This window comes from Periplaneta americana, chromosome 17 (genome assembly GCF_040183065.1).
Source record: "Periplaneta americana isolate PAMFEO1 chromosome 17, P.americana_PAMFEO1_priV1, whole genome shotgun sequence".
NCBI classification, from domain to species: domain Eukaryota; kingdom Metazoa; phylum Arthropoda; class Insecta; order Blattodea; family Blattidae; genus Periplaneta; species Periplaneta americana.
The window spans coordinates 61,311,776-61,455,954 of NC_091133.1; the positions used below are offsets into that span (position 1 = coordinate 61,311,776).

General features: G+C 34.5%; 2 protein-coding genes across 2 annotated transcripts; both read right to left on the reverse strand.

Moving 5' to 3' along the window:
- Nucleotides 1-42,100: 42,100 nt before the first annotated feature.
- LOC138692744 (probable cytochrome P450 301a1, mitochondrial) lies at nt 42,101-98,651 on the reverse strand. Its single transcript, XM_069815936.1, has 11 exons — nt 98,500-98,651; nt 89,474-89,649; nt 81,388-81,521; nt 79,256-79,368; nt 70,410-70,526; nt 66,344-66,556; nt 58,495-58,657; nt 53,638-53,807; nt 50,707-50,785; nt 47,091-47,309; nt 42,101-42,544 (listed from the first exon to the last, which is right to left on the reverse strand). Exons 1-11 carry the CDS (start codon nt 98,649-98,651, stop codon nt 42,434-42,436), a joined length of 1,647 nt encoding a protein of 548 aa, XP_069672037.1. The 3' UTR covers nt 42,101-42,433.
- Nucleotides 98,652-106,223: 7,572 nt separating this feature from the next.
- LOC138692745 (probable cytochrome P450 12a4, mitochondrial) lies at nt 106,224-130,665 on the reverse strand. The gene is made up of 6 exons (XM_069815938.1): nt 130,640-130,665; nt 127,732-127,894; nt 127,071-127,240; nt 120,840-120,918; nt 111,894-112,112; nt 106,224-107,833 (listed from the first exon to the last, which is right to left on the reverse strand). The coding sequence occupies exons 1-6, from the start codon at nt 130,663-130,665 to the stop codon at nt 107,720-107,722; spliced, it is 771 nt and encodes a 256-aa protein (XP_069672039.1). The 3' UTR covers nt 106,224-107,719.
- Between the last annotated feature and the right edge of the window lie 13,514 nt (nt 130,666-144,179).

A 144,179-nucleotide genomic window follows, 5' to 3' on the forward strand; every position in this document is an offset into this window, starting at 1 on the left:
AGTCTGCGCAAATGTATCATAAAATGGGGATGTTACAATGACGGCCAATGTATAAATTTCGCTTTTCGTTACAAAATTTCTACTTCACATAAGCATTCCAATATATATAATATTTACTGGCTTATTTAGTTTTACATCAATTTATTTACATGTTTTATTATTGTTCAGTTGTTTAATTGTCTGATTTTATTCTCTATTTCATTTATTTCGCCATTCGTATGTTACTTCCCACATATTTTTGTTTATTTGTTTATTGAATATCGTATCTTCAGTATGTATGCATTTATCCGTTATATGGTTTCAGGAAATTACAATATCGTTGTGCCTCTAATAAATACATTCATAACTAAACTTCGAATATAAACGCAGCTGTTGATTTGTTTGTCTATTGTGGCATAGCATATCACTTCTATACTGTAAGTATCACAGCTGTCACTTGATCATTTTATTGTAATTCCCTTCATGAGCGCTTGGTTTATTGCAGGCGTTGAATGTGGAACAGTGAATCCCTAATTGTATGATCTCTCTCCTAGCCACACGTCCGTGAAATGTTGTTATATTAGTATGAAATACAAAAGATTCCTCCTTTTGTAATATTATTATTTTAGTAACTTTGTTAGCAGCAATATTACAAGCAATATTGGGGAATCTGTTTCCATAAGAACGTAATATAATTTCATTTTATGTATTTATTTAATAATAAAAAAGTCACATAAAACGTTACATAAAAGTGCCCCCGAAAGAGAAAACTCGTGTTTCTAGACAGATCAGTTTTGATAACAGGAGTATTACACAAATTATACATTATTCACAAATATATCTCTGTTGTTTCTAAACTTAAATTTAAAATGTTCACCCAGAATCAAATTCTTTAGTAGAGTATAAACGGCATACATAATTCATAAATGTACATAATTTTCAGACTAATATTTTAAGACCAGGTTGATATTCTTAGGAAGTAAATAAAGATGGTAATAAAGTTCATAAAATAATATTAATAAATGACATAATGTAGGCCTATATAATAATTTCAGAGCAAAGGAAAATTGGTAATGTTGACCATGATGATATGTTAATAATATTATTTGTATTCTTAATAGCAATTTATATTGATATAGTAGCAAAGATAATAATTGAGAGAAATAATACATTAAAGAAAGAAATAAACTTGCCTAAAAATGCATTATACTCGTACATATAAACTAAGAAAATCTGTCTGATTAAACAATTTCATTACAAAAGTAGCCAGTTCTGGATGAAGTTTTACTATTATAGATGTCTACCATAATTTGTACTATGTAGTAAATCATCACATATGAAGGATTTATTTTCAACTAAAATAAGAATTTCATTTCATTTTGTACTACAATCATATTATGTTTAAGCTACAAATTTTATTCGATTTTTGTGATAGAATTTCATTTGTTTATAAATCTGGTCAACGCTAAGTACTTTAAAATAAAATGGCTCAAATTTGTTGAATAATCCAGTCGTGTTTTCAAATACAACTTTTATTACACGTTTTTGCAACAAATGAGAGCAACAAGATCATTTATTTAACGCCTTCCTATCCAATTATACTATATTGGATAAGAAATTAAACTGTAGCCAAATAAATAAGGCGTAAGGCTTACATCGAGTAATAGCGAATATTTACAATTTTGTAAACTATTTTATGGATTCTGTTACATAACAAGGTGATATGTTTATTCCATTTCAAGTGCTGATCAACAGTCTCTCCCAATTCACATCTACAGATTCTCAAGGTAAGGTGTCTAAAATTGTTGATATCCAAAGTTTGTTTTGTAACTAAAACAATTTTAGTTTCATTTAGAGACAGCAAATTAATACGGGGCCTTTTTTATATAAAATTTATATCAATACATATTTTTTAAGTTCGTAAACAATTCTGCAATCGACAAAAGGTAATCTAGAAAATGATTTGTTTTCTGTTTAGGCCTTCTGTAAGAAAATATTACGAATTAATGTTCAGTAAATTTTCAATTTGTGTCTTCTTGAAATAATTTTGAAATAATTATTAGTTAAACACAGTAAAATTTGCTACTCGGAAACAAGGATCTATTATTCTATTTGTTTTTTTATTAATTTCTGAAAAATGTTTGACGGTAATAGACCTACGTCTTCAAATCAGACCGACACATGGGGTACCAGGACGGAAATGGCGATGTAGCATAGCCAGGGTGATGCATTCCGATACTCTAACTTCGTGATTAATAACACTATTAAAATAAATGTAGTCGCATTCATCAGGTATACGACTACGATGCGAGCATGATCTTTAATTGGCGTCGCGTATGCGCGAGTCGGATACCATGGGGAATGACGACCATTTTTGGCGTAAGCGAAAATTTCCGGGCTCTATATCTCGTGACTCCGATCTGCTAACGCGCTGATTTTGATGCAGAACGAAATATCTCTTCTCGATCTGGCCATTGCGATTTAAGTAGAGGGATCTATTCACGTAAAACTCACAGCCGTATCGCCGACATAGTCACATTGCGATTTTTTTTCCAAGTTTATTTTTTCTTATAATATGAAGTCATACAGTTTCATTACGCTTTATCTTTGGTTTTCTTGCCTAAAGTGTAACAGTTTTCTCTTTTATAACTTCAATTCTAATAAGTATGCATTCATCAATATGCTGAGATATTTGTTACAATTAAATTAATTTCAAATACAGATCTCAGTATTAATACAAAATAAATTATTACCTTTTCTGGTGCTGTACAAGACATTTAATATTTGTATAATACATTAAATAGGTTTATGCTCGACCATGCCGAAATGTAGTAATTATACACCTGGTAGCAGTCCTTTAATGCATGTCATTAAAGTACACCTGTTCATTAAAGTTCAGGTTTTCGATTATTCTCGGATATGCAATCGAAAGACGAGGGAAACGTCACGGAGGCTGGAAATCCAATACTGTCGCAGAAGGTTATGTTCTGTTACTATAATAATTAGCGTTAATTGTAAATAATATTCAAATAAATTCAATTTGTCATCTCGTTTTTCAATTCTAAATCAATTTCCAGGTTATACATTCTCTGCATTACATCAAGGTCAATGACATTATTGTTCCTCGGAAAAAATCAATACTTTCGCGTCTGCGCACATCTCACAATTCAAGAGCTATGACCAAGGTCACTTTCGATCTTGTCAGATTCAAATAAAATGTATGCTTCTGAATAATTTCAAGTTAGAAATATGGTCGAGCATAAAAAGTCGTATGAGACTTGCCTATAATGGTAATTAAGACGCTCGTATGAAATTATGAAATGTCACCATTTCTCGAAATTATACTGTTTCCAAACAATTCTTACACAGCTGCCATCGATATTCGTGCTGTGTGTGACATTGCACTGTATTCCTGAAACCAGATGTTGTCAATGATTTGTCAAAAATTATACAGTTTGTGCTCACCTAAGGTTTCCAGCATGGCAACATACCGAAAAAATTTACAGTGGCATGCCCATCATTTGTCAAAAAAAATAAGGCCCATGACGCCGCATAACAACACAGCTCACCACATGGTAACTTTCTTGCTGTATAGAGGACGGTAGTGTGCTGTCGAGGATTTTGCTGAGACCAAAAACGAAAATTCTGTTTATGGAGAATCAATTCGCGGCCTCCACACTATTCTTCTACTTCTTCTTCCCTTTATTTTTCTTCTTCTTCTTCTCTTCTTCTTCTTCTTCTTCTTCTTCTAGGCCTATCAGCCTGTTCCGCCAGATAGAGAATCGCTCCATCTCTTTTTAGGTCTTTCAGACTTCTTCTCCCTCTTGTACTCCATCTCTTACTCTTACTAGTCGATTCAATGGCATGCGTTCAACATGGTTATCCCATTCATCCCTTCTTCTAGCAGTCCACTCCTCAGTAGTCTGAATATTGGACATATCTCTAATTTCTGTATTTCTTACTCTATCCAATTTGGTTTTACCTGTTATGTTTCTTAAAACTTTAATTTCTGTCACATTCATCATTTGTTTTGTTTTTGTTGCGTCTGACCTAGTTCCCACAGCATAAGTCATGATTGAACTCACCACTGTTTTATATATTCTGGTTTTCGTTTCTCTTCTTAAATATTTATTTTTCCAGATGTAACTAATGAGATATCCTGAAACAGCTGCTGCCTCATTAACTTGATCCCTCACTTCTTCCTTTAAACATCCATCACTTGTTATCTTTGCTCCTAGATAGTTAAAACTCATAACCTGCTCTAATATATGTTGATTTAATTGTAGTTTACATCTTAACGGATATTTATTCACTGTTAAAACCTTTGATTTTGATTTATTTATACTCATTCCATATTTGTCACAAGCCAGTGAAAAACAGTGTAATAAAATTTGTAAGTTATCTTCTGAATTGCCAATCAGAACATTATCTGCATAAGCAACTAAATGTATTTCTCCTGTATCCATTAAGTATCGCTGCTTGTTTCTTTCTTCTAGTATGATAAAATCTATTTAAATATTAAAAAGTAGTGGACTGAGTGAGTCTCCTTGTCTGAGGTCTTTACTTAATGTAATTTCTTGTGTAAATGTTCCATCTATTTTAATCTTTGCCTTATTTATTATGTATATGTCTTCTATTAATAAAATCAATCCATTAGGTACGTTCTTGTAGTATGCTTTGAGTGCAAACGCACGATGTACGCCATTTCACTACGCCATTATAGCAATATGGCAAGATGTTGTTAGCAGGGTTTTATATGTCGTTCAACTCTACCTACCTCCCAAGGCTGCCAATGCACGTTTCAAAATTTCCAGTTCCTTTGAGCCACTTTGTATTAACCTTTTTTTTCTGCAAGCAATTCTAATATAATTCATTGCATTTTTAGCATAAGTATATTTATAATTTATATATTCTATGTAGTTAAATTTATTTACTTCCTCTTTAATAGTTAGCCTGTACAGAGTTTTTTCATGTATTATTTGTCGCCACCAGTCCCCGTCCGACTGGAGGAAGATTGAATGAACTAGCAGTGTTTAGTGTCTTTAGTTAATAGTTTTAATAGCTTAAATTATGAAACTATTGTGAGTTCACTGAATCTTATTTTCAGCACCAGCAATGCACTTTTACCTTTCATCCGTAACTTATTATAGTCAGACTGTCGTATAGAAGAATACTACGAATTTATGGAGATTATTTGCCTCTTTGATGGCTCTTAAATAGATATGACAGAATTAATTTTAATCTCAGATTTCCTGGATGCATAAAATAGCATACATAAATAACAATATAAAATGTAAAATATTTTTTTATATATTCAAAAGCAACCTATATTTATTGATTAAAACTCAAGTTTTTGCAGAAACATCTGTAAAAGTAATCTTACGCACTTTCAAAGATATTTATTTCAATATTTCAATTATTAGTTCGTAATTCCACCACTTCTTTATGAAGTTAATAATTGATCATTCACTTTGCAATAAATTATACACTTGTACGTTATTTGAATGGAGTCTCACTACATTGAGCTAGATGGAAAATGAATGACGCTTATTGCTGTTGAGTCAGAGACATTAAATTCATAGTGTGTGTAAAGCGTACACATAAACTAATTTAGACTGACTACAAAATATTATGTTATATCTCTTGTGGACTGATTCATCATTGGAGAAGAATAGAAGCCCTACCTCCTGTTGGAGGCAGTTGGCTCCATTTAATCTTTAATATTATTTGATAAACCATAGGAAAGATAGTTGGTTTTACCTTATATTTCATTAGCCATTGTTTTGTAATTGCTTTTTCCTCTTTGTTACAGGTATGTACCTATCGATTCTTCTGAAGTCTCTTCCTATAAAGGTAATAGTTCCCAGCATTCTCGATATTAATTTTACATAGAAGAAGGGATTTGGAACACAATTACTGCGAATTCAATATCTGCATTACTACAACTACGTTTCATACTAATCCTATTCTGTTTAGGTTTGTTATTCAGAATAAGGTAGTTGAAACAATCTATAGATTATTCTCTTTCAGGGAATTTACAGCTATTTCAGTGGAGAATTTTCTGTTTACTGTTATGTAATCTCAACTTCAATTTCGCAATTTATGCAATTGTACAGTTTCGTATTATCTGAAAAAGAAGTTAACTATCATCTGCTCAGTTTTTGAAATGATCATTGTGATGGTAGATGCGTTCTCATGATTATGTAATTCCAGATTACCGGTACAAATAAGAATAAAATGTATTCTTTTGGGTGATATATTACATTTTTGGCATATGTTAATCATAATTTATTAAGATTTAATGTAAGGTCTATGACATTTTTAATCTAATGTTCTGAAAAAAAAACATACATTACCTCACCGATTTAATAATCGTAAATCATAGATCGAGAATATTCACTGTTAAAGTTAAAAGTTTCACAAGTACTGCGTAGTGAATCTCGTATGTTTCTTTCCATGACTAGTTTCTCTAAATAGGCACCTTCTATTATGGATACCGTACCTAAATTTTATCACTGGTAGGACAATATATTCAGATCTTTCATAGCATGTGCGATGTCGTTGAAAGATACTACAGGACATAAAATTAATGCGGAAAAGTTCATATAAATCTTTCCCAATATCACTTTCGTTGAAAGTTACAATTGTTTTAGTGTTTCCAAAATTATTAATTTTAAAGGAACTGCCCAAAACTACCTCGAGCCTTGATATAAATCCTATCACGACTCATCAAAAATCGTCTCATCTTTTCAAAAATCCCAGGCGTCTTTAATCCGGTTTTACTGATGCATAGTAATCGGTTTTTCAGAGATCATAATAACTGGCTGAATGAGTAAGAACACCAACATATGTGAACCGTATGAAAGCCATTACTTGTTAGTACTTTCAACACTTTCTTGTAATTTTATATTAAAACTCTAGTATCATTTTCCAGTCAGAAATTATAGGACCAATCATTGTTTCCCTTCAATACATTAAGAGTATATTGTTTGCTTCCCTTCAATAGTACATTAATACTGAATTCTTTACATCTTGATTTTTCTTAAAGTCCGTGTTTATTCAAACAACAATAATTGAGAACTTACAAGTTCACCGACGTGTTGAACAAGGGTACCTAAGAAATTGGACAAATATTTAAAATTCTCCAAGGAGGTAATTGTGTGATGATGCATTTCAGGAATAATATAAAGGCTCAGAAAACTTCATTTGAAGAGCTTCTTATAGAGGAATACCTAATGCCGATGTAATATAGAAATAAATGTGAATTGGAATTAATTTTTTTAGTCAGAATATTATTAAAATAATATAGGCTATGTATGTATTTATACAGGGTGTTTAAAAAATACGGGGCATAATTTCAGGTATGTATTTCCCACATGTAGACAATCAAAATAGTTCATTACAACATGTGTCCGGAAATGCTTCATTTCCGAGTTATGGCCTTCACAACATTGAAATTCACCGGAACGTTTTTCTTTCCGCAGGTCGTTGTCATTACAGAAGATGTTCAAAATGTCCACCTCCTGCTTGAATACAGACCTCACATCGATGTCTCTTTGACCTGCGAACACGATCCCAAACTCCAGGAGTATTGCGTATGTCCTCAGATATGATAAGGATACAATTGATACTCTTTCAACAGTCTCCAGACAGTCGTATGAGGAAAATTGACTTGCAACGCTACCTTTCGTGTGCTGATAGAAGGAGTCATGTTCACAGCCTCCATAATCTCCTCCTGTACTTCTGGAGTTGTAGATCTTGGTCGTCCCCTTCCCAAACCAGGAGAGTTAAATTTTCCATACTCGCACAGACGGTAATGGAGACGTACAAATGTCTTCCGATCTGGACATTGTCGCTGTGGGTACCTCTCCTGGTACAAACGAAGAGCCAGCGCAGCATTGCCGTCCGCCTTACCGTACATGAAGTGTATCTGTGCCAGCTCTTGATTTGAATACATGTCGCACAGTCTACACAACACTGAATGTAACCTTCGCCTCGGAATGAACTGTCAGAGTGCCCTCTTAATGTCTCCTTTGACGGCAACGACCTGCGGAAAGAAAAAAAAAACGTTCCGTTGAATTTCAATGTTGTGAAGGCCATAACTCGGAAATAAAGCATTTCCGGACACATGTTGTAATGAACTATTTTGATTGTCTACATGTGGGAAATACATACCTGAAATTATGCCCCGTATTTTTGAAACACTCTGTAGATCCAAAATCCTTTCCTGGAGTTATAAAACACCTCATATATTCATATATTAATTATATAAATAAGGTTTAAGGTGACTGTGTGCAGAATATGGAATCCATTGTAAGACAGGTAGAGTTTAAATACTTTTTTGATCTCGAAGCATCAATGAGATTATATGATTAGGGCTACGCTGTGCTTTTATTTACTGTTACACTACCTCTAAAAATGGACTATTATAATATCACTAGATCGGAGCATAGGGGATAAAACTAATTTTAGTTTTGAGGAAAAACATCCAGATAAATCTCAGAAGCAATTGGCGATGTTCATTCTTTTCGTCTAAATTCTAATACTTTTTCTTTCGGCTATCGATGCCTTCTAGGTTTTAAGAGTGAATTGGCAAATTGTTGCTGTGGGAAACCTTACTTGCTAACGAAAGCTCAATCTCATTCCGGCTTTTGAGTAACCATAACGTGAGAGAGAACACAGCCTATATACAACTGAGTCACATCCTTGATCCATCACTGTGAACGATACATCTCGTAGATAAGTGTTCAGTTCCAGGACTTCCACCTTATGAGCGTATTCCGAATCTCAGCGCTGAGCAATCTGATGGCATCACGGTGTTCCGAATTTCACCGATGGCTTCACTGATGCTCCACCGGTGACGCACCGGTGCCTTCAGCTTGCATAGGTGGTGGCAGTTTCCATCAGTCGCCATCAGTGAATCTGATTGGTTCTTATATCGGGCGGGAATTAGCAGACGAATGACATCGTGCACTGTTGTGTCATGGCGGTGTGTTCTGCTTTAGTTCTGCTGTATTGTTTGTAATGAGCACAACGTAAAAACAATATGTTAATGGCTTGTGAGCGAACATGTCAACAGACTAGTTATTACTACCGGTTCAAGAAATAAATTGTTTATGCTCTCTTTTCTTTGAACGAGATGGCAGTACAGAAATTTCGCAAAATTTTGCTAGCGTAGCACAGATAACAACTTATACAGTCGCCATGACAGCCATCGATCCTTCCAGCAGTTTTGTTCCTATTTCGCTGCAGCGTGACGTCATTGTTGTCCGGTGAGATTCGGAATACGCTGTATGAGACTTTCATGACAGCGGCATTCAAAATCTAGTTAAACGCTATGAAAGTGTCCCAGTTTAGTCGGAAACTACGTAGAAAAATAAATCAAAGTGTATTTTCACACTTTTATAAACAAATCCTATAACTTCATTGTCATTCTTGTTATAATGAGACGGATGTTAATTATTAATAGCCCTCGCGTCCCATTCTTCAACAAATATTTTTCTTCTTTAGGAGTTTGAAATGTGTCTGGGTTCCTTGTGCATCTGTTGAATAAGTTGATGCATGAAACCTCTTTTATCATTTTTGACGCCTAATTTTTAATGTACGGTTAATTTTTAGAGTTTTCAGTCGGCCACAAACTCTACTTGACAAAAATTGTACTATACAGGGTTAATCTATATATGTGTCCATAAATGTGGGGGCGTATTCCTGACACCAAACCATAACAAAAAGTTCATATGAACATGGGTCCGCAAACTCTTCGTTAGGGAGTTATGGGTTTATTGGTAATGGTACATGTGATACATTTAACAACACACATTTACAAAAATTGCTCAAAGTGACCTCCTCCTGCTCCGATGCATGCCCTGAGCCTGCGTTCCATGCTTTGCCGTACTCTGTGCAGATGTCCTAGGATGTTATGGATTTGATCAAATCCATTTTGGATACGCATATCCGTCATTTCTCTCACTGAATACATCTTGTAATGTGATGAATGTTACTGTGAATAATACAAAACAGAACAAAAGGCAATCAGATAAAGCAAAACAAATGTCATGACCAACTGCCATGAAAAAAGTGGGGAAAAAAATGCAAGTTTGAGGTGAATTAAATAATCAGGCGTCACCAGCGAATAGGGATTATAAAGAATGGACACTGAGCGAATTTTCCTGTGTTTTGTTTCTCTGTGCGCCGGCGTTTAGTTCTACTTTCAAGCGCTAGAGGTTAGTGTAATCGAGCATACGCGAAGATAATAATTGAGTATAGAGTTGAGACACAGGATCCAAACATCGCCTACCTTATTGCATAATGCAGTAACGCTTTGCTTCAAATAAATTCAAGTTAACAGCTTTTCCTTATTTCTCAGTGACGAACTAGTTGTAATAATTTTTTACATTTCAGATATAATAAATTATATATAAAATAATATAATACAGTATAAAATTAATTATAAAATTCGTTTAATATTTGTATATAACATAAAAATTATAGGTATATGGTTTTACTTCTCATAAGAGTTTCGTTTTTCCATTTTCAGCGCTATCAAATCATTACATATTTTAATTGTTGTTGGGGTCAATGTCTCGACTCTCATTATAAAGGAACTCTAGAGTCTATAAATTACAGTTAATGACGGATTTATTATTTTATGGATCCAATTTATTTCATTTGAGTACATAATGTACATAGATGTATTAATTATATGTGTTATATTTCCGCTGTGTCGACTGCTAGCTTGTGTGATGTGAGCGCCAACTCTAAGGAGAAAGCAGAAGCTGGCTTTAAGGTCATTGAAATCAGTCCGGCTATATCAAAGGTACCGACGCGAAGTGTCCATACTTAATTACCTATACGCTGGAGTCACTACAAGTAATTCCTTTCATAACTCCCTAACGAAGGGTTTGCGGACCCATGTCCATATGAACTTCTTGTTATGTTTTGGTGTCAGGAATACGCCCCCGCATTTATGGACGCATATATAGATAAACGCTGTGTAGCATTGTTTGGTGGCTCTTATCAGCTGTTTACAGTTTTAATGTCCTCCTACTTTTTCTTATATCTGGTCATCCTTTTTCACTTTAATGCTAATTACACATTTTACCAATTGATAAATCCGCTACATTTCTAATAGTGCTGCCTATTAAATTGTACGCTATTAAAAGACCAATAGGCACTAATATAGCATTAGCAGCAGCTCTGTTAACATTTCACTAGATTTACTCAGAATTATGGACAATGAACTATTTACAGTTTCAGAGTCCTCACTTTTTGCGATTTCTGGCTTTTGTTGTCTGCGCTCCTCTTTTGCTCACAGTACTATGCACAAAAACACAAATAATGCCACGAAAGACAGTCACTACTCATACTGGGAAATGAAGCCGAATCTGCTGTATTTATAACTAAAATTGCTTCTACTTGTCCTAGAATAGTGAATGACTCCACGAATACGCTGCATTATTTCGTAAATTTGTTATGACCTCGATCTGTAATTTCTAAAATACATAGGTTGGATAAAAAGTAACGGCAACACTGCTGTCACTTGACGATGGTGCGTTCGAGAGTTGCCAGCTGTATGGACGTGAACAAGGTCTGTTAGATGAGTTAGTGTAGCCAGCGGCGACAGTACTCTGTCAATCTACTGCAGTGTGTAGAACATTGACTTTCATAGGGATAGTGCGAGCGCCCTAAGATCATGTTAACAAAACTAGAGCAACGTTCCTGGATCAAAATTTTTAGCGACACGAGATCGTAGTGCACAAGAATGTTTGCAGGGACTGCGTGAAGCATGTGGCGATGCAGCGTTGCCATTTTGCACAGTGGCACGATGGGTTAAAGCGTTTCGGGAAGGCCCTGTTGGAAGTTCTGTGAAGGTATGACATTGATGGGGTAATACTGCACCACGCTGCTGCTGTCAAGAACCTCTTGCGTCGCTGGCAATGGGAGATTCTGGAACATCCTCCGTACTCACCCGATATGCCCATGCGATTACGATCTTTTCACCAAAGTGAAAGAACCACTGCGAGGGACCCGGTACAATACCAGAGATGAACTTATCCGTGCTTTAGGGCGGTCAATACGGAACATCAACAAAGATGGACGCGCTGATGGTTTACGACGCCTTCCAAACATTTGCCAAAGGTAATAAATAAGGAGGGCGACTATATAGAAGGTACATAATGTTGTATCCCTGTGAATAAGGCCATGTCAGAAATATCGAACTGTTGCCATTACTTTTTATCCAACCACAGTACTTTTAGTTGTGAAACAGCCTTCACAGAAAGATAATGTATATGGCCAAATCATCCTAATGTAGATTATGTAACCCACATTTCGTAATGCCGACGCTTTTTGCAACTACTGCTTTAAGTCTAACGTATTCACAAGTTTGCAAGTACCCTCGTTGCTCAAGGGTTGTTGAAGTTTCAAATTATCCATTTCCTCTCTCTCCCTCTCACCCCATTCTAGCACCTTCTACCACAGCCCTGCTCTAGAAGAGAGGAATGCGAAATAAGAGGACCTTCTCTCACATTCTAATCTGTTAGTGAAACTAATCCATCCATTCGTAGTGCTGCATGCTTCATTTCGTGTCCGTAATTATTTATTTACATGTTCTGTCAGTAGACTATACTAAAGCGACATAGACGCAGCTTTAGCGCCTTGTATTAGCTATGAGCGTAAATTCGAATCTCTTCTAGAACAAGGCTCGTCATGCTAGTAAAATCTCTCCAAATGTCTGATACATAAAATCTAAATTGCTTGAAAGTAAAGGCGAGCCGAGCCACCGACATATCTTAGGTGTTGGGTTTTTCCGACGTTTTTCTGTATACGTCTTGGGACGTCATATATGGAGGACTGTCAATTTTCGTTTAATGATTTATTCCTTGTTCTTATAATCCTTTAAATCTGGAAAGCGGGTTCTTTGTATGTTTTAAATCATACAGGGACATTATTTTATTTTCATTAACATTTATAATATTAACCTTGCTATACCTTTGGATTAACGGTTGAGCACCGGAAACACCGTTTGCTACCACCTTCCTCGACTGTAATTCGATGATACTGGCGTAAAATAAAAAAAAAATCATTTTACTAAGTATAAGAGAGAAGAAAAGACGTTCAACCATTTACGTAAACTAGGAAATGTCGCGATTTTGAGTTTCATAATTTTCATTAAGGGTTTTCTTTAATCAAAATACAGTAAAGTGTTAAAATATGTGTTTTTACTCACGAACTGAGCTGTCCATGCGGGCGTATTTATTATGCATTGTAGGCCTATATATCATACTGTCTACAGCACATTACCGTACAATATAGAGAGTGAAGTTAAATTGAAAAACAATCATACTTTGTATATTTAAACATATTTTTTAAAATAGTGGCCATTGATTTCGATACAGGCTTCAGTTCTTTTGTGCATATTATCGCACTATAGACTATTGTACCTAATTCCAATTACCAGTTTCGTCTTTCGTACAAGTTCTTTTAATCTACCACAAAATATCTCAATATCCGGTAATTTCATCACTATAGAATTTTGTTATTGTAGGTTTAATTTGTAATTTAGTAAATACAAAAATATTCTTTGTTCTTAACTTCTATGATAAAATGTCTAGCTTTCATTAATCAGGTATTCTTGTCGTACTTTAATTTTTATTGTAATTGTAATTGTAAATTTAATATTAATTGTAATCTTATTGTTCATGTTATAGTTGTAATCCCCTGGTAGAGGGGCAGAGAAGGCCTGACGGCCTTATCTCTACCAGGTTAAATAAATAAATATAATCTAATCTAATCTAATCTAATCTAATCTAATCTAATGTTGAAATAATTCTGTTCCTACTCTATAAAGAGAACCTTACGTACTATAAATTCAGTCTTCACTTCTACCCGATGAGAAAAGATAAAATTACTCAGACATGGTATCTACTGTCCAAATGGTTTTGTCGCAGGGTCGCAGAAAGGGGGAAATCACGTGACAATTAATTACTTAACGAGACCTTTTTATTTAAGTTATTTTAAACAATTGTATAATACAGAGTGTAACAAAAGTTTCTGGTATAGTGAAATTTTAGTTTTTTTCAAATATTTGATGGTAAATATCACATTTTCAGCCAAATTAATAATAAAGGATTGCATCACACCACAATCAAGTTCTACCAACTCCTACACCATAAAATTTGGTCATGCTTCCTGAGAAAAAAGGGAAATTAACAAGAGAATAATTTTAACATACTGTTACAGAAACTTTTGTTACACTCTGTATTACGTAGACGTCCAATTCCTAACAGAAATTAACGTTTAAGAAAACAGCAAAGACAGTCCAGTCACTAGCCTTTACAGAGGGGCGAATAGAAGCGGGTGGTAAAAACCGGGATACGACTTAGGCAAACAGACGACGGACCTGTGCGAAAATATGATTCAATATTGGAAGCACATTCGTCACTGGAAAGTACTATACTCACTAACTTAGTACTTTACTATGACCGTAAGGCGACTTTGGCTGCATACGCGGCCTTGGTTATGTGCGGTGGACGGTTGTAAGTTTACTAGTAGAGATGGTGGGAGTGAAGTACATTCAAAAACTCAGGTACGATAAAAATTTAAGTAAAAATAAAATGATATCCCTGTAAATGTTTATGATGCAGAAACTCATGTGAAATAGATACTTGTATATAAGTCATTTGCAACAGTAGCTTCCCATTTATCAAAATATAAATTTAAAATTGATGTAAATAGTAGTCCCATAAATTATTATTTAATCATTATGATATTTTAAACACGTATTTAAAAAATAACCAGAAGGTCTGGGTAAGCTTTGGAATTTGCAGCATTTAGCTTAGAATTCAATTTCGTATGACTCTGAAATGTGACATGTTCTCATCAAATTTACCTCGAACAAAGTCGTATTTACTTCAAAACTCATAAGAGTTTATTTCTAGAAAATGCAACGTTTAATATTTTTTTAAATAAAATTTTTAGTAAAAACTGTTGTATTTTGCATGCATATAATTACTTGTTGCATTAACTTATATCTGAACAAGAATAGTATTTACCTGAAAGTTCGAGAGAAATTTCGGTATTAGAAAGGTTAAAAATGTATCATTGCAAATCTATCTATTTTGGCAATAATTAATTTATATTCATTTTTTACTTTTTGGAGGGTAAAAAATAACTGATTAGGTTATTTGAGAAACCACGGAAGTCGGCTTTTAGCAAAAAACGAGATGCTTGTGTTTCTAACATCAATACATGTATTTTAACGTCTGTAAAAGAAAGTAGACATGTCCAGCTTATTTTAAGTGATGATGTCATTATAGTATTTTACTGAAGAAAATAAAGTCAGAAGATTTTATGAAGAGATATTTTTATAACCTAGTCGTAACAAAGATGGCGCACCTGAGGAGCTGTAGTGTGGGACTTAAATAAGATATATCGGTGTTCTCAGTTTCTAATGTTTTATAATTTACCGTTTCATTTTCTAATATAAAATACAGAATATATTATGTACTAAATTCCTATTTAAATTTTTTTTTACTGAAATTATTTTGGACCCTTGCGAAACAACACATGTCCACGAATTGTAGGGCTTCTTGGCGCTTTAATATAATTATTAAACTTGCAATTCATATGAAAAATTTGCCCTAAAAATATAAGAATCTACATACAATTTTCATAAGTTGGAGACATTTTTTGCAGTTTTCTCAAAACTTAAAGTTAAGTATATATTATGTGGTTTCCCAAACAATCTATTCAATTTAATTAACCAGTCGTGGTACGTGCAAAAGCTAAGGCGCATTTCTAACGCTCCATAAAACGCTTTAATATTTGCCTAGAACATGTATGTTTGCCCGTTTTCATATGATGTCCATTGTTGTCTCAGATGAAGCACGATATCGTGCTGACATCATGCCACTTAATGTTATGTGATTATTCATGAATTTTCTGTTGAAAATAATTCCAAAAGTACAATTATTAGACATACTAGATGTAGAAATTCGTCAAAAATAGATTAAATTCAATACAGATAGTTAATATAGTAAGGATAGCAGAAATTGTAGTCCATTTGTAGAACTTAAATATATGCATTTTGTTCCAAAAATTGTATATTTAATGTCCGAAATCAAAACTGTAGTGTTTGAGATTAAACCGACTCACAACTGTACTAACATTTATCTGGCATTATTCTATACATTTTATCATATTTGTTTTGAAAACATGGAAACAAACCAAACGAGGCCAATGTTTTTGCAGCATCTGCTTTTAGTTGTGCTATGGTTTTACTGAGAGGGAATAGAAAATATTTTAACCCATGCAAAATAAAGCATAAAATAACGAGCTACCAACTGTGGTAACAAAGAAGCAAAATAAAGAGAGAGAAAATGACGATATTTATCTCATGTCACTGGTATAAATTGAACAACATAAATTGTGAACGAATTGGATAGTTATTGTAGTTACTTATTTTATTTATTTATCTCTGCAAATTTTAAAATATACTTTGTTCTATTGCTATGCTAGATTCTTGTGTGTGTGTTCTTTTTTTTTTTCATTACGCTTATGGTACTTAATGACATGATTCAATAACATTAAAATAGCGCACCACATTAAATTACAAGTCTTAATTCTAAATTAAACTCCTTTTGTTATCACTGTTTTTACTCAGGTCTTAAATATCTCGTTTCAATACAGTTCCGTGTGGATGTTAATTTTTATAACTTTCTACTTCTTGCAAGTTACTCATTTTATAAATTTTTATAGTTGTTAATATTTTTCCATCCAAAGTGTCATGTGCGTCTTTATGATTAATACGTATTTTATTGTGATTTTCAAGGTATGAATCATATTTCAATATAGGCTACTGTATCTATGGGATGTACTAAGTTCATGGTAAAGGCGTTGTATTATATCAGGAATACCTATTCATCCGCAAATAGCTGGCCTCAGACTTTGAATGGATTGTCTACCTCAGAATGGAAAGAAGCCCTGAAACTGCAAGATTGGGGCTCTTCCTGGAAGTAGTCAAGATGGAGTCCGTTGCGGATTCTGAAGCGAGCTCGAAACGTTGTACCATGTTCTCGGCTCATGTCGTCAAGGAGACTTGCTGAGGTATTTGAGACTCCATAGAATAAGTTCAGAAATTGTAGCTGCCTTTCCCCGGAAAGGTTATGAACTCCATGAAGAAGTCCCATGCATTGCTGACGAAGATGAAAGTAGAAGGATCGGCAGCATTGTCATTGCCTTGGCATAGGACAGCACATATATTTTGGATCACACCATCAGATTTGATATCAATGCTTGTCAGTAAGAAGAAGTAGGCCTAAATCAAGAGAAACGCATGATTTATAGTCCAGCGATTATGTGTTAAAAAATAAAATATGTCTTTGATTAAATTAATATGAATTCCCACAAGACCAACTGAAACAATACGCAAAATTTTTAATGTACGTATTTCTTAAAAAGCTTGGGTTACCTGAAAATGAATACACACATTTAGTCATTTGCGCTATTAAAGAGTTTCTACAGGTTATACGAAATCATTTGTACAATATTTAAATTTAAGTGATATTACTGTATATATTTTTAGCAACCACGCTATTTGAATTTTTTAAATCTTGTTCTTATTAAGTAATAGGCCTATTATGTACTGTACACACTGGCAGATTAGGCGATCTCTAACTGTAGGAATTTTAATAAATTAAATCATTTTACTGTGTAATACATACATTCATTCATTCATTCATTCATTCATTCATTCATTCATTCATTCATTCATTCATTCATTCATTCATTCATTCATTCATTCATTCATTCATTTTATTCCACAGATCTTACATGAGCAATGAAGCTTTAAGATGTGGAACAAGTCAAAATTTTACAATATTACAATTACAATTTTTATAAATTTTTACAGTTTTACAATTTAGTAATTTTCTACAATTTTTACAATTTTGTGCAATTTTTTTTTACAATATTTGGCGAGATGTAGTGAGACGAGGTGAGGTCTGAGGATTCGCCAAAAGATTACCCGGCATTTGCCTTTTGGTTGAGGAAAACCTCGAAAAAACCCAACCAGATAATCAAATGTTCAGTTCAATCTTTAATAGGCTATATTTTCTTGCATGCAAATAATACATCAACACTTAAAATGAAAAGTTAAGGAGATAAAATTATTATTATTAGTAGTGAGTGAAATGGAACCTCCTTTCCAAAGTCAGAAAAGTTAAGCAGTTATTTTTAATTGGTTTATTTTACGACGCATTTTAAACAGCGAGGTTATCTAGTGTCGGACTGAAATGAAGCTGATATTTCCAGCGAAATGAGTCCAGGGCCCAGCACCGAAATTTACCCAGCATTTGCTCTTAATGGTTTAAAGGAAAAAAAAAAAAATCGAAAGAACCTCAACCAGGTAACTTGTCCCAACCAGGATTTGAATCCGGGTCCGATCGTTTCACTGTCAGACATGCTAACCGTTACTTCATACTGATGGACTTTAAGTAATTATCTTGCAGTTTCTTCACAAATTAAATAAAAAGAGTAATGGTTTATTAACATAACTTTTTATATAACTTCATGTAAAAACTCACCGAGTTTCGGAGAATGCTGAATGCAACTCGATGTGTCCGCCTTAAATTTCCCTGCAAACATCTAAACGAAGGTATTCAACCTCCCGCGAATTGTTCTGTGGCATTTGTGGAGTCACTAACGCAGCTGCATTTGTGATGCCTTGTCTCAGTTCCTCCAAAGTGTTAGCCCTGCCTTTTTGGTACACAGCATCCTTCACAAACCCTCAGAAAAAATGTCCAAGGGGGTCAGATCGGGTGACCTGATTTGCCAGGCAATGGGTCCTCGTCTTTCGATTCACCTGTCTATGTACGACGAACACGGCGTTGTACTCGCTTAACAGATTTTTCTTCTGCTAGCCATAGCATACACTGAACTTTCTGTAGTGGTGTCCACATGTTGACCAAAGCATGTTATCCTACAAAATGGAGCCAGGCTTATTTTAGCAACAAACAAACTAAAGTTACGCATGCAGCGTAAACTTGGACAGTTTCTCTAGCTTGCCAGATGTAAATCACAACGATATCTTTATCTGATTTTAATTGGTTAGCATTTATTTCTCGATCCCTCTAAGCGGGACACGATGTAGATTGTGTTATTTATATGGACGCAAAAGCTGGAGAATTAGAAACCAAGAAAAGGATCTCCTAGAATCCACGTGAGTATCTGGAGAACAATTTAAATAATAATTAGAGTATTAAACATTGAAATTTGGAAGGATAAATTAAAGTAGCAGGATATTAAAGAATAAATAGAAAAGATAAAAAAATTTCAGAAGTAGACTTTTGGGTATTCACCTTATCCTTAAACTTAAAACCTCACACGTTTCTAACTACATACATACTTCATAGATACGATCTTAAAAATCGCTTACTAGGTTGGGCTCATGCCTGGCTGATCGACATTTTTGTAGTTTTACGATTTTTGTGCCGTTTTTGTATCATGGTATCTAGTAAGGAATGTTAGAGAGATACGTAACTTCTGTCTTTTCAAAACAACATGTATATTCCGCCCCATTGAGGCAGATTATATGAGCTTATGGGCTTTCATGGTAAATGCGATTAAGAGTACAATTTTGGGTATTTTACCCTTTCCCAGAATTTAACCCCACCAGTCTTCCACTTCGCTGCTAATTGAACATCAGTTTTATTTATGAGTCATTTATCTTGGGACCGTATCCAGCACTGCCATTTTGGACTAGATCCATCAATAGTTTAAAGTCCTCTGGGCTGTTAGCTAGGACGACAGCATCGTCTGCATACCGGATGTTGTCCACTGGCCTTTCATTTACTCTCATAATGTTGACATTCATCTAAAGTCAATTGGAATACGTTCTCCGTACAATAGTTAAATAGTAACCTAAGGGCACGTTATACAAATCTGGCTTTCAGGTATAGTTCCCTATAAAACTGATTTGAATACTTTCAAGGGAAAAATAGTTCCGGGTTCGATGCCCGGCACCGGATCAATTTTCTTCTTGAAAATACTAAGGACACTTAATTTGCCCTGAACATTTCAAAGTTTTCTTCACCAGTGTCCGACGGACTTTGACCAGCGATGTTTGAATATAATAGCGGTTCGAAATATTATTGTGGTATCATTTTTGTATGTTACTAACGCAATTAATTCATTAAATGTATTATTGGCCGCAGATTTGTGGAAACTGGGCCTTCTGCGAAAAATTATGAGACTGATAAAAAGGGAACTGTAGGAGAACAGCGACATAGATGACTGAAATTTTTATAGAAGCTGGGAAGCTAAGAAATGAGGTGTGGAAATGTATAGGAGGAAGGTGGATATACGAATGTGTGGGACCCAATTGGTGAGGGATCGTTATATACAAGATGGAATGTGCCAAAATAAACTTATCAAGGTCCAAAAAATAGCATAGTAACCTAGAAACCACATGCATGATGTGGCAATAATGGTTCTGTAGCATTTATTTATTAATGCAATCGTAGTAAAGTGACGTGGGAATCAAAATAAAGTAACGCAAAAATGAATTCCTCTACACTACATCGATAGTTAAAATTTTATCACAGTCTAGTATATACAGTTACGAAGCTCAATACGTAGTAAATATGCATCCATAGATAGTTGCTAACCACTAGGATCGCTACTATCGCCTCATTACAGACAATGCGAAATAGTACCTGCAGAGTCTATTGTTTCTAGTACCCTCATAAACTCAAGCTGCATGACTGTATATACTAGACTGTAATTTTATAGTAACGATGCATTGCTATTCATATTTCCCTCTCTGTCTGTCTGTCTGTCTGTCTCTCTCTCTCTCTCTCTCTCTCTCTCTCTCTCTGAGCAAGTACGCGTTTTCCTCTGAAGCGAAGTACGATAAGCCACAAGTAGGCTATGGTGGGAAAATATTTAACTTACGTTAAAAGCAATGATTTCAGTTATTTCAGTTTATGATATTACTTTTATACTTTTTAGGTCTACTAACAGTGTTTAAGTTTTAGGATAAGGCATAATTACTGATGATTAGGGTTCGTATTCCAGCTACCTAAAGACTGAAATTAAGGACACATTGGGTATATAGTACGCCGAACCCAGGTAATGCAACGGATAAGGATATAAACAGGTCGTCGCTGCGTGTTCGTGGAGTACAGTCAACTCCCGACATTCTGAAGCCATGCTAGTAAACACATGCTTGAACCGTGATGTTCATTTCCGTCGTGATCTTTGCAGGAATGATAATGTGCATTCGTAAGTTATGGAACTTGAACATGTGCGGATTTCACTTTGCAATAAATTCTTTCAATAACTGACGTTCAAAGATATCTGACCTACGATTTTGTGATCGTGTAAGCGAATTTTTCAACCGCGGTATAAGTCGAATCAAAGATGAAAAAATTGACAAACTTTGAAAGAGTTCCGCTAGTTCTCAATAGGTGGCACCAATATTGGGGCCATTAAAAAGGTGCCAGGGAAAATTATTATGTAGATTAAGCATAAATTATTCTCACTATTGACAATATCAGCGGTTTCCAACTGTTCTACAATGAGTAAAGTGGCATGAAAAATTGAATTCTATAATGCGGGTATATTTATGTACGTCTATTATATGTGCATATGGGGGAATGGAATTATCATCCCTTGCAATGCATGCGCAGGTGATGTCTATTGCAGCGAGATGCGTCCTGCGTATTTTACCCTACAAATCATATTCTGTGTATTTATTTTGGTCTAGAGTAGTTGTGAAATATTTCATGAAATATTATGTGTAACTTGAATCGAGGGAGTTTGGTAACATCTACTACAGGCACACATTATTGTATCACGCACATTACAGCAAACTATAAAATAGTAAATGAATAGTGTTGCTAAATATCGGTTTCTATTTTTGTCTGCAGAAATTTTTTCAATTTTCCACTAATAGTGAAGGGAATCCTGTCAAAGTAACACTGATTTCAGTGATTAATCGCAATATTGCCCAGAATTCTGGAAAAAAAGATTTATCTCGCCTGTCGTGAAATGTATATTTAACAGACCGAAACAATCGGAGTACAATAATGATGTTTGTGTACAGAGAGGAGAACTAGGACAAAACATTTATTTCTGATTATCCGATACTGCTCTGTACATTTCCCAATATTTCGTTTAACAACATTGTTGCGTAATTGGCGTCGGTTTGTGAGGCAATGATTGTGCGGCATTTGCTTTTATTGGGATGTATTTTATCGGCATTCTCTTCTGCAGGGCAGTCGTATCTAATTATGGCCGCAATCAAAATATATCCACAGAAACGTTTAAATTTCACAATTACCACAAAAAAAAGGAATGAAATGTTTACGCTGTATGAAAGTAACTGAAAACTGAACCCACAAAAAAATTAGTTACGTTGCAATCAAATAAGCGGGATTTTAGCTAGAACTTGTAAAACTTTTTACTATATAATTCTGAATAATTACTCTATATACTTCAGGGATAGACCAAGAATTTATAAATAAAGGAGTTCGCCAGGGTTGCCCACTATCTCCTGCCCTTTTTAACATTTAAATTGACGCAAGTATCGAGCAGTAGGAAAGACGGCAAATCAGTTGTTTTAATTTGGGAAAAGTTATTTTAAACACAGCTCTGTTTGCTGACGATCAGGTCATCCTCTCAGATTCGGAACATGAGCTTCAAAAAGCAGCATGTTAGTTACAAGAAATAACACGAGAATATAATTTAGAAATCTCTTCTCAAAAATCGTAAGTTATGGCTTTTGAAGAAAATGTACATATGTGTTATTTTGAAAGGACATGTAACTAATTTCCATAGTGTGAAAATGAGGGAAATTCTAAAAAAATAAATCATTAATATATTAAAAACTCTTCTCAAAATATCACATATGTACATTATTAACAATCAGGAAAAAATTCAATCATTTTTTTAAATCTCTTAATATAGTTTTTTTCTTGGTTTGCCAAAATTTTTTATCAAATGACTGATGCCCTTAAAAAAAAAAGGAACCGAGATACATAGGCGTATCTTTCTCGACATCGCAAATGTTACAATATTACATATTAAATATTAACAAACATAAACCTTATAATATAAGGATATTATCCTTGTGTGATTTTTTTATATTACACAGTGAATATCATTTTCAAATTTTCCATTGAAAACGACATCTTGTTACATGGAAGAAAAACACTTAGGCTTACTTACTTACAAATGGCTTTTAAGAAACTCGCAGGTTCATTGCCGCCCTCACATAAGCCCGCCATCGGTCCCTATTCTGTGAAAGATTAATCCAGTCTCTATCATCATATCCCACCTCCCTCAAATCCATTTTAATATTATCCTTCCATCTACGTCTCGGCCTTCCCAAAGGTATTTTTCCCTCCGGTCTCCCAACTAACATTCTATATGCATTTCTGGATTCGTCCATACGTGCTACATGCCATGCCCATCTCAAATGTCTGGATTTAATGTTCCTAATTATGTCAGGTAAAGAATACAATGCGTGCAGTTCTGCGTTGTGTAACTTTCTCCATTCGCCTGTAACTTCATCCCTCACAGCCCCAAATAATTTCCTAAGAACCTTATTCTCAAACACCCTTAATCTCTGTTCCTCTCTCAAAGTGAGAGTTCAAGTTTCACAACCATAAAGAACAAATAAATTGTAACATTCAGATTTTTTGACAGCAGACTGGATGATAAAAGCTTCTCAACCGAATAATAACAGGCATTTCCCATATTTATTCTGTGTTCAATTTCCTCCCGAGTATCATTTATATTTATATTAAACATTGAATATCATTTTCAAATTTTCCATTGAAAACGACATCCTGTTACATGGAAGAAAAACACTTAGGCTTACTTACTTACAAATGGCTTTTAAGAAACTCGCAGGTTCATTGCCGCCCTCACATAAGCCCGCCATCGGTCCCTATTCTGTGAAAGATTAATCCAGTCTCTATCATCATATCCCATCTCCCTCAAATCCATTTTAATATTATCCTTCCATCTACGTCTCGGCCTTCCCAAAGGTATTTTTCCCTCCGGTCTCCCAACTAACATTCTATATGCATTTCTGGATTCGTCCACACGTGCTACATGCCATGCCCATCTCAAATGTCTGGATTTAATGTTCCTAATTATGTCAGGTAAAGAATACAATGCGTGCAGTTCTGCGTTGTGTAACTTTCTCCATTCTCCTGTAACTTCATCCCTCACAGCCCCAAATAATTTCCTAAGAACCTTATTCTCAAACACCCTTAATCTCTGTTCCTCTCTCAAAGTGAGAGTCCAAGTTTCACAACCATAAAGAACAAATAAATTGTAACATTCAGATTTTTTGACAGCAGACTGGATGATAAAAGCTTCTCAACCGAATAATAACAGGCATTTCCCATATTTATTCTGTGTTCAATTTCCTCCCGAGTATCATTTATATTTATATTAAACATTGAATATCATTTTCAAATTTTCCATTGAAAACGACATCCTGTTACATGGAAGAAAAATACTTAGGCTTACTTACTTACTTGGTTACAAATGGCTTTTAAGGAAGCCGCAGATAATGCGTGCAGTTCTGCGTTGTGTAACTTTCTCCATTCTCCTGTAACTTCATCCCTCTTAGATCCAAATATTTTCCTAAGAACCTTATTCTCAAACACCCTTAATCTCTGTTCCTCTCTCAAAGTGAGAGTCCAAGTTTCACAACCATAAAGAACAAGCGGTAATGTAGCTGTTTTATAAAATTCTAACTTTCAGATTTTTTGACAGCAGACTAGATGATAAAAATTTCTCAACAGAATACTTAGCCTTAAAAATGAAAAAAACTGCGTTCCACGTTGGCTGACACAGTTGCAGCATACTTGAAATTAGGCACGTAACTTAAATGTACATCTTCAATGACGTCATTATGATGTGTGTTTGATAACTCATTTGATATTTCACTAAGTGTGCTATATCCACTGTTTTGACGTCAATATGTATGTAAGTTCGGTCCAGTACCAAGATGAGATCCCAGAACGTCGACCAACACATTTTTAGACGAGTTTTATCGTGCCTATAATGTTATTTCTATACTACACGACAAGTTCAAATGAAATATAGAGTGATCGACAGACGAAGAATCGAAGTGTCCACCATAACCTTGAGTTGTAGCGCGTGATGTCATCTAGCGATACACGGGGAGGGAGGGGGGGAATTTAAGGCACGAATTGGCGGATCGCGCAGCAGCCGAGGCAGTGTAACTTGAATCTCAGAATTTAATTTGACATCATAAGCACGTTTATGTTTAATAGTACTTACATGACGCTTTACGTTAAATGCATAGGACCTGATACATAACATTTACAAAATTTGCAGAATTGTTTAGGTAGAAATAATAAACACATCATCAAATTCTGAAATACGTGTTCTTAATTTTGTATACACTGTACTCGTTCTGTTTTTCGGTATCTCTCTGCAAAAAATGTGGACGAACTCCTGACTGACACATTTGAACACAACTGCAATGTTTAGTTGTTTATACTCTGGCGGAGCAAATACTGTGCAGTTTCTGAAATAATTTCACAACAGGGCGAAACTACGGTTTAAGGGGAAACTCACTCACGGGTCACAAGTGGGCACCGGTGACCTAGAGACTAGATTAAAAGTATTGAAATAAGGCGGACAATGAATATGTACCCAAAGAAAGATTGGGCTATGGAATATTAGTTCCAGATATGCCTACAAGATACTGCGCATAATCAGAGACAAGAGCACAGACACACAAAATAACGCGTAATTGAGTCGTTTAAGTGACTTTTTTTGGTTCGTTTTTGGAACACATTTCAAACTCACTTGAAAAACTGCAAGACAATTGAACTGTACACGGCAAAAGGGATGAATAGAGTTGCCGGAGCATTCAGCGTCATATGCCGTTGTTGTACGAAGCTTAGAAGACAGACCGGACCTAGCCGTAAACACAGAAACAAAGCGAATACAGTGTTATTCTACGAATATACGAGTGTATAGTATACGTTCACGTACAGGAAGAAAAGACGCAGTGTTATCAGCAGACATCGGATTCTAGGGCAAATGCCTATTTTGTTTCTTTAGGAGAAAAGTAAAAATAATTATTAATATTTGTGTTTCATGGAAATTGAAAGGTATTCAAAGAGTTTTATAGTGCCCTAAAATGCCCTAAAACGGTTATTAGAGCCTAATTTGTTAATATTCGCCTAAAAATGCCTAACTCACTGTAAAGTTTCGCATTTTACTCTTACTTTTTATAATTTATACATGCATTCACTGCGAAATTTAAGGCATTTAAAAAGTGGAAAGTTTGCTTCACACCGGCCATGAAACCATTGATAAAGGAAACAAAATGTTTTGAATCTCACGACACTCGCAATAGATTTCACCGAATTTAACATGTTTGGAGGCATAAATGCCGACAAAGAACCAACCTTAGTTTTGAAGCAGGCAACAATCACAACATGTGCTGCTACCGATTCAGAGATATACTATACTATAAAAATGACTGTTTTCGGTCTGAAACCGATTAGCTGTACTGCCCTTCAGAGTGTCATAAAATCACAATTTTTGGAGAAAGAGTGTTTTTGAAATATTTATGAAAAGTCGTAAAACTGCGAATTAGTAGGGTAAACCGTTACAAAATATTTAAAAGAATGGCCCTCCTAGTGTTAACACTACCAGGAAATGCAACAATAAGTGGAACTTTGTATTTTTGTCCAATTGAATCTCAATAACAACGGTTCATTTGAATGCTCGTTATCAGTTGCTCTTTCCCTCACCTTATTTGTGTTGAGCAGTTTTGAGCGGTAGGACGTTTTCCTGTGAAGTTTAACGCGATAATGCCGAAAAATATAAGTGCAAAATCTACATTGATCCGGCAATGGCTAGCAGAATATTCAGAATTCACTTATGATGGAAAAATAATATTCTGCAAGATTTGTAGCAAACAGGTATGTAACAATAGTTGAAATATATAAATTCTATTAATTTTAATGAGTAGGCCTATAATATTTATACATTGACTGAGCTATCCTGAGGTATAATTCTTTTTAAGACCACTACACTTTAACCTTTTAAATTCCGATAGTTAAAGTATTTGCAGGTCATTAAAATTTTGATTGTTCGAACCCACTAACTTTGTGATAGAAATACGGCAATACAACAATTAGGATTTTATTTTAATTCAGTTTACTTTACATTTTTAGATTTCGCAAGAAAAGAAGTACCACCTAAAGCAGCATGTGCAAGGAGCGGCTCATAAGGCTAAAGCTCAGCAGAAAAATCAACTGCAACAAACTTTACTAACACAGCCTACTTCATCCAATCTCAGCAGCAATTTCTATGCTGATTTAACCAGAGCGTTTGTTGCTGCTAACATTCCCTAGAATGCAATTGAAAATCCGGTTTTAAGACAGTTTTTACAAAAATACTGCAAACAAAATATCCCATCTGAGTCGACCCTAAGAAAAAATTACTTAGACAGAATATACAATGAAACTTTAGCTTCCATTCGGGAGGATATAGGTGATTCTTACATATGGGTCTCTGTGGATGAAACCTCAGATCCTATGAATAGGTATATAGCAAATATGGTAGTAGGAAAACTTAGTCCTGATGGACCTTCGATTCCACACCTCGTATGTGTTAAGGAACTTTCGAAAGTGAATAGCCAAGCCATTGCTTATTTTGTAAATAAAGGCCTACAGTCTTTATACTCAGGTAATATAGACAATTCTAAAGTTCTGTTGTTTTGTACTGATGCTGCCTCATACATGGTTGCTGCAGCTCCACTTCTTAAAACATTTTATCCTAACCTCACGCATGTAACCTGTCTAGCACATGGCCTTCACAGGGTTTCTGAAACAATCCGGAATGAATTTCCTCTTGTCAATTCGTTTATTTCTAACACAAAAAAATGTTTTTGTAAAGCCCCATCCAGGATCTCAATATTCAGAGAGAACTTTCCAGATATCCCACTCCCACCTCAGCCGGTTGTTACACGATGGGGAACCTGGATTCAGTCAGTGGTGTATTATTCTAAGTATTTTAAAGAAGTGGTCACAGTTATTGATAAATTACCTGAAACTGATAGTGCAGCGTGTGTGAAAGCAGTGAAAGATTGTCTGAATGACTCACGAGTGAAAAACGATATTGCCTACATAACATCAAACTTTTCTTTCATACCTGCAAGCATTGAACAATTAGAACGTGGAAAACAATCTCTTTGTAGCCAAATAGCAATAGTAAAGGAAGCTCAAGTGAACATACATTCTGCTTTGGGCGAAACTGGGAAAAAAGTTAAAAATAAGTGGGACAACGTATTAAATAAGAATGTAGGATTTTCATTGTTGGAAAAAGTATCAAGAGTGATATCGGGGGAAAGCGTAAATGTTCCAGTAAGTATTGAAGTTTCTATTGTACCTAATTTAAAATTTGCGCCTCTCACATCAGTTTCGGTTGAAAGAAGTTTTTCTGCTTTCAAAATGATTCTCAGTGACAAAAGGCAAAGGTTAACTGTGGAGAATTTAGAAAAAATTCTGGTGGTGTACTGTGCAGATAATTATAATAAAGTCAGCATGGAACTGAATTTCAATAACTTAAAATGAGTAATCTTGATATCAATAATCATTATTTCATAAGTTTCAATATATTAAATTTGTGCAGCTCTGTTTATAAATATAATATAGTATTCTTTTTTAATGTTTCAACATACTTTTTTGTGCGTATTTTAGTGTATAACTAAAAATTTCAGTGAAAGAAATAAGTATGATACCTTGATGTGCCTAAAATGCCTATTTTCATTAAAATAGAGCCTAATTTTACAAATTTTGAGCTTATTTTAGGCGCCTAAAACTGCAATTTTTAGTGCCTAAAAATCCGATGTCTAGTTATCAGAGAGTTTATTTTAATGAACTTTAGGATCAGCCTGAAACTTATCACATGTAGGAGTATTGCAAATGTTACGGCGTGAATATCCAAATGATATGTTAAATCTGGGGTTGAAAATCTTTCTTTAGTATTCATAAGACACATTTTCATACATTTTTTTAATGTTGAGATTGTTGGGAAGATATATTCGATCACTTTTTGACTGCCAATAATGACTTTTCCTTCCCTTGAATGATTTAATGTGGTTGAGCACACTTTCGAAGACATCATCCGGGTTTTTGTTCTTATGATTATGATCTTTAGGTGGCATACCTGTAGACTTGAGAAGTTCTGTAGTACCTGAACGAGCTTGTAAGAGATCCATGCAAGGAAATGAATGCTTTCAAACACACTGGTATTTTTTCCATGTCAGATTTTAACACCCTTACCTTATAAGAATACTTCCTATATTGTAATTTAGCTGCTGCAAAGGAATATTTCAGAAGGTCCCTCATAAAAGGAAGTAAGCCTATAATTTTATTTCAACAGCCAATGAACTTTTGTTTTTATATGTGAATTTATTTTTATGGCGGTACCAAGTGCATCTTTATTACATTATGCAATAATTGTGTCAAAACACATAGTGCATATTACTATTTTTTCCTGAAGAATATATGCTCATTAAAGGCTTGATTTTAATAGCTATTAGGTTATATTGTAATAATTTATTTGGTTTTCGACTTTAACCCAATCATTAATTCACTTCTCTTGCATATAATATTACTCTAATAGTTAAGTTAATTATTAATATCGTAAATTGTATGCATTAAATAACATAGACCCCATGACTGCATCATATCGAAGTACTAATGCATTGCGAAATCTTTGCTGCATGTTACTAGTAGAGTAGGGGGAAAACAACTCCTTGGTTACCGCTCCTTCCTCCGCGCAAGAAAGGCACAAAGAACATCATGCGCTCGAGTGCTTATTCATCCTTCTTGCCGTGTAGTCCTCAATTGTTAAAGTTTTGTAAATAATAGGCAAATATTACAGAAATTTATTCGTATTAAATGCGAATCTATTTTTCTTTTGTGAGTTTCGAAATGATACTGGTAGGTAGCAAAGAGCAAGATAGATATTAAATATCAGATACGTAGTTAAATTAAAGAAAATAATTATTATTTCATTTATAACAAAGGAAATGACCAGTGATGATTTGTTTTAATGTGTTTCCTGGACCACGGACTTTGCTCAACTCAAGCTGTAAATTAAGGGAGGAGCGCTATTGAACCCGGGTCTCTTGCTTTATAAGCCTAACGCGCTGGCATTGAGCAGATTCACGAAATTAATAATCAAATATACTGGAAGCGGAAGGAGACTGCAGGGTCGACAAGTAAGGAAACTAACGCAGAACGCAAAGACCGCAACATGTAAACAGTGGCCTGTGTCATGAAAATGTGGTGTTGGAGGTGTCATCTATAGTGTCGACAACGAAATATCACGTATTTCTACTTCATTCATTCATAGTGTTCAGCCCAAAGGCAGGTCTTTCACTGCAAACCCAGCATTCTCTAGTCTTTTCTATTTTCTGCCTTCCTCTTTGTCTCCTCATATGATCCATCTATCTTAATGACGTCTATAATCTGATATCTTCTTCTGCCCGGAGCTCTTCTCCCGTTCACCATTCCTTCCAGTGCATCCTTCAGAAGGCAGTTTTTTTCTATCAGTGACCCAGCCAATTCCTTCTTTCCAACATAGTTTCGTTTCTTATTTTGTCAGTCCATTTCACGCTCCATTCTTCTCCATATCCACATTTCAAATGCTTATAGTCGCTTCTCTTCATTTCGTCCTAATGTTCATGTTTCTGCCCCATACAATGCTACAATTCACACAAAGCACATCACTACATAGTCTCTTCCTTAGTTCTTTCTTCAGAGGTCCGCAGAAGATGCTCCTTTTTCTATTAAAAGCTTCCTTTGCCATTGCTATTCTCCTTTTGATTTCGTGACAGCAGCTCGTGATACTGCTTACAGTACACCTCAATTATAACTTCTAAAATTGTCGGAAAAACGGAGAAATTTCTTGAGTACGGTATATGATTCAGAGAAAATAGTTTTTCATCTTTTGTCCATAATAATTGACAATTTATTTTGACAGATTTTCTGTTTGATACTGTATTGAATAAAATAGTGGCATTACTTGATAGGCCTATTTGGTAAGAAAAACATTTTAGGAACTCTGATTTAAAAGCTTGTTTCGTATTCATCTGTATTCATTGGCTGTTATAGGTCTATAATTGCTGGGTTTAGCAATTTACATACCGAAGGTCTATTCAGGTCATGACTGCGAATGAGCGACTGTTATATAGAGAAGAGGGAGTCGATAAAATTCATCCAATAAAAACAAATCCAAGCCAATTACGGAGTCATACCGTTAAACAAAATATTGGAAAACATCCAGAATAGTATCGGGTAATCTGTTGTAGCCTATATGTTTTATTGTAGTTCCGTTCAACACAAGTAGGAAGCAGCACTGCGTTTCAGTTATTTGGTTCTCTTTAAGACATCCGTTTTAAGCATATATTTTCAATGTTTGTGCATCAACATGCTGACAATTACACTGCAGTTCTTGGAAATAGTGGGTGGCTTTATATTCTGGAATAAAAATGGAATTGTAATAACTATCGTTTCAAAGTAAGTTTCTAAATTTAGTATTTAGGCATAATTTTCGACAATCATTTAAAATGGAATCAACACATTAATTACCTTTGTAATAAATTACGTAAAATAATATATATAAAATAATAATAATAATAATAATAATATACTTAACTTAATTTCAATCGGTAATTATGTGTGGAATTATAGGATGGAGTAGCTTATTTAAATCCAATTTTAATCCACTTTATTTATTACAGGAGAAAATAATTTAAATATGCATTCATAAACCTACTGATTTTCCATCTTAAATTTTTTTTAGACTTCAATGTTCTTAAAATAAGACAAATTTAATATATATGGTATTAATAAAATTCATAGATAAAAATCGAAATAATTTTGTATTGTATTCTCATAGTTATGAAACAAAAGCAATGAATTCTTTAAGATTGTTTGAACGGAAAATGCAACACTGGTAAAGTATTTAATCATAGTAGTAATTTAGGCCAAAGAATATATAACAAATTTATATTTAAATATCCTCATCTTGTCATTTATAATAGTTCTAATATTAAATTTAAAATGTTATGTATGGATTTTGTAAATAATGAAAAATTGTAAATTTAAATGTATATATTCTTATTGCGTAGTAGACACAAGACAAATTATAATATATATGTACTTCTTAATTTCAATTCAGGAATCCGCCCCTGAGCACGAGTTCTACTCTTTCAGAGGCGAGCTGAAGTTTTTTCTGTTTATATTATAGTTTATGTTACAATTATTAGTAAAATAAATATTAAAATTTAAGTTCTGAACAAAGTGAATAAAAAAATACATTTAAAATAGCAATTGGTTAAAATTGCAGTTAATTGAATCAATAAGTAGAATTAATTATTATTACTACATCTGTTGGTAGATTTTGATCTACTTGTCTCCACATTTGCTATTGTATCTATAATAAACACGATCGAACCGTGCGTAGGACGACGAATTTTAATATTAATATAAACCCTTAGCATGGTTTGCATGCAGAGAATAAATCTCAAAGTAGCTTGTAGGTAAAATTTACGGCCATTCACAAGTGGCCCATCTGAGTATGCTAAGTAGACCTACATGTGGTTATCTCGCAATCCCTATACAGGGTGTAAACGATATAAATTGCCAAAATTGTGCAGACTGTACATGTCAGTCTACTAAACATGATGTGTAGTGAAATTTTGTTTTCTGTTATATTTTTGTTTTTAATTCGCATAATGTCATGTTTTTAGGATTGATAGTAGTCTAATATTTACTGTTCGAGTAAATGTGAACGTCATTGGCAGGTTACACTAGCCCTGGATCTTGGGGCAAGTGTAACCTATGAACCAACAAATATATTTCGCGTTCATGGATCTTAAATTAGTAACGTGATTTGTCTTCTTTTTCACCATAGTTAGGAAAAATATTGATGGTCACCTGTTCAAATTTTAGACAAATTTTAATTTCAAATCAGCAAGTTATTAAATGTCAAATTTAACTATCAAATTTATGTCTTCAGCTTACCTTTGTTCACCTTATCTTGAGTCATCTTTTAGTGTTTAACCTAAGCAATGTGTTGAAAGTCCACAAAATTAGAGAAAATATCACATGTTTTTGGATTATCGTTTATTTTTAGTAGGTTATTTTACGGCGCTTTATCAACATCTTAGATTATTTAGTGTCTGAATGAGATGAAGGTGAAATGAGTCCGGGACCCAGCACCGAAAGTTACCCAGCATTTGCTCATATTGGGTTGAGGGAAAACCCTGGAAAAAACCTCAACCAGGTAACTTGCCGCGACCGGGAATCGAACCCGGGCCACCTGGTTTCGCGGCCAGACGCGCTAACCGTTACTCTGCACGTGTGGACGTTATCGTTAAAATAATATTCAATTTTATATTGGGAATAAAATAAAATGCAAAGGACTATCTTTGTGAAACATTAATTGCTGAAATGACATCAGTTTTCGATGCCAGAAAGTTCCTTTGAAATTTAAGATATTTTAGAATTGAAGGGTTGAGCCATTTATTAAAAACAGAGAAAGAAAGGTTTGAAGTTAAGTGAATACCATAGTTTAATGAAGATTGACATATCATTGAGTTTTAATGTGTATACTTTATATTACTTGCTATATGTTTCCGTTGAATCATGGTAATAACTTCATTTTAACCCTTGTAAATGGCGCTTAGCCCACTATGGTTCTGAACCCTTCAATTGTCTAGAGCATATATCCTGGTCTTATACCCGTTTGAATCTTGTTAATTAGGCTTTACTGTTACTAATCTATATAAAAACGATGAAATATAAGGAGAATTATTTATTTTTATTTACAAGGACATTTCAGTGATGGCGAAATGAAAATATGTCTGTAATGGGGCAATTTTGGAATGGGAATAGAAGAAAAGAACAAGGTTTCTAAAAAAAAAATTGCCGCATTGAAACTTTATCCAACACAAACTTGATTTGATATTTCATGAATCGAAGTGTAGCTCATTTTGCCAAGAAGGAATCAGTTGGCTCTCAGCATAGACTGCAATTGCGTCGTTCGGCAAATTGTTCTGAAACTATTATTGTTTTTACTTTCAGAGTGCAAAGTGTCTCGTACCTATCCCAGACACTTTGGTTTTCATACAATTATCCGAGTTTCTACTGAAGCAATAGTTCGGTTCAGATCGACGAACATTGTATAAAACTTTCTTTTCACTGTCCAGCAAATTTCCGGACGGGAATTGAAACTGGAATGAGATCAGAGATTTTAATACAATCGGTTCCATCTAGAGCCGTGGAAATAATAACGGTGAAGAGAATTGAGCGAGGTTGAAACGGTGATTGGAAAAAGAAGCAAGAAAAAGTGTGCTAATACAAAATTCAGTTTTAAATTTCATCCAAAAGGATTTCATAGTGATTCTAAACGATAAAGAATTGTTATTAGTATCACCTCATGGAAACGTCGCTCTGCTGAGCAAATAATATTTATTCAAATAGAATCGCGGATTGGAAGTTAGAGTTAAGTCTACGTTATCCTACTTTTAGAACGTCCTAATCTAAAGCTATTAATTTTTCGGTTCCGCAATGTTTTATGAAACTTCAGAACCTTTCGTTCTGAATGAAAACTGTCTGTCAGACTGCATTTTTATAATAGGTTTGGATTTGTAATAGAAATGGTGTGGATATTTCTCCTTTTTCGAAAAGTTGTAACATATTTTTGCACTTCTAATAACGTACAATGACAACATTTAGTCTCCTAGGAAATACATGTGTGTAATTAGGTATATTTGAAATAAAACTTGGATGAAATGTTAAATTTAACACTATACTTGAAAAAAATAAACTGAAAATATTTGCTATCATTTAATGATACTCTCAAATTCAGTGACAGTGGCTTAATTAAATGTATAAATAGCGTAGTAGGTGAAGAAAGAATGATGCTGAAACAGATTAGGAAGAGGAAAAGGAATTGATTGGGTCACTGGCTGAGAAGATACTGCCTACTGAAGGATGCACTGGAAGGAGTGGTGAACGGGAGTAAATGGTAAAGAGTTCGGAGCAAAAGAAGATATCAGATGATAGACGACATGAAGATATATGGATCGTATAAGACAAACAGGAAGGCAGAAGATAGGAAACATTGGAGAATGCTGGGTTTGCAGTGAAAGATCTGACCTTGGGCAGAATACTGAATGAGTGATGAATATATTATTTGTATGCTAAAGTTCAGTTAAGTTCAATAAATTGCTTGAAAGATGTTATTATAAGGCAATAACTCATTGTTTAAGATTTGACAACATAATGACCTAGCGTCACGATATGGTCACGCCCTGCAATTCCACATATTTGCTTCAACATTAGAAAACAAAAGCATTGTTGTGTTCAATTACATCCACTTAATTAGTCTATAACGAAATAAACGAAAAACTTGACGAAAAATAATTCAGGCTTTTAAGGGTTAACAACCACTTACAAATTAGAGGAAGGTTTACAAGATCCATTGCTCAGTCCTTCTGACTCTGTTAACTATTATTACATATCGGACTCTTGTGAACTAAGCTTAAATCCCTCCTCACGGACACCACTTCTATTCGTCTACACTCAGTGACATTCTTAACTTTTAGCACTTAAAAATTCCGGACTCTACCTATTACCGCAGTCTAATACATACAGTCGCGCAACTTCAACACTTTTTTGCCAAAATTCGCGACACTAGCGCCCAAGCGGCAGGCAAGGCACTGGTCATAGGGTTGATACAGTCTCGTTCAGCCAGCACGTGCTTTAAAGGGATGCGAGATGTTATAATAACATTTTAATCATGCGTCGGAATAAAGGCAATGTGTGCAGTGACGAAAATTGCAGTAACAACAAGTTTAAATCTCCGAATTTGTCGTTCTTCAGATTCCCTAAAGACCAAGAGAAAATCATAGCTCAGTCATAACCAATAATCCACGTTGTAGGTAGCGTACGTATTGTGTTCTATAAAACATTTATTAGTTATCAGTTACCTAGTGTATGTCAGGAAGGAGAGTTTAAATAAAAACAAAGTAAATACCTGTTACAGTATATTATTTTTTTTCGGAGATCTTATGTGCAAATGTGTAACCATTCCGATTTTGGATATTATATCTACAGTTTTTAATGCAAGTAATTCCATAATTTTTGTATTTGTTTTTTTCTTTATATTTTTCAAAAGTTGAATGTTGTATAGCATTCAAGTGGGTATCATGGTGTTAATTTTTCAAGAATTCATGGAGTATTGTATCCTTTTGCAAAACATTCACTTCTAGGTTAAATCCAGACTGTGTCGATTAATTTCTGATGTGTTGGTGTAGATTCATGTGGCAGACGTATTAAGTTCTCAAGAAATAAAAGAGCCTTTTAAAATTTAATATAAAAAGCAATCTTTTCAGTAATAATTTGCATGACTGTTATTGGTGTTGATTTTACATTCCCAGTCATTATTTGAGCCGTTCAGAGCAGAAGTGGTGTAAGTCAAAATTATGTAATGAGGTTTAAAGTAAAAAGTCTGTAAAATACAGCGCAAAGTAGCAATTAATATATTCTTCGTGCTATTCACTGACTACTAATAGTTGAAATAAATTCAATCTTAACTGCTACTTTGCGCTGTATTTTATATAATGTTTACTTTAACCCTCATTACCCATTTTTGACTTACACCACTTCTGCTCTGAAAATAAAATTAGGCGTACATTTTCTGAGTTAATTGAAGTTATAATCTTTTCAACAAAATTGTGTGTTCATTTATTTGTTCTCACCTACGTCATATTAACAGTAAGTGCATGTAAGGTACGTATTATATAGGTAGGATAAGTTAAAATTAAGCTTATGTGTGAAAACTGGAAATGTAATGTAAAATGCGGTAAACTTGCCATAAAATTTAAACCATAATATCAGTACTAATTTGTTGCTCAAAATAATAAAGGAAATACCGATTCTTAAGAAATGGAAAAATAATGAACTTCATAAATCAATGTCTTTCATATTAGGGTTTAAATCCTCCCCTTTTTTTATTTTCAAGTTTACCTCAGCGGCCGAGTTTACCCCAATTTGCGTTATGGAAAATAGTTAATTTCTCAGGAAATAGGGAGAGGAGTTCACCACGCGATATACCCTACGAGATACGCCCTACAATTTTGAAGCTACTAATTTTTAATCTTCTCACAAGAAATATAGAGTTCCAATGATTCATAAATATATTATAGGAATGAATTGAATTAACCGTCCACGTACGAACAATTATATTATTTCAAACCATGATACGTGATCAGGGCCATGATTCAGTTGTAAGGAGCAGAAAGAATTACGTTTATTTCCAGCTACTGAAACTTGTAGATTAACTGCGTGTGAAATTCTTCCAGGATTCTAAAGTAGAATTAATAAGAACCATATACACTTATTGTATAGCATAAAAATATAAAATAAATTACGCAAAACCCGTTTTTTCTGATGTGTTATCATATGTCGTGTGCACACTTTTAACTTTCCTGTCGCTAGAGGGCTACTGTCGCGCCAGCTGTCAAATGTTGGCATATTTTATACGTATGAGTTGCGTGACTGTATGTATTAGACTGTGCTATTACTTTCATTCTCTATATATTTTTAGGTAAACAGTAGGTTCGAATCCAGCGTAACTGTTTGCCAGTTGCCAGCGTGAAGCATGTTGTTTTCGTGGAAGACAGGCGTCGTGATGACCACACATTACAGTAGTCCCGTCGTGTATCTGTCCAGTGTGTTAATTACGAAAGTTTCTGAAGAAGGCTATAGCCCACACTATGCTGTTCAGCCTGTGACGACGATGGCGACGAAAGTAATGCTGTGTAATTGAATTTAAGCTAGCTTACATCTGTTGTGTTTAACTGTGCAAGGTAAACGACTACAATACGAAACATTTACTAGTTTGAAAAGTGCTGCTTGTGGATCGTAAATCACAGAATGAAGGCGTTCTGTAAAGTCACGCAACTATAAAACTTGCAGAGTTCTACTGGAGATAAACTCCTAAATTATCCAACCATACATCACGAAATCCAGAGACATAATTTATTTTAATGTCATTTACATTACCATGTTCATATCTGTCCAGTAAAATAAATCATCTACACGATTTAGCTTTTCTTAATTAGTTTCCTGCATTTGAAACTGTAGACTATGTCAGTTGACGAATATAATCGTTTGCGAAGTTGGTATCTCCAAATTCTCAAGAATTTCGTCAAATATGCATGAATTAAGATTGAAAATAATAGTATAAATTTAATGTTCTTTGTTTACGAAGTACAGACACTATTCATAAACAAAGACTGACATTTTATAGGTAGAATAAGCAAATGTCGGATTGACAACTATTCTGAAATAGATATAGTCAAAATAAAAGTCGTTCTTCTAGCCTTCTTCCCTCAAATATTTTGAGAAGAATACATTAGAAATCATATTACTTAAAAATATTGAAATTCTACAAACCAATTATGTAATTACCAGTCCACCATCGAGATTGCATGTTAATCAAATTGATTGATTGATTGATTGATTGATTCATTCATTCATTCATTCATTCATTCATTCATAGTGTTCTGCCCAAAGGCACATCTTTCACTGCGAACCTAGAATTTTCCAGTCTTTCCTATTTTCGACCTTCCTCCTTGTCTCCTCATATGATCCATATATATTAATGTCGTCTATCATCTGATATCTAATTCTGTACCAAACTCTTCTCCCTTCACCATTTCTTCCAATGCATCCTTCAGAAGGCAGTTTCTTCTCAACCAGTGACCCAGCTAGTTCCTTCTCCTCTTTCTAATCAGTTTCATCATCATTCTTTATTCATTCACTCTTTTCAACACAGCTTCATTTCTTATTCTGTCTGTCCATTTCACAAGCTCCATCCTTCTCCATATCCATATTTCAAATACTTCTATTCGCTTCTCTTCACTTCGTCGTAACGTCCATGTTTCTGCTCCATACAATATTACATTCCACACAAAGCATTGCACTAGTATCTTCCTTAGTTCTTTGTCCATAGGAGTCGACCGGGTTGGTGTAGTTGGTATAGCGCTGGCCTTCTATGCGTAAGGTTGCGGGTTCGATCCCGGGCCAGATCGATGGCATTTAAATGTGCTTATATGCGACAGGCTCATGTCAGTAGATTTACTGTCATGTAAAGGAACTCCTACGGGATAAAATTCCGGCACATCGGCGACGCTGATATAACCTCGGCAGTTGCGAGCATCGTTAAATAAAACATAACATTGTCTACATAGGTCCGCAGAAGATGCTCCTTTTTGTATTAAAAGCTTCCTTTGTCATTGCTATTCTCATTTTGACTTGGCAGCAGCTCATATTACTGCTTGCAGTACACCCCAAGTATTTGAAGCTGTCCACTTGCTCTACTGCCTCATTTAGAATTCGCAACTTTAGCATCTTTACTTTTCTTCCTATGACCATGGTCTTCGTCTTGTTGGCATTTATCTTCATTCCATAATGGTCACAGCTGTCATTTACTTCCAGTAGCATATCCCTTAATATCATCTCCTCTTCTGCTAACAATGCCATATCATCAGTAAATCTTATACACTTTATTCTTCTTCCTCTTACTATCACTATACCAATGTTCTGAAAACAGTTCCTCACTAAATCTTCCAAGTAGATGTTGAACAGGGGAGGTGATAAAGGGCGTTCTTGTCGTACTTCTCTCCTTATTTCACTGCCTTCCGACAATTCTTTCTCCTATCCTGACTTTGACTCGTTTCATATAAAGGTTACTGAACAGCTTCCTCTTTTTCCAATCCACTCCAATTTTCTTTAGGATCCCCATCACTTTATTCCAATCCACTCTGTCAAACACCTTTTCTAAGTAATTGATTGATATTAGTAATTTAAAATATTCCGTTGTCATACTGAAGAAAATTGTCATACATTTTCACACAATATACATTTACAGAAAAGTTCTGAATGATTTCTAGGTTGCATTATACAAAATGTAAAATATTTATGGGATTAGTGTAGGATACCAAGAAACGTATTTTCGCTAAAGATTACTGTTTTCGTTATGCAAAGGTTTCCCATTGCGCTCTTCAGCCTCGATAGCTATGAATGTCCACTAGGTCAGTGGAGGATATCGCGGTATAATTAATAGTTTCGTGAATATTCCTTCCATTGGTGAAATATAAGGAAAGTATTCAAATGTGATAATCAGATTCTCCAATACAACAGCTGTTGTCAACCTTCATTTCTCATTTAGAACCGTTACGGAAATTATTTACTATGGCTGTAATAATATTTATAATAATTGAGCCAATCATCTTGTTTTATGTTACAATATTTATACTAGCAATGTTTATTTCAGGCTTGTTAAAAAGGTAATTATTTTATACACCATTATTATTTTATACACCATTTTAAACACATTTTAGCTTGTGGTGTATTTTATCTTCGTCTGAGTTTGTTTTTAAATATTTTAAAATGCAAATTCCTTTCAATAGTTAAAAGTTCTTTTTACCTCATTCCATAGCTTGAGATCGTTTTTGTTCCTTAATATTTATCTTTCTTCTGATTGAGCTTCTGGCTGACATGTACAGTGTGTCTGACTTAAGCAGTTCATTTTGCTTAGGCAAAACCCATGTACTGTGGGTCCCTATCACCACGACATGGCGCGTCCTCAGGTTGCGGATAGAGGAGACAGCCTCCAGATATGGAGGGTAGCTGCGAATATATTGAATAAGCAGTCGTGAACAGCCGATAAGGGGTGGTCCTCCAGCTTGGGTGTTGGGCGAAGGGCTAACAACCCATCACCGTAAAAAACAGCTTGTTACGAAACCTAACAATAAGCCTCGGAATGGAATTGTAGATTTATTCTTCGAAGAGGGGAAAAATTCAAATATCTTGGAGGAACAGTAACAAATATAAATGACACTCGGGAGGAAATTAAACGCAGAATAAATATGGGAAATGCCTGTTATTATTCGGTTGAGAAGCTTTTGTCACCTAGTCTGCTGTCAAAAAATCTGAAAGTTAGAATTTATAAAACAGTTATATTACCGGTTGTTCTGTATGGTTGTGAAACTTGGACTCTGACTTTGAGAGAGGAACAGAGATTAAGGGCGTTTGAGAATAAGGTTCTTAGGAAAATATTTACGGCTAAGAGGGATGAAGTTACAGGAGAATGGAGAAAGTTACACAACGCAGAGCTGCACGCAGTGTATTCTTCACCTGACATAATTAGGAACATTAAATCCAGACGTTTGAGATGGGCAGGGCATGTAGCACGTATGGACGAATCCAGAAATGCATATAGTGTGTTAGTTGGGAGGCCGACGGGAGAAACACCTTTGGGGAGGCCGAGACGTAGATGGGAAGATAATATTAAAATGGATTTGAGGGAGGTGTGATATGATGGTAGAGAGTGGATTAATCTTGTACAGGATAGGGACCAATGGCGGGTTTATGTGAGGACGGCAATGAACCTGCGGGTTCCTTAAAAGCCAGTAAGTAAGTAAGCCCAAATAACAGTTGATATATGTGTGGTATTTAATTGTTTCGTAGGCGGAATTAGGGGTAGATCTAATGTTCACTGACATCATTTGTAATGGCTTGAAGTAGAACTACTAGAAATGATTTTTAACTAATATTTCGTGTAATTGTTGCTCCATTATATAATTCAGTTTGGTCGTAATTTGGGTAGTATCCACTGGTTTTGAGTAAAATTAGTCTAATTTTCGATTTTACAAGGATTTATATTTTTAGAATGCGGTTTAGTACCGATACGGCAGGGGGGAGGGGTCGCAATAGAAAATCTCCCCCAAAAGTGGGCCACGCTTTCAGGAAGTTTGGGAACCACAGCTCTAACGACATTTCAAACTCTGATGCATATTAGCCAGTTTTGTTAGATCATCCCTCACTTTTATTTCTACCCGTTACGGGTACTCAATTTCAGCAAAGATCCTGGAATAATTCTACGTTCATTTACTAATAAAGTTCACTGAAACATACATAATGATACGTTGAGTATTTGAAGTAAGAATATTAATACATCGATTTTAGTTTACATTACTAGTTCTTTAATAAAATTAAAATTGTTGAAAATAAACCATAGATAGTATGTCAGCCTACTAATAGCAAAAGAGAAAATGATTACTTGATTGAAAAAATAATAAAAAATTCATTTCATATCATTCAGTCTGTAGCGTCACTGTGTGATATATTAATGTTTGTCTTCAGTGTCACTTCGATTCTCATCTTCAATACAACACTTCTTTTTCTGTTTCTTCGTTAGTGTTGCGTGTAGGTATCTTGTTTATTTTTGTCAGTTCCTTTTCTAAAGACCTGAAAGTTATTCCTCCTGCGGATTTTTTTAACTCACTCACAAAAGTTATTCAGTCTCTCTCTACGAGTTTATAATTTAATGGCGAAACTGGCGTACATATAATTTTGCTCTGGAACTTCATTTCACCATGGTTGTACTCAACGTGAAAGTTGCGGATGATCTGAAAAATAAGTAATTGAAATATATCATTACAATCGTTTGAATAAACGGCGAGATGCTGGAAATTTGGGGACAGTGTCTTTGAAACTGAGAACACACTTTCTTCTCTTAAACTTATGATCTTGGATTTCTATTTCATTTTTTGTTATATAATTTGTCCGATGTTCATATCACATTCTATAATATTGTTTATCCATGACCATAACGAAAAACATGCCTTTACTAAGTACTTTTGCGTTTGTAAAGTAAGCTTTTATTCAACATTACTTTATTTCACTAGTGAGATAAAGACTTTACCTCACAGTTTTAACTTTATCTCACATTTCATTAGTATTTTCCTAGTACCCGGGCACACAGACGTATATTTTTCCATTGAACTATTACTCAAGAAGTTAATATATTAGTTACTAGATGTCACTACCTCTACTTCTTTATATAGATTGAGCTCTTTGCTATGGCGATATGCTCACTTAAGTTGGGTCTTGCAACCAGTGCTAAATAGACGACTGTGATCATCCAATAACTAATAGATACTAGGAAATTTTATGTTTCTTCTGGAATTAATGATGTTTTGTTTAGTCTTTTCCAATTATTTCTAATTGTGCTATTTCTTATTCTTTTTCTGCTCCATTGTTTTATTTTTTTTCCCCATTATAACGACAATTTTATGGTAAGCTTTGTCTTCTAGGCAGCCTTCACTTGGAGGAAGCTGAATAAAATTTATTCGAAATAACATATCTTAAATATACATACACTCAATCTCCTCTTTTCTCTATCTACTAGTCGTAATTTATGCATTGCATCCATATCTAATAGGCCTATGTATTTTTCTTTAAATTTGTAATAATTTGCCTTTTGGGAAGCGACGATACTTGAACCTGCGAAGATGGGTTTATAGAATTTTATAATTTTATAACAACACGCGTTAGTCAACTGAGCTAAACAGACACAATGATTAATTATATTTTAATATTCCTCTTAAGTCTACAGAAGTAAAATGTGAAATTATTTTAATCGCATTAGTCCCGTGAACACTTCTAAATAATCCCTGAAACTTCAAAAAGATGAAAATACACGTTTAAAATGAAAAAATATATATTAAACTTATACAATTAATTATAATTTGTTATTTATCCAACGCCTTAGATACCATTCTTCACTAATCATGGCCTCCTACATCATGACCTACCTAATACACGTATCGATTCTAAAATCCATGCCATGATATGTGATTACATGAGGAATTATTTTCAACATATTTTCTTTTGTAAAACATAATTTTTCGTTATAGTCATGGATAAAATTACGTACGGTACTTGTGAGCGTGATCTTTATTGCACTCGTGTAATAAAGATGCACTTACCTCACAAGTACCATAAATAACTATTTAAGTTAACTATTACACTACTTTTATTACGCCATACTTTTTTACCAATAAAACGGTACGGAACGACGTGTTTCAACCAATCACGACCGCTCATTCTACAATCATCATCTCTCTTGCATTTGTTTCTTTGTTTGACAACATTGTACTTTCAATAATTGTACCTTTTAAAATGATTAATAATCTTTAATTAGAACTTCTCTACCATTTACCTTGTTTAGGTTATAACTTCTGTTGTATGAGATTATGGATAGTCACCTATCAGTTTCTTTAATATATTTTGTTAATAATTGAAGTGAAATGCAACTGTTTTAATAAAAATGAAACTGAATCAACAAAGCCTTCTTGACTAGTAATTTTCCATAGAGTTCAACTAAGATTGCATGGTTGGCACAACTGGTAAAAAAAGCAGCACAACATAGCACACTACTGCAATCTAGCGGAATATTTATAATGATGGGATGGTACATTAATATATTTCCAAGACAATTTAGTACATATCTGTAGTGCTCGGGAGAAGGCAGAAGTAAAAAATGTTAATTTTACAGGAGAAGGGAAAAAAAAAACTGTCTTCACACTGGTTTAATTATGTCGATTTGATTTTCTCTGTATGAATTATTGTAATAGGAGAAATACATATATCTCTTTTCGCAAGCGAGTAGATGTTCCCTAAATTGTCAATAAATTATTAAAAAATGTTTGTGGAAACTGACTTATGCCACTTTTTCCAAGCACTGCAGAATTATTGTAGTAAGTAAATTAATATTTTATTGTATTAGACTACTTTACTTTTTCTAATTTTTATATACTTTCTTCTAATGTGTAATAGTCAATTAAATCCCACTCGAGTTTTGATTTTCTCTATGCATATTAGCACGTTCAGAAATTAAAATAAAGAGAAGGCAGATGCACTGAAAATAGAAGGAGAAATATTCCCGTTTGCTGGACTAAAACACGTTCTCCGAATATCTCCAAAGACAATAATGTGAATATCAGCTGCTGGATGATGACTGAACATCCATTCCAATGGAAAAGTATTGCCGGATCACAATATCAAGCGGAAGAATTGATTGAATATTCTTGTGTTGTAAGATTTTACGCATTTACGCAGATAGTAATCAGGACAAAAACTGCATGTTATCTACGTCTGCAATTTTTCTCCAATCTCAGTGAAATTTTGCGCAGAAAGTTTGTACAGCATGTGAAGTAAACTGATACATTGCGAGTATTATTATGTACCGAAGTACATATGATATTTCCATGCAGAACTTCTGCGTCATCATATGATGAAAGATGAGTGGAACAGAGAAAAATTCTCTCCGGCACCGGGATTTGAACCCGCGTTTTCAGCTATACGTGCTGACGTTCTATCCATTAAACCACACCGGATTCCCATCCCGATGTCGGATTGAATCCTCTGTTTTAATTATTTATTTATTTAAATTTATTTAAATTCAAATATACAGAATAAAGAAATATAATTACAAAATAAAGAGAAATACAAATAAAATAGTTTAAGTTCCACATCTTTGGTTCCCTCTAGTGGCCAACCCTCATGCACTGCGTCATATATATGTACGACAATGGCACAATGCCCATACATGTGCAGAGGTGCACTCGTTATCAGTGACTAACTGGCCGGGATCCGACGGAGTAAGCGCCGTCTTAAATCACAAAGTGATTATTAATCGCATATCATATATTATTATGATCCCAGCCAGTTAGCCACTCAAAACGAGTGCATCTCTACACATGTATGAATATTTTGTTATTGTCATATATATACAGTATATATATATATATATATATATATATGAGGGTAGGCCACTAGAGGGAACCAAAGATGTGAAACTTAAACTGAGAAGATTCAATCCCACATCGGGATGAGAATCCGGTGTGGCTTAGTGGATATAGCGTCAGCACATAGAGCTGGTAATCTGGGTTCAAATCCCGGTGCCGGAGATAATTTTTCTCTATTCTACTCATCCTTCATCATAAGCTGACACATGCTTTCTTCTGCTATTGATAGTATTCAAATCAGCATGTGTTGAGGATGTGATAAGTTAAAAAAAAATTGAAAAATGAACAACTAAAGCGAAAATATTTTTTCTCAAAAGTAATAATTGGAAACTGTGAAAATTATATGTCATATTTTACATACATCTATCAGTATTAAATTAAATAAAAAATTTAAGAAAAGTTATGTAAACAATTATAATTCACTAGGTCTATTTAAAAAATAATTATCAGTAAACTAATTGGAGTACCAAAGTAAAAATTTGTGTATTACATGTTCACATTGTAAGAAATATGCGATTGAAGTTTCAGATTAATTGGTGTAAGAACTTAGAAGCTAGAAATTTCACAGTTCCATGGCCTTAAATCATACGTAGGGGAGAGTTGAGTAGTATCGGACATCGGGTAATATCGGACAGTGCGTTTCTTTCATCTACCAACAGATGGTAGTACCTGAATGACATGGTTACGTTTCTGTATGCGACATCACAGAAACTTAACCATGTCATTCAGGTACTATCATCTGGTGGAAGATGAAAGAAACTCACTGTCCGATATTACCCGATGTCCGATACTATCCAACTCTCCCCTAATGTTTTGTGACAGGGGTTGATAATCGTATAACAGTGGGGCGTCCGTCACTAAGGGTAATAGGTAATCAGCTTGGCCTAAAGTTCATTGGGTATACGAAAAAATAGTGCAGTGAAAGTAAAAACCAATTCCACATAAATAATAATCTGTTTCTTGCAAACGTAACTTACATATACAGAAATATGCAGAAAATGTCATAAGATTTATCCATTTATCTCAAGTCAGAAGCTGGATTTTAAAATATCCTTATATATATTTTTAAATAATCGTCATTTTGTATTTCTGATTTCAAGAAAATTCCCTTTAATCTTCATTTCCGTCGTTTTCGATTTAATTGATGCGTAGATACTGAATATGAAAAAGTAAACCGTCTAGTAGTTTAGGAGAAATCGCAATAGTCAGACATAAGATAGAATGCCGTTAAGCACTTTCTCGATACCAGTGATGCTGGAAATTCTTATATCCGAAGGGACCACAAAATATGATTTTTGTAGCATTACAAAGTAACGTAAAATTCTATATTGTATAAGAATTGAGTCTATAAAGAAATAATAACCTTTGCTATTAATGTTTCCAGCTCCATCTCTGCGAACCTTCTACCAATACACATTCTGGGTCCAAAACTAAATGGCATGTAGACGAATGGATGCGTCATCTTAGTCTCTGGCTCTTCTCCGTTCTCACTTTTGAGCCACCGCTCAGGAATAAACTTATCTGCTTGAGAAAAGTATTTTTCTTGTTGACATAGGTAGAAGTTTGGCATAAAAATATCAACCTGTAAGAAAGATGAATAAAACGGTAAATCGTGTGTAATTACAATGCATGGTACAATTTACATAAGCCTGTTAACAAATACGTCTTAATAACGAGCAATTAATCTAATTTTCACTTTGGTCTTCCAGGTTCGAACATTGAGTGTAAGTAGCAACAAAATATAATGTAAAATGGGACAAAGATGCTGTGCTAGAAAAATACTTTCACTAAAAATGTATAATTAAGGTGTCATGATTTCACAGTTTCCTTGAACATTATAAATACAGTAGTATTTCAGGTAAAAAACTATTGAAACTTGTCATGCATTATGGACACTACAATAAGTCTGTGATCTGATAATAGTACATTATGCAACGAGCCTATAATGGTAGTAATTAAGACGCGAGTATATTTTTTTATGAAACGAGCGCAAGCGAGTTTCATAATTTTCATACGAGCGCCTTAATTACCATTATAGGCAAGTTTCATACGACGTTTTATGCTCGACCATATTTCTAACTTGAAATTATTCATAAGCGTTCATGTTATGGTTATGTGAGGAGCGGAACTGACCTTCTAAATTGTGAGATGTGCGCAGACGCGAAAGTATTGATTTTTTCCGAGGAACGAATGTCATTGACCTTGATATAATCTGGAGAATAACATGATATAACCTGGAAATTGAATTCGACATTGAAAAACGAGATGACAAATTGAATTTATTTGAATATTATTCACAATAAACGCTAATTATTAATGTAACAGAACATAACCTTCTGCGACAGTATTGGATTTCCAGACTCCGTGACGTTTTGCTAGTTGTCTTTCGATTGCATATCCGAGAATAATCGATACTTGCGCTTTTATGATGCTGCAACAGTGATTTCTCATTAGCTGAACAACTGAACTATAATGAATAGGTGTACTTTAATGAGGTGCATTAAAGGCTACTACCAGGTGTATAATTACTACATTTCGGCATGGTCGAGCATAAAAATTTAAAAGAGTCTATTATTCGTAATTATGTACAATGGGCATAGTTAATAATAATAATAATAATAATAATAATAATAATAATAATAATAATAATAATAATAATAATTTTATTAACCATTAAAGAATACAATTACATTCATTATTGAATTATATCAGACAAACAATCATTAAGTAATAAGAAACTCATCTATGTTATAAAAACTATTTTCAATTAGAAAAGTCATAACCGAATTCCTTAAATTAATATCTTCTTTTAAATATTTTCGTAATTTGTCATGCAATTTAACACCTAAAAAACCAAACTATCAAGGGTTTTTGTTAATCTGCAAGCAGGAATTGTCAAGTTAATTCTAGTTCTTGTATTATAATTTCTGTATATCTTCAGTTCTTTGATACATCAAATTATTCAAAAGTGCATAATACACATTCAAATATATATAAACTTGGAAGAGTTAATATGGATAATTGTTTAAATAAGGGTTTACAAGACTCTCGTGGAGAACATCCAAGAATACTGCGAATAGCTCTTTTTTTATATGACAAAAATATCTTTGGCACCACTACTGTTTCCCCATAACATAATCCCATAATTTATAATACTGTGAAAAAAATCATAATATGTACTTAGTAGAGTTTTCATTGTGGTAAAATGTTTAAGTTTTGTTAACATAAAAATGACCTTAATTTACTTTTTAGACATTTCATTAGTATGATTAACCCAATTCAACTTCCTGTCAATATGAAAACCCAGTAATTTCACTAGTGTAGAAGGTTCAACATCTCTTTCTAAACTAAAACATAGATAAGGTTGCCTAATTTCGTGACATATTTAATAATGTCTATGTTTATGCCAAAATTGTTCTAAATATTTCAAATAACACCTAAATAACTTTATTTGGACTTTAGCTACAGTTTTTACAACATTCAGTGTCAACAGTTTCACAAATTTGATATAAGCTTATAATATATGACTATTCATTGTTATACAGTGGCTCCTAAATTCGTGACAGGGATCCAAATTCCGTGATAGTGGTGTCCTAATTACGTGAGTGATATCCTAATTCCGTGATACTAAAATAATCCTCATTAACTGCTCAGAAAACAAACGTGTATTTGTAAAAACACCTTAAAGTCATGGTATATTGTTTTAATATGGCTTAAGCAAGAAATTACAACATAGAAAAGGTGCCTAAGTGACAAATTTCATAGAAAATCATTTGTGTAAGTACAGGAATACATATTACATATTAATATATTATAAACAAAATAAACTGAAAGTCAAATTCAATACAAAATTAAATTTCAATAAATTGAATTACAACACAATTATTTCTCATTAATTATATGCGTAACAACAGCAGTAATTAATTTAAATATAGCCCTATTATTTTATTATAATTATAATTGATTTTTACTTGGTTATTTAATGACGCTGTATCAAGTACGAGGTTATTTAGCGTCGATGGAATTGGTGATAGCGAGATGATATTTGGCGAGATAAGGCCCAGGATTCGCCATAGATTACCTGACATTTGCCTTAGAGTTGGGGAAAACCTCGGAAAAACTCAACCAGGTAATCAGATCAAGCGGGAATCGAACCCGCGCCCGAGTGCAACTCCGGATCTGCAGACAAGCACCTTAACCGACAGAGCTACGCCGGTGGCTAAATAATTGATGTTTTCTATAACTTATTTCTATTATTATTTCCATGAACTATTTTCTTTCATATACATTAATTTTCATCGTTGTCATCACTGGTCGAGTGAGCCAGGAAGGAGAAATACGAAAATAAATCTGAAAATGGGAAAGCTCCTGTAGCATTGTTATTGTCTCATAATGTTTAAATAATCAAACACATTGATTCAGCTGACTATAATCTACAGTAATATTATCATTTTTATAATGCTATATTAATTCTTACGTCAAATATAAAACGTTTCTTCAGGAGCGGTCACAAGAGAAAGAAAAACTTGCTGGTCAACCACCTTTCACTGACAAAAGCTTCTGCAGTCGACTGCTTCTATTCAAAAGGCGAGTAGTCAATAGAATTGAAAAGAGGACATCTCCTGGCATCTGTTACATATTTCAAAAACTTAAAAGTCAGAGACCACAACTCCATGGCAGTCAATTGAAATTTTATCACGGGATTAGAGGTATCACGGAATTAGGCACCTTTATCCTATAGTCTGGGTCTTACTTAAATTTAAACTTAATCTATTTGCACTGAACCAATATATTAGATAGTTGGTTTCGATGTATTAATTTTTTGTAATTTTTAAGCGAACAACTGTAGCGAAATAGTTACACTTATGTGTAATAGCTTCTAAAAAAATTGAAACAGGTTTAAAAAGTTTAGCTTTTGAAAATTATAACACCATAATAAATAATTACAAACTAATGCAATCTATAACATTCCTACTCACCCCTTTCGGAATTCTGTAATTCGAAAGTACCATTTCCTTTTGTGTCGTTCTGATATGCCCAATGACTATTGGTCGCAATCTGGAAGAAATAAATTATAAAAAAAAAAATAACTTCTAAATTCTTAACCGAGGCATGTGCGTGTAAACTCCTCCCTTAAACGGTGTCAACAATGTACAATACGTAAGAAATGAACGGAGTTAACACCAGCAGATCATTCAGAAATTTTATAAAAGTGAAATTGTTGTGTCATCTGCAGGAAAATAGTTTAAACCATCTTAAATAAGTATCTGAACACGTGATTTTTTTTTAATTCTCAACATAGCTTTTTAAAGTTCTTGCTCACTTACTTTTCTTCTATTTTCTATTCTGTGGCAAGAGACCAACACTTAGTTTGTTATTTCACAATTTACGTAATATTTATTATAATACGTTGATATCCAAATTATTTTCTTTCATGCTGAGAGGTAGCTGGTTTAGAAAATATATATATATATATATATATATATATATATATATATATTAAATTCATCATGTAATTAAACTAATTACATTACTTAAAAAACGGTTTTGCTGCTTGGTCTGTTGTTCTATAACTCGTTCATCTTCACAAGAAATGCAGTATACAGAGTAAATTTAACCCTTAACCCGAAAGATACATTAAAACACTCTTACAGAAAGATCGGTCTTGGAGACCGCCATATTTCATTATCGTACCCGTGAGTAATTATGCACATTTAATTCAGGATAATATATTTTGATCAATTAACACATATTTTACAATAAATATTATTTTATTGGGTTATTTTACGACGCTGTATCAACATCTCTGGTTATTTAGCGTCTAAATGAAATGAAGGTGATAATGCCGGTAAAGTGAGTCCGGGGTCCAGCACCGAAAGTTACCTAGCATTTGCTCGCATTGGATTGAGGGAAAGCCCCGGAAAAAACCTCAACCAAGTAACTTTCCCCGACCGGGATTCGAACCCGGGCCACCTGGTTTCGCGGACAGACGCGCTGACCGTTACTCCACAGGTGTGGACATAAATATTATTTTAAAATATTTAATTCAAGATAATTTATATTTATCACTTAACCATTATCAGGTTACGGATGCCTACAGGAGCAACTAACTACCGACGTCTTTGACGGATGTGGTAATACCAGATAGATCTCGAATAACACTGTGTGAAGGTGTTTTGCTGGTTTTTCGTTGGAGTTGGCTGTGCCAAACAAACTTGTCTTCCCTAAGATATAAACTACAAGAACTGCCTAATGGCCATCAGAAAACGCAGGTCATCTTCGAACACAAGTATGACACCTCATAAGAGATTCTTCACAGAAATTAATGATCAAGCTACACGATATTTCTTTTCTATATTGACGCTTTCATGTGCAGTTTTCGAGAGAAGATTTGAGATACTGTCCATCTAGCGTCCCCCTGTGTCATCGGTGAATAGTCATACACATTGCATAGGAGCTAATTCATCTCAAATCGATCGAAATATAGAGAAAATTAACCTTACAGTTTCTAAATACAACGAAACTTTTTTTGTACGTAGAGAACTGTGATACAATGCTTTGTGCAAAGTTTGAGGCATCAGAACTTCATAGTATTTTAATTTAAAATATTTAAATTTATCGTATTTTCATAAAATTAACAACTTTAAACTGTTGTAGCTCCGAAACCCTTTCACCCAATGATCAAAAACATGGTTTATTTTGATGCTGAGAAACTAAAGTTTATATTGACATTTAAACCGATTATCTTACCTTTTATGGAAATGGATAAATTTAGATTTTTCCTCATTAAGACGCCTTTGCCACCGAAAAAAAGTATTTTAAAAATATACAGTTAGATTCCGCATTGAAAGCACAAATAAACACATATTTTTTACTGATGGTATGTTGATAAGAATGTATTGAAATTATCAAATAAAGAAAATAAATAGTACGCGCGTGAACTAACCAGTTGACTGTGGGACGGGAGCTAGCCGATACAAGCAAGGCCAAGAGACAAACACGTGATGTTTCGTCTAGTAGCGCATAGCTGGGCTAGCTTTATCACAAGCTTTCATAAACACAGGAGTGAAATGAAGCCCAACGCTCTCTTACCTTCTGATCTCGGCCAGTGCGTGCGGTACTGCGCAGTTCAAGTCCAGGCGTGTGAAAATAATCTATTTCAAAACTTATTGCCATACCACTAAGCAAACAATGCCGAATACATCTTAATAACGCAAGGTTTTTTTCTAAATATTTTTTTTACATATTTACAAATTGGCAAAAAGCCTAAAAGTAAGTAAAATCAGATTATCTGTCTCTCTGTGTGCAATAAAGATAAGGATTACTTCTTAACATAACCTACCAAATGTCAGCTTCAAAATGAGCTCCCGTTTAATGTTCTGCAGTAAATGGTTCTAGAGTTCTGAGCGCTGAAAGAGGCCTGTTTTTATAAAATACGCTAAATTTGTCGCTCAATTGTACGAAAACCGTTTGACTTTCGATACTATATTTTTTAAACTTGCACTCTCCTCAGCACCTTGTATAAATAGGGGAAAAAATTAGAATATTAAAAAAATGCGAGGTTTTTTACTGATCGATTTCATATGGTATAGCCCATAGAGAAGCAGCAATTTTCTAGTCGTCTTTATAAGGCATCAACGAAGTTGGAACATCTTACACAGAAACCATATTTATTATACAGTATGTTTTGTATCTGTGTGATTGCCATATTTTATATTTCAGTCTTACACTCAATCTGTCTTCAATCGGAGAGTTGTTGAATATGCATGCGCACTGAAGTTAGGTATTATTCTTGACCGCAGGTCTGATCGCAAGTTTGTAGAGAGTTTCGGATCGAAAAACACAAGACAGAGTTATGAAACATCTTTAGAGTTAAATTATTAAGAAAGATTAACTTTAAAATTACATACCTCATGGATTCTTTTACACAGCCTTTCAGGTACTTTAGGTTCTCAAGTGTCTGTGAAGTGACAGGTTGAGTTTTGTCTGGAAGGTAGTGGTGAATTTCTTCAAATACTTTCTCCTGCTTGTCTGGATTCTTTGCCAAGAAGTACAACGCGACAACAGTAGCGGAAGAAGTCTGCATGAAAAACGTTTTTATTCGTTGTGCTGTATTTATTTTAAAAATGTAACTTGAATTATATTAAAGTACAATGCAATTTATTACACTCTACAACAGTGGTGACCAAAACTCGAACTACAGTGATTACATGCGACAGGCAGCCTATGAAGTAAAGAGACGGAGGAAAGGTACTCGACATGAAAACTACAACCAGTGGTGGTACCTGTATTAACATCTTGATCAATCTCGCGGATAAAAATCCCAAGCTTTGCTGTATCAGTGATGTCACTGCTGTCATCAAGAGCCTGTGAATAATATACAATTTTTCTTGCTTCTTTTTTTAATCTTCCTTTTGAATATAATCAGGAATTTTCTAAATTCTTCTTTCGATACTTGGCTCGAGAAATTCGTAGTTTTTCAAAATTAAAAACTTCTTGTGGACAAGTTATTTAAGCTATTTTAATCATCACACTTTTGAGAAATTCTTTTCAATTAAAAGGCTTTAGAGCACGAGATATTTCAAACCCCATTAGGTAGCTGACTTCCTTACATTTATTTATCTCATCTTTCTCTTCCTGTCTATGATTTAAGACATGTCAATTCCTGCCGTTTAACAGTTCGTTAGCACATAATATTGTATCAGTTTTTCTGCAGTGTTATTATTAAATGAATTACCAATAAATAGTTACCCTGATCCAAGGATTAAGAAGATTAAAATTGGGATAAAATCGAATAATTCTATCCTTCTAAGGAGAAGATCTAAAAATATCAATATTCATGTACTGTACAGAAGAATGATAGAACCACATGCTTACTGGTCAGTAATAATAATAATAATAATGATGATGATGATGATGATGATGATGATAATAATACATTATTCAGCTGGCAATTAATGTTTCTATATACTCCTAATTGAATCGTTGAGCCACGTAAACATATTACATTTTGTCCGACAGAACAACAAAGTTGTTCTCCTTCTCATTCTTTACGAAATCACCTCTTACTGCTTGTAGAAAGAGAGTTTGTAAAGCAACATGATACCGCCACTGCTTGCCTTCAGTATGTGAATGAAAAACACAACAATGTACAGGCAACTCCTCGTACCCACTTGAATGTCTGTGATTACACCCGCTTTGGTCACCGCTACTCTATAGCATCGAAATTTTATGTATTAATCTCGTAGTGGCATCCGTTTTGCGATAACACCTGAACTTCTGGTAAGATTCTATTACTTGACTTCGACGATTATTTGTGCTCTCGGCGTAGCGGACCACATGTTTCTTATCTGTTTTATTTGTTTATGCTCGACCATGCCGAAATGTAGTAATTATACACCTGGTAGCAGCCCTTTAATGGACCTCATTAAAGTATACCTATTCACTAAAGTTCAGGTGTTTCACCAATTCGAAAATACCATTGTAGCAATATGAAAGCGCAAGTATCGATTATTCTCAGATATGCAATCGAAAGACAACTAGCGCGAGATTAGACAAAGTTTCTCGGAAAAAAATCAATACTTTCGCGTCTGCGCACATCTCACAATTTACGTGGTATTGCATAAAGTCAGTTCCGCTCCTCATATGAGAATAACATAAATACTTATGAATAATTTCAAGTTAGAAATATGGTCGAGCATAAAAAGTCGTATGAAACTTGCCTATAATGGTAATTAAGACGCTCGCTTGCGCTCGTTTCATAAACATACTCGCGTCTTAATTACTGCCATTATAGGCTCGTTGCATAATGTACTATTATTTTACGATCCTTTATCAACGGCGATGATTATCTAACATCTGAATTATTGAGGAAAAGCTGAAGTCATAAAATTTTGAGACTTAATGAGTAGGCCTAATTGAAAATGGATGACATTTCATACATTCCCACTTGCATTTATTTCATCCAATTCTGGGTGCCGATAGTGGTGAACACTGAGAACGTTTTTAACAGGATATTAGTACTTATCATGGAAAAAGATACAGAAGAACAAATTAACTAGTATCTTAGTCGATTTTTGTTAGCAGTTAGTTACAAACATTAGGCCTACTGATGTGAGTTATAAGCGGCGAAGTTTTCTAGAAAATTAGAAAGTACAGTAAATTTTTTTCCGTATTCGACCAATAAAACGGTACGGAACGACGTGTTTCAACCAATCATGCCTGCTTATTCTACAATTTTTATCCCCTCCTAAGCATTCGTTTATTTTTGTCACCTCCCTAGCAATTGTTTCTTTGTTTTCCAACATTGTACTTTCAATAAAAATTCTTACAATTATTGTACCTTTTACAATGATTCATGTTTATTTCATCATACTTAATTAAAAGTTTCCTATCGTTTATCTTGTTGATATTATTTACGTTATGTTATAGCTTCTATAATCTGAAACTGTACTGTATTTAACTCCATATTTATTTATTTATTTATTTATTATTTTGCTAATAATTGTAACATAAAATATAATACATACAGAAAAACTTTAGCTCGCCCCTGAAAGAGTAGAACTCGTGCTCAGGGGCGGATTCCTGAATTGAAATTAATAATTATACAATACAATTTGTCTTATGTCTACTGTTCAATTATAGTATATAAATTTAAATTTACAATTTTTCAATTTTTATAAAATCCATACATAGCTTTTTAAATGTAATACTAGAACTATTAGAATTGACAAGATTAGGATATTTAAATATAAATTTGTTATATATTCTTGGGTCTAAATTACTACTATGATTAAATACTGTAACAGTGTTGCATTTTGGTTCAAACAATCTGAAAGAATTCATACCTTTTGTTTCATAACTATGTGAATACAATTCAAATTTATTTCGATTTTTATGTATGAATTTTATTAATACAATATAATAAATTTGTCTTACGTTAAGTACATTAAAGTCTAGAAACAAATTTTGAGATGGAAAATCAATAGGTTTATGAAGACATATTTTAATTATTTTCTTCTGTAATAAATAAAGTTGATTAAAATTGGATTTAAATGAGCTACCCCATTCTATAATTCCATACATAATTACCGATTGAAATAAAGTTAAATATATTGTACGTAATAAACTTATTGACAAGTAATTCCTCAATAAAACAAAATAATATACTATTTTACGTAATTTATTACAAAGGTAATTAATGTGTTGGTTCCATTTTAAATGATTATCGAAAATTATGCCTAAATACTTAACTTCAGAGGACTCTTTAATAATCGGACATTTACACTGTATAAGACAACAATCAGAATTGTGTAATTTAATACTTAATATAGAAGTAGGAGATTTGTTACATTTTTCAGATAATGAGAATGGAAAAATTATGGTTTTATTTTCGTTGATGGAAAGATAATTTATGTCAAACCACTTTTTTATTAATTTAAATCCATTATTTGAATTATTATATGCATCATACCAGGTTTTTCCACCAAAAAATAAAACTGTGTCATCTGCCTAATAATGAACACCATTGTATTGTTGTAAGTCAATTTTTAATAAGTAATTAATATATAGTATGTTAAAAATAGAATAGGGCCTAGAACTGTGCCTTGGGGAACACCTATATTAATAATTAAAGGTTGACTTGAATAATTGTCAATTTTCATTTTTTCAATTCTGTCGTTAAGATACGATTTTATTAAGTTTAAAGCATTACCTTTGATTCCTAATAAGTGTAATTTCTCAATTAAAATATCATTTTTCACTGTATCAAATGCTTTTCTTATGTCCAGGAAAATACCAATACATTTGTTACCTTGATCAAATTCTCTAACAATTTTTTTATTAACTTGATATATTGCATTATCTGTACTGAATTTTATTCGAAAACCAAATTGATTATCACTTAATATATTATATTTATCGAGATAATTCATTAATCGAACTTTAATACATTTTTCTAGTAATTTTGAAATACATGAAAGTAATGATATTGGTCTATAATTGTTCATATTTATTTTGTCTACTGTTTTAAAAATAGGTTTCACAATCGCATTTTTAAATTTATTTGGGAATTTGCAATTCAGAAAACATAAATTAAAAATATGAGTTAGAGGTTTGGCAATATAATTTATAACCATCTTAACTATTTTAGCACTTATGTTATCAGGACCGGGTGATACATTATTTTTTTAAGTTTTGGCTATATTGGTTATTTCGTCATCTGTTACGGGGTAAAGATACATACAAACATTTACCGAAGTTACATGGCTAAGAATTTGAATTCAAAGTTTGATGTTTATATACATTTCCGTACCTAAACTTTAATTTTATAGCACTGGATTTCTTTTACCATATAGTTACAGGAATTACCTTTTTTTCAATAGACATAACAATTATATTTCTTCAATAATAACTCATAAAAATTAAAAATCAATAAAATGAGACTAATGAAGCTCAGATATTGTGACACAATCAAGTACATTTTATATTTCGAAAGGTTGTGACAAAAAAGGGAACGAAATAAGATCCTCGGAATTATCCAATTTTCTGCACCTGTATCTTCAATTTTAACGCTTTATGTGGTATAGAACCTATTTCTACAATACTTTACATTAACGACAACCAATCCTTTGGTAGAACCTTAGATGGATGGATTTTTAATAAGACAAATTACATTTTAAAATTTGAAATGTTAAATAGACATGAAATGGGTAAATTTAATAACTTAAACTATTTTAATACTCTTCTTCAATAGATTAATTACTTACTGTGTCAACACCAGCTATCATCATGTCCAGAGCCATAACCACGGCGGTCTTCGGATTCTTAGCGCGGGCCAGTACTTTCTCCAAAATTGTCAGTTCTCTGTCACTGTCTGGAGGAAGAGATTTCAAGCGTTCAGTTGCCTGAGTTATATATTTCAAAGCCACTCTGTAAGAAATGGATATTGTTATTGTTATTTTCAGTAATCACTTCCAAGAAATATCCCTTTTTTCAATACAATAGGTACATTACCCAAGATGGCCCTAAGCTAATCTGATCTCAGCCAAATAAAATGAATTTTTAAACTGAGAATATCCTAATTGAGGTGCCGACCGATGAAGCAATAAAGCTCTTGGCATTATGTGATAGGTTTACTGAATATAAAATATACTTTTCTCTATAAATATAAGTGATTAAGTGAGATTTATGAATTATTTAATTCATTGTGTTCTGCCCAAGGTCAAGTCTTTCACTCCAAACCCAGCATTCTCCAAACTTTTCTATTACTCATGTTGAATCTTTCGTACACTACTTTTAACACTTGAATATAAATAATTGATTAAATGGCGATCTTACTCGTGTTAATTATGTAAGCCGCACATGCTTACATAATTAACACGAGTAAGATCGCTATTTAATCAATTATTTTTCTATTATTGTTATCCTCTTAGTCTCCGTATGTCATCATTGCATCTTAACGTTGTCTATCATCTGATATCTTCTTCTGCCAAGAACTTTTCTTCCGTTCACCATTCCTTCCAGTACATCCTTCAGTAGGCAGTTTTTCTTTGCCAGTGGCCCAGCCAATTTCTTTTTTCCTTTCTGATCAGTTTCAACATTATTCTTTCTTCACCTACTCTTTCGAGCGCAGCTTCATTTCCTATCCTGTCTCTCCATTTCACACGCTCCAGTCTTCTCCATATCAACATTTCAGATGCTTTCAATCCTTTTCTTCATTTCGTTCATGAGTCGAAACACTAAGAACCTTAATGTTCAAATTCTTCTCTGTTTGTATTATACTGGCGTCATGCACTCAACCCAGGTAGATGCAATGGAAATTTTTATTTCATTTATTGTAGGCTATTTCATAGATCTTACATTAGCAATGAAGCTTTAAGATGTAGAACAAGTAAAAATTTTACAATATTACAATTACAATGTTTTGGCTAGATGTAGTGAGATGAGTCCGAGGATTTCCCAAAAGATTATCTGGCATTTGCCTTATGTTTGGGGAAAACAAACCAATCCGACATCAAGTTGTGGTAGGATCAATGAAGAGTATCCTGGACGTTCGATCGGTTGCGTTGGAGTAATTTCTTGGCCACCGAGGTCACCCGATCTTACTCTATTGGAATATTGTGTGTGGGGTTGGCTTAAGAGCGAAGTCTACAGACCCAATGTAGAAACAAGGGAGGAACTTCTCGCTCGCATTTTACATGCTTGTGCTCGAGTAAAGGAATGTTCGAATCAGCTCACATGAGCAACATAGCAGCTGTCTACAAGAGCTGCAAAGTGAATTGAAGTTGACGGTGGACTTTTTGAACATGTTCTGCAAAGAACAATAAAACAGGACATAAGGTAACAATGTTTCAATTTACTATCACCTACACTTTTCCCATTTCTCATTGTTTCGATTAGTTTTCTCCCAAACCGTTAAGAACAGGACATATGTTCATATAAACTTTTTTGTTCAGAATCACCAATATTATCATCGCTCAAACCATGTACCTTTCCTCCTGACTCACCCTGTATATCTTATTATGTGCAGTCTGTAGACGTTCGCAGTTGATTCTACAATTTAATACAACCTCAGGTTGGCACAATATTCTCAAAGATAACTTCTCCTCGGGGTCCGGCGTATTCGTAACCGGTGCTTTCGCCAACGGTATGTTTCGTCACGGCCATTCCGTCACGGACATTTTCGTCATATGAACATGTTTTGTCACAGATTGCATTTCGTCATACGTACCTTTGTGCCACAGTGGATATGTTCCGTCACAATATTAAATGTACTATACAATATTACTTTCATTATTATTTATTGAATACTCATCAATTTTATACGCATTTTTACCCGAAGTTAGTGCATATACTGCATTCAAAATAAGTAATTTAACCAAAGTGTTCAGCAACACTATGCCCAATTGCTCGAAGGTAGCCTAGGATAATCTCATCGGATTTATATTCCTGATATATTTTTCTAGTCGTGATAATCTTGTATCAAGATCTGTGTATTTTTTTCTTTTTACCAGGTGACGTGGTGGCGAAACATTGCCCGAGATGAAATAAAAACCGGCCAGCTTCCCTTGTAGAAACGTATTTTAAATTACTGCCATAACGGTTGTCTCGTAATCAGTCGATATAAAGTGCGGCAACAACTGTTTTTGTAATCTGTTACTTACCTCCTCTTTAAGCGTATTAAAAATAAGTTCATAAGATCTCCTTGATTTTCTTTCCATAAGAGTTAACACGACCGGAAGCCACTGCCCACACACACGTTAACGTGTATTGCGTACGTGAAAAATTTTGATTATCACAAAAAAAAATGTATTCCATAACCTTGGTAACATATAACAGTATATCGTAATTAATTACTTTATTGTTGCAATTATACGAAATACCTTACTATAATAATACCGGACAGCAGCATTGGCGTGAGTGCGAAAAATCGCGGACCTGACATCTAGCGCAGAGGGATGGAATTACGTCCACATATACAAATATTAACATAGCGAGATTCGGACTATTGTTTAAAACGTGAGTTATTAATGTGGAATTATATATGAAACACTTAAGAAATGTTGAATAATATTAAATTTTAATGTAAAATTATTATCTTATATCAAAGCTGCATATTATGAGAAATATTGCATACTTCATATTTCTTTCCGTAATTAATTGTTACATATTTTTTCTTTGGTTTACCGAGGCAAAATCAATCTGACATTAGGAATGAATTTACAGTAATGTTTTATATACGCATTGCTGACAACTGCAAAGATAAAATTGATAGTAATCTGATGCTTGTAATAATTAATAAAGGCATGTGGACAACAATAAAACTTAATTTGATAAAACCTTAAAATCCAATACATTTTAACTTCTATTTATTTATTAGTTCTAAATAAAAAAAAACTAATTTGTGTTTTTCTATCAACACAAAGACGAAGGAATTAGGCCTACTAAATAATGTTATTGACTTACGTTTTATGAACTGTCGGAAATCGAAAGTACGATTTGGAGCAATTTGTAATGCTGCAATTGTCACAATTATAAACAGCACATATACACCCTGGCATTTTAACACTAGTACTAATTCATAAAACTATTAACAAATTAACTAGCCCAGCAACAATATACATTGCAGTTGATTACAGCTTTTTTCGCGAGTATCTCCATCCCGGCAGGTAGGTAGCAGCACCGTCGTCGTTCGCACGTAAAACTGCTAGCTGTCCGGTATTATTATAGTAAGGTATTTGATTATACTTCAAGTAAAGAAAGTTAAAATGAAGTGTGTCAGAAACTAATGTGTGACATCGTAGACCTGTGACAAAAATGTAATGCGTGACAAAAGACGATGTGGCGAAAGTGTAAAGTGGTGACGAAACGTACCTATGTCAAAAAAGTGTGACAAAGCAACTAAACCCATAACCCCTTCTTTTCAGCCCCTTGACAAGACAGCCGATCTTCCCTAGATTACTAGAGGCAATTAAATTATGCAGAATGGTTTCCAGTTTTTTTATCATGAAAATGGAAATACCAAATGGTACCAAAGTCACTGCAATAGCTGAGTACTACAGGAAGGAATTATCAATTCCCAAATTAAAGTGCTATCCTGGATGTAGAATCTCTTAATACTTGTTAAACACAAGATATAAATATAATGATTTTCCAGGCGTCGATGTTTCCGTGAAATGTAACTCCACAACTGCTCTCCTTTCTGTTCTACATCGCTCGTCATTTCATATAATTTCATTGATTAATATGATACACTGTGATATACAGACCCTTTTGATACCAGATGCAAGTGGTCAGACAGATATAATATCATCTGTATAATTCTCACGGTTATTGATCTGTAAATGATATCGGTGACGCCTAGAGTGAGACACGATTCCACAGCTGACTTTGATCCTTTGATTTGGTGATATTCCATCGTCCCATGTGAGGTATAGTAATTACAGGAGTGAAGAACTTCTGCCTGCTAATTTATAGAATTAAAAAATTAGTGCCGGAATCGAAATGTTAAAACCTTATCGGTTTCCAATAAGAAATGGTCAAGAATTTTACAGAGAAACCGAAGCTGATGTCCGAGCTGTAATGAAGTAAGAAAATAGAAGTGTAAGATTGAAAGAACGTTCTATAGACTTCGTCTGATGGGTACGGAACAGACTGTAGGCGGTTTTAGAATTAGTTTTGATGAAGATGCAAGGAAAGCGGTTTTAAATGCAAGGGTGCCTTCCTTAATATTGTAAAAATGTATTCCACTTACATATCCATCACTTTTTACCATAAAAAGTAACCTTACATGTTTTTATTATCATACCGGTGACGCTGGTTGTAAAAGAACTAGACTAACAATACTGTTCAACGTTAACGATAGTGCTTCAATACCAAAGGATTCATAATTGGCAAGATCGTATTTTCGGGAATGGTACATAATATACGTTAAAGGAGCACTGAAATAAGAATTCACATTCTGCGATGATATGTTCTAAACAACATGCGTTTAATTGTGATACAGTGGAGCACACTAGACCTATATGCGACTAATGGTATCCAAGTAACATACCTCTAAATTTAATTTGGATACTGGCGATGTGTGTGACGTCACACTGCCGCGCCGAACAGCAGCGAGTCCATTCTTGCTTTAGTGCATCTCTGTAATTCATGTCTAAATCTCTAAAAATACCGTTCTTCTTTTCATAACAAAGCGTTAAGGAGCTGCAAGCTAGAGGTGAGGCAATGTGACGTCAGCAGCAGTGGTGGACAAAATTCATTCTCGCTTATATTGAGAGCCATTTGATATATTAGGTTGTGGCTTTCAATGCTTTCATTAGTTCCTTGTTATCTATAACATATGGATTTTTCTTTTTGTTCATCGCCCCATTAACCTTTAGTGACAACCTTGAGTCATCCTTGCGATATATCCCAGCATCAAATCCCTGGAATTATATTCATCTCGTACCAACTTCTTGCGACTTTCATGCATGTTGTTTTTGTTCTTTAATCAACGGTCCGAAGACAGGTCTGAACCTCACACTATGGCATCCCTTATGAGGCAACTAGACCAGAAGATAATGGGTTAGGGCAGTGATGTCAAAGCAAGCGCATTTTTCTTACCTTGACGTCGTGCGCGGGCAGCAAGCGCTAAGTATGGAAAGAGGAAGGGTTGTGTATATGAATAAGCATCCTGTTTGATTAAGAAAACAGTAGTGCACAAACTTCAAACGGAACGTGAAATTTTATGTCGTTATTTTTATATGGATTCTTTCTGTTTAATATTATCTATATTGTCTGTAAAACAAAAGTACTAACACCAATTTCTTAATATTACACTTGTGTTTTAAATCTTAATAACATAATAGAGAGTTAAGAAGGAATATTCACTTAAATTCCATAGTAGTATAATATTATACTGTATTAAGTGGATGAAACACATCATTCATAAAGAAAGTGATATTCCAAAGAAAGAGATTATCACATGATAAGTTGGAATTTATATTGATGGTATTTTTAGCCTTACAAAAGTAATCAATAAATTAATCAAAACAATATTACAGTATATAGCAAACTTACCTAGGTACTGTATCTGTTTTATGTGTAACTAATATTACATAACAGAACTCTTACCGCATTATGCTTTTAAGGTGATATTTGTGAGCAACTTCCTATCATCAGAATATTAAATTACTTTCTCGAAATCTGCTGAAGCTATAGAGCTGACATTTTTACAACACATGGGCACGTATCTTTTGCTTATGATGTAACAGTAGTTGCTTTGTTAATTCATTTCCTTACAAACAATTTCCATGTGAATATTTTCAAAATTTGTAATACACTATCTTCAGTAAAACGTATATACGGTATATTAAATTTACGAAAACATTCTGTAAGGCTACTAAATGAATAGGCCTATACATGAAAATTTCACTTTTCTGTAAAAAAGTTGAGAAAATATTTCTTTTGAATAAAAAAATCAAACTTGTGAAAAATGAGCATTACAATTAAAACTTACGTTCTTATAATGCACTTATACTTCTCAGGCAAATCTAAAAATTAACATGGATACAGTTTTAATAAGTTCTCTTCCCTTTATCTATTGAATCAGTCCATCCCTGGCCATCCCTGAATATAGCTCGACCAAGCGGCATATACCACCTCTTTCGTCTGTCTCTTTCCTTTCCGCTGTAAAGCGCTCAGGCTCTCCTGGGCCCTAAAGCGCTTGCTTGCTCCTGTGGGCATCAATTGACATGCCTGGGTTAAGGTAATCAGTTCCTTTTCCCCAACATTGCATAGCCTACATCGCCGATTAACTACATATTACAGACTTCAGAAAAATACAAACAATTGTTACTCTTCTCACAAATATCGCTGAATGAGATGTAGGTACTGCCTGATATAGATGTACATGTCAGCTAGAACCTCAATGATAGGTACTGCATGCACGAACGATCAACTATTGTCTACATATAGAACAACTTCCCTCCACTCGTCCGTACACCAGTACTATGTACAGATTTGTTTAAGATTTCACCTTCCATGCTAATGTGTGCGTTGGTAGTGTTCTAAAATAGTACATTATGCAACGAGTCTATAATGAAGGTAATTAAGAAGCGAGTAGGGATATTTATGAAACGAGCGCAAGCGAGTTTCATAATTTTCATACGAGCTTCTTAATTACCATTATAGGCGAGTTTCATACGACTTTTTATGCTCGACCATATTTCCTACTTGATATTATTAATTTTCTTTGTATCTGACCTTGACCAATGTCACGTATGTTGTGAGATGTTGGCAGACGCGAAAGTATTGATTTTTTCCGAGGAACAGATGTTCACATTTGACCTTGCTAGGCCATAAGAACCTACAGAGATAACATTGACATTAAATTAGACATTGAAAAACGAGATGACAAATTGAATTTATTTGAATATTATTTACAATTAACGCTAATTATTATGTTAACAGAACATAACCTTCTGCGATAGTATTGGATTTCCAGCCTCCGTGACTTTTCGCTAATTCTTTTTCGATTGCATATCCGAGAATAATCGATACTTGCGGTTTTATAACGGTAGAAAGCTGACCTGTCATTGGCTGAACAGTTGTAACCTGAGTCGTCATTGGCTGAAAGACCTGACCTTTAATGAGTAGGTGTACTTTAATGACATGCATTAAAGGTCTGCTACCAGGTGTAAAAAATGTTATGTTTTATTTAACGACGCTCGCAACTGCAGAGGTTATATCAGCGTCGCCGGATGTGCCGGAATTTTGTCCCGCAGGAGTTCTTTTACATGCCAGTAAATCTACTGACATGAGCCTGTCGCATTTAAGCACACTTAAATGCCATCGACCTGGCCCGGGATCGAACCCGCAACCTTAGGCATAAAAGGCCAGCGCTATACCAACTAGCCAACCAGGTAGACTACCAGGTGTATAATTACTACATTTCGGCATGGTCGAGCATAAATATATAATCATGCATGCTTCTAATAGTTATATTAAAATTATCTGTTTATCATATATTTTTTTAATGTCAATCATATAAAGATGGTTCAAACTGCTGTACTAAACTCTTTTCAATTGATTTATCTGGAAGTTAGCTGTTGTTCGTGTTACGTTAGTACTTACTCAAGGAAGAAATCAGACGCTTTGACGAAAGCTCTCCAAGATGGTGTGCTAATAATTTTCCATGGAGATGGCCTGACGTCCAGCTTGTACAAGCACTCCAACATAGTCTGCAGAGCTTCTATCATTTTCTGGGGTTCTGAATCCGGATCTAGTCTCCCATCCAGACACCCCATTCGAGTGTCCAGTCCGATGTATACGGTAGCTGTATGGTAACTGGGCTTAAATTAGGATTTCACATAAGTAGCAAGGAAAACAAGTATTCCCCGCATATATATTATACAGGATGATTCAGACCACCCGTAACAGCCATTTTTTTTTCGGAAATTAGTGCATTAAAACTTTTGTTAGTTACTCAATTTTTAGTATAGTGGACATGTTCAGTTTTGGAAATGACCTACTCAAATATTTACTATTTTTTCTGAATCACCCTACAGTATATTTATAAATAGATCTGCATTGGGTCCTAATTTATGTGATCATAATTAGTGCCAACATATTTTTATTACTTCAAATGTTGTGATATATTATAAATCGGAGCCTTATTTGTGCATTTCTTCCCGTACATGGAAGATTTTATCAATTTCTATAATAAATTATTATTTCTTCGCTGTAACTTCGGTTTAGAATTTTATTAAGTGTTAACCCTACTGCGTATTTGACGTTAGAATTCAACATGTTTAAATCATATTGATTAATTTGTTCTTTGGATGAACCGTAACACTATCCATCAGACACATTGCTTTCTCCGGATCACTATTTGTTTAAAATACCTTCTATTTTCTTTTCCTTTCATTAATTTTTTTTTATGTTTCAACTCCTTCTTTTCTTACCGACTTACAAACAAATACGGTGTAGGGGAGAGCATATCTTTGACTAATACACAGTCGTCAGCACGACACATAGTCACTGCTGAGACTATACAAGACAACACATGACAAAAGAACAAACATTCAGACCCATAGAAGGAACATAAATATTCCCCATTGTCCACGTAGGAATCGAACCTCGAACCACTTGGATGAAAAGCGCTTACGCGATGGCTGACCCTTCTAATCTGTGTAAAACTGCAGAACAATCATAAAATATAGGCCTATTGTGATAACCAAGCACATTTTTAGTGTAATAATAATTATTATAAAATTATTAACAGAAGTATTCTACTTTCATTTCATATTGCTAAATTAGAGCGTAAAGGAGAAATTCATGCTTCTCATTTTCATTAGAATACAACTGAGGTGTATAATCTGGAGTGCTACGCTCGGAAAGAGATGTTGTTTCTTTGTAGGTAAACGTTAATTGAAACTTGCTCCCGTTTTATCGCATTTATGAAACTGCTGTTCTATTATTAGGTAAGATTATATTTTCATGCTAAATTCTTTAATGTATGCTGAAATTAGAAAACTGCCTGCGCTTAACATTTAACTTGGAAATTCCATGTTGCGATATAACATTTCGCAGTTACCCAGAACTTTCAACAAATTCTGCGTTATCCTAAAAAGGGTCCGATTAACTTTAAACCTCTCTTTGACTAGAGGTATTATTTGCCTTCTTTGTTGACTGCGTGAAATTTGCAGACATCAACACACTAACTTTCTTGTATTTTCTATAGTAATTAGCGCTTAAAATCTTATGTACTTGAAATTATTTGTTATTATTTTCCAACTTTATCTTGTAGGCATTTATTTTATATACAGCTGCAATATATCTAAAATTGTCACAATCCTGTAAATATGTAATGACGTCTAATTCTTGCTGTTCAATAAAGCTAACTGAGCTAAGTACCTAAATGTTAGTTTAGAATAATTTAACAAAGATTGCTCATTTTTAAAGACGGTGAGATGTTTGTATATAAAACAAATAATATACTTCGCGGGCTGTCGAAATTGTTAAGAAGAACGTATGCATATGCACTCAATAGAAAGAAATTGGCCACTTGAGACACAATATTAATTTTGCCACTAAGGTCTGTTAGATTTCCACTCTACAATGTTATAGTATTAAAATCCATTTTAATGCATCTTGTATTTTGTTCTTTTCTGAAGGTATCTATAATTCCATGTTATATTCTGTTGCTTTAGTACAGTAGTGTCAGAGTTGTAAGCTCCAAAACTGGTTGTAGAGCTAGAGTCGGAGCTTGAACTTGCTTATGTCTGTGAAAACACCGGAGCACGCAACGAGTCTAGTGGAGCGCTCCGCTCTGTTTAGTCTCTGACAACGCTGCTTTAGTAGCAAGTGCAATGAGAAACATTTATAATAGCTACGTACATTCAAGGGCCCATTTATAAAATTCATTCATGGAATTGGAAGGCAGCTCTTGTTTCTCGTCCCTCAGAATACGAATCCTGTAATGTCAAATACATTAATTTTTAGTTCCGAGTTCCGAAGATGACGGAAAATAGGTCGAAACATGTAAACAAGGTACGTTAAAATTTAACACAAGAAAGTTCTTATCATACATATTCCGAAGTGATACAGTGCTAAAAGTTGTGTAATCAAGATGTATAAATTTTAGTTATTGTGGTTATAGCAGAATGTGATTTACATTTTACTCGGTGAAATGGGGAAAAAATAGAATATTCTGAAAATATTAAAGCAAATATGCAAACAAATAGTGAACAGCATATTGTCAATGACACCCTATTTAACGTCTAAAATTCAGCGTTAATAGTACATTATGCAACGAGCCTATAATGAAGGTAATTAAGAAGCGAGTATGAATATTTATGAAACGAGCACAAGCGAGTTTCATAATTTTCATACGAGCTTCTTAATTACCATTATAGGCGCGTTTCATACGAATTTTTATGCTCGACCATATTTCTAACTTGATATTATTAATTTTCTTTGTATCTGACCTTGACCAATGTCTCGTATGTTGTGAGATGTGCGCAGATGCAAAAGTATTGATTTTTTCCGAGGAATAGATGTTCACATTGACCTTGCTAGGCCATAAGAACCTACAGAGATAACATTGAAATTAAATTAGACATTGAAAAACGAGATGACAAATTGAATTTATTTGAATATTATTTACAATTAACGCTAATTATTATAGTAACAGAACATAACCTTCTGCGACAGTATTGGATTTCCAGCCTCCGTGACTTTTCGCTAATTCTCTTTCGATTGCGTATCCGAGAATAATCTGTACTTGCGGTTTTATAACTGTAGAAAGCTGACCTGTCATTGGCTGAACAGTTGAACCTGAGTCGTCATTGGCTGAAAGACCTGACCTTTAATGAGTAGGTGTACTTTAATGACATGCATTAAAGGTCTGCTACCAGGTGTATAATTACTACATTTCGGCATGGTCGAGCATAAAATATATTACGAAAATAACTTTAATCACAAAAGTTGTTTATGCATTTTTCCCTTCATTATTAATTTACATATATGTTTGTTATCTCAGTTTATATGGCAATCTGTACTTTTAATTTCACGTGAAAATTGTAAAATATTAATCCCACTGCCTCTTCCTTTGCAATTTGACACATTTCCATAAAAATTTACAATTTTAAGAACTAAAAAATTGTATCTACTGTATATTGATGTCATTGTAAGTACAACACTCATAGTGAAGAAGTGAGGTATATGAGATTCCTACAGGTGTATATTTATCCCGAACATACTACAGGGAATTCATAAACTGTTTCATAGCGGTCACCAGATATCGTAACCAACTCCATATGCAGTACATAAAATAAGAAACTCTGCTTTTATTGGAGGGATAATGGCAAAACTTGTAGGCCATTTCATCCGGGTTCTAGTCATTTTTAATCATAAACGACTAATATATATTCACGACATGAATTATAAGCAACATGATATCATGATGATTTTCATAATTGTAATATAAATTATGATCGTAATAATAATGATATAGTAGTCGCAACAATATTATGATCAATTAGGAGTATAAGGTTAGTGGTAAACCCGGTGACGATAACAGAGGTATTCATAATTTATTATATTCATACTCCCAAAATTGCAATAATAATAATAATAATAATAATAATAATAATAATAATAATAATAATAATAATTACTGATAATGCTACAGACTTACCTGTTGATGAAATCCTGGGCTACAGCATCGATTGGTCCAACGTACATTTTTGTTGACCGTGGCTGCAACATTGGTTGATTTACTTTAGTTCTGAATTGTTGCCATTCAGCTCCTTGACTGCATGGAACGAAAAAGAAAACACTGTGTAATTTCTTTGTTTCTATTTTTTTTATATACAAGTGAAACACAATTAACTTTATTATACTGCTTTGTTTTCTGATTTTATTAATATTGAAATAGAACATTCTATTTGCTTCTAATTTTTACAGTGATATTTAAAATACATTTAGGCTTACAGATTAGGAATTTATACATGTTTTTTTATTATCCAATTTAATAAACTATATTTCACCCTGAGGTATATTAGGGTTATAGTTGGCATCAAAATACATACTTTATAACCAATAAACAATAGTAAAATTATAATATAAAATTGTGGTCAAGGTTTGTAGAAGACTGCACCTTAATGAAAGAATGGATCCTGTTAAAGATTAATGAGATGTTTGAGGAATAATCAATTCAAAGATGTACAAGAATGTCTAACCGTTTCAGAGTAAATACACGACCTAAAAAGATACTCAATAATACATTAATATAACAAAGTTTGACTTTCACTTTCAAATTAATACTTAATTCGTGAACAATGGAACAGTTAAGAGTAATAAAAGGATATTACAAGCAATGATTTACGGTTACAAGTTACATACGTGATTCAGGAACAAGTACAATAATTGAAATAATAGCGCAAGTAATGACTTATAACTAACGAAATTCTTGAAGGGCAATATATAATAGTAGGGGCAATACAAAATATTTAAAAAGAAATGTAAACAGTAAAGGAATAGTAGAAAATTGGCTTAAAATTACACATTCTTTTTAAAGCAATAGTTAACAACAAAGATATACTAATATCAATACACTGACTGTAGTTACAGATTAAACACATTATTTTAAAAACAAACACCCAAAGGAACAATAGCTATTTTCAGGCATTATATACATGGACCATGGCTTTAATTCACATCTTTTTGACGTTACTTCGTATATTAGTTAGTGTTTAAATTTATTTCAATTTGTTATTTTTCACTGTAACAACAAAAATGTGTTTCATAAAGCCTCAAGGCATTTCTCTATATTTATTGTATCATGGTACTCCATGGTACTCTTTGTCAATGGCAACCTGTAATGGTTATAGGAAGAAATATATATAAACAAATATAAAATAGGTATTAAACACATTATTTTAGAAGCAATAAATAGCTATACTAAGAGATGACTTAAAATTTACGAATTAAATACATTATTTAGTAACAACAACCTAAATAAACTTTTCAAATGTGAACAAAACGGGTGGGGGGAATTTTATAAATATGTGAAGAGACGACGCAAAGAAAACTATTCGAGCCTCCCCCTAAAAAATGACCGCAATCAATTTATCATACAGGACAGCGAAAAAGCAGAAAAATTAAATTCCTATTATGCCACTGTTTTTGGGATGAGGACAATAGTACCACACTTAGCTTCTGTGGAAAATACGGGTCAGTTTTCTATCAATCCTAGGGACATAAGGAGAAGGATCTCTAAATTGAAAACTCATAAATCAGTAGGACCTGATGGTATCGCCGGAGACGTACTAAAATTGGGAGGGGAAGCCATGATTCCCTATCTAGTGCGTATATTTGAAATATCAATTAACAATGGTACTGTCCCGCGAGATTGGAAAGATGCAATAGTGGTGCCAATTTATAAGTCAGGGTCTCGCTCAGATACAAAAAATTACAGACCGGTCAGCCTCACCTCTGTGGTTTGCAAACAGATGGAACACTTGATTTCAGCTTATCTAAGGCAGCATTGGGATGACTCAAATTGGTTACATAACTGTCAGCATGGATTTCGGGGGGGGGGCTATTCATGTGAGAGTCAATTAGTAACGGTATGTCAGGATTTAGAAGACGGAATAGATTCCAATAGCCAAGTAGATGCAGTGATTATTGACTTTTCACGCGCATTCGATGTAGTCCCACATGATATATTGTTGGTTAAACTACAATCAACGGGGATTGACTTCAGAGTGCTCCAGTGGATCAAGGAATTTTTAACTTGTCGTACTCAGAGAGTACGGGTAGGGGAGGAATTATCGAACCCAATTGAAATTACTTCCGGGGTCCCGCAGGGGAGTGTCTTGGGGCCTCTTCTGTTCTTGGCTTTTGTAAATGATCTGCCAGTTAACATCTTGTCTAGGGTTCGCTTATTCGCGGATGATTGTATGGTATACAGGGAAATAAATAGTCATGAAGATACTACTCTTCTCCAGAATGACCTCAATAGAATAAACGATTGGGCAATAGCCAACAAAATGAAAATAAATTCTCTAAAGAGCAAGGCCATCAGCTTTACAAGGAAAAGAAATAAAATAGTCGCATCGTATACATTAGGGGGCGAAACCATTCCGGAAGTTAACAAATGTAAATACCTCGGAATAACATTTAGCAGCGATCTCGGCTGGGGGGAACACGTTACAGACACAGCGGGAAAGGCATGGAGAGCGTTACACTTTGTGATGAGGGTACTAAGAAAAGGTTCTGACAAATCCAAAGAGATTGCATATAAATCACTAGTACGTCCAGTAATGGAATATGGTGCTGCATGTTGGGATCCTTACAGATTAGAACATATTAAGACACTGGAAAAGATTCAAAAACGGGCTCTTAAGTGTTGTCGGAAAAATTCACCATTAAAATGGGACACACTCACGGACAGGACAACGCGAATTCGATTATGCGCACTGTTCAAAACATACACAGGTGAGCCTGCCTGGAGAGAAATAAAAAATAGGTTGCAGCCGCCAAATTACTCTTCAAGGAACGATCACTCATATAAATTGAGGGAAAGAAGGCAGAGGGCGGACACTGGAAAGTTTTCTTCTCTCAATCGTACTATCAGGGACTGGAATGCTTTACCTGCAGACTTACTAAAGGCTTTACCAACAACCAAAAATGCATTTAAAAATAGACTTAAGGACCTTACTAATAGACGGTAATTATACACAGTAGTTAAAGGGTGTAAATGATATGTTGTTATTGAAGTGTTGTATCAGTGAAGAATTATGTTGTGTCAGTGAAGTGTGTTGTATCAGTGAAGAAGTATGTCGTGTCAGTGAAGTGTCCTGTGTAAGTGAAACGTGTTCCTGTCAGTGAAGCTTTATAGTTTATAGTGGCAGTGCAAAGAATTTGAACAGTGAAATGTTTTTGAAGTGTTAGTGAAATCAGGATAGAATCAGTGAAATGTGTCGTAGTTCCAGTGCAGTGAGTGAGTTGACAGCGAAATGCGTGTAATGTTGAAAGGTACTTGTGCAGATATGAGCATATACTCATGGGTTTTAGTTCGATCTTAGTTTTAAGATACAAATTAGAATATTTCAAACGTTATTTTAAGTGATCGTTTCATTTAATTTAATATATTCCCTGTTGTTGTTGTTGTTGTTATTATTATTATTATTATTATTATTATTATTATTATTATTATTGGCGGCCGGGTAGCTCAGTTGGTAGAGCAGCTGGCTACGGACTGGAAGGTCCGGGGTTCGATCCCAGGTGGTGACAGGATTTTTTCTCGTTGCCAAACTTTCAGAAAGGCCCCGAGGTTCACTCAGCCTCCTATAAAATTGAGTACCGGGTCTTTCCCGGGGGTAAAAGGCGGTCAGGCGTGGTGCCGACCACACCACCTCATTCTAGTGCCGAGGTCATGGAAAGCTTGGGGCTCTACCTCCATGCCCCCCAAATGCCTTCATGGCATGTTATGGGGATACCTTTATTATTATTATTATTATTATTATTATTATTATTATTATTAGTAGTAGTAGTAGTAGTAGTAGTAGTAGTAGTAGTAGTAGTAGTAGTAGTAGTATTAGTATTAATTATTAGTATTATTATTAATTGTATTTTAATTAATAAGTTTATTATTGTCATTATTGAGTGTAATTAGTTACCACTGCCACCGGGTATATACTCATTGCAGTGTGAATAAATACATACATACAATAAGGAGGTATTACAAGAAATGGCTCAAAATTAGAAATCTAATACCGAATTCAGAAAAATTAAAACCAATAGTGCAATTATAGTATGCGAAATTGAAGACTTACAGTGTCATAATCAGGGAACGGATTTATATGGACTAAAAATATATGAAATATGTAAATATATATGTAGTTATTTTTACCAAAATATGGAATTAAATATGGATTTTTACCAAAATATGGAATTAAATATGGACTTAAAATTATAAAAAAATGACTATGTACGTTAAATATTGGTACATTTTAATCAAACTAAACAAAAAATATAATGGACGTACCTTATCTTCCAATGTAGTTTCAACAAAACACAATTTTTATTGTCTGTTACCATAACAATAGGTTACAAACATTTCTTTCAAGTGCTGAAAAGTGAATCTTCTTCTATTGTCTCTGAGGATAGATTTATACTGACTAAAAGAGCGTTCGACGTCACAAGAAGTAACTGGTACATAATTCAATTTCACAATGTCTGCTGGGGATAAGTCCAAGTTAATCTTCACTGTTGATTCACCACTCATCACAGCAACAACCTTTTGTAGTTCTTCATATCCAGGGTTTTTTGAAAGTACAGTGTCCACCTTAGCTCTTACTGCATCTGCAACTTTACCTCTACCACGATTCAGTTGTTCCACAGTACTATTTATAATTTCAAAACTTTCAGATAGTGAAAGGTGCCTATTTTGGAGACTTTTGAGCGTTTTTATGATGCATGAAAATGTATGCTGAATGTGAGCTAAGTCATTCTTCACACTTGTGTCACAGGTAACTGTTTTCGCAGTATCAATTGAGACTGCATCTTCAGAGTCCAATGCAAGGAGAACATTGTTAATAGAGTCTATATGTTCGGCATAATATTCAACTGCTTCTAACCATGTACCCCATCTAGTTAAAATTGGCTTTGGTGGCAATGGAATTTCAGGGTACATTTCTTTCAACACGTTAACTCTACTGGGAGCTTTGAGAAATACTTTTTTCACTGATGAAATCAACAAATCTACTTTAGGGAAATTGTCTCTGACCACTTCTGCCACACGATGAAATGCATGCGCCACACAAGTAAAATGAGTCAATTTAGGATATACAACAGATAATGCTTGTCCAGCTTTGACCATATAAGGGGCAGCATCGCTAATAAAGAATAACACATTATCGTACATAATACCCTTTGGCCACAGGATACCCATAGCTTCGTTGAACAGTTTAACTATAGTTTTGTTATTGCACTTTTCTAGAACATCACAATGTAAAAGAATTCGTTCAGAATATTGTTCACTTAACAAACCGATAACTACATTACCAACAAGTCTACCTTCTTTGTCGGGAGTCTCATCAATGGAAACCCAAATTGAACTATCTTTAATTTCATCTCTTATCTTCTGTATTGTCTCATCGTAGATGGATGGAGCATACGTCTTCCTAAGTGTTGACTCATCCGGGATTGTATGTTGAGTATATTTTTCAAGGAATTCCCTGAAGACCTTATTCTTTAGTTTGTAGAGAGGAATATCAGCAGAGATGAGAGAACGGCACAGGTCGATGTTAAACTCAGATCTTACATTCGATGTTGTTGGTTGTGTTAAAAACAATTGTCTCTGCTTGGAATTTAGTTGTTTGTTGGCCTGATGTTTACTAGTTGTAATGTGTTGTTGCACCAGGAACTTTTGTGTAGATGATACTGCACACTGACACAAATTACAAAATAATATTTTATTGTCAGTTGATAAACCATCTTCTTTAAATTCTGAAATGTAACTTGTTAGTTTTGATTTTAAATTGACTGAATGACGTACTTTTGGCATATTTACCGTCTTTATAGTATGATTTACAAAACTGAACCTATGTGTACTCTGACTGGCATTTAACTGTTGAGCTGCACAACTGAAGTCTGTTAAAAATTTTAAATTAAATTAATACAGTTTTGTAACTTACTTTCCCATTGTTGATAGGACTGCTAATTTTCAAATAACTCTGATGTTAAAGGGATTACTGAACATGTGTTTAAATCTCTATTGTTGAAATGTATTTTTAAAAGTTAATGGAATTTTGTTTTGTTTTATTGTTAAACCTAATATAATATGGACTGTTTTATATGAAATATGGAAAATATATGGAAATTAACGAAAATATGTACTAAACTCTAAAATATGGAAAAATATGGAAAATAAAAGTAGGATTTTTCAACCCTACACATTGTGAAACATAAAGATAATGCAAAATATAAATTATATTAGCTTTATAAGTAAATATGTATTTACATATAAATCCTTTCCCTGGTCATAATAGTTGATTAGAACTAATACGATTTTTTTCCCCGGAAAAATTTAACATTTTACGTATCTTTATCATGTGGAACTTGCTCATACTATGGCAGGCATTCTGTAGTAGGCCCACACATATTTAAAGATGTGTAATGACGTAGGCCTACTCAGTATTTTTATCGTGTAAGTTTAGCGTTGATGAGTGAAGTTTAAGTGAGACCTGTACTTGAAATTATGATATGTGTTCTTCTTTAATTTTTATTTGCATTGCGTTATCTTCTGATGTCTCAGAATACACCTGCCTCTTTAACTAATTTTCTTAAAGTTTTCTTGGAATACTCTTCAAGGCTATAACCTATGTCATCGACCTTTTCTTGAGTTAGAAACAGAGTGCTGCATTGGAGTTAAATCGCTCGCTTGAACTCGGTCGAATGTCGCACGCTCGAATGAGATAAGGTCGGTCGTGATACGCTCGTAATAAATAGAAGCACAGTACAAGGTCATCTCACCGACATGTCTTATCTTGTATGGAAGGAGACAGATAAGATACACATACGTTTTGCTCACACGGTAAAAACAAGGCTTAATTTTCTGCATTTATGACAAACGTCTAATGGAACGTACCAAAACAGTAACATGAAGTTATAAATAAAATCTTATGAAAAACTTCGATATACAGTTATTATTCCTAATTAATGATTATTCAATATTTGATTTACCACATATATAATATGATAGGTCCATACATAGTGTTCCGCCTATATACTGCGACAATATAGAAACGTTTTACAAAATATTATTATATAGCAGTAAATTAATAACAATATTAGTACAGAGATAACGTCACAGAAATTATAATAAAAACGAATAATCATGCTGCACAACTGTTACAGACGCAATTATTAGAGATTATTATTATTAATATTATTATTACTATAAAACTTGATACATTTCTTGCATTATCGTGATTGTGTTCTCCGTTTATAATAATTACATTTACATGGAATAACATCTATCAGATATGGCAAAAACAAAATCACTCCTGTGTGTGTGTGGGGGGGGGACATTTACCTACAACATTTCTATTACATTTTAAAGCAAGTTTTGTAGTTGTACTATGGAGAGGTTAGTTAAACACTACAAAGTTTTGAAATGATAAACATCTATGATGTTACTACACAGTTCATCACTGTAACAAGAACAAATGTCTAACGCTCGGCTTATACCGTTCGAGGATTTATCGCTCGCGACAATTTTACCGATCCTGCATGTGCGCTGCCTTTCGGTTTATGCTATGAACAACTTGGCGCTCGAGCGAAAACGTCCGATGCAGACTTCTGGTTAGATAGGTTCAAAGCCCCCTTCATTTTGTTATTTGAAAATAAAATTCTTTCTTTCCTTTTTCTCTCAAAATTCTGGACATTCTGGATTGTTGATTACATGGTTGTTGAACTCAGGACATTTTCCACAGTAATATAGCTTGGAATATTTTATATTATTTCTTCGTAATACAGCTCATGCATTTTGTTAAGACATTCACGATATGCAGTACGGGAACAACGTTTCTGTGGAGAGAGTAGGAGTAGAAGGGAAGATCGGACGTGTGTCTACCGAGTTCAAGACAAAGAGTAATCCATTCCCCTATTATTCGTAAGTAGACTGATCAGATATCGTGCGCAGGTCTGTAGCAAGAATGGGAGAGTGTCTTGACAAAATGCATGAGTTTTACGTATCATAAAAGAAAATTAGCTGGTCAAGTGTACACAAAATAAACTGAACTACATAAAATGGAAGGCAGATTTATAACAATGCTCTAAAATTAACGTCCCTGTAGCGTGTGTTATCTGTCCATAGGCAAAACAAAACCTTCCCACGCTCGATCCAGGGGAAATGTACACACTATTTCCTAGATATTTTTGCTCATTCTATAATAGTAAAAGGCGGACGGAATTTAAGCGAAACCTGGCTCCTGGTGGAAGTTCTGTTTAAAGGCTATTTTTATATCACTAAATGTTGGCATTTCTTTAGAAAAAAGATAATTTCTTGCTATAGCCTACCAAAGTATGTGACTTAATTCATAAACTACATGATTGAAATCATAGTATGTAAATACTTTGGTAGAACTTCACATCTCGTTTCTGTATTTATGTTGTTATGCCACTAATAATAATGATATTAGTACAATTTTTGTAAAATATCTTCGGAAATTGAAAGGAACATCAAACGATTCCAGTTGATTTACATTGAGATTATGAGAAATTATTATATACTATGGAGAGAGCCAGCAGTTTTCATTTGTGAAGGAGGCGAATCTCCACATTTGTGTTTTATGGTTTCCAAATAATATTACGGCCAATCACCCCCCAAAGTTAAACGAGGTTACAATTTTTACTTCGTCATTATAGAAAGTATAAAGAGAAATTATGCGGTATTGCAAAAACCAATACAATGACTGTAATACTGGAATAAATTGTTGTTCCTAACTATCTTTTCACTCTCTATTCACATACCTTACAATTGTGCCACGAACACCTTCGAAGAAATCTTTCCTTGTGAAAGCTCGATAATAGTTTAAGACACGAAACGCGCTTCTGTAAGGAAAAGGCCCTTCGGATCTGTACACCTGAAATACAGAAATATTCAGACATAGCTCAGTGGTTTAGCTTCGTTACTGAAGTGATCACTTGATCAGATTTTATTTTCACGGCAGATTCTATTGAGAGTTTGAGAAAATTAAAAAGTTCTGTATGACAAAATTTTTCCCATGAATTCAGTCTCAGTTTAATTCTCATTCAATTATTATTTCATTGTTGCTATATCTTTGTCTAAAGCCCTGTTCACACGAGCGGAATGTCTGCGGAACGGCAGTCGAGCGGCGGGCGCACCATTCTGAGGCCACACGAGCGGATAAAAGACAGACGGAAGGATTTGAGGTGGACACTCGCCAAAGATGTTAATCACCGTGCAGTACTAGTGTACTTCGAAATGCAATTATTAATAAGAAAAGTAAAGATGAAGACATTGAGTACATGCAATAGTCAACAGTCCTTTATTACAGGGACTTTTCATGTGTTGTTTAACTAGTTGCGCAAGAAGGTATCAGTTTATTTTAATTAACTTCAAAATGAATTTTCCCAGCTTCGATGAATTCTTTTGTATCATACTCTGAAAAAAATGCCTTCAGAAAGAATATATTAACGTAAAACTGACTACACCTCCAATAGAATGCTTTCTATAACATTTATTAATGCCAATAGTTGTATTTAATTTCGTATTCACTTTGGAGAAAATATATTACTGTACATATATTACCGGTACTTTAGTAGAAGGGGATTAGAAGGAATTATCAATAATAAATAGAGTTTACTGGAATGAAATATGTTAAGGTTACAGTTTGTTCTTTTATCAGAAACTGAAATGTTATCAGTGTTATCACTTTTTATTAAAAAGTATATAGAGAAATTAATGAAGTAAAAGGTAATGTCATAAATTAATATAATTTATGTATTATTGTATAGGCTTATGCGAGAAATATTTGACAAGGACTATTTATTAACACATTTCATTTCTGCGTCAGAATGTTCCATGAAAGTGAGAAACAGTACACAACAAATTTCTTACCATGCTGAACATTTTTTGTTTCTTTCCTTGTACTCCTCATTTTGAATGTCCTAAATATATAGCCTTTTCTCATTCTCGATCACCTCAACGTCAACTTTCTCTACATCTGTATCACTCATCGAATACAATCACAATGTGCAATGCACCACTACAAGTTACAAAAATTGCAACAGCTAATACTACAATGCACGTGTGATATGTCGACTGTGACTCAAGCAGACGTTACAGAGGGTTTTTCTCGGGGTACTCCCGTTTCCCTCTATCATTCCACCAACACTCTCCACTTTCCCCTCATCTATCATCTGCAATAGTAAAAGGGCTTACGGATTTCCGATACTGATATAGGAAGGGTTTGGGGCTCACATAGGATGCCTATCTGTCAGCCGACGATGACAGGAAGGGCTTGGGACTCCGGCCCCTGAGACTTATCAGGCTACTTGTCCGTGAAATGGGACCCAGATCTATTAGGGACTTAAACAGGATGGCCCACCTGTCAGCATCAGATTCACGAATGTCACTCAGGTCACCTGTCAGATTTGGACAATCGTCGCATGTAGACCTATAGACACACAAAGGGGCCAAAGCATGCCTAAGGTACCGAGTCCTGCTCTCGTAAAAGCCAAGATATGTCGTCTGGACACTCGCCGCCAAACTGCCGCGTCCGCTCGTGTGATTGATACAATATAACTCAATAGCCCATAGCGAACTTGCGGCCACCGTGCGGCGTCCGTTCCGCTATGGGAGATGCGGCTGGCATGCGGAGACGTTCCGCTGCCGCAGACTGTCCGTCCTGTGTGAACTGCTATATTTAAATTGGTGTGCTATAGAAAATAGTGCGGCGGCCTCGCGGATACCGTCCCCAGACATTCCGCTCGTGTGAACCGGGACTATAGTTCTGAATAGATCTTACAGTTCATAAGGAACTTATATTCTATAGCTGCCATATATGAATAAGTGCTTATTGTTATAATAACAGACTCTTTTTATTGAAATGTTAAACTGAATTTGAATGAAAAATTACCTTTTCTATTTCATCTGGTTCAAATAGCATCACCATATTATTCTCTCTCCCAGGCAAGGCGGAGAGCTTCACGATGTTGCCAAATTTTTTGTGTAGGTATTCCTGTTGGTCTTGCAAATCCATGGTCAGGTCACCTAAAAGTAATGATGACAATGTTTCGCTTAATTCTGTCGAGCTGACGAACTTCAACCCTTCAGTATTAGTGAGGAAAACACCTGTCAAACAGCGTGTTTCTTTTCATTGTTGTATTTCCAGAAAAGGTTTACAACCGTGAGACTATAGATCCCTTCAAAACAAAGCTCATATAATAATATTCTTTAAGTTGCTCGTATATATTGTGTAGCTAAGGTTTTCATTATTACAATGCACCGAAGTACATATGATATTTCCTTGCAGAAATTCTGCGGATGAGTGGAACAGAGAAAAATTCTCTTCGGAACCGGGATTTGAACCCGGGTTTTCAGCTCTACGTGATGACGCTCTATCCACTAAACCACATCGGATTCCCAATCCGATGTCGGATTGAATCCACTCAGTTTAAGTTCCACCTCTTGGGTTCACTCTAGTAACCTACCCTCATGCACTAAGTCATAGATGTATGACAGTGGCACAATGTCAATATATGTGCAGAGGTGCACTCGTTATGAGTGACTAAGTGGCCGGGATCTGACGGAGTAAGCGTCGTCTTAAATCACTAAGTGATTATTTTTCGGATATCATATATCATTACGATGAGGATTCAATCCGATATCGGAATGGAAATCCGGTGTTGCTTAGTGGTTAGAGCGTCAGCACGTACAGCTGAAAACCCGGGTTCAAATCCCGGTATCGGAGAGAACTTTTCTCTGTTCCAGTCATCCTTCATCAAAAGTTTTTTATTTTTTTCTGTGACAATTGTCAGCCACGCGACTTTTTACGTTACGGTTTTTGCAAAGTTTCGGTAAGTATTCATTATCATTTTTGTGAGTTATACACTATATCTTTAGGGAAAATTTGTTTTATTGAACTTGGAAGGATTGTAGATCTTAGTTTATCAAATACCTTCAGAGATTAGAAGACGCTCTCATTTAGGGCTATTACTGGGAATTCAAGAATCCGCTATGCTAGCCCCAGAGCAACAAAATGGATCGAGGAGCCGTTGTTACCAATTTGTAGGTCTTGAGACAAAACGACTAGAAATAGTTCTTGAAATATTCAAAACGGACATGTGTCGACCATTTGAGGAGTATCTGTGTGAATTGCTTGTAAATAACCAGGTATTGTAAAGACATGTCTGCAAAAAGTATTCAAGTATAAAGACTTTTGAAGGAGAATGCAAGGGAAATGGGACAATAGGACACAAGCTATTTATACTGTTTTCGCTGTAAGAAAAATCCTAATAAATAAACGAGAACTGCGCACAAACTGTGCAAAGAATAGACGTAAATATAATCTTAGTTGTCCTTGCTATAAGCAGCGATAGATCTGCAGCGTTTCTTGCACTTTAATCCTAATGTAAACATAAGCACGTTGCTGTCATACACGTGATTGGCTCCCAGTCGAAACACTCACATGCCGCAGGAAAATATAGTTCGTATTTGGAAACCATAATCTTGTATTATTTTAAAATAAAAAATTGAATTCTAGTAGTTAAATACGATGAAATATTTAACTTCACTCATATGTAAAACGCTACTTTAATATTTTGTTATGTACTATGAACGCGGATGAATACCACCAGTCATGCCGAGGTAGTCTGTTCTTGTAACAAGCTGGCGTCATTTGAGCTCGTAGTTGTTCACGTAAGCACATGATACTGAAGTATAGTTTCTGCATCCTCGGTGTGTGTGGTTATTAAACATAAGAGTGGAGAAAAGCGGAAAAAACAAATAGTCTTAAATGTATATAATAAGTTAAGTGAGTTTTAATTACAGTAATTTTATAAAATAAATGTTTCCTAAGCAAACGAATGCAAAGTAGTGAGGTTAGGCCTACTTGACGAGTAACGGGAATTGTTTAACATGAAACAGAATGTACAACAGTAGGCGGGAACATGTACTGAGAATCTATGACGCCAAACAGTGGGCAATGAAGCCTCACTTTAGTCACGTGCCATTGTTTATATTAGGAATTTTCTTACAGCGAAAAGATTATAGATATTATTGTATACAAAGATTTTTACAGCAAAGCAAGGATTATAAACACGTTTCCAGTGTTAATTTTGCAGGTAAATGTAGAAAGTATTTGAAATTTAGACTAAAATAATTATCTATTAATTATAAATAAACTAATTCTGTTTCAAAACTACTTTTATATTTATTTATAAATAATCTGTCTACACACAGTAGTAACACATTTATGTAACCATCCATATTGAAAAGAATGGTGACAGCTGTCCTCCACGCGACTGAATACGTTACGAAAAATTACGCGAGTACTGAAGGGTTAAGAGTTACAAGAACATTCTGCACTCCAGAGATTATTAAAATATATTTCCGAAACAGTCTTGGTAATGAGAGACGCCTTTGTGAGGCGAAGACACGATCAGTTCAAAGAATATAGTATATTCGTTTAAATACCCGTTGCTCGTGTACAGTTGAACTAGATAAAATTATTTAAAGCGGCCCGAATATCCTAAGGTCCAAGTATGCTGTTTGTTGATTAAACATTTGAATCGTTTATTTTTAAAAGGAGATAAGTCAAATTAACAAATTTCAGTTGAATAACTTTATATGATTTATGTCCTTGAATATAACATTAGGTATAAAAATTACTTAAGTCTTCACAACTTTTACCATTTTACTGTTGAATTCAATTTCGTTTTTATTTTCAAACAGATATGTCACCGTCTTACACCTTTTTCAAAATGAAAACAATTACTTCTTCCGATGTGAGATATAGGAACAGAAAATTATATGGTAACTTGGTAATCAGAAAAGGTTGCGGGATTCTTAAATTTTTGTTTAAGCTAATATAACATACTATCAATAAATATGTGATGTGTTTTCAAATGAATTGTCGACCTGGTTGGCGAGTTGGTATAGCGCTGGCCTTCTATGCCCAAGGTTGAGGGTTCGATCCCGGGCCAGGTCGATGGCATTTAAGTGTGCTTAAATGTGACAGGCTCATGTCAGTAGATTTATTGGCATGTAAAAGAATTCCTGCGGGACAAAATTCCGGCACATCCGGCGACGCTGATATAATCTCTGCAGTTGCGAGCGTCGTTAAATAAAAAACGTAACATTCAAATGAATTTAATGTCAGTGAGTCTACAAAAAGAAAAGGTACAAGAATAGTGGTCATGTAAGCAGTTGAAAACATAAAGTGCAAAGCTTCGTGGTGAATGTCATGTCAGCTATTTAAAGAAAAATATCGATGCTAAACGTTCATACCGTGAATATTGACGTAAGGATAATGTCACATTTAACGAGAATGCCTGTTACCAATTAAAGAGTCCACTGCAAGAATGATGGATGTCGCTTTCTTGTCGAAAATGAACCAAGACTGTCAATGCATAGCTTAAGACATATAGAATGTACATAGAGAGTTACATGGCATTAACACTGATAGTCATTGTCCAGTAATGATCGGAAAATCTCAGTTAAGCTTTGAGCGCTAAGCATTTGAAACTTTCAATTGCGTCTCCTGCAAAATGTGTTCCAAATGACATCCATCATTCTTGCAGTGGACTCTTCAATTCTTATTAAATTTAAGAATTTTGAAAATAAAGGTCAAGATAACTATTTTCAAGATTAAATTTACCTAATACTTGTAAAAAATGTAGGAACCTCTGTAAATTCGGATGAAAATGAAGTATATTGGCACTCATGTTAAGAAATTTGTGTGTTACAACATAATTCATTCATTACAACATGCAGACTTTCTTTCTCTGTGATAAATAAAACGATTAAAACAGTAGTAGCAATATCTGATATCGTTTGTTTTAAAAAAGTGTCTAAGTCGAATTGTATAATTAAGAATTTCTGTAGTTTAAAATCTCAGTCAGTAAAATAAAATTTATGGGCCGTATTCATAGATATTCTTATCTCGGGCTTTCGGTGGATGATCAGCGAACTAACGTTTTGCGTATTCATGAACCATTGTTAGCGATATGCTATGATATGAATCATGTACACGTAACCAGTCGATAGCCGGGGCTAGTTTAGCACACTCGTAGTGCAGGCTAGCGAAATGTCTATGAATAGCACCCTAAGTGTTAATTCCGAATGGGGAATAAAACATAATCCTCAGTTTATGAGTTATTTTCTCCTAATGTGTAGGCCCCAGCCTCCTTTTTAAATATCTTGAAATTTCTGTTTTTATGACTTAAATCCGTTTCAAAATAAACTCTTCATTTAAATAATGATTGAGGAGCTGCAGAATATGATGAAGATGGTGATGATGTTAGTGGTACAGTCCGCGTCACCGTTTTTGGCGTTTGAAGTAAGTAACGGGAACGTTAACTGCGAGTGTTTTACATTTGCCGCAGTCAGTCTGACAACTGTATTTGGCATATGGCTGATGTGACGTGTATAGGAAGTGGTACCATTCTCAGCTGCACTATCAACATGCTCACAAACAGGGCACTATATATCTAGGATACACGCAAAGAACGCTGTAGTTTTTTATAACTACAACGGTAGTTGTGACATTAACCCTAGCACTGCTAAGGGGGGGCAAAAATTGCCCGCACTATTTGTTTTATTTGTGTAGAATATGTAATTGTTGACCTGAAGAAACAAGATTGTAGGTAGTTGTAGATTAATATCTCAAGTATATAATGACATGGACTTATAATTTTTATGATTTATTTAAATCTGCCTACCATCTTCATTTATAGTGCGGGCAATTTTTGCCCCCCCCTTAGACATGGGTGTGACAATTTTTCTGTCTGAAAATATTGATCAATAATCAGATTAATATACATTGTTTGATCGTTGGTACCACTGAATATACAAATTTAATTCAAATTATGTTGTCATTGTTGCTTTTAAAGTAATAACTGTCTTGTTATTCAAACTGGAACAGTTGGAAATTAGTTGTGTGAAATGTCTCGTAATAATCAGAGTGTCAAAATGTCTCGGAGTTTTCTCACAGAAAAAGTGGTGACAGCTATGGTAAATGAAGATAATATAGATGATGCAAGTGATCCAGAAGAAGATGATAATGTTGTGACATACGATAGTGACACTGAATATCACAGAGAAATTGAAAGTGACTCAAGTTCGCGAAGTTCATCCTGTGATCAGCAGCACGCTTCTACTTCTAACATCGCTGTTATAGCAAGAAGTGGTAGGGAATATACTACTGCACCTCCAAGGCAAGTCCGAAGGTCAGTACAGAATATAGTGAGTTTCCATGAAGGTTTGACAAATGAAGCTTTGACCTCTAATGCGTCAGAATCTTTCAAAAAGTTTATAACTCCTGAAATAGTGAACACTATTGTGCATCATACTAACGAAGAAGCTAGTATTAGGAATCTAAAATTTACAAACACAGAAGAATTATATGCCTTCATTGGTATTTTGATAATCATGGGTGCAAATAATGACAGTGAACTGCCAATTGATGATTTATGGGGAAAAGTACTGGGCAAGAACATCTACACAGCTACAATGAGTCGTATTCGATTTGGAGAACTTCTGTCCTTGATTGGATTTGATAAGCAAACAAGAACTGAAAGACGAAAGCAAGATAAGTTTTGCCCCATTCGTGAAGTTTTCTATAAAATTGACGAATTGTTTGTAAAATACTACATACCTAGTGCACATCTAACAATCGACGAAATGCTCTCGCTCTTTCGAGGAAGATGTCCATTTAAAGTCTTTATGAAAGACAAGCCAGGCAAATATGGCATATTGATTAGGATGTTATCGGATGCGCACACCCGGTACATTCTGAAAATGGAGGTCTATGCAGGAAAGGACGAGCGACCCGCCGAGTAACGGAGTGCAAATCAGTTGTTAGACGCCTAGTGAAGCCGCTGGAAGGAACCGGAAGAAATGTAACAACGGATCGTTATTATACATCCATCGAGCTAGCGGAGAAACTTTACAATGATGACAAGCTGACTTTTGTGGGGACATTGAAGAGTAACAGAAAGCACATACCGGAAGAGCTAAAGAAGACGCAGGGTCGAGAGCTATATTCCTCTAGATTCTTATTCACAGACCCGAAAACAGGCAAGGCACCAGTTACCTTGGTTTCATACATCACCAGACTCAAGCCCACTAAGAATCTCCTACTTCTATCCACACAACATAATGATAGAAAAGTGGATGAGTCGACAGAGAAAAAGAAAACAGATGTTAATCTATACTATAATGAAACAAAAGGAGGTATAGACAGCATTGATCAAATGACGCGGCATCACTCTGTGAAGCGGGGGACTAGAAGGTGGCCACTATCTATATTTTTCACCTTGATAGATATTGCATGTCTCAATGGTGGAACAATTTTCATGAAAAACAACCCCGACTGGAATAAGAAGAAGGATAATGTAAGAAGGCTCTATATGCTAGAGTTGGGCCAACAACTAGTTAGGCCAGTTGTGGAAGAGAGAGCCAAGAATATTATAGGTTTGCAAAAGCCTATCATCTCTGCAATAGAAAGTGTTCTAGGGAAAACGCTTCCCAGTACTAGTGTAATTCCTTCTGGTGCATCGTATTCACGGGGAAGATGTCATCTCTGCTTGAAGACAAAAAGCTCTAAAAGGGAAAAAGACAAAATGACAAAAGTGTCTATAGTTTGCTGCAGGTGCTGTAAATATGTTTGTTCCACTCATTCTGCAAAAACAATCATATGCACCAATTGTGAAAATGAAAGTGAAAGTGAGTGAAAAAAAAAAAGCTATTGACAATTGAGCAATTTGTGACTTTGATTTTTAGTTTTGTTATTTGTGGTCTACAATAGTTTTGTTGATTACTTAGTACAGAAAAGCCTGAAGTTTAAAAAGTCAAAGCATTAGCCTATATGAGAAATATACGTTTTTATAAGACTATTTTCAAAAACTCATACACTGTATGTGTCTTTTGGAATGTTCCTGATATAGACAATTGTGTAGTAGGCTAAATATTAAAATAATGTTTTATTCATTACTTAGTACAGAAAAGTCTGAAGTTTAAATATCCAAAGCATTAGCCTATGTGAGAAATATACGTTTTTATAAGACTATTTTCATAAATACTTATATGTGTCTTTTTTTAATGTTCCTGATATAGAAAATCGTGTAGTAACATAGTAAAGTAATTCTTAGTCTATTAAAAAATCAAAACAAAGCGCGGGCAATATTTGCCCCCCTTAGCCATCCACGTGACAGATCGAAGCTTAGTAGTGCTAGGGTTAATAAAATGGAGACGAGTTGAAAATATAAAGGGAGTTAAAAATAGAGAGGTGGAGGTGAACACGAAGATACAGAAGTGGCAATGGAGATGCAGACGGAGATGGAATGCAAATTCGGACTGAGGCGGTAGATGAAGTTTAGGACTGAAATGGAAGATACAGACTGTGGAGTAAGATGTATATTCGGACTGAGACGGAAAATGTAGATTCGGACTAAGGCGGGAGATGTAGATTCGGACTGAGGTAGAAAAAAGGTATAGATTCGGACTGTGGCGAAAGTTGTATATTCGACTGAGGTGGAAGATGTATATTTGGACTGAGGCGGAAGATGTAGATTGGGACTAAGGCGGAAGATGTAGATTCGGACTGAGAGAGAAGATGTAGTTTTAGAAAGATAAAGATCCAGACCGAGGCGGGTAGACGATGCAGATTCGTGCTGAGGCAGGAGGTACATGCAGGTTCGGACCGATATGTAAAACAATCTCTCAGGCGGAGATTGAAATGTATTCAATATGATGACTGCAAGAAAGGTAATAAGAAATGTAATGATGGTTAGAGTAGTGACTAATAAATTTGGAAATGATCCTGAATAAAATGTTGATAGCAACAGTGTTAAATTGATGATGACGATTAGGAAAGTATTATAGACAACGAAGATGATGATAATGATGATTATGCTCTTACGTTTGGTCAATATAACGATGTTGATGATTAAGATACAGTACAGACCAATATACTTTACTGTAATTATTCAGAAGATTCTTACCAATATATGGAAAAAACCTCCAGACATTTCCGATGAGAGGATATGGTTTTGGTCCCGGCATATCTTCGTAAGGCTTAGCGCTGTCCCACTCTTTGGATATGGTGTGAGTAGTAGCTAAAGTGGCATCATGCCTTTTTAGCAGAATTGCGCAGATATTATGATGGATGGGATGAGGTCTAGAAGCACACAGTAAACTGGCACAAGCGACTCGACACAGCATCTTGATTGCGTTGGTCAAAATGTGTGGACTCTTGAGGTCTATATGACAGAGAGAACATGGAACATTTAGTATAGGTGCAGATTTGGAGTGATCATTCTTAAGCTATATGCAAATATATAATAATGTAAGATGTATTTCATCAGATATACACTACCACGAAATTTAATATAACATGTATGCTTAGTTAGCAGTCTGAAGGCTGTTTGGAACCTCACAAGTGATACCGATAAGACAACTAAGCCAGGAGATAATGAGGTAGGGCGGCCAGTTCTTTCCTCCCTCCCTCAATTGCATACATCCCTGCCTAGTAATCAGACTAGTATGTAACAGTTTATTGTTCTTCCTCTGACAGATATGAAGTGAGATGAACTACTCGATAATAGATCAGTCAGAATCTCAGTCAGAGGTAAAAATACAATATATACGTTTCAAATTTAAAAGTCATATTTAGTTCAGATAAGTTTGTGAAATAATATCATATAAATTAGTTTTTATTTTCAGTCAATCACTTATCATGTTAAGATGGCAGAAATGGATTCTGTTACATCAAGATACAATATTAATATACGTCACGTATATTTTCGACTTACTTTCAAGTCATCTTCAGGTGATAGTTTACTAACAAAACAAACATTTGAACATGGTGAAAAATATTTAAACATATCTATAATACACAGATAGTCTAACCATGCATACTTTTCTTAAAGTGGTTAAATGGCGTACATGGTATTAAATTAACATTCAGATATAATTATATCCATTGAAAGTTAATTTAATACCATGTACGCCATAAACTACTTTAAGAAAAGTATGCATGGTTAGACTATTTATCTGTGTATTGTAGATGTGTTTAAATATTTTTCACCATGTTCAAATGTTTGTTTTGTTAGTAAACTATCACCTGAAGATGACTTGAAAGTAAGTCGAAAATATACGTGACGTATATTAATATTGTATCTTGATGTAACAGAATCCATTTCTGCCATCTTAACATGATAAGTGATTGACTGAAAATAAAAAACTAATTTATATAGTATTATATACATTTTAGTTTCCAGCAATTTTCATCTGGTGGTACAACAAAATTTAAAGCTGTAAAACTGGCAGTCTTAACATCACAGGGCTAGCATTTGGATACCTTTGCTCTTAAAACATTGTATCTGTATGTTATTGTGTTTTGATATCTATTACGTAACTACATTTATTACTGTCATCGTTTACTTTATTATTATTATTATTATTATTATTATTATTATAAAAAGGGTAAAGGTATCCCCGTAACATGCCATGAAGGCACTTGGGGGGGCATGGAGGTAGAGCCCCATGCTTTCCATGACCTCGGCACTAGAATGAGGTGGTGTGGTCGGCACCACGCTCTGACCGCCTTTTACCCCAGGAAAGACCCGGTACTCAATTTTATAGGAGGCTGAGTGAACCTCGGGGCCGTTCTGAAAGTTTGGAAACGAGAAAAAATCCTTTCACCACTCGGGATCGAACCCCGGACCTTCCAGTCCGTAGCGAGCTGCTATACTAACTGAGCTACCCTGCTGCCCATTATTATTATTATTATTATTATTATTATTATCATCATCATCATCATCATCATCATTATCATCAGCCTAGTATAGAAATAACCAAGTAGTTTTCGTAACACTAAGCATGTGTTTGAGTATGGATTTCAATTCCGCGTGGGCTGATAAATTTGTCGGCTTCTTATCGATGTTTTCCCTAACTTTAAGTCGAATGTTGTAAAATCTCAATGCGCATCCATGAAATTCATCTCGCCAAAATATTTCCTTTCCATAAGTCTTTCCGTCGGTGAGAAATAACCTCTATATTGATATAGGACAATTAAACAACCGTTTTATAGTATTTTTACAATTTGACTATTGTATTATTATTGTCGTAGTGTTATAGCATTTTCACTAATTTAACAGAATGAAACAGATTGCACTAAGGTTATGCTGAATAGGTAATTAAAAATACCCACGTAATTCCAGACTGTATATTACAACTTGAAATTATAATATTCAACTAATTTTCAACATTGTCTGCAGCCAAAATGACACGGTTGTAGCGTTTACATTCAAAATAATAAATTTTCAAAATTATCAATATATGTTCTAGCATATACCTTGTGTTTACTTTGTTATGGCAATTGCCGTCAGGTGGTTTTGAATACAAAACAAATCAACAACGACTTGAATAGAGAAGAAAGTTATATGTGGTTTGTTTATTATCACAGATATTATTTACACCACAAACAATTACTGTAACTGAAAAACTAAGGAAATTGACCAAATGTTTATACGAAATTTTTTTGCCTGTTTTCAGGTCCTCTGTCAATTTCCCAGAGCTTTTCCACATGCTTTGATACACCTTGTATGGTAGATTGAAACGCAGTACATGAAAATAGTATGATAACGCTTTATTTTTAGTTCGGAAGCCTGCATGCAATTTTTTATTTATTCGACATTCACGGACACAGGAGCTTGTCTATTAGGTTAAAACGAAAGGAAATTCGTGTCATTGTGGAACGTATTTTCATGGAACTTTTTTTTTTTTTTTTCGTGGAAATGCACCTTTTCTTCATTCCTATAGACGATTGCAGGTAAGCCGTCTGTCTGTCTGTCTCTCTGTCTATCTGTCTGTCTGTTTATCTGTCTATATCTGTTGGTCTGTATGTCTTCAGTGATTTCTTCTAAACAATTTCTCGAATTTTATTCATATTCAATATGCACATTAACTAATTAGATTTACACTTAGAAGTAATCGATCTAACATAGGTTAAGGGTGTTTGAGAATAAGGTGCTCAGAAAAATATTTGAGACTAAGAGGGATGAAGTTACAGGAAAATTGAGAAAGTTACACAACACAGAACTGCACGCATTGCATTCCTCACCTCACATAATTAGGAACATTAAATTCAGACGTTTCAGATTGTCAGGGCATGTAGCACGTATGAGCGAATCGAGAAATGCATATAGAGTGTTAGTTGGGAGGCCGGAGGGAAAAAGACCTTTGGGAAGACCGAGACGTAGATGGGAAGATAATATTAAAATGGATTTGAGGGACGTGGGATATGATGATAGAGACTGGATTAATCTTGCTTAGGATAGGGACCAATGGCGGGCTTAAGTGAGGGAGGCAATGAACCTCCGGGTTCCTTAAAAGCCAGTAAGTAAGTAAGTAATGGATCTCTATATGAAATTAAAACTCATAAATATTCAGCGGAAAGTTTTCATATTCATGTATTGTATTACCAAAAATATATTGACAAACGAGAGATATCATTCAGTTTCGACTAGAAACTATTCACTAATAGAAATCAATTGTCAGGCCTATAGGCCTAAGCAGAATTATTATTCATACTCTTCGTTGGAATTTAGTCTAAGTTTTTAATGCCTGATACCGCAACACAAGAGAACAAGTTATAGCTGTATCAACTACGAGGTTATTTAGCGTCAATGAGATTGGTGATAGCGAGATGATATTTGGTGAGATGAGGCCGAGAATTCGCTCTAGATTACCAGACATTTGTCGTACGGGTTAGGGAAAACCTCGGAGAAAATCAAAACAATGTAATCAGCCCAAGCAGGAATTGAACCAGCTCCCGATCGCAACTCCGGGTCGGTAAGCAAGCTCCTCAGCCGACTGAGCTTCGCCGTTGGCTAGGGAAGATTAGAGAGAGATCGTTTTCTAAGGATTTATCATCTTTTATGTACTCATTTTCTTGCCACTAGAATATTTTAATTATTGTATGACTCTCAAATTTCGACTTTAATAGACAGGAAAAAACATTAAGAATTATTACAATATACGAATATTAATTTTATGTGAATTAGTGCAGAATCTATGAAAGGCGTGTGTTCACACCTTACAATGTGTCAATTAAATAAAATGAATTGTATTGCATTCTGAATTACAATAGTTGCCTTGTGTGTTAACCACAAAGGCTAATATTTTCTTCCTCTTTGAATGCATAGTACGTAATGTCTATTGATTAATAAGCAAAGAATAAACAATAATGAAATTGTTATTCGAAACGTAGAAAAATACCTCATTGTTATGAGAAGCGTAATACCAGGGTAATACAAATCATGAGAAAGTGTTGTGTAATATACTAGGGCACTCCATAAGCAATGGCAACAATACTGTAAATCAGCGCTCCTAGCGGTGACCATTATAATCTTGTACTACGTAACAGAGGAACGATTGTTTCATGAATCTGCAATATTGAAATTCTCGAAGTAGCCATATTTTGTAAATACAGTGGCTGTTTCTGATTTGAAGTAAACAATACAGCCCTTAATTAAGGTACGAACAAAGGTGCTTCATAAAAATCCATATTGCAAGAGAAAAACATGCAACTCAAATGCTTTAGGGCATTACGAGAAGCCTGTGGGAGAGAAGTCCTACCATACTGAACTATTGCCAGTTGAGTAGAAGCGAGGCATTCGCTTTCTATCAAGTGTTGACATCTGAAAAGCTTTAGATTGTTCAGCGAGACAGTTATCCAGAAAGGCTGGTGCAGATGGAATCCGCCGTCTTCCAAGAATTTGGCAACGTATTGTTTACATGGCAAGACACTATACTAAATTTGAAGTATACAATGTCAAAAGTAACCTAAATAAATTTAGTCCCAAACAGTAACTATGTTGCCATTACTTTTCGAATGCCCTGTTATAACATTTCCTACATAACTTACAGCTATCTATTGCGTATTATTGCACCATTTTTGAAGTAGAAAATGTTTGGGGCACAATTTATGAGATTTATACGTAAAGTATGTCTACTGTTTCTTATGTAGCTAAGTATACACTTTTATCTATCCCGAGGTTCCTTTTTCTTTCACTTTTAACAATGTAATAAAGAGAACTTTCAAATTTCACTTGAATGTTTGATAAATAAAAATTTCTCTAAGACTCCTGTCACTGCGACAGAGTTTCCTTACAAAACTTCGTAAGAAATCTTTGTTAGAAACGCGTTCATATAATGTATCTTGATCACTAAAATGTGACAAATATACACCAAATATTGCACCTTGCACTTTCATAATTTCAAACACTCTGATTTTCACTCTATATTTCACTTACTGTAGTAAAGTACAATATTTCTCTATTCGATTAACTTTTCAATGTCTTTCTGAATCATTCCGACATTAATCTGAGGCTTTCATGAAGACCTTATTGCAACACTGACCAGTAATACTGAATAAACTTTTATCTTGGTGTCTTCCGACGCCGTTTACCTAAATATTAACGACCAGAGGGACGAGTTTTATTTCCTTCCTGCCTATCAGTCCAAACCATAATATTGCGTTTTAGATACGTAAAACTATTTAGAAAGTAAGTATTCATAATCTTTCAAGGACAAAATTTACATCGCGTTAAAACAGGTAAAATTATAAATAGTATTACTAGAAAAAATGTTACAATATTGTACTTAACATTAATGATATAAAACTAAACTACACACGTAATAGATACGGTGCATAAGAAATAAGGTAGGCTATATAGATTAAATTACTTTACAGTATGGTTTATGGCAGCACTCTACAAGATATCAGTAATATGCTGATAACACCAGGTATTCAGATTCTTTTGTCATGCAGGGAATGTGTAGGCGCTGTAAATGTAAGTATATTATGTAGACTGGTCTAAGTAAGGAGACCCAAATAATTCATTTTCAATCCCGGAGATAACTAAGGTTCATGGCTCAGATAGTTTCTTACGATTTATAATATCTACTCGAATATCCCAACACCGGGCGAGAAATAGTGTCTCTCTCTCTGTGGGCGTTACCGATCGGCATCAGTCAGTGTCGTGGTGAACATTGAGATAGCGCAGAGGCAGATAAGCCCGAATCTGCTAATATTCTGTTTATCTATTGGATAAAAATGGTTTAGTAAACATTAGATTACGTTGTCGATTGAAATAATACAGAAGAAACAAATGAGGAACATCCAGCAGAAGTGGATAAGGAAAAAAAGAATATCTACAATCCTACTATTCCATATTAGGGCCTACCTCCAAAAGTACGAGCTTGAAGTAATCGGACTTCTGGTTGGAGCAAGAGGTATCGCTACTCTCTTCATGAAGGACGTGTTTAAGAGGCTTGGAATACCTACATCTATTATTCCGATTGTAACTTTAGCTGCTTGAAAGGATCAATTGCTCTCCTGAAGCATCACCAATATTCGAAATGAAACCAAGTTCATTAGCATTCTTTACTTTTTTGTAACACTTGCCTCTCTAAAACTAGGTATATTTCCACCAATCATAAAATGCATTTGCAGCTATGTGCTTGTAGGAGTTTCATTATCACAACAAAATTAATGATTCACTGAACTTGTAAACATTTATATGGTTAAGTACTCTTTGTCCCTTGTGGCAGCTCACGATTAGTGACAAGATTTCTAAATTTATTTTGGTTGCCCGAATAGTTTACATATTCAAACATGTTCATATGAAAATATCACTATTAAAATCTGTCCTCTGATAGAGGCATATTCGTGTCTATGTGCATGTATCTAGGATTCTGACGGCAGTCCTACATCGTAAGGAGAGGTTCATTATGTTGCAATTCTGAGGTTTAGATGAGAGGATTCAATAATAATCCGTGGCGCTACAGCCCGTGAAGGGCCTAGACCGACCAGCCGGCTGCTGGCCTCTCGTCCACATGTCGAAGCAGAGGTGGACGATCATCCAACCAGAATGGAGGTATCGTGTGGTTAGCACGATGATCCCCCCAGCCGTTATAGCTGGCATTCGCAACAGGATTTCGCTACCTATCGTAGCTCCCCAAGTGCATCACGATGCTGGGTGGGCACCGGTCCCATACACTGGCCGAAATTTCATGAGAAAATTTCTTCCCCCATGAGGACTTGAACCAGCGCGCATTCCGTAACACGAGTCCAAGGCAGGATGCCTTAGACCGCGACGCCACGGCGCGGGACGAGGATTCAATAAATCTACAAATATCTTTTCAGCCTCGGAAATAGCGGAGACCATTCAGGTATATACCCAATGATCACCATATAGGCTATCACAGACCATCCCCGAACATAATCGTCAGTCAAGTGTTTGCCGACATAAATGATCATTCCACAGATATTGCCGAGAGGCATTTCAAATAATTTATTTTTCTAGGGCCGCCGCACTTCGACCGTCGTAAAATCGTGAACATTGCACAATGAAGCAGCAACTGGCAGGTCTTCTCCACTCGGTATCATCGAAGTTCATGCATGTTACCCAGATACCACATTGAGTTATGGTACGAAATGAAAAGAGTAATATGAAATTGAGTGTGTTGGTGAAATGAAATTTGTGAGCCTAAAGTTGAGAGAAGACCGAGAAGAATCATTATCCTCCGATTTTGTCCACAAGTATCATTCCAATGATTGTCGAGAATCGCACCCAAATTTCCGCAGTGGGCCTGCACTTTGTCGCAGGTAATCTCTACTACACATAGTCAGCAAGCAGAGTCCTTGACACATGCGTTGGGTCACATTTTATACTGTCGTTTAGAGGTTGGTTCACAATAAACCGGGAACGAGAACCATAACGAGAACGGGAAGCGAAGAACGTGAACATGAAGATTTTTATTCACAATAAACCGAGAACGAAAACGGCTATGCATATTGATATGTATGTCAATAACGATATGTAAAGTCAATATTAGGCCTACGCATTCTGATGTCATTTGTGTATAATTGAAGGGGACACAGCCATAGTGGAACAAGCGCCAAAACGGAGAAAACAAGGGTTAAAATTAAGTGCTTACTATAATTCAATGATACATATAGTAAATAATATAAAGTGTGCACATTAAAACTAAATTATATGTCAATCTTCATTAAATTATGGTATTCACTTAATTTTAACCCTTGCTTTCTCGGTTTTTAATAAATGGCGCTTGGCCCACTATGGCTCTAAACCCTTCAATGACCAGTGGCGTTCTCTCATAAGTACCAGTCACCCAACATAAACACAAGTTAACCAACTTCGAAATTTAAGAATTCAATTCACGTGGTAGTCAGTCACATATACACATAGCATATATGGAAAGTGATTTTACTGAATTTCTGCTTTAGTTACAAGCAATGAATGGACAAGAACTTATGTCACGGCCTCCTTGCTACAAAATATACGACGGCCAAATAGCTTTTTAATGACAAAGAATGAAGCTAGTAGACTGTGAACGGAAACAAGAACGACAAAGTTAAAACTTGGCCAACTCTCATGTTCCCATTTTCGGGCTCTGGCAAGCTTCTCGTTAATAATTGTGAATGTTCATATTTAAATATATTTATTTTAATAATTTTTCCGTTTTCATTCTCGTTTTCGTTTCCGTTCCCGGTTTAATGTGGACCAGCCTTTAATCTAGCCCTTGTCTTTTTCCGGAGAAGACTTGGGTATTTAACGACGCTGTATCAACTCGGTTATTTAGCGTCGATACAACTGATGATAGTGACAAGACACTCGCTTGCTGTTGGACAAAACTTCGGAAAAAACAACCAGATAATCAGTCTAAGTGGGAAACAAAACCACGCCCGAGCGCAACTCCGGATCAGCAGGCAAACGCGCGGCCGCCTGAGCTACGCCGGTGGCTGAGGAATAATGAATATGCATGTATGACTAATACCTTTCATGTCTCCGACCTCCCCAGTGCAAATGCATCGGTGTTATAGCGGTCTGATAAGAAGTTTGTCGAATGTCACACCGAAAGGCACAGAGTAGCATTAGGAAATATTTTTAAATAGCCTATCCATAATTGTTAAAAGAATAGCAACTGTGAAACTTGCCTCATGGATTCCTTGGCACAAGCTTTCAGAAACTTTAGATTGTTGAGTATTTCTGAGGTGACAGGTTGGTTTTTAACTGGAAGATAGCGGTGAATTTCTTCAAATAGTTTCTGCTGCTTGTCTGGATTCTTGGCCAAGAAGTACAGGGACATCATTTTATTTTACTAACATTTTTAATATTAACCTGGCTATGCCTCTGGATCAACGCCGTGTGCTACCCCCTTCCACGACTGGAGTTCGACGATACTGGCGTAATATACAAACAAATCACTTTACTAGATATAGGAGGGAAGAAAAGTAATTCATCCATTTACGTAAACTGGGAAATATCGCTCTTTTGAGTTTGATCATTTTCATTAGGTTTTTGTTTAATCAAGATACAGTACAGCATTAAAATGAGTGTTTTTACTCACGAACTGAGTTATCCATTCGGACGTATTCATTATGCAGTGTATATTATACTGTCTACAGCACATTAGCGTACAATATAGATAATGAAGTTAAATTGAAAAATAATCATAATATGGATATTTAAACACATTTTTGAAAATGATGGCCGTTTATTTCGATACAGGCTTCAGTTCTAATGTGCATATTATCGCATTATAGACTATTGTACCTAATTCCAATTACCATTTTCGTCTTTCGTACTAGTAACTCATGTTGAAATAATTCTGTACCTTCTCTATAAAAGAGTACCTTACGTACTGTAAATTCAATCTTCACTTCTGCCCGATCCGGAAAGATAAAAATAAGAAAAGAGCTAAGATAGCCTAGCCACTAGCTGTCGAATGAAAGCTGGTGGGGGAAACCGGGATACGACGTAGGCAAATGGACGACAGTACCTGTGTGTAAATGATTCAATATTGAAAGCTCTTTCGTCACTGGAAAACGCGAACATATTTTTTGAACGTACTGTTTACTATGACCGTAAGGCTACTACGACTGTATATGCGGTCTTGGATCTGTGTGGAAGACGGTTGAACTTCATTAGTAGAAGGGGTGGGAGTGAAGTACATTCAAAAGCTCAGGTACAATAAAAATTGAAGTAAAAATAAAATGATGTCCCTGTATAATGCGACTGCATTAATGTACGCTGACTGAATCAAAGCACAATTACATTATAGATTATCTAGTTTGATACGTCATCAAATTAATTCTAAACTGTTAAAATACTTTAAAACTATTAGTTCTCAAGTGGTGAGAAACGAACACAATTAAGTAAATTTATGGATTATTTACAGTACAAATAGCATCCTGATTAATTTGATGAGCTAGGGCAGGTAGCGAAATTCAGTTCCCGGAACCAGCCATTACATCGGCTGAGGTAATCATCTTGCTAATTACTCTATATCCCGTAATGGTTGTATGATCATTCACGTCTATTGAGGCATGTAGCTAGTCGACCTTGGACCTCTGTGGGCTTTTCAGCCCGGGATTATTAAATTTGGAACAAATAAACAAATCTGGTTCCAGTCTACGTCAAAATGTTTAGATAATGTGAGAGAAAGGTTGAGTTTCACAGTTCTTGGAGTTAAGGGAGCGGAAGTATACCTTTGGCCTGCAGAAATTTAGTGGAATTCATTTTTTTATATCTCAGCTACTATAAAAGCTAAATGAACAAAACCTTTCATGCTTAACATACGTACATTACAGTTTATAAAGCATTATTCAGAATAATAAAATAGCTAATAATTACCTGTAAAATTAATATCAAATTTACATTCTTTTACAACCGTGAAGCATTTACATAATAAAATATGCAATTACTTAAATATCTGCGTGATGTATATGTCCAAGGAACAAACATCTTATGGGATGAAAGAGTCAAGAATTCTGTTGAGAGCCTTTTCATCTATAGGTTGGTTTGTAAAATATGTCTATAAAGCAAACTTACGATCCTTAATTTCCTTCAGAAAAAAAATAAATATATATTAAAAATTTCATCGCTTCAAAATTCCTTCTTGTTCTGTCAGCTTTGAAATTACGAACCTTTGATTCATTCGTTTAACAGGGATGTCAAAACGCCTGAATTACGTGCTCATACTACAAGCAATACAAATTCAAAAAGGTTCACTTATCAGCAAAATAAAGTGCAATAAATCGCTCTTAAGGAAATGTTGTGCGGGTTCTTGAGAGCACGCAGTACAGGCACTTTGACATCTTAGCACATTAACTAATGAGCCAAGAAGGAACGACATTTAGTAGTTGCTGAGGTAGTCTTGGTTTTCATTTACATGCAGGCATATTAAAGTATTTTTTATGATATTTTATCTCCACACTTATTACCATATTTATTATTTCCTTGGAGTTTTGTGAAGATAAGGAGTAAAACAAACTTGTAAAACGAGTAAAATTATCTGTAATAAACCTTTTATTACTTCTGAGTTATTGCAAATTACGAGTAATATTTCCTCTTTTTTATTGTGTATGATATGCACACATATAAGTACTTGGCATAATGTTCGTGTAGGTACAGATTTTGTTCTGGTTTGTTTCAGAAAATCTTTTTTCCACCTCGAATTTCACTCATGCCAAATATTTTTTATCGTTCTTCGTTATGTTTCCAGCGACAGTGCTATCTTGCTAATAAACACAAGGTGCTGAAATTGGAGCCACGGTCGAGGGAGATTTGTTTCTCTTAAGTTTTGTATTCATTTTTCAGTGTCAACGTGCGACGTTCCTGATTCCATTATCAATATATTAAAATGTAGCACCTTTAATTATTTTACACATTACCTGGCAAAGGTGTTCGACAATAAAGTTCTTACGCAAATCTTATACCGGTAACCACAGTTAACAGAATATGGCGACTACCTCATTACAAGAGATACTGGAAATGAACCTTGCGTATTCAACGAAATTCTAATGTATCATGCATCAAGTTACTGCTGCCAACTTTTGGCTAAATGTATATCTTAATGTAAATGACGAGTAGCGAACTTATACCGCCAACAACAGTTAACAGAATATGGCGACTAGCCCATAGCAAGAGATACTGGAAATGCACCTTGCGTATTCAACAAAGTTTTAATGCATCATGCATCAAGTTACTGCTGCCAACTTTTGGCCAAATGTATATCTTAATGTAAATGACGAGTAGCGAACTTATACCGCCAACAACATTTAACAGAATATGGCGACTACCTCATAGCAAGAGATACTGGAAATGCACCTTGCGTATTCAACGAAGTTCTAATGCATCATACATCAAGTTACTGCTGCCAACTTTTGGCCAAATGTATATCTTAATGTAAATGACGAGTAGCGAACTTATACCGCTAACAACAGTTAACAGAATATGGCGACTACCTCATAGCAAGACAAGACATACTGGAAATGCACCTTGCGTATTCAACGAAGTTCTAATGCATCATGCATCAAGTTACTGCTGCCAACTTTTGGCCAAATGTATATCTTAATGTAAATGACGAGTAGCGAACTTATACCGCCAACAACAGTTAACAGAATATGGCGACTACCTCATAGCAAGACAAGAGATACTGGAAATGCACCTTGCTTATTCAACGAAGTTCTAATGCATCATGCATCAAGTTACTGCTGCCAACTTTTGGCCAAATATATATCTTAATGTAAATGACGAGTAGCGAACTTATACCGCCAACAATAGTTAACAGAATATGGCGACTACCTCATAGCAAGAGATACTGGAAATGCACCTTGCGTATTCAACAAAGTCCTAATGCATCATGCATCAAGTTACTGCTGCCAACGTTTGGCCAAATGTATATCTTAATGTAATTGACGAGTAGCGAACTATACCGCCAACAACAGTTAACAGAATATGGCGACTACCTCATAGCAAGAGATACTGGAAATGCACCTTGCGTATTCAACGAAGTTCTAATGCATCATGCATCAAGTTACTGCTGCCAACTTTTGGCCAAATGTATATCTTAATGTAAATGACGAGTAGCGAACTTATACCGCCAACAACAGTTAACAGAATATGGCGACTAGCTCATAGCAAGAGATACTGGAAATGCACCTTGCGTATTCAACGAATTTCTAATGCATCATGCATCAAGTTACTGCTGCCAACTTTTGGCCAAATGTATATCTTAATGTAAATGACGAGTAGGGAACTTATACCGCCAACAACAGTTAACAGAATATGGCGACTACCTCATAGCAAGAGATACTGGAAATGCACCTTGCGTATTCTACAAAGTTCTAATGCATCATGCATCAAGTTACTGCTGCCAACGTTTGGCCATATATATATATATATATATATATATATATATATATATATATATATATATATATATATCTTAATGTAAATGACGAGTAGCGAACTTTGGAGACCTGACGAACTTATAGATATTTAGACCTTGTATCTTTTGATCAGTCGTTCAAAGAAATATGTTATGATCAAAACACGTAAATTCTATCACCACAAAGTCCGTTTCTTGCGTAAGAAACTTACTGTTCGGATGCAATTTATAGCTATGTTAGAAAGGAGAAGATATTTTTCTTTCTGATATTTTATACGTTCACTTGTGGCAAACGTCCACAGTCTCTCTTATATTCAGTTTCTTATTTATACTAATATTCGGTTATATTTAGATTTTAAGTATAAAATGAAGATAAATTTGTACTTCACTTAAATAAGTTTTGCTAAATATTAACTTTTCTATTTTTTTTTATGATTCCTGACACATCAACAGTGTTTTCTAAGCAAGTCCACAAGAAAGCGCTTCAAGACCTAGGCCTATTTTAATGAACTAAATCTTTATGACTTTAGTAGGCCTACCTGTTAGGAATGCGCACCATGCAATTTGGTGTATCTTATATTAATTTAAAAATTGTTAACTTTCATTTTTCTTTGTATTGCACTTACTGTAGTAACTCAGAAGAGTTCCGTAGTCGATCTTCCTCCCAATTTCCTTCTGAAACGTTCCTACTGTACATTAATTTGAGATGTTCACAAAACCCCTACTACAACACTAAGCAAGAGTGATTAGTAAAACATTTCACCGTTTTCTTCCTGTTATCTAGCTCATACTAAAATTACAATTTTATTTCCAAAACAAATTATATCATTTTAGATATGGCAGACTAATACCCCTCATAACCATAACTTTTGAAGGACAAAATTTGCGTCACTTTAAGCCAGATAAGATTTAAACAATATTGTTAGAACGGTGGTTACAGTTCTTAACGTTATTGAAACTAGTAAGTAAAAGAATTCAGGATTTGAGTGCTTACAATTGTAGAATATAATACAATCAACGTGTTGGGTGTTCATATCAATGGATATGGTATCCACTTTTGTTATTAATACGTAGAATAAGCAATATAATTTATTGTAGCTCATCGAGTTGCGGTCTATAATTTTTGTTAATAAAATCCAAGGAGTCCAGATAAATATTATACAGTATTTTGAGTACCGTCCTGCTTTTCATTGCCTTTGGTTTGTCATTATTGCACTCATATTATCTACTTTGTTTCTTAATTTGTCCTTAAAAGCTCCCTGCGGACTCATGAGATGTCGAGGTGAAGCTTCTGTCGGCAAAGGAGTGTAATTACCGGGTTAGAGACAGTTGACTCGTAAGTTTTTCTGTACTTTGCAAATTTACATTATGGGAATACCGGCTTTATTTACTTTCCCATTCATGATCTAACACCAAGCGGACACCAGGGGGCAACCAGGTCAGTTATCACCGAGGACTAATACAGTTCATATATTTTATCTTTACACGCTGGCATGTGTGTAGCTGAGCTGTGTATTACCCAGTCTATTTTACATCCGCGAGTGTGGAAAGATAAAATGTATGCACTATAGTTAAGTTATTTCATTTTTCACTCGGCAGTTTTGCGGTTGTTGGTTCGAAGGTGATGAATTTTAAAGAATGATGAAGTCCTTCGGTAGGGAAGAAGCTAGGGAAAATCGCGTGTTGAGTTTACGCCAAGTAAACGAATCCTGCCCCTTATAGATGGCTCCAAGTAAAATTTGTTTGCCATTTCTTGTACACGATTAATTTTTACAATGCATAATTTCCGTACTTGAAAGTCATTTCAATTAAAACATTGTTTCAGTGCACTGAATGATGTCACACAATCTCGAGCACCGCTATTGATATGAGAGTTTAATTCAAATGTTAATGTTCCGAGGTTGTTATATTTTAAGATTGCTTGAGCTGTGTAATCAGTAAACAACGTAACTTCCGTTTACTATTTCTGTGTGTTTACATTTTGTGCTTTTTCTCATTTTCGAAGAATTACGTATGCACAATTTAACTTACAAAATACTTAACACATAAAAATGAACCTTAACACGAAAGATACTTTAAAATTACACTTACAGAAAGATCGGTCTAGAAGACCGGGCGTATTTCATCATTGTTCCTGTGAGCAATTTATACACTTTCAATTCTAGATATTATATTTTTATCAATAAACACATATTTTACAATACATATAATTTTAAATATTAATTAAAGACATTTTATGTCTATCAATTAACAGGAAGCAGGTTACAGATGTCTACAGGGGCAGCTGCACTATTTAAATCTTTAGCGAATATGGTAATACCCGGTAGACCTCGAATAATATTGTGTGAAGTCGTTTTTATGGTTTTTCGTTGGTGTTGGCTGTACCATACAAACTTAAAGATATACATGATACGTTGGAGAAGTAGTAGGAGAACGAGGTGGAACTGTTGCATCTCTATTCTCATCTAGCAACTTCATTAGGAGTTTGTATGTCTCTTTCTAACAACTCATCTGACTCTAAAACTGATGTTTGTCTGATTAGCACTAGGGATGATAAAATCAGTGTTTGGGAAAAATCTTCGATATGTGGACATTTACCTATTTAATTTTCATAACGTCATCTTCATCTTCTATCCATTGCTATATTACTTTCCGAAAATTAGTATCATTGGGCATAACTGGTATGATTGGATAAGTTTGCAATAAATGTGAGACATAATAAAAAATTACCGAAAAGAAATTAAACACAAGACATACTTGAATACTGAAATATTGAAATTGATGAACTACTACATAATACGATATATCGGTCTGTAAGACCGGCAAATATAGCAGACAGTTCAAGGGTTCAGAGCCATAGTGGGCCAAGCGTCATTTATTAAAAAAGTAGAAAGCAAAGGTTAAAGTTAAGTGAATACCATAGTTTAATCAAGATTGGCATATCATTTAGTTTTAATGTGTACCTATACTTTGTATTACTTGCTGTATTTTCCATTGAATTATGGCAATAACTTCATTTAACCCTTTTTTTCTACAGTTTTAGTAAAAGGCGCTTGGCCCACTATGTTCTGAACCCTTCAATTTCATTATATACTGTAATAAGGAACATCGATAACAATACACCATGCCTGGGCGTCGGGAGCGGAACTAGACTCTAAACGGGGACGCTTAATATTCATCCGTCACTCAATCAACGCTGCGCGGTGTTCGACGGAGAAGAAAGGGGATAAAGAGAAATCATATGGCTTCCCGTTAGAGAGTAGAAACTGCTCTTGCTGCCCAGCTCTGCAATGCACTGAATAGATTTAGATGGCAATCACACTACGGCACACCTAAAGAAGGATTAAAGAAAACATAGATCAAAGGATAAGACATAATTTTAAGCAGTGTTGCAAATATTCAAGAATCAAAATACCAACCGACCTGGCACACCGATATTTCGGGTTAAGGGTAAACAATATTTTATTCTGAACTAAGCACGATGTATAAAAATTATAGAAAGTGATTTATTAAAATCTTCAGTATCGATTACAATTTAATTCATTTTTCATTTTAAAGTGTTTGGTACATAATATTTTTTCAACATCTGAATGTTGCTCACACATACATATATACACACGTACGCGCTCGTACACACACATACACTCATACACACATGCCATGCGATAACTAAACTATTCTGAGCGATGGAAAACTTTGGTAAACAGATTCGAAAACAGCGGGAAAAAAATCCATAACAATGAACCATTCCTTCTCTCTTAAGAGACAAAACTTTTAATCAGCATAGATTTTATATAGGCTACGTAATATAAATATTTTAATTAAATTTTTGAAACTCACAGCTACTTAAAAACCGTGGGCGAAAGAAACAAATAATTGTGATACGTAGATCCGAAATCAGCATAAAAAATTCTGTAGGATTAAACCTAAACTTTGGCCTATTTGTTAACAGACAGAAAGTTTAATCAACATAAATATTTTAAAGTAACGTAATAGAAATATCCTAATGTTATTAATTTAAAAGTCACAATCACTCAATAGCCTTGGGTGATGGAAAAATTTTGTATACAGATTTGAAATTAGCGCGAAAGAATCTATTTGAATGAAATATTATATCTCTTTTACCAGTCAAATTTGAATTTACTGTGCAGTGTAATTTATAAATTGTTAAAATACTGAATTGTCTAGGACTCATTCTTTTTACAGAACTTAAGTTCTAAAATTAAGAAAAGTATCGATTAATATTTAAAAAATTTAAACGCTGAAGACATTTGAGTAATTAAACCCGGTTAATTTATTTTTACTATAATTTCAAAATGTTTAAACATGATCTTTCATTACAGTTCTGCGATGTGTTACATTTATTTTAAAATTATTATTTCCTTTGTACTCCATTGTTAGGACATGCATTCCAACGTATGAGACAGGTGTACAGAAAACATTGTAGATATGAACACACTTATCTAACCCTAATAACTCTTTAAACTGTGAGATATATTCAGTTTTATTTGTGATATCATTGCTCATTGTTAGGATATTGTTCAAACTCACTACATTATTATGTGTAATAAATCGCACATTGGATTAAAAGAAGATTATTGAATGCTATGGGATGATACAGTAAATATTTGAAGACATACCTACCTTGTCAGTCAATCTCTTTCACATAACAGTAATATTTTTTTAAGAAAATGGAAACCTTTCAAGATGTACAATGAATAATAGATATATCCCTACATAAGGCAACAAGGAATGTTCACAATATTGACGAAATGATCAAGGAATTGATTCAGTTTATTGACATTATAGTTGTAATGTGATGATAACGCTTTCCTTGTTCGTTCAGCGTACAGGTGAGTTGATACTGTAATGTTGTATTCTCCTTTCTCCATAGTGGCTTCTTGTTTGTTACAGTATAGTTCATTGTTGACAGCTTACTTGTTAACATTTGGAAGTTTCTCCTCTTAACACACTCCCAAAAATTATTCAGTCCTGTCCACGAATTTGAATTTGAGTGGTGATATTGGCGTATACAGTAGTTTACTCTGAAACTTCATCTCGCCGTAGTTATATTCAACATGGAAATTACGGATGACCTGAAAAAAGAAGTTAATAAACTATAAAAGTGTTGCCTATAACAACGATGGTGATGATGATTGTGATGATGGTGATGATGATGATAACGAAAAATTTATCTTACAATTAGATCAGAAACAGTATTTCGGGCTTAGAAAGCATATTGTGATAATTGAGATTGTCAATGTTGTAATACTATATGATACAATATAATATATACAATATACAATGATAATTTAATGAAAATGAACTGTTTAAAATTAACTTATGATATGTCTAAAATAGTGTACAGACTTAATATGAGTAAAATTACAAACTGTAACTGCATTGCGATGATACATAAAATTGTGAAACTGTTAGAAATGTTCCTCATTTAAACTTCATAATACTGATGTATATATGTCGATCTTGTTTCAATGGTTTGACTTGGATGGTGAATTGCATGTTTTAAACGTGTGTATTGCACAAGCAGTTTTGTGATTTTTCATTGCGAATATTCTGTGAAGTGGTATTTATGACTACATGAGATGACCTTGTTGCACCGAATTCACGACTGATGTCAATCATTATCATTGTATTTTACCACAGAGACCAGATATAAGATATTATACACAGAGCCTGATGATGCCCGAAGGGCGAAAACGTTCGTAATTTTCATTGTATAGAACATAATGACTACATATATGAATAAGTGTCATTAGTTTCTGTAAAATTGATTTTCATATGACTGAATAAATAACACTATATTACATTGTATCATATGGTATTATAGTATTTGGGGCATCATTCCTACGTGTTCTGAGAATTAACATTTTCATTGTTTCGAAACTACAAACAGATTTCAGCTCCAGAGCAAATATGTGTGACCAGAGTGATCGTAAACTGCAGTTGAGCTCATTACGTCATTACTACAAATAACTGAGCAGCAACATTTCGCTATTGCTTATGTATAGACAACTCACTGGCGTTGCCAAATTCAATTTAGGTATAATTTAATTGCGATTAATAAAAAACTTTATTAATATTATTATTAACACAGACAAGAAAAATCCAATATTAAGAAAATAAATACTCATGCGATTGCGTAGTGGTATCTTGCAATCAGTAATATCAGTCGCCGTGGAAACTAATATGGCGAATAATATCAGAAGTTATAGTAACAGTGGCAAAAATTTTTTAATCGATTACTTTATGAAGCTTTATCAACAGCTATGTTATCTAGTGTCTAATGGTGGTGAAAAGAAACTCATATGAAACAAGTTTCGATTCAGCTAATCGCATATGAAATTGTAATATAAATAGAATTTTATTATTATTATTATTATTATTATTATTATTATTATTATTATTATTATTATTAACAATGGGTACATATCACATTTTATTCCTCTATGTTTTAAGGATCCGTCAAATTGGCTTCCATGTCTTCATGAGTATGAAACTACTGCCCCGGTTTAACGTTTAAAAGGTAGAAAACTCGCTATTTCGTTAGAAAACGTTGGTCAAAGTAACAGACATCAATGATATCAACGAGGATCAGTGACAGGTTAGGTTTGTGTAGAGATTAATTTTTGGTCATACAGATTTATCTTTGTTGGTTACCAGTTTTTATTAACGGAGAAAAATTCAGGCCACTAAAGGAAAAGAACCGAAGAAGAAAGATTCGATTCGATGCTGTGGGTTGAACTTTGGCATAGCTCAGTGGTTAGAGCGTCCAGTGCGTAGGAAACTAGAGATTTAATCTCTTCCTGCCTATTTGAAGGATAATTCCAGTTGTTGACTTTTTTGCCTCATAAAAATAAATTGAAATAATGTTATTTGCTATTATAAAGTTATTATAACAAACAACATTTTTATTGCTTTCAATTTATCCTCTTCATGTCCAAGTTTAATGTTGACTATCCCACTGATATAAAGTGTTACAAATGATTTATTTCATAAACTGAATTAGCAGTATGCCTAAAATGCCCTTCCACTCAGCCAGTACTATTAGCGAAAAGAACAGACAGTATTGTCCCTAAATACTGGCTTAAAGGAAATAAAACCTGCCAAATAGTGAAAGGTAATATTATAGCTGTGATAGACAAAGTCCATTTACACCAGCTTGCTTCAAAAATGCTCGAGTTACGTGAGTTGACAAAGAAAGATTTTTTCTGTCATGGAAATTATTCTACCCATTATAAGGCAGAACTTGACATCAGAAAAACTAAATATGTGCTTTGTTGTAATGAGCAACGAATAGCATTGCGTGCTCCATGGATATCGTATAAATGAAACGATAAAATATATTACTCCTGTTCTTAAAAGTACAGTGCTTTTCATGTTCTTCATTCCCTTTTTGCCGAAACATTGTAAGTGCCTAAACATCCGGTCATCCGGTCTCTACTTATATTAGCAGTAGCATAGTACTGTACTTCATATAATAATAGATGTACCGTAATTTCCCTTAACTATGGTCCAGGCACCCAACTATGGTTCAAAACGCATTATGTACTACTTAGTCCCCCAAGAGTTCGATGTTTGTCATTTAAGGCGCCACTGTGATGGAATTATGTTCCCCATAGATGCTTCTATCTACCATTACACGTGGCAATGATATGGATGCTTAACAAGGTCAGTGTGCATCGTTCTATTGAATGTGTGAAGACACGAAATCATTCAGTTTGTGTTTGTCTGTTTTATTAAGCTCTCCTCTGTAGAACTGGTAAATTATAGATACATGATTGTTTGTACAATTAAAACTTGGCTATATAGTGTTTACTTTCACGTAATAATTAGACTGGCAGAGATAAAGGACTCTGCATGAAAAATGTTTAATCTGAAGGCTAGAAGTCAGTCCTCAACTATGTACCACAATTTTTCGTGGACCATAGTTGTATTTCATTTTGAAATATTTGTTTTAATGAAATGTGAACAATTTGATTATTTACTTCTGCGAATACGGTATCCCAGTATATTCTAAAACACCGTTTAACATTATACTCCAGTAAATAAAGAAACAGGCTGTTCCAGCATCAATAGTACTAGCACGAATAATGGTCCGGTAAAACGAAAACTTCAGGGTAGAAGGAACACAACCGTCCCTGTAAGTGACTATGAGCGATGAAATTGAATTGGATACAGATTATGATGTTTCCGGTGTACTCTCCATATTTACAGACAGTGAGTCAGATGTGGAAAAGAAGACGAAATCTGTTAAAATAATGCTAAAGGCACATAGTTATATGATAGTTACTTATGAGGAGGAATTGTGGCCAGGGAAAGTTTTGGAAGTGAAGAACAATGGAGCTGTTGTTTCATGTATAGTAAGAAGCGGCAATTACTGAGGGGAGGCAATATCCGCTATTAGTAACGTCTGGGTGGCCACAAAATCAGTTGAACATTTGGAAGAAAATTGAAACAATTTGTAAGTTTTTACACCTTTCTTACGCCTTTTAATTTTATCCATTGTTTGGCATTGAAAATAATAGCGCAAGTGATAATAAAAAAGAGGTTTTTTTTCTGGGAAGCAATGTTTTCTTCATTTCATAATGGGTTTTCTGATTCTCACCTCATAAAAAAAATTGAGAAACTTTAGGTGGCCCGGTATTTTTGCCGGTGAGTGTAGTTGTTCATTATTCCAGGAAAATGACTTTCAGATTTCACTTGTTTATTGTGTGTTTATGCATTGTGTACTAATAAAAAGAATCCATGTACTTTTCATTAATATTTCTGTGCTAGATTATGTCTCTACCCTTAAATTAGAAACTCAGTTGATTGATTTACGAATAATTACAGATCCAGCTATAGTCCATTCATACTTTCAAGCATGAATATATGAGTGGACCCATAGTTGGGCAACTCAGAATACAACTATGTACCAATGTTTATTATTTTTTCAATACTTGTAATTAAATAATTTCAAACACATATGTCAATATTTATTTAATATACGCTTACAAGAGTCCGAAGCCAAAATTTCACTTAATCTGGATGAATAGTATTGAATATACAAAGAAATATGTGACAAATGTGGACCATAGTTAGGGGAAACTACGGTATATGTTCTTCGAAGCATTGAATGCAAAATGAACTGCATACCTTCGTTACCAAAGTTTCCAACTGAAGCTCGGCAAATCTCCTACCAAGGCACATTCTGACCCCAAATCCGAAGGGCATGTAGACGAATGGATGCGTCATCTTGGTCTCAGGCTGCTTCCCGTCGTCACTTTTGAGCCATCGCTCAGGAATAAACTTATCTGCTTGAGAGAAGTATTTTTCCTGTTGACACAGGTAGAAGTGTGGCGAAACGACATTCACCTGCGCGAAAAATAAGCGGTATGAAAATTGAATATAATTACGTAATATCGTACACTTATTGCTTTAAAAGTAATATACAGAGCGAACTGTAGGTAATGTCATTAATTTCAGACGATTATTCTTTGAGATATTTCAGACAAAAAGTTTAATACAATTTTGCTTTTCTTACTTTCTTTTCCAGATAAAAATTGTTTTATTTAAAACATTTCATAGCGTGTTTTGTGAAAGCCACTGATTTAATTCCCAATATTCTTAGTCACTTTAAGAGAGCAGTTTATTATGATAGTAAATAATTGAACGAATTTTAGTTCTGCCCTTTAAATGTGTAGAAGTTTGAGCCGAACAAATATAACATTGTAAAATTCTTTCTCAGAACGTAAAGTTACATTTGTTCAGATCAAATTTTTGCACATTTCAAGGACAAAACTAAATTTTTAAAAATCATTTATAATCATAATGCATTATTCTCATAAATCAGCAGTGGCGAAAATGTGACTCACTAGCACATTGTGGTGCGCAATGATAGCTGTGCATTTCTTTTGCTTCTTACCTCCCCAACCATCACCCTCTCACTCACTGTAGTCAAACTCCGTTCCATTTGTATTTGTTTCTGACCTGCGAGTGGCGTTGTCGCAATGTGTCTCCGAAATCATGTACCTCTACAAAACCAAAGTTTCAAGTAGGATGGGAGGACGCATTTTTTTGCTGTCAATATGATGAGAATATTAAATGTATGATTTCTTCACAAGTATTACGAGGAAAACGGTTGTATAACATAAAACGGCATTATACTATATGTCACTCATGAAACATTAAAAGGTTAAGTGTTATTGTTGTTACTGGTATTATTGTTGTTATTATTATTATTATTATTATTATTATTATTATCTCTGTGCGTCGATACTTTTTCAGCAGAGGTACGAATAATGCGGCGGTTAGATCTTCAATTTAAACTCACAGATTTACAATGCGATGTTAAATGAAAGCTATGTAAGGACTTGACAAATGTTGAACTTTTCAAATCTTTGCCAAAAAATAAATATCCGAAGCTTCGTTCTTTCGTTTGCTCTGTTGAAGCCATGTTCGCTACAATTTAAGTTTGTGAAAAATTATTTTCAACAATGAAAATAGTAAAAACCAAATTTAGATCACGACTGACAGACAAATACCTTCGTGATCAACTACCACTGACGGGAAGTGACATAATTCCTGATTTTAAAACTCTAACGCAGAGACATTCTGACGACAGTTAGTAGGTTGTGATAATGTGTCCTATGTTTTCTTGTTCATTTATTTCTTCGTTATACGTACTAAACATTAGTTTGTAACCTTATATTGTATAAAACTATATTTAAGTACTACACGTAAGGAAAATGAAAATCCGTTGATAAGTCAGACAGTTGCTTCACTTCCCCTTCGAGTATCCGCCTCCCTACATAGGTGCTATGCACGTTGCAGGTTACACAGTGGCTCAGCGCACGATCACATTTTCGCCACGGCTGTCTTAAATTGACTAAATATATTGGGAATTAAATCAATGGCTTTCCCAAAACAAGCTATGAAATATTCAATATAAAACAATTTGTATCTCTAAAAGGAAGCAAAAACGAGCAAATCTGTATTAAATGTTTTTGTTTGAAATATCTCAAAGATTACCCCTCTGAAATTAAAGGCATTACTTAGGGTTCACTCTATAAGAGCTCAAAGAACGAATAATAGTAATGTACAACATTGATTCTAGATTACATGTTTCGGAATCTTGAATGATGTTAAATGAATTTTTTTCTTAAAGTAGAGAGAAAGCAATAGTGGATCATTCACAGAAGGTTCTAACTGGTCATTTTATATTGCACTCCATGTGTAAGTAATAAAGTATTTCTACGATTAGATGTATCTTAGATTTCAGGTGTAAAATAATTTAGGACATGTGATTCTTTGGCGTTTTTGGTATTAATTTTTTGGAATTAGATATATCGAAGATCTCAACGAATAGGATATCCAACTCACCCATTTTTTGCTTGAAGAGTCAACTTTCGAAATATTGCTATTTTTTAACGTCATATACACGTTAAGCTTTTCTGATGTTAAATTTACGATAAAAGTGGCGTTCTTCAAGATTTTTCTGAAGATTGCCATTTTCCCAGTGGTAAATTCCAAATTTCATATTACTGTTATTGCTGCTGCTATTATTATTATTATTATTATTATCATTATCATTATCATTATCATCATCATCATCATCATCATCATCATTAGTGTTTCAGGTATGAAGTAACCTAAAATTATTTGAATTATCATTATCATCAGTGTTTCAGGTATAAAATAATTAAAAATTATTTAAATTATTATCATAATTAAAAATTATTTCAATTATCATTGACATCAGTGTTTCAGGTATATAAAATAATTAAAAATTATTTCAATTATCATTATCATCAGTGTTTCAAGTATATAAAATATTTTTTTTTTATTATTTAACACCTGCCATATTTACAATCTGTCTACAATAGACATAAGTAAATATTATAAAAGAATATGACATGAGTGGAAATGTTATCCCATGACAACACTCCATAAGAAAAATAATACTGTAATGTTTGTAGTAAAAATTAATGGAAGATCAAGAGCATTGGTCCTTTTAAATCTTCTTATTGTTTGACTATTATCCACCGAATTTAATGCATAATGATTGGGATGTTGATTTAATCGGTGCAGGTATTTCTTACTCAACTGAGAGATTTCTTCTTTCTTAGTTGAAATGTTTAGGTCACGATGAATGACATCATAACGGACATACTATGATGCAGTGACAATGGAACATAAAGTTTTAGACTGATACCTCTGCAGTACTTCAATGTTTGAGTTGCTAGCAGCTCCCCACAATTGAATGCCGTATGTCCAGATTGGTTTTAATACGACTTTATAAACAAGAAGTTTATTTTCTAATGACAGTTTTGACTTAGGTCCCAATAACCAATAGATTTTTGATGTTTTAAAATTTAATTATTTACGTTTAGTTTCAATGGGCCGTATTCATAGACATTTTTAGCGCGGGTTTCCGGTGGATGATCAGCGTTTTTCGTATTCATAAACCAGTGTTAGCGATAGGATATGATTTGAATTCTGTACAAGTAACCAGTGGATAGCCGGGGCTAGCTTAGTACGCTCGTAGCGAATGCTGCAAAATGTTTATGAATAGCACCCAATATGTTTACGCCATGTTAATCGGCGATCTAAATCATACCTAAATATTTAACATCATCTGTTTTGGGAAGTTCTTTGTTGTAAAGTGTTCCAGGAGGACAGTTTTCAGTTCTGATTTGTTTTCACTCGCTTGTATTCTCCATTTAGTTAGCCAGTCTTCCGTTTCTTTCAATTCATTCCGCAGGTTTCCAGATGCTGTTGATGAATCTTCATATGAAGCAAGAATAGCAGCATCATCAGCGAAAAAAGCTACCAATACTTCATTAGAAATTGGAAAATCAGCTGTATAAATTGTAGAGTATAGGACCTAAGGCTGAACCTTGAGGTACACCTGAATTTGTGTCATAGAATGAGGAGAAATGTTCTCCGAACTTAACTTGAAAAATTCTCGAAGCTAAGTGCGAGTGAAGTAATAGATAATATGGTTGCAGAAGTATGACTTTCAGTTTGTAAAGTAGACCAAGATGCCGTACTTTATCGAAGGCTTGTTGAATATCTAAAAATACAGCAGATCAATATTTTTTGTTTCTATGGCATCTTCAATTTTATTGATGACTCTATGAATTTGTTCTTTGTAGAGTGTTCTCTTCGGAATCCGAATTGATGGTCAGGTATAATATTGCTGTCAGTAAGAATTGAAGACAATCTCTTTAAAAAGAGCTTCTCAAATAATTTAGGTAGTAATGGTAACAAACTAATTGGACGATATCAAGTCACTTCATTTGGTACTTTCCCTGGTTTTGGAATCAACATAATTTGAGCAACTTTCCTCTGTGTTGGATAAGAAGAAGTTCTAAGAATTCCATTAAAGAAAGTTGTAATAAACACAATTGCTTTTCTGTGGAGTCAAGTCATAGCCAAGGCAATTCTATGGATGCAGTTCTGTTTCTATTGCTTTCTTGACATCGTTTGGAGAAAAACTCGGAATTGGTAAACACATCTGAAGTGGGACACTGAGAAATTCATTAATTTCATTATCATTACAATTTACTTTAGATGCTGGATTTGGAGTGAAAACATTTGCTAGATGACTTGCAAAAAGTTCAGCTTCCTCTAAGTCACCTCTGGCCCAATCACCATTGCTTTTTTTAATTGGAGGTATCGCACTCAGAGGACGTTTCAGTTACTTAGTTATTTTCCACAAGGAATAGTCATCTCTATTTGTAGCACTAAGATTTACCAGATAATCGCTGAAGGTTTCAATCTTTAATTTAAAGAGAATTGTTTTAATTCTTTGATACTTTTATTTAGTTTGGTTTTGTCTTCTGGTCGTCTATGATTTTGCCAAATTGCTCGTAGTTTTCTTTCTTCCGAAATTTTCTTCTTTATTTTGTTTGGATAATTGATGCAAGTTACTTCTTTGGGGCTCAAAATTGGAGTAGATCTCCATGCAGTTTGTTGAATTAATTTTGTTACATATTCAGTGGCATTATCAATGTCTGTGTCTGATTTGAGGGGAAGGTTAAGAGTGGTATTATTTTCTATCCAACTTCTGAAAGAGTTCCAATCTGTATGTTAGTTGTAAAGCGAAGGAGAATGTATTTTCTTAATTACTGCTACCCTTATTGTGGCTATAATTGAAGTGTGATCAGAACAAACATCAAAACAAGACTCGACATCAATATAATTATTCCCTATTCCATTGACAATAAAGAAATCCAATAAATCAGGTATTTTATTTGGGTCTGTTGGCCAATATGTAGGTTGGCCTGTGGAAAGAGTTTCAAATGTTTTATTTGTTACACATTGTTGTAAATTCCCTTCCCACCAATCTTGAGCCCCACATGGGATGCGTTGCATTGTAGTCACCACCTACAATAAATTTGTGGCGTAAATTTTGGAAAAATCCTCGAAACGTTCGCTAGTGATTTTATGCTTAGGAGGGCAATATACTACTGAAATAGCTGTTGGACTGCACTTTTCTTCTATTATGACAGTAGTTCCTTGAATATCCCGATCTTCAAGTTTACACGATTCGTATTGGCGTAAATTTGATTTAACTATTACTGGTGTTCCTCCATGTGCTTTTCCATCTGGGTGTTTTGTATCATAAATTGTATATCTTGGAATATTGAAATATTTTTATGTGTGAAGTGGGTTTCAGATATAAGTAATACGTCTAGTTTATGTATATTTAAAAAGAACTCAACCTCCTGGCGTCGATTAGCCAGGCCATTGGCGTTCCACAATCCAATACGAAGTGATTGAACCATTATGCTAATTTGGAAATGACTGTGGTTAGTAAGTTTATTAACGTCATAGTATGTTCGGCTTGTTTTTGTATTATAGCTTCCAATCTACTGAAGGATAGCAAAATGGTTTTAATATTTGCAGTATCCGACTGAGTAGAACTGTTTACATCTATGCGTGTTTTTTTGCAGAATATCATAATATAGAGGCCTGTGAGACATAATTGGTTGTGCAGTGGGTGGTGGTGGTGTAGATGATTGCGATAGTTTGTAAGTATTGGTTTCTTCATTTACTGATGGATATTTATTGGTGTACTGTTTAGTTTTATTTGGCATATTTTTATGGTATTGAATTTGTTGATACACGATACAGCCCATATAATTCACAGGATGATCTCCGCCTCATAGGACACAAGTTGATGCAGTTTCTCTGGCTTTGGTACATGTTGCGGTGCCATGACCCCGTCACGTTTAACACAACGAAAGGGTATTTTACAGTAAGATTTAGTGTGGCCATACAATTGGGCTCTCAACTCTAATTCTGGCATTATAAATACTTTTATGCTCGACCATGCCGAAATGCAGTAATTATACACATGGTAGCAGTCCTTTAATGCATGTCATTAAAGTACACCTATTCATTAAAGTTCAGGTTTTCGATTGTTCTCGGATATGCAATCGAAAGACAACGAGGGAAACGTCACGGAGGCTGGAAACCCAATACTGTCGCAGAAGGTTATGTTCTGTTACTATAATAATTAGTGTTAATTGCAAATAATATTCAAATAAATTAAATTTGTCATCTCGTTTTTGAATTCTAAATCAATTTCCAGGTTATATCAAGACTAATGTTCATGTTATTCTCTAGATTATATCAAGGTCAATGACATTATTGTTCCTCGGAAAAAATCAATACTTTTGCGTCTGCGCACATCTCACAATTTACGAGCTATGCACAAGGTCACTTCCGCTCTTCAGTTAGATACGAATAAAATGAATACTTCTGAATAATTTCAAGTTAGAAATATGGTCGAGCATAAAAAGTCGTATGAAACTTGCCTATAATGGTAATTAAGACGCTCGTATGAAAATTGTGAAACTCGCTTGCGCTCGTTTCATAAACAAACTTACTCGCATCTTAATTACTATCATTACAGGCTCATTGCATAATGTACTATTGTTGTTTTCATGTGGTTCAAGATCAATAAAATGTAATGGTAAGGGATCTTTGCTGGCCCGAAGTCTGATGTTGACGATATTTCTTACTTTATAGCGACATTCTTCAATTGCTGATTTTAGATCATCTATAGATGTATAAGGGCGTATATTCCTGATCACAGTACGATAGGCTCGGTCTTGTTTAGTTGATAAGTATGAAATTCTGCATTATCTTTTGAAATAAAATTTATTAGCTTCCTGTAGCTGTCAATAATCGCCATACGTTTAATTTAATTATTATGTAGTGTTTTATACGTAATTTCATTTTTTGTATCAATACCATTCAGTGATAAATGCTGAATTAATTTGACAATGTTCGTGACACCAGGAATAAACACTGGAGGGGGTTTAGGATCTTCTGACATTTGTAAATTCTTATTAACATTATCACTTACTTGTTCAGGTTCTGTTCCACAGTCAAGTTGCATTTCTTTTACATTGTCAGTAGCTAGCACTGCAAATTGGTTCGAATCTTCTAAATGCTGTCGTTTAACAGTAGTCTTCAAGGATTTGGGATACCCTTGTCTTGATCTTTTATAAGTCTTCTTTACTTGCCAACCTTCAGTGTCTTCGAAAACATTGATAGCTGGGGACTGCACATGTGCAGACTCGCTAGTATATGGCGTTAAATTAACTTTAGTGATCATGATGAACAATATTAATAACAATAATTCACTAATAAAATGGTAATAAATATTATGTAACATTAGAAATAGTCTATAACGAAAGAGTTCAGAATAATGGGTTTCTAGGAACTTGTTTACTTGGCAACACTTCAGGAAACTATTTTTATAATTAATTCAAAACAAATCTTGAAAATCACTTCAATTAATTGGTCGAACACAAAGAAAACATAATTAGGAACTGAATTCACAATAAAATTAAAATCCTACACTCCCACAACTTGCAAGTAAAACAAATAATTCAACAGCTATTTGTTTGTAGACACACTAAGCTCAAAGCTTTCTTGATCCTATGTATAAAATAATTAAAAATTATTTCATTTCTTATCATCATCAGTATTTCAGGCATAAAATAAGAAAAAAGTATTTAAATTATTATTATCATCAGTGTTGCAGGTATAAAATAATATAAAAAAATTTCAATTATTGTCATTATCATCAATATTTCATGTATAAAATAATTAAAAATTGTTTCTATTATTATTATTATCATCATAATTAACAGTTATTTCAGTTATCATCATCATCATCATCATCAGTGTTTCATGTATATAAAATAATTAAAAATGATTTGAATTATTATCATTGTCAGTGTTTCAGGTATAAAATAATTAAAAATTATTTCAATTAAAATTATCATAATTAAAAATTATTTCAATTATTATTATCACCAGTGTTTCAGGTATATAAAATAATTAAAAATTATTTCAATTATCATTATCATCAGTGTTTCAAGCATAAAATAACAAAAAGTATTTCGGTTATTATTATCATCAGTGTTTCAAGTATAAAATAATTAAAAATTATTTCAGTTATCATTATCATCAGTATTTCAGGTATAAGTTAATTAAAATTTATTTCAATTATTATCACAATTAAAAATTATGTCAATTAAAATTATTATCATTAGTGTTTCAGGTATATAAAATAATTAAGAATTATTTCAATCATTAGCATTATCATCAGTGTTTCAGGCATAAATAAGAAAAAAGTATTTCAGTTATTATTATCATCAGTGTTTCAAGTATAAAATAATTAAAAATTATTTAAGTTATCAGTTAATGGTATAAGATTATTAAAAAATATTTCAATTATTATCATTATAATCAGTGTTTCAGGTATGAAGTAATTAAAAATTATTTCAATTGTTATCATTATCATCAGTGTTTCAGGTATAATATAATTAAATATTATTTCAATTATTATCATTATCATCAATGTTTCAGGTATAAAATAATTAAAATTTATTCCAATACATTATATATTCTAAAATTACTAATTGAATAACCTAACAACATTTATAATATGCTTGTGTTTAACAGGTTGTGCATAAAGAAACTGGCAATGAATATATCTAAAAGTGTTAATTAATTGAAATAATGTCACTATAATCAATTACAAGTTAAAAATAACGTTGTAAAATTTCTACTCACTCCTTTCGGAACTCTGTAATTCGAAAGTACGATGTCCTTCTGCATCATCCTCACATTCACAATAGCTATTGGTCGTAGTCTGGAAAATGTAAATAATGGAAACAATACTTTTCAGATTATTAATCGAATCTTGATTATAATATAAAGCTAATTTGCACACGTAATACACAGAGGATTTAGCTAGTTTCAAAACAGTATCAAATTCTATAGACTAACACCGAGAGAGAAATCAGGTCTCTCCCTAGGCGTTCCAAATGTGCACTGGTACGTGGTCGGGAATATTAGATAAATAATGAGTGTTCTTCTGACCACCTTAAACTGATACGCCAATGTATGGCATAGTTTAATAATTGGATGTCATGAAATAAACCACAAAATACAGTTTGTAAATTATTCTGTAGCGTCTCAAGATGAAAAATCAAAGAGGAATTAAGAAAACGCCAGTAATTGCGTAAAACATCTAAACTCGAATTAAAGCAATATTGTAGTGGAATTTATTTGATATTATTGGACGTACCGTACTAGAAAGAAAAAATGGCCAGACTCTTGAAGCTCCTTACAGAGTACGATTCACACCAAAACGATTAAACAAAGATTTTCAACCCATTATAAATTAAATGACCAGTAATCTAACTCGGTTTCATGAAATAATGAGCTCACGTTCTAGTACAGAATTTTAAAGGATCATTAATTCATTCATAATATTCTGCCCAAGTTTCACTGCAAACCTAGTATTTTCCAATCTTTCCTATTTTCTCCCTTCCTCTTAGTCTCCGCATATGATCCATGGTGCCTGTTACTTTATAACTTCTTCTGACCCAAACTCTTCTCCCGTTCACCATTCCTTCAACTGCATCCTTCAGTAGGCAGTTTATTCTCAGCCAGTGGCCCAACCAATTCATTTTTCTCTTCCTGATCAGTTGTAGAATTTAATCTTTCTTCATCCACTCTTTCCAACACATCTTCGTTTCTTATTTTGACTGTCTATTACACAGGCTCCATCTTTCTCCATATCCACATTTCAAATGATTCTAGTCGCTTCTCTTCAATTCATCTGCTCCCATATAATACTACACTCCACACAGAGCACTTCACTAGTCTCTTCCTTAATTCATTTCATTCAGTGTTCTGCCAAGGGCAGGTCTTTCACTGCAAACCTAGCTTTCTCCAATCTTTCCTATTTCCTGCCTTCATCTTTGCCTCATCATATGTTCCATATATCTTAATGTCGTCTATCATCTGATATCATCTTCTACCATGAACTCTTCTCCCGTTGATCATTCCTTCCAGTGCATCCTTCAGTATGCAGTTTTTTCTCAGTCAGTTACCCAACCAATTCCTTTTCCTCTTCCTGATTAGTTTCAGCATCATTCTTTCTTCACCCACTTTTTCCAACACGGCTTCATTTCTTATTCTATCTGTCCACTTAACACGTTCCATTCTTCTCCATATCCACATTTCAAATGCTTCTATTCCCTTCTCTTGATTTCGTCGTAAGGTCCATGTTTTTCTTAATAGTGTGTCCGAATATAAGCAAGTCTATTGGAAGAAAATGAATTAGCTAACGAGCTAATAGAATATTCCGATCTTGACCCTATTAACTAGAAAAGTGATTAGCTGACAAAATAGAACTTGTCTATAAACGAATTAATACAGGAATATTACAAGTAGAAACCCGGCCTCTGGTATAGGCTCAGCGTGGGTATATGTGTGTACTGTAGTGGCAAAAAAACGGACCGATCCTTGTTGCTGATTGCAGAGCCTTGTTCACTCCAGAGCACGATAGACTGGTAACTAAGACATTCGTGGTTCGAATCCTGCCTGGGAAGGAAACTTTTTTTTTTTCCTTATTCAAATTTATTTCCAATACTTTTCGATTGCTGGTAAAGTTCATGTTCTGGAAATAATAAGTTAATTAAGTAGTAAAATATCGCTGCAGTTGAAAAGTATTGGGAATAAATTTGAATAAGGAACAAAAAAAGTTTCCTTCCCAGGCAGGATTCGAACCACGAAAGTCTCAGTTACCAGTCTATCGAGCTCTAAGTGAACAAGGCTCTGAAATCAGTTACAAGGGTCGGTCCGGTTTTTTTGCCACTACTATACATGTATGTACAGACTAATTGAACGAGAAGAAATATTTCCTCATCTAGACCGTACATGCAGGACTATTATTCAAACAACACTCAGGAGGTAGAACTGACAAGAATAAAGTGCAGGTTACCTACAGGATGACTTTTCAACCCCCAAATATAAGACGAAGGCTACACAAATAACCATAATGGTGATAACGCTGACCGTCCCGGACCACTAGTGGAACGTCACATACGAAGGAGAGTTATAAGTTACAAAATGAAGTAGCGACCTAATGAATAGGCGCTCAATCTAGTATTATCACTAAATGGCAGTATTATCGATGTGCGCATAAGCGAGACAAAGAAACACGAGTTGCAATATGGCTGCACATCTCCAAAAATACACCATTGGCTACTTGATCCATACATTGATGCATGCTTTGTTTTGGACTGGTAATGATGCAACAAAGATTTATCACATGTCTCTATCCGGGCTATCATATCGTTCCTTTCGTCCTGTCTGCTCGAATCAATTAGTCAGAATGTTGCACATTTTCTTCTGTGAAAATCTCCACTGACCGACCGAGACTTGGTGCTTGAAACTTGTCCGTCCTTCATAGAAATTCTCTATCACATTGTAAACAGCTTGACATAACAGGCAATGCTCAACATACACGGACGATGTTTCTTTATGAATATCCTTTGGTACAGGTCTTCTTGTTCAGAAAATGGCACAACAGAGCACTGTTCGGTAAGGATATACTCCTGCAGAGGTGTCACTATCACTCAACTGCTGCTTCTTTGTTTCGCTTGTGTTTGCATTGATTATCTTGACACTTGGATAATACTATTATCTAGTGGTGATAGTTTCAGACGCCTTATTAAAAGTGTAGGCTGCTACTTTAATTTGTAATTTTTTGATTAGCCTATGTAGGAAGCCTCAGACCAAAGTGATTATCTCACTGCTACTAGCGAGGGGACATTTAACCGATCCTCCAGGATCCAAGACAATCCCGCACGTCACAGTCCTACTCCACCACAGTCAAGAACGTTCAAGAGTAAGTGGCTATTACTCTACACTCGGCATGACCGAAGCTCGTACACTTTAGCCTAAAACCATTTTATGGCAAGAAATTACTTCGAAAGTAAGGAAGATTGCTAAGAAATATTGTTGATAGATACAATGATATTGTAATGTTGAGGAAAAGGAAAGGGTTTCCAGAAGAACATTCATCTTCCGAGCTTGTTCATAATCCGGCCAGCATCGAGGGTTGAACTCAAATTCCCGGAAGGAGCTCCTGCTGCAGAAATGAGCTACCGTAGGGTCTCTCTGCTATAGGCAAATGACGTCCAAAACCTTTGGAACTTGCGCGAAAGATACATTGGCGATTTTCGTAATGTTAACAAATTACAAATTAACTATATACGGTCAACTACTGAGGAGAAACGGTTAGCATGCCTGATCGTGGAACGAGCGCGCCAGGGCTCATTTCCTAGTTGAAACAAACTACTTTGGTTTTTCCTCAATCCATCAAGAGCAAATGCTGGGTAACTTTCGGCGTCGGATCATGGACTCAGTTCGCTGGAATTATCACCTTCATGTCTTTCAGGCGCTAGATAAGCTTAGCAGTTGATAAAGCGTCGTAAAATAACCAATTACAAAAACTATATTCGATATAAAAGTAAAAGGTTACAAATGCTTTTAAATTGCGTTTCACAATGAATTCTTATTAATTTGTAAAGTTTAAGAAGTTTTACAAAATCATATATAGAAATTTACAATTGGGATTTTCGTTAGGTCAAAGACAATTTGGGTAAAATCACTAAGGAGGGAAGTTAAATTTCTATTTTTACCACTGTCAATGGATATGTTTATTTATCACAAAATAGATTATGTAAGCCCAATATCTCTAAACCAGGCCTGCACAAGGTTTGCGCTCTCCGAGCCGGCTCACAGCTCATGAGGGGAATGCAGATATTAGCTGCGCTCTGTATAAGGGTGAACTAGAAGAATGGGTGATCTCGTAAAAAAATATACACAAGAGAAAATACAGTACTAGTAAGAGTGTTTGTGAAATGAATTCCTTCTCAGTGTTTACTATCTTGCACTACTATTAATTAATAAAGAAATATTTATTTTACAGAATTAATAGAAATTATATAGCTACTTAAATGTACAATATCATTTTGTTATATTTTTATTTATCACTACATCAAAACGAGGTTTTATGTTGTTGGCAGCTGAAAGGAATAGTAGCCTACTGATCGCAATGAAACATCAGTTACAGATGTTCGATATCTGCCTTTATTAAAGTTGATTATAGAAAACAGTTGCTCACAAATATAAATGTTGAGCCAAACATAGCAATCATTTTCACAGCCAGCCTGTATAGTCGTGGATATTATTGCTAATGTTTAGTCTTGTAAAACTCAACCAGGCTAGTAGTATTATTCAAACGATCTTTAGCCCTTAGGTCACATTGAAGATCAATAAGTTCGAGCTGTAAATCGTTAAATGTTAAATGGTACGTTACGTCTTTTAGATTCCTCCATACTGTATTGTAGCAGTAGGTAAGCAACATGAAAAAGTTACTGAGAATAGGCCTACACACTGCACTTCACTAGATAACTGAGTGGTCGCTTCCCTCTCCTCTACCTATAGCAAGTCTATGTCATTTTGACGTATCTTCCTCTCCGTTTCGGCGAGCGGTAAACACGTGCGCGCTCGTTGAGCGCTGTTTGTGCAGGTATGCTCTAAGTCATAGTTCTACAATAGTAAATTAATTATAAAATATCGCCAAGAAACACTTAAAAATCTCCAAGTTTTCGCCGTATTTGTACAGCTGAATTTTCGTGATGTAATTTGTTGATTAGACCAATGCGTTGATTGGTCTGTTATGTAAATAACCATAGGAAACACCTATTTCAACAGATAGAGACAGAATCGTTCAGTATTTCTTCTTTTTAGGCTACTAATGAGAATATAATTATTACAGCCTTGATAAAGACAGGAGACCAAACCTATCTGCATACTGAAGGCTTAGAATCTCCATGAATGCCTGCTATTTCATGGAACTACTGCTGTTATCTAATGTGCTGCATCGAACATTGAAGTCATTAGCAGTCTTGCTCTCCATTACTTTAAAGTCTTGCAATCTTCCTGTTTGTCAGCGATGCAGTTGTTCAGGTGGTGTCGTCCAATTCTTCCTCCGGATGGTTGCATAAGACGCACTTCGGATTGCATTGAACTGACACTCAGTACACAATCAATTCAAAGCAATATGAAGTTGTTTTCAGGTTAGGCTCCACTTTCTCTGTTGAAAGTTGGATATGAAACCCTATATCTTGCAGCCGTGCTTTCAATGCATCGGGACTCATTTCAAATATTTAATTATATTCATATAGTGATATGAATGTGTTGTTAGTTCTTGGCCGGAAAATATCACGTCTTCTTCCATTAAATTCACTATCGTCTTATGAACCACCACACTGCTAAATGGCATTATAATTACTTTAGTTTAATTAAACTGCTTGCGGCAATATAGTGACGAGTCATACTGAGATTTTACAGGACAGCAACTCTTAAATTATAACAATTAATAAGACTGATCTTTAAATTGAAGTTTGAGATGCCATGACTTATTGGTCATTGAAAAGTCCAACACAATTTTTGTTACTGAGAATTACTATGATTATTGTAAAATATTCGTAGACGAGGTAATTTCAAATGTGACATGTCACTACGTTGCTCCAAGCCCTTGAATTCTTAATGGTGATTGGTTACTCATTAAATAAATGTAATTGATTTGTATTAATTTTCGTTACGTACAATTTGTCGCGCATTCAAACTCCACACTCCTAAAGACAATAACTGTAGGAAATGTGCTGGTTTGATAAGTAAAATTCACATATTTTTTAAATCACTCCTTCATTGTGAAACCAAACACTCGTAAATTTTGCAAAATATTTCTTGTAAAGATTTGTCTTTCTTTGTAAAGTGCAACTTTACGAACGCAGATTGTGAAACAGACGTTCACAATTTACAAACAAAATTTACAATGTAAACACAATGAAACAAGTCTCTGATCATAAAGTACAAAGCAGGGTAATGAAAAATATTCCAAGAAAATAATTAAGAACGAGTAACCATTAGACCTACCTCATCGAATCCTTGATACAGGCTTTCACGTACTTTAGATCGTTGAGTATCTCTGAGGTGATAGGTTGATTTTTGTCTGGAAGATAGCGATGAATTTCATCAAAAAGTTTCCGTTGCTTGTCTGGATTCTTTGCCAAGAAGTACAGCGCGATTGCAGTAGCGTACGAGGTCTGCATAAAAACAATGAATTGCAATTGTCCAATGTTCATATTGTCATTAAATTTATTAAAATACCTTAGTAGTGCCGTTCGTCAAAGAATTAGAAACAACTTTAGCTAACTTCAATTTACAATTTCAAAAATAAATAACTGGGTGCAGTTTCAATTTACGTTGAAATGAAGTGAGAGGAATGTGGTAAATAGGCAGGGAGGTTAAGTAGTTCTAGACTTTTAGCTAAGATGTATCTTTACCCGAAAGAACTAACTTACTTCTGTAATAGTTTATATTGACACCGTCACATCCTTTAGGTAGAAGGAAGGATACATAACTGTATGGATCGAATTAAGAAAGGGTGGATAAATTTCCTTTACGAATAAAGTATTAAAGTAGACTATTTTAAAAAAAATAAGTAATTCAGTGAACCATTAAATGGTGAATTGTAACCTACAACTTAAAAACTATATTGTTGCAGATAACGATCTGCAATAAATTGATTGCTTACTGTGTCAATGCCAGTTCCCATCATTTCCATGGCCATAACAATGGCAGTCTTCGGATTGTCGTCGCGGGCCAACAATTTCTCCAAAACTGTCTGTTCTCTGTCACTGTCTGGAGGAAGAGATTTTAGTCTCTCGGTTGCCTGGTCGATATATTTCTTAGACACTCTGTAATGAAGGGATATTCAGTATTATTATTATTATAATTATTATTATTATTATTATCATTATTATTACTTATTTATTTATGACTTTCAAGAAACCCGGAGGTTCACTGCCGCCCTCACATAAGCTCGCCATCGGTCCCTATCTTGTGCAAAAATTAATGCAGTCTCTATCATCATATCCCACCTCCCTCAATTCCTTTTGATATTATCCCCCACCTAAGTATCGGCCTCCCCAAAAGGTTTCTTTCCCTCCTGCTTCCCACTAACATTCTACGTGCATTTCAGAATTCTCCCATACGTGCTGCATTCCCTGCCCATCTCAAACGTCTGGATGTAACTTCATCCCTTTTAGCCCTAAATATTCTCCTAAGAATCTTATTCTCAAGTACCCTTAATCTCTGTTCCTCTCCTAAAGTGAGAGTCTAAGTTTGACAACCAAACAGAGCACGGAATATAACTGTTTTATAAACTTTTCAGTTTTTTTGAGAGCAGACTCGATGGCTAAAGGTTCTCAACCGAATAATAATACGCATTTGAGTAATTCCACGTCAAATCGCACAAATTTAACCTCGAATTGACTTTCATGTCTCTGATTCAGATAAAACAAATTTTGCACATTCTATGGATTGAAAAAGTAAATACGTGTTTTATTATTGTTGTCTATATCGATTGTTGTAGTAGATATGTGTTATCAAAGATTCTGAAATAGTTCTCGTATCATTATTGTTAAACGTGATTACCTCCATTAATAATCATAACAGAGATTTGCTCTTTGTCTCAATTTGAAGGTGATATTACATACTTTATTCTTCGCATAATAATATAAAAATATAACTTTGTTAACTTTGTTTTAAAAACATTTAAACACATAAAAATATGTTTTAATGGCAGCGACTTGCTTTAAAATTACAGAAATAAATACTTAAATACCTTGAAATTATTGTAACCATCCTTAAAAAAATCAGAACGCTACTCTCAACCGTTGAAGAATAATTAAAAGATTCACCAAGCTGCGCGTCTTGAGTTCGCGGGCTGCATAAGTACTGTTGCAAGATGATGTGCAAGTGCAGCTCTGGATGAGAGTCGTGTGACCACTTTACACTGTTCTCCGGTCATAATATCACTCTTTCGCGTAATTTATGTAATATAGTACTATATTTAAATTTTGTTTTTGTAAAATATACACATGTAAGAATGATTACTACAGTTTACACAACACTGCACTTTTAAAACTAATCACCTACAACCAATTCTATTTAATGTCCACCACTTTACTATCACTTTGAAGTGAATAGTTCTTTATTATGGTCTGAGATTGTGTCAGTGGAACAAAAGAATGAAGTTGTAAGATACCTCGTACCACTTTTGCTTGTTGGTACCTTGAGTAGAAAATATAGCTAAGTTATTTGTATTCGCTAATGGTAAAAATTTAAAGGAATATTATAAATTATATTATTAATTCCATCAAGCATTAATTTAACATTTTCATGATGAACATAGATACAAACTGAGTGTGTGCCACTAGTTCCAAGGAGTACACATTCCTTTGGTCTGAGTTTGAAAATTTTTGAAAATCCTACTTTGATATACGGATGTTGCTCTTTGCAACACTGGTAAGTTTTCTTAAGATTACATAGTATTAATCTTTTCTCTCTGTGAACTCTCTTTCCTTCTTCTTTAACTGAAACACAATTCTTTTTGCCAGCCATAACCCTCCTCACATCATCAGAATTATAAAGTTGAACAACGTTCTCTACTAAAAATGTTCCCAAACTTTTTCCCGATTTAGGATTAGGAGTAACCAAAATCCCCTTTTCTGCTCCTACTTGTTTAGAAATTCATATCATGTGAGTGGTGATATTAAAATGTTGTTGAATTTTACCGTAGGACCAACTTAAAAATTGTTAATATATGTATTTTGAGATTTCTGTCGTCTGTTTCATGAAATAAGTTTATAAATTTCTGTATTATATCGGAATTATTTGAATTTTCAACTGAAGTTGTGGCTTCTGTGATATGAAATATTTTATGTTAAAGTATATCTGTAACTTTCTGCATTTTTTGTTTTGGATATTTTTTTAGATAATTTTGTTTTCTTTATTGGCGATTCTTAATCATCACTAAGCTCTCACACATCTTCAATATATTATTTTTAAAGTTATTTCTTGCTCGAAAGCAACCTGAAGTCAGCGTAGTTATATGTAAAATATATTAGATTATAATTTCTTTTTGAATTTTTAAAGTACCGATAAGCTGTTATAAAAGTAATTGTTTAAAAAGTGACCCTCTAAAACAACCCCATCAATAAATCAATTAATATAATATTCCATTTGTTCCCATTTCAAATGACACCAACGCTCAACTTCTATGATGCATAGAATCTTAACAATGAGCATTTTCACACTGCGTCGTGCATGAATTTGTCATGTAATTAAAAGAGTATAAATAGTAAAATATTAAAGTATGATCCCAGAAAAAATTACAGACCTCTTATTTTGATCTGCACAACATATTTTAGAAGATTTAAGCAAATACTAAATGGTCACGTTTCGTATAAAGGTGTTTGATTTGACATGCACACAACACAACACAACACGATACCTACTCCGAAAGACTTAGGAATTATTGTTAGATAAATTAAAGGGAAACTGCTAAGTGTTGAAGGGACATTACGTGCTTTTAGAACTAGAGGTTATCTGTTTATTTATGTAAAGTAACGCCGCACCACTAATAATGTATTACTCACTCTTGCTGCGGCCATCGCAGCTGCATGCTCCGGCGCGCGGTCTCACTCAATCCGAGCCTTCCGACCAGAACATACCTCAGTAAATTATTTTCACAGCGACTTCGTATTCGAATAGCGTTCTAAAACCAACGCAGTTCTACGTAAAACATTTCAAAGAATGTAATGATAATTTTTTCCCGTTTTAGAAGTATGTCCCTGATATATAAAAACGTATTTTAAAAATATAACCCTCTAAAAGGGGCCCATTTTATATCTTGATACAACACAAAAAAATTAGTATTATAATACTGCAATTATTGCACTTTAAAATGATATAATTACGAAATTTCTACGATTTATAGAATCTTCAGTATAACCATTTTCATAATACGTTGCATCCTAATTTACGGAAAAAGTAACATTTAATAAATGACTAAATAATTGTGTCAGTCCGAAAAAATTACACATGGGTTATTTAATTTCATCAATGGAATATATAAAAAAATTGGAGCAAATATTAAGTTGTTATGTCTCGTAGGTGTTCCATTTGACATGGAATGACTCATTTCCCATATTTGTTCTGCGTTTTATTTCCTCCCGGGTGTCATTTTTATATTTGTTAATGTTGCTTCAAGATATTTGAATTTGTCCACCTCATGGAAGGATAAATTTCCAACTTTTATATTTCCATTTCATACAATATTCTGGTCACGAGACATATTCATATACTTTGTCGTTTCGGAATTTACTTCCAAACCTATCTCCTTACTTACTGTCGGCGACTCAGGAGAAGACGAGAGCGGACTGAGGAGGAAGGGATGAGAACAGATAACGTAAGACATGTGCAATATTTGTACTGCAGTAAGCGGAAACACTAGGTCTCCTTCTGTTCAACTTAGCTTTAATTTCCATACGCATTTTTACTCATGTTTCCTGTACGAGTAATAACCTGGCTACTGGGATGCTTATCTGAGCGATGTTTATAATAATCAGCAGCGATAGTCAAGAAGGTCACAATCTTTCCGCTCGTCTTCTCCTGAGTAACGGACAGTACTTCAAGTAAAATTTCCGTGTTTTCCCTAATCGTTTGTGGATTTTTTCCTAACATATTCGTGTCATCCGCATAGACATGAAGCTGATGTAACTCGTACAATTGTAATCCCTCCCTGTTATTCTGAACTTTCCTAATAGCATATTCTAGAGCGAAGTTAAAGTGCAAATGTGATAGTCCATCTCCTTGCTTAACCCGCAGTAAATTGGAAAAGCATCAGATAGAAACTGGCCTATGCGGACCCTGCTGTATATTTCACTGAGATACATTTTAATTAATCGAACTAATTTGTTCGGAATAGCAACTTTTATTATTATTATTGTTATTATTATTATTATTATTATTATCATTATTATTATTATTATTATTATTATTATTATTATTATTATTATTATTATTCCAGATTTCAGGAAACCTTTGCGAAAACTCTCGTACTCGGTGATCTATTGGTCACTAGACACACGGTAGAACAGTTTTGAATGATTTTTCAACGTGTATAGCGTCTATCAAACGAAAAAGTAAAGCCGTGGGTATTATACAGTAGTTTACTGCATGTAAACAATACCTTAGTGAAGTCAACGTATCATGTCCAAATACGAACTCACACATGCATACTCAGAATCGAGCCTGCCTATGTATTAGGGCATCAAATGCTCACTACGAATAGCAGCAATGGATGTTGTTCTGAATATTTCTTATTTGATCTCTTTCTCGATTGACATTCTCGAATGAGTGCTTTACAACCAGGAATTCTAGAGGTTTATGTACGAGAATGAATTAATGGACATACTTGTATTTTTTGGAGGGGGCTCTTAAGACCACAATTCTTCTAGATGGAGTTGTCGATAGGAAACCTATTACACAAACCTTTAATACACACTTTAACGAGGGTCAAAATAGCGAATATATTCCACTACCTGATATATACTGTATCTTCTTCATGCACGTATATTTCAAAACTAGAAGAAATAAGTACAATTCACACTAGAAGTCCTATAGTTCATCACTTTTAACCCCAATTAACATTAAAAGATTATCAAAACATTTATGACAGTGTTATAAAACTCTCGAGAAAGTCCCTGTTATTGTAGATTAAAGAACATAACGATAAGCAGGATAATGATAATGCGAATGGGAATGGCATCTACAGGATAATAAATCTTACTTCGTTCCACCACGTTTGACTGGAAAGATTTACTACTACGTTTCGCAACAAGCTGTTCCAAACCTTCACTACATTTGTCTGGGAAGATTTACTACTACTTCTTGCAACAAGTTGCTCCAAACCTTCACAACGTTCGACTGGGAAGATCTACTACTACGATTTGCAACAAGTTGTTCCAAACCTTCACTACGTTCGACTGGGAAAATTTACTACTACGTTTTGCAGCAAGTTGTTCCAAACCTTCACTACGTTCGACTGGGAAGATTTACTACTACGTTTAGCATCAAGATGTTCCAAACCTTCACTACGTTCGACTGGGAAGATTTACTACTACGTTTTGCAACAAGTTATTCCAAACCTTCACTACGTTCGACTGGGAAAATTTACTACTACGTTTTGCAGCAAGTTGTTCCAAACCTTCACTACGATCGACTGGGATCATTTACTACTACAGTAGGTTTTGCAGCAAGTTCCAAATCTTCACTACGTTCGACTGGAAAGATTTACTACTACGTTTTGCAACAAGTTGTTCCAAACCTTCACTACGTTCGACTGGGAAGATTTACTACTACGTTTTGCAACAAGTTGTTCCAAAGCTATTAGAAGACGTGCCACTTATAGTGCGTCATCAGATGTGAATGTAAGAGGACCTGCACAATTTACTCTTGCTGTGCGCGACTCTAAGCCTTGCATACCCCGGGCGTTGGATTGGAAGAATTGATCCGATTTTTGATCAAATGGCTGTTCTTATTTGAGAGCTTTTGCTTACTTCTTTTGTGGGCATATCAAAGGTCTCCTCTACGAGAAACTGGTGGAAGACCGAGAGTCACGTTTCTTGCAGCATCTCATGTGGTTCGGGAGACACCTGGGGTGTTTTGGACAGTACGCTAGAATTTCCTTCGACGATGCAATGCCTGCACTGAATATGTTGGTTGACAATTCCAGCAACGTTTACTGATATTCACTTTACTTTACTGATGTAACTTCAGGGTCGTAAGGAAAATGGAAGACGTCGGGGGAAGGTAGCTTTTGTTCATTCGAAGTTTAATGGGTGCTGGTTGTGTATTGTTTACTGCATTATAATAGGTTTTTTCGACGTAGCGTGACTATTTTCTGTTTAAAAAGGAAACCTTTCGTAAGGAGTTCAGTTGTGATTTAATGAAAGTACTGTGAAGGTATATTAAAATGCCGCCAATAAAATCTATAACTTTGCCTGTGCTTATAAAAGACTTCGGAGGTGACTGTTTTTTAGTAAAAGACGAAAATATTTTATGGGGCAAAGTATATAAGTTAGACATAGAAGTCAATAAGCGCCATATTTTACAAAATGATTATGACTTTAGAAGACACATCGAACATCTGAATTTGTATAGTGATTCGACTTCGGATCAGTTCACTTTTTATTGCTGATATGTGAGAATATTCCGTTCCATAAACTTGAGAATCCACATTTTAAGCACTTCATTGAAAACTATACGTCTATAAAATTGCCAACTCCAACAACCATGCGTACACAATACTTACTCTCGTGTTATGCAATAACTTTGAATTCTATACGATCAGCTGTTTGTAACAAAAAAAAAAGTTAAAATAAAAAAGATTGTTCTTGAAAAAATTCTGCATATTTAAAACTCTGTGAAGTGCAATATGAACTAAACAGTAAACAGGTACAAGATAATACACATTCTAATAAATAAAAAGTATTTCAAATTCGCACCAATAACATATTGTGATGTCGAAAGAACATATCGTTGTTTGAGTGACAATCAAAACAGATTTATATTTCAGAATTTACGAATGTACAGTTTCCCTGGAAAAGGATGAGACGATTGAATATTCCTAAGTCTCAGATGTAAGACACTGCGCATGATCGGAGACCAGAGCACCGATACACAAGATAACGAATATTGAGTTACTTAAATTCAGGCTATTTGGTTTGTTACTAGCATCGTTCCGAAATTCAAATAAAAACTGCAAAAAATTTGATAATATTACGTAAATAAAAGATAAATATATACATAAACCGTGTAGTTAAATCGACAATGGACCTTCATGACTAGATCGACACTCCGCACAGAAAAGAAGGAAAGCTTTCATGTCGTTTCCAAAGCTCAGACGGTAAGACTTCTGCGTGTTGTGTAGAAGAGTGCGAGTTCGATTCTTAGTCTACACAACAATTTTTTTTGGTATAAATAACGTTGAAATAGCTAAGTCACGTTGAAATATAGTTTACAAAGTCCTGAGATTAAGTGTTAATGATCGCAAACAATACAAAATTACAAGTTATAATATTATAAACGTTAATCTAATGAATGCATTTATACACACACATATATACAATGTAAATGCATATATATTAAAAACTAACAATTAAAATGAAATTAAAAAAAATATATAATAATAGACAAACTTTTACGAAGGTTTAGAGTCCTTAGGCTATGTCATTTGTTGAGTAATTATTACAATAATTTATTAATAGCTTTCCCATATGTGTAAGAAATGCACTCGCACAAAACAATTTTTATTAAAAGTATGGCTTTGGATTATTTCATTCTCACCCCTGCAGTTAATTTTAACTATTTTATCTACGTGTTTGCATTCAATTTTATTCATGTTATGATAGAATGTATAAGCACTGTTGCAGTTATTGGCTAATTACATATATTAATAATAATTATTAAATACATCTGTTAAGTAACCAATTGCAGTATCTTTTGCAAAATCTTGGATGTTTAAGTTGTCAATAATATTTCTGTACTATATACTATAATACGTTAAAAGAATTTGCAATAGATTTGGGATCTCTACTTTATAATCATTGGTTTTAATGAAAAAATATTTTCTTTCTTAGGATATCTACAAGTTTAAATTTAATAATATTACGAATAGGTTTAATTGCATTATCTGAATTTTGTACTTTTCTACTCAAATATATTCTATTTCCCTCTTTCATAATTTTTGATAAATTACACTGTACTTCTTGCAGTATTTAAGAACATGAAGATCATTACATTGCAACTCATTACATATAGATTCTTCTTTTTAATACATGAGATTTTGAAGTCCCTGCGTTATCTACATGTTTTAACTTTTGAATTTTTTCACAACATTGAGTGGAGAACATCCACTGAAGTGATTATGAAATTAAGTGAAAAATTCAATATATTTACTCTTAATATCAGTAGTACCAGTATCATATATGTTTTTCCAAGATTCATTTTGTAGACATATATGTAAATAATCACTAGATACAGCAATTACGATCCTTTCTTAGTTTTTAAATTAATATTTTGAAATTGTTCAGTGACATTGGAAACACATAGGATTTGTTTATCATCGTCAGACAAGCCATTGATTATAGGTTCTGTCGAATAGGAATTCAGCCTAATTCTGTGTACAAAACGTTTATCAATGGCTGTGTTACTTCAGCTTGTATGCTATGGGAAAATGACCCTACGAATAAGGTTTCCAGTTTCAAGGAGTGAATTTAATTTACTTTTACGGAAAAGTTCCGAGAGATAATCTATGTTTATGTCACTACAGATCACAAATTCCATATGAGATTTCTAAAGTCTTTTATTTACAAATTCAATGTTGGCTATAAATATTAATAAATAATGTAAGAAATATGAATGATTGTAGTTATAAGTCTGATTTACATTATAAAAAGCAAGAAGTTACATTCCTCGGCAAGATTCGAACTTTCGATGTTTGGTTTTGTCGTCCAACGCACAACCACGGACCTATTCAATGCTTATGTTAATAACATACAATTTAGCTGTAGCAATGTGGTGTCATAACTTGGGGTTTGTTTATTTAATGTAATTAGATTTAATTTGATTAGTTTCGCAACAATTGGACTTCCTGTTATATCCTGTTATTTAGATATTTAATTTAGGGTTGATTTATTAACTCTTACTATGCAAGATGCCTCTAATTTCAATAATCCTATATCATGTTAAATAGTCATTGTCTACACTAAAGTATTATCGTCATCTCTCATTTCTCATCGTAATGGCGAACCGACGTGACATGTGACAGCGAGTTATAGCTCTAGTTGAGGCTGGATATGGGGCTAAATCTGCTGGCCGTTTGGTCGGTGTTCCTGGAAGTACAGCCGCGAGGTGGGTTCATCGTTACCAAAATTTTGGGGAGGTCGAAAATCGCCCTATTCCTGGGCGTCCGCGGATTTCCTCATTGGAAGAGGATGCTCTTTTATTCGAGACAGTTCGACAGGACCCCTTTCTGGCTGCTAACGAAATAAGAGCAGCATCTAACTTTCCCGGCTCTTCACAGACTGTGATCAGCAGGTAGAAGAACCGCGGTATTAGGAGCTGGAGGGATGCGCAAATGGAAATATTGGGGGAAGCACAAGCTGTCGACCGTCTTGCCTTCGCTACCAATCGAGTGGATTTCGATTGGAGAAATGTAATTTTCTCCGACGAAACAACCATCTCGAGTGATTACGAAGGTCCTGTCCGTGTCTATCGTGTGGACGGTCTCCGACGTGATCAGCGCTATGTGCACCGACGTGAAAGATCGGGGCGCTTTAGCATATCGTGTTGGGGGTGGATGTCTTACGATGGACCTGGCGTTATAGAACGCATCGATGACCGGTTTAATGCGGAAACTTACGAGCACATTCTGGAAAATATATTCCTTCCCTCCGCCCGAGAACGTTTTCCCGAAGGAACATTGCTGTTCCAGCAGGATAACCATCCCGTGCACTATGCTGCAAGCATTCAAAGATGGTTTCAAAGGAGATCCGAGATCGAAATCATTAATTGGCCTCCGAAGTCACCTGATTTGAATGTCATCGAAAATTTATGGGCGGAATTGAAAAAGAGAAGGATAGCCACCTATGCCCACCGACGCCCTCGAAATCGAGACGAATTGTGGGATCAAGTTGTTGACACCTGGGAAGATCTCGCCGGGGATCAGAACTTATTCCACAATCTCGTGACATCCATGCCGGATCGACTTAGAGCTGTAATAGAAGCTGATGGCATGTGGACAAGATTTTAAGTTAACAGGTCTCTTTTTGTTTCTTATGATTTTTGTTTGAGGAAGAATACTTTTAACTTCCAAGTAAGATTTATTTTTTTTGACGAGGTTCAGCCCACTTGTAAGACCCAGAAATTGGGCATAAATTATTCCATATTTTTCGACAAATTAGACAGTCGAGGAACTCTGAACAAATTAATTACACCTCAATAAAAACAAGTTTTACCTGGGATCGAACACGAGATGTTTCGGTTATACAATGGAACCGGCACGCTACTATATGAGCTACCGAGACAAGACAGTGATAGCAGCAGTCCAGAATGTAGATCCCTTAGCAGGCATTTGCCATTCGGTACAGTGAAGCAATGATATTTTGGGACTCGAGCTATGTTGTGAAATCCTGGCCTTAAATGGCAGTCTTCTTCGTGATCCTTATTCTGGTCCTTGTCCTTGTTGTGGTCCTTGTAACAATTCTTGTACTATCTGTCATGTTATGTATCCCTACGTCGATATCGAGTGAACCGCGCTGTAGAACTTTAATTTCCGACGACCAAGAATCGTCTCATTCTTTTTCAGGGTAACTGTACATAATATTAGCAACAATAAATAATAATATACTTATTTTTAATTGTATTCACATCGATATTTAATTCTTGATTTCAAGTGCTAATTCTTGATTTCACCTTGGAAACCAACACCCGCAGCAAGAATTTGCGGTATTCATTTTATTGGGAACGAGATCAGAACACCCCCAAAACTAGCATACCGTTCCCAGTATTTTTATAAAAGATTACAAGAAAAAGACTGCCTCATCTCAACTAGCTCCGGAAAGGTACGAAAGAGACGCATAAAAAGAAGAAAAGATGAAAATTTAAGTTTTATGGAAGGCGAATGCTCAACAAGTGTTATTTCGAAAAATGAAGTAGCCATACAGGCAGAAGTAAATGAAACAATTCTTAGTGATTTTGTTTTTTCTTTCACAATTGAATTGTGTGAATTGTCTACTCAAGTGTCTATTCCATTACATGCCGAACTGAAGTCACATAAGAAATGTTATGACAAGCGTTCAGAAACAGATATGTTTAATGAAATGCAAGGTTTCCGAAATTATTCTACAATAAAATATGAGACAGAACTACCAGACTTAATGGGAGTGACATTTGTGGTTTCGAATATATTGTTAAAATTGCAGCCCATTGAAACACAATCATACCCGTAGAATCATTAATAAGAAATATTTTCATTTCTATCATTTAACCTAAAAATAGCTACCATAGATAGTCGAAACGCCCCAAGATGTAGACCATACATATTATTTTTGCCATTTTTATTAGTCAATTTCACTTCGAAAGCTTTCGAAAAATTCTGTCCAAGAGTAAGATTAGTAAAGAAAATAGTCTATTCATATTTTCCAATTAAAATGAAAAGTGGATTGTTGTATTCTGCTATGAGGGTGATGTTCGGAGTTAATCGTACAATTATAATTATGATGTATTATTACCGACACTTTAATATATATATATATATATTATTTTATATATTATTATTATTATATATATTCTCCGTTCCATTACTCTTACGTCGACACTTTAATGTCGTTGGCATCCACAATGGTTACTGTAATTTTGGGTTTTGGCCTAGCAGAGAAAGTATTCAGGAAACAATGCCTGCAATATTGAAAAATGTAGAGTGACAATTAATTGTTCAGAAGTGGAACAGCCACCCAATGTGGATCACATGGTGGCCTTCAAATCTAAATGCTACCGAGGCAGATCGAGTGACACATTCATAACAACTGATTGCGGATTACTGACTTTATAAGAAGGTGGTGATGAAGTCAGGTTTTCCCGGAATAATAACAAACCTCTCCGATAAAGGGATCATTGTTGTTACTCCACCGTATCTGCATGATGGTAAATTGAAAGCTGAAGAATTCGAAACTACTTGCAGTGTTGCCAGTGTTCGAATTCATGTTGAAAGGTGCGTTCAGCGAATTAAAATATACAGTATAACATTTTACACAAACCATCATTTGAGCTGCTTCCGCATGTTGGTCTTGTTGTTTATTCAACTGTCCAAAGAGAAGTCTGAACCTCATAAGTGATACCAACAAGGCACAACTTATGAGGCAACTAGGCCAGAATATCATGGGGTAGAGTGGTCAGTTCCTTTTCCCTTCCATTGCATATATCGCCGACTAGCTACAAATTAAACTAGTCAGACTTCATATGCATACAAACAATATTGTTCTTCCTCTGACACATATCGTCAAGTGGGATGTACAGCCTGATAACAGATGTACAGTACGTATCAGCCAGAACCTCAATCAGAGGTAGTATGTTGATGATATTGTTCATTATGTGTTGTGTTTTAGAGAATTTGCAGTCGCCCATTATTCAGAAATTGTAATTAAGACTACTTTTAGAATTAAATCACATTAAAATACGTAATTAATAGAGACATTATACACACAAATATTACGCACGTCATGACATCAAATATAAGTATATCAATGTTTTCGTAATATGACTGTTCACCCTCATTCAATGATCTGAAAACTGATTTAAATGCCAAACAACTTCACTGATATTTCAGGAACTTAGTAGTTACATGTTTACACTCCTCTAGCAGTACTGAACTTTCCACTGAGTCTATAAAATAATTAAAGACTGGAGATTGCTGGGTTTGCAGTGAAAGACCTGCCCTTGGCAGAACACTATGAATCAATGAACCCATTCTTACTAATATTACAACTTTTTATCGGCAGAAAGCCGCATGTAATTTCTATATCGCACATGACTAGTGAATGACTGCGAGCCTGTAGTTAATTAGGAATTGAGACACTGCGCGGCGCCACCAGTACGATTTTGAGACCCATGCACGGTGCCTATACCAGCAAACAGTCGCGTGCTGTCGAAGGACTGCTCGTATCAACTAGTAAACACAGGTACTCTATACACCAGTACCAGCGAACTGGGACAAAGTGTCGTCCCTAGTGATGATAAACTTATCTGTATGTCTATGCTGTGTATTGTTAGTATTTCCTTTCTAATGACTCGTCTGAGTGATACAATCTGTTCGCCAATTCTATCACTCTTCCTCTACTTTGTCCTACAGTAATGGAACTTAATAATCTTCAAGTAGGTGTTTATTTACCTTGTGCGATATAACGTTGCTTCACTTGGCCGAAACATCTCTCTATAATCGCACGTTCTTTCGTTACCGGTATACATTTATTTTAGGCTCTTTGTTGTGGAGTGCTGGTAAAGTAATAAGCCAAGGAGCAATTCTGTGACTCCAAGACAAAAGGTCAATCTCAAAAGGTCGAGGTCAATCTCAAAGGACGACTGCAATTGCCCATTAGCATGTGTTATGACATTACTTGTTGATTCTAATAATTTGTGTGAAAAAAGAGAGAGACAGACTGACAGACAGACAGTGATAGTAGTGGATCCGCATCCCAACGCAAATATAAATAACACTTATCAACACTGCGTAATGTAATATTAATATAATAAGAGCTTGCAACTGCAAGAGCCAAGTCTAATCGTAATAAAGGGGACAAAGGAAATTCATGCCTCCTCAGAGAAATTGTTTTATACCTAAACTCGCATGAGAGGAACAACAATAAGAATGGTAAGGAAAGGAAGGACGGAAAGATAGAAAAGCACTTGCGTAGTTACGGTTGCGAGCGAAACTGTAGCCATGTTTAGTCGTGGATTCGAATCCTGTTGGGCTCAAAAGCTGCTTGAATATCTTCAGAGGATTTTTCCAACTGTATGGCGAATGTTAGTTAATATAATGCCGAAATCCCCGACTTGTTTCGTAAAAATAGCATCCAGTTATCACCAATTACCGAAAGTAATACAATTTCGTAGTGTATGTAGAATTAACATAAAGAAGATGCGTTAATAAGAGAAGGAAGGAATGGAAAAGACGTGATAGGGTATTCATAGAGTTCTTGTAACTGCGTGAAACGCTTATAGGCTACTATCGGTTGGCTGTTGTTAAAGGCAATATTAGCTGGTCTTGTCGATTTTTTAAGTTTGGTGATTTTACTCCTTTCCCCTCGAATCAGTCCATTTGGAATCACTAACATTTCTGTAATATCTGACTCATATGATTTGTCTGATGATTCCACTTGGTATGCTCTGAAGTAATTTCGTTCTTTACCGATAGAGTGCAGCACCCGCCAGTTTCTTGGCCAGCTGTTATTAGGAACAGGATCACTTTGTTTTTTGTTTCTCCGTGGTGTGTCTATGGAAAAAATTGAAGTCAGAAAGGGTTAAGATATTAATTATTTTCTTTAGTTGGGAAATAAAGTTACTGGACGCTATGGGTATTATTGCTTATTGTGTGCATGTAACAGTCATCGATTTTTAATACAAAGATTATAACAAGGAGGTGATAAAGTTTGACTTTATAATCCTAAACCACTACTGGGAACAAGATCGTAAAGATGCTGCCGCGACTGGAAAACAATGTGAAGTCGAGGTTGAAGGTGTCATTAGTGATCCTTTAGCACATCGATGAGTCCAGCGTTTTAATAGTGGAGAAGGGAACAAAATCCACAAAAGAAATACTCGTAGGTTACTAGAAGAACTTGGTGCTTTAAAAGACAAAATACATCACCGCATTAAGACGCTTAGAAAATCATACAGAAGCTGCAGATCTCCATTTCATGAATTGATACCTGACCACGCTGAAAACATAGTGAATATCTGTCGTAAACTAGTCGTTGATTCATGGATAATAGATTTATTAGGAGAGTTGAGACGTTTGATGAAAAATGGGTATATTACCACAACCTTGACACCTCAAAATAATGGCTCGATCTTCGTCAGCCTGTCAAAGTCGTCGTTAAAATCGTTTCGGTAGCAAGGTAATTTTGTGTGTTTGTGAAATTTGGGAAGTTTAATTCACAGGGACTTTGTAGTCGATACGGATCTTTATTTTCAAGAACTAAAGCGAGTTCATGAAATTTTGAGAGATGATATCCGGCATTAGTTAATCGAAACGATTATCTTGCAACCATTAAAATATCCAGGAATTGGGAGAAATCCAACTGCTCTTACTACCAGCATATAGCTCTGGTCTTAGTATTTATTTCGATCCGTGACTCACTTCAAACGTGGAAAAAATTTACATAACTCAGAAACTTTTGAAATTGGTGTGTTCGAATTCTTCGCATCAAAAACCAGAAATTGCGGGATAACAAACATCGATGAAAGATGACTCAGTATCATAGACTCTAACGGTCTTTACTCTGAATATTAGATTAATTTCTTCTCACAACACACACCAACTAAAATTTTTCTCCTAAACTGACATTTTGTGCGGTTCTGTGAAAGGAGCCTGTAACCCTCAAAAAGTTAGATAATGTTAGGTCTATTAATAGATATCCTTTAATTGAAGGGTTCAAAACCATAGAGAGCCAAGCGCCATTAAAAAAACCGTAGACAACAAGAGTTAAAATGAAGTTATTAGCATAATTTAATGGAAACATTTGGCAAGTAAAATAAAGTACACATTAAAACTAAATGATGTGTCAATCTGCATTAAACTATGGTATTCACTTAACTTTAACCCTTGCCTTCTCCTTTTTTTAATAAATGGCGCTTGGCCCACTATGGCTCTGAACCCTTCAATTATCATACATTGTATTGCGACTGTTGTGAAAATCTATGTATCCACATTAGAGACACAAGAGTGATGACAACATACTGTATTACCATTATGTACAATGCTTACAATGTTTTTTCTTCTGATTTTTCAGAATAAGCTATGTGAGGGTTATAGGGTTCTTGCACTGGACCTCAGGCTTATTAGACTGTACCTGCATTTGAGGAGCGTTTTTGAAAAACTTGCTAACTGAAAAAATTAAATTTTACAGGAGAGACAAAACACTATAGGCTAGTAAGCAAGTTTTGCTTTATGTCTCACTTATAGCAGAAAGCAAGTTTTGAAAAAACGATCACACTTTGACACACTATAATGAAGCGAAATAACCCGATTTTACTAAGACGCTTTGAACAACACGTAGAGGCCTGTCTTATGTTAACGAATCCATCAAAATCTCAATTTTGCAAATTTTGCAGTTATCAAGTTTTGCAAAAACGGTCCTCATTTATATTTGTACCGCAAGATAATGGTTTTCATTTGTAATGATTGTCAATGAGATTGATAGTGAATTTATGTTATTACTTCTTTAATGAATATGCGAGTATGCGGTACCATAATATATCTGTACCTATATTTACAATAGAATTATTATGTTTAGCCTCCATATTGCAACGTGACAATCATGATTGTTATATTTTCATACGTGAATGATTTTTTTT

Coding starts and splice junctions, on each gene's coding strand:
- LOC138692744 (XM_069815936.1), bottom strand. CDS start 98,651: ATGTCCCTGTACTTCTTGGCCAAGAATCCAGACAAGCAGCAGAAACTA. Junction 81,522..89,473: donor GAGGTTTTTTCCATATATTG/GTAAGAATCTTC, acceptor CATTACTTTTAG/GTGACCTGACCATGGATTTG. Junction 70,527..79,255: donor GTTCGTGGCACAATTGTAAG/GTATGTGAATAG, acceptor CGTTCCATGCAG/TCAAGGAGCTGAATGGCAAC.
- LOC138692745 (XM_069815938.1), bottom strand. CDS start 130,665: ATGCAGCTGCGATGGCCGCAGCAAGA. Junction 127,241..127,731: donor TGGGAACTGGCATTGACACA/GTAAGCAATCAA, acceptor GTTTTTATGCAG/ACCTCGTACGCTACTGCAAT. Junction 107,834..111,893: donor TGGAAACTTTGGTAACGAAG/GTATGCAGTTCA, acceptor TTCTTTTTTCAG/GTCATCCGTAATTTCCATGT.